This window comes from Grampus griseus (genome assembly GCF_964374135.1).
Source record: "Grampus griseus genome assembly, chromosome: 3".
Lineage (NCBI taxonomy): Eukaryota > Metazoa > Chordata > Mammalia > Artiodactyla > Delphinidae > Grampus > Grampus griseus.
The window spans coordinates 47,138,447-47,282,625 of record NC_139019.1 but is presented as its reverse complement, the minus strand read 5'-3'; the positions used below and the strand labels follow the sequence as shown (position 1 = coordinate 47,282,625).

The 144,179-nt window shown below is 39.7% G+C and overlaps 2 protein-coding genes across 4 annotated transcripts; both read left to right on the top strand.

Moving 5' to 3' along the window:
• Positions 1 to 15,996: 15,996 nt before the first annotated feature.
• LOC309820739 (tyrosine-protein kinase RYK-like) lies at positions 15,997 to 18,030 on the top strand (the record flags this gene model as incomplete). The annotated part of the gene is given in 3 exon segments (XM_082651682.1): positions 15,997 to 16,054; positions 16,057 to 17,259; positions 17,262 to 18,030. Coding segments are annotated over 3 exon segments (1,761 nt in total). The 3' UTR covers positions 17,762 to 18,030.
• A 12,823-nt stretch (positions 18,031 to 30,853) lies between these two features.
• On the top strand, positions 30,854 to 137,881 carry DEPDC1B (DEP domain containing 1B; the record flags this gene model as incomplete). Of its 3 annotated transcripts, XM_082652092.1 has the most annotated exons (11): positions 30,854 to 30,901; positions 39,830 to 40,095; positions 88,798 to 88,933; positions 92,590 to 92,717; positions 94,510 to 94,640; positions 97,397 to 97,444; positions 103,000 to 103,140; positions 119,402 to 119,568; positions 122,021 to 122,197; positions 132,433 to 132,618; positions 137,720 to 137,881. In XM_082652092.1, the coding sequence occupies 11 exons, from the start codon at positions 30,854 to 30,856 to the stop codon at positions 137,879 to 137,881; spliced, it is 1,590 nt and encodes a 529-aa protein (XP_082508218.1). The 3 variants fall into 3 exon arrangements, with proteins under 3 accessions (XP_082508218.1, XP_082508219.1, XP_082508220.1); XM_082652093.1 differs by lacking the exon at positions 132,433 to 132,618; XM_082652094.1 differs by lacking the exons at positions 88,798 to 88,933; positions 92,590 to 92,717.
• Positions 137,882 to 144,179: the final 6,298 nt, after the last annotated feature.

The window sequence follows — 144,179 nt, the reverse complement described above, 5'->3', positions numbered from 1 at the left end:
TTTAGGGGACAGTGTGGTTACTAAGAGAGAAGGCTTGGTACAACGTAGTATTGGCTTCAAGTGCCCAGGCTGCCCAAAGGGACATTCTGTGCTTAGTACTTACAACTTCAGTAGGCATGATGTAAGCATCTGACTACCTGAATCTGAAGGCCGTGAGCACAGACCTGCTGCCTTCTATCTTAAAAGCCGCACGAATCTTGGTCAGCGTGTCTTCCGCTTGCTTTGTGTTATCGTGCCCATGAATCTTTTCCTTTCTTTCTTTTTATTGTGCCAAATATCCTACTTCAGGCCCAAATAGTTTTGCCCAGATGAGAGAATTATCCTTGGTCTTTTTGCATTTTGACGGACTATAAGAACCTTGTATCCAACTAGGCTGCTTTCATGGAGGGGAGCTTGGTGCAGTGGCTGAGAGCACTGACTCTGGAACCAGCCACCTGGTCAGAACCTGGCTCTGTCACTTATGAACTGTGTGACCCGGACGACCTCTCTATCTTAGTGTCCCCACTGAAAGTAGGAACCCTGGCACTACTTCCCTCATCAGTTCATTGTGGAGATTAGATGAGTTAATAGAGGGAAAACTTTTAGGGCAGTGCCTTCCTGCTGGTTCAGGCCAAAAACCTGAGTCATCCTCAACTCCTCTTTCTCACTCAACATCAAAGGCTTCCTCTTAAAGTATCGCCAGAATTTGACCACTTCTGGGCCCTCATCATGTCGGCCTGGATTTCTGAAATAGCTTCCTCTCTAACTCACTGCTTCTGCCCTTGCCTCTCTACAAGGCATTGTCCACAGAGCACCCAAAGTCATCTCTTAACATAAATTGATCATGTCACACTTACACTCAAAACCCACCAATGGCATGTGATTTCACCCAGAGAAAAAGCTGAAGTCTCTACAGTGGTCTACAAGGCCTTCCATCGTCTGTCTCCCCTGCCATTGCCCCTCAGTCCTCATCTCCCACTTGGCTCCCTGTGGCCCAGCCACACTGGCCTCCTTGTGTTCACTAGACTGTATGAGGCACATTCCCATCTTAGGCCTCAGGGTTTAGCTTTTGCCTCTGCCTCGGGGGCTCTTGCCCTTGGCTAAACCCCTCATTTCCCTCCAATCTTTGCTCAGATCTTGCTTTCTCAGTGAGGCAGGCCCTGCCTGCCCTGTTTACTATTGCAACTGGCACTCCTCTTTGCCTTGCTCTCTCTTTTTTTCCATACAGCTCTTATTACCTTCTAACATGCTATACAGTGTGCTTAGTTATTATTTATATTATTTATTGACTGTCTTTCTCATTAGAAAATAACCTCCTTGTGGGTAGACATTTTTGTCCGTTTTATTCACTGCAAGTGCCTAAAACAACGGCTGGCATATTCCAGGAACTCAAAAAATTGGTATTGAATGAATGCACGAAACACCAAATAGGTGTTTGCTATTGTTACAGGTTCTCTTCCTCTGCTCACTTTTTACTGACTTATTCATTCATTCAACAACAGGTTTTTTTTTAAATAAATTTATTTATTTAATTTTGACTGTGTTTGGTCTTCGTTGCTGCGTGCGGGCTTTCTCTAGCTGTGGCGAGCGGGGGCTACTCTTCGTTGTGGTGTGCGGGCTTCTCGTTGTGGTGGCGTCTCGTTGCAGAGCATGGGCTCTAGGCGTGAGGTTTTCAGTAGTTGTGGCATGTAGGCTCAGTAGTTGTGGCTCACGGGCTCTAGAGCACAGGCTCAGTAGTTGTGGCGCATGGGCTTAGTTGCTCCGCGGCATGTAGGATCTTCCCGGACCAGGGCTTGAACCCGTGTCCCCTGCATTGGCAGGCAGATTCTTAACCACCGCGCCACCAGGGAAGTCCCAACAGTTTGTTAAATACCTAGTATGTAACAGGTTTTGTGCTGGACACTGAGCATAAAAAACAAGTCAAATAATAGCAATCCCCACAGAGGTTTACACTTGGATAGAGGGAGACAAACATGTAAACCAGTCAAGTGATCCAGCTGCAAAAGTGGTGGTTTTTAATCTGCATAATGTAGGGACACAAAGGAGAGAGAGTTCTCCCTGGCTGACGGCAGGACTTCAGAAAAGGCTTGAAAGAAGTGGTAGTATCATATGACTCATGAAAGGTGAAGGCCTGTTTGTTAGACAGAAAATGAAGACAAGAGTGTGCCCAAAAGATAATTCCAGGCAAGAAAGGGAAAGAAATGGCCTGCATGAACTCGAACGAAATGTGTAAGGTGAACCCAGTGTTTCAGCTTCAAGAGTGCAGGCCCGGGACCAGGATTGACTGGGATTCAGGAAGAAGGAACACATGGTGAGTTGTTTTGGCCATGTTGAGTTTGAGGGATATCCCTCCATCAAATCTTCTCCTTTTCCTCAGGCGGTAGTGTGATGACTGTTCTTTCAAGGAGCTAGGATGAGGAGAGGATAAAGGGTAGTAGGTAAAGAAATGAGGGATTGAGGGAAATTTTTCTTTAAAGAAGATGCATAAACATGTTTATTTCCTCTAGGGATGGCTTGAGGAGAAGAGTGAAAAGTTGCATAAATACAGTGGGGAATGGATGTGCCTAGCCACAGCCAGAGATGTCAAATATTTCCCAGCCTCCAGTAGAGCCCTGCTGAGTCTGGAGACCATACATCTGTAGTGGTCTCAATGTGCATAACCGTGTTAGCCCACAATCGTGTGGGCACTGAGAAGACTTGCACTGACCAAGGTGGGGATTTGCAAGAAAGATGCAGCAGGACAAGGAAGGGAGGATGTTGAGAATGCCAGTAAGAGCAGACAAAGTGATGCATTATGGGAGCTGAAATCAAGATTCTCAAAGGACAGTGGTGCTTACGAAGCTCCTTATGTGTCTCATGCGGTGAAATCCTCACAATATCCCTATAAGATAGGTACAATAAGGAAGATACAGGTAAGGAAATTGATGCTGATAGCATTTAAGTAACTTGCCCAAGATCATGCAGTTATGAAGTGGTAGAGCTGGTGTGAAACCAAATCTGTTTGATTTCAGAGCTCTTACTCTGAACCATTGTGCTGTAGGGCAAGGAGGGGTTGATGGAATAAGGGAGTGAACTGATTTGTAAGTTCAACTAGGAACGATGAAAACCCAAAATAACAGTTACTTAAACAAGATAGAAATTCTTTCTCATGTAAAGTTCCAGAGATGTGCAGTCAGAGCTGAGTTGGTTACACTATAGTATCAAAGACCCAGGAACATCCTATCTGATGACTCTGCTGTATGTGGCTTCCACTCCATAGTTATCTCATGATCCAAAATGGGTGTTGGAACTCCAGCCGTTATATACACATTTCAGCCAGCATGAGAGAGGAAGAGGATAAGAGAAGAACTTGATCTCTCCATTTAAGGACAAATAACAAAAGTGGTAACTCGTTGGCCAGAATTTAGTTACATGGGTCACATGTAGCAGAAAGTAATCCGGGAAGTGTAGTTTTTATTTTAGGTGACTCTATGTCAAGCTAAAACCAGAGATTATAACTATGACTATGGAAGAAGAAGGTGAATGGGCGAGGGATGTAGGCTGTGGTCAGAAATTCAAAGTGTGGTGGTAACACTGTATGGCTCTGGAAGTGAGAGACTGACATAGAAACTGTATGCTGGTTATTGGAATTGAACAGATGAGGAAGTGGTAGGCATGGGCTGGATGGGTTGTCCATGTGAATGTTGAAGAGCCTCACGATGATGAAGAATCTTGGGAAACTTCCCTGGTAGACCAGTGGTGAAGAACCCACCTTCCAATACAGGGGACGCAGGTTTGATCCCCCATCAGGGAACTAAGGTCCCACATGCCATGGCGCAATTAAGCCTGCGCCACAACTACTGAGCTTGTGCGCCTCAACGAGAGAGCCCGAGTGCTGCAAACTACAGAGCTCATGCGCCCTGGACCCCGCACACCACAACTAGAGAGAAGGCCGTGTGCCACAATGAAAGATCCCGTGCGCCTCAAGGAAGACCCTGTGTGCCATGACTAAGACCTGATGCAGCCAAAAAAATAAAAGAAAAATAAATAAATTTAAAAAAAAAGATGATGAAGAATCTTGGAATAAAGATTAGCCAGGTGACAAAGTGCTCTGAATAGGGAGGGGTATATGGCCAAGAAGACAATAGATGACGGTAATGAGAAAAGCAAAGTGATGAAAGCCTCAAAATCTGGGATGTGCAGGACTTAGGTTCTTTTTTAAAATAAACTTCACAATAGTTTTAGATTTACAGAAAAATTACATGGTACAGAGAATCCCATAAATGCTTACCCAGTTTTCCCTATTATTAACATCCTATAGGGACTTCCCTGGCGGTCCAGTAGTTAAGACTTCGCCTTCCAATGCAGGGGGTGTTGGTGTGATCCCTGGTCAGGGAGCTAAGATCCCACATACCTTGCGGCCAAAAAACCAAAACATAAAATGAAGCAATATTGTAACAAATTCATTAAAGATTTTTAAAATGATCCACATCAAAAAAAAAATCTTATATAAGTGCGGTACATTTGTTACAATTAATGAGCCAATACTGATACATTACTATTAACTAAAGTCCATACTTTATTTAGACAGATTTCTTTAGTTTTTAACCTAATGCTCTTTTCTGTTCCAGGATCCCATCCAAGATACCACTGCATTCAGTTGTCATGTCTCCTTAGGCTCCTCTTAGCTGTCATAGTTTCTCAGGCTTTCCTTGTTTTTGATGACATTGACAGTTTTGAGGAGTACTGGTCAGGTATTTTGTAGAATGTGCCTCTTTTGGAATTTGTCTAATGTTTTTCTCATGATTACATGTGTTGTTAGGTTTTAGGAGGAAGACAATAGAGGTAAAGTATCATTCTTATATCATATCAAGGGTACATACTATCACCATGACTTTTCACTGTTGATGTTAACCCTGATCACCTGGGTGAGGTAATGTTACTCTTTTTTTCTCCTTTTATACTTTATTCTTTGGAAGGGAGTGACTATGTAGTCATACATACATAAATTCCAAATAATTCATGCAGATACTTTGCCCTCCCCTTGAGGGCAAAGTATCTGCATAAATTATTTGGAATTCTTCTGCCTGAGTCAGTTACCTATTCTGTCCCACTTATTCATTCTCTCATTTATTTACAGTAGTATGGACTCATGAATATCTACTTTATACTCTTGGTTATAATTCTAATACTGCCTCATTTATTTTGTTGCTCAAATTCTTCCAGCTTTCACCACTGGGAGCTCTTCCAGGTGGCTCCTGTATCACTTTGACATATCTCTACTTCCTTACTTTCTGGCACTACAAGATGCTCCAGACTTATCTTGCATATTTCCTGCCCCAGTCCTGGAATCAGCCAATTCTCCAAGGGGCCCTGGTTCCTTTGACTGGAGAATGGTATTAGAAACCAAGAGCTGGCACCGGGTGTACTCACTGCTACTGGGATGTCATTGCTTCTAGACCCTATCACCTGACAGAGCAAGGACGTATATGTGTGTATACTAACCAGTGCATATGCATATATCTATAAATGTTTCTATAGGTAACCATCTGTATCTACATTAAGATAAGCATAAGTTCATATTAATATCTTCAATTCTTTTTTTTTTTTTTTTTTTTTTTTTGCGGTACGCAGGCCTCTCACTGTTGTGGCCTCTCCCGTTGCGGAGCACAGGCTCCGGACGCGCAGGCTCAGCGGCCATGGCTCACGGGCCCAGCCGCTCCGCGGCATGTGGGATCTTCCCGGACCGGGGCATGAACCCGTGTCCCCTGCTTCGGCAGGCAGACTCTCAACCACTGCGCCACCAGGGAAGCCCTAATATCTTCAATTCTAATCCATTACTAAATGGATCACTCTAGCCTTTGCTCCTTGCTTATCTGTAACTGCTTCTGAGAAACCTTGCCCCAACATCTGCCATGTGTTTACTTAATAGTTCAATTCTAGTATACATGGATAGTGGTTTCAGAACTGTTAACCCATACCCCACTTGATCAACTAAAGTTTCTTTTGCCTTTCATTTACAGACTCCACTCATTTCCACAATGACTTAACGTCAGCACCTTCCCCCCTCATCCTCTTCAATGAGGTTGTTTCATATATTTGTAATAGATTATTTTGTCACGTTCTACCTTCTATCCTGGGAACCTCTCACCTTCTAAACAATTAAAAAAAATTTTTTGCCTCCTTTAAGGTTGACTCTTTGTGCTTTAAAGCTCTTTGAGTTTTGATAAATATGTGGTACCATGTATCCACCATCACAGTGTCACACAGGATAGTTTCACTGTCCTAAAAAATCCTCTGTGTTTCGTCGGTTCAACCCTTCCCCACCCTGAACCCCTGACATCCACTAATCTATTTACCATCTCTCTAGTTTTGCCTTTTCCATAATGTCATATGAATGGAATCATGCAGTATGTAGCCTTTTTGGATTAGATAGCTTCACTCAGAAATATTCATTTAAGATACCTCCATGTCTTTGTGTAGTTTGATAGCTCATTGTTGCTCAGTAATGATCCATTGTCCGGATGTACCACAGTTCTTTATGCATTCACCTGTTGAAGGACATCTTGGTTGCTTCCAGTGTGGGAGGATTATGACTAAAGCTGCTATAAACATTCACATGTGGTTTTTTGTGAGCACATAGGCTTTCAAATCGAATGGATAAATGCCTAGGAGCACAATTGTATGGTAAGACCATGTGTAGCTTTGTAAAAAAACTGCCAAAATGTCTTCCAAAGTGGCTGTACCATTTTACATTCCCACCAGCAATGAATGAGAGTTCCTGTTGCTCCACATTCTCATCGGAATTTGATATTTTCAGATTTTTGGATTTTAGACATTCTAGTAGGTATATAGTGTTATCTCAGTATTGTTTTAGTTTGCACTTTCCTCATGACAGATGATATTTAGTATAATCAAGTTCTTTCTATTCCTCACATGGGATGCTTTTTATTTTCTGATCTTTGCAAATTCCACACGTTATCCAGACTTTGTTCAAGTGCTTTCTCCTCCGTGATGTCTTTACAAACCTTATGAGCCCTTAACATCACCTTCCTTTTTTGACTTTCTATTGCACTGTAGCGGAGTTACATCAGACTCATATCTAACTTGCTCAAATTCAGTTACAGATCCACAATCTTTGTCTGTGATTATGAAACCCAAAGTTTTAAGTTTGCAGCACATGTATTTGGTGGCCAAATCTGACTTGGGCAAGGAGAGACCATCTTTTTATTCATCCACACAGAGTGCATATTCACATATTTTACTGCAGAAATATGGATGTGTTTGATTATGTAATGCTGCCCAAAGCTCTACTGTGATGTTAAATAATATACTGTACACGTACCACATATTCTTCTCAAAAACATCCTAGGTTACATTCAGTAATCCTCAAGGGAGTAATGGTATTTTAATTTTCTAGGAACGGGGAGGAAATGGATCTGAAGAGGCTGAGAGATACCTTTGGCTTCTGAGAGCAGAGGGGACCTTCACCTTCCTTTGACAGTATCTCTGGGGAGAAATGGCTGCAGGGGGCATCTGGTCAGACAGGTCCAGAAAGAGCCTAGTAAAGATTTCTGGACCTTGTGGCTGTAGAAAGGGGATGTTGAATCCATGGGGAGAGGGAGGGAAGGTCAGTGGGCATCGCGAGGGCCATGTCTAAGGTCAGATGACAAAAGTCATGCTCCCTCACCCCACCTTCCCATACCTTCAGAAAACCGTGGAAAGAACTGAGGGTAAATTTTTATCTGTTAAATAGGATCAAGCAAATAAGGATAAAGGTCAGGGTTAGAAATTAAGTTCGACTTATAAAAAACAGAAGCAGTTCTATTTCTTGGAGTCATGAGTTTTGGGGCTAAGAATCATACCTGACATATAGAGGTAAAATTACATCTAGTCCTCACAGAGAGGTTGATGCATGTCATTGGAATAAACTGCTCAGGGCCTCACATCTTGGATGTCTTTGAATCAGCCTTCCAGCCTGACTACTGATTCACAGATCAATGCAGTTTCTGATTTTCATTAGTAGATAGCCCTGCGGTGTCTTGTGAACTGATTGCTTACATTATGGTACTTTTCCATATATTTTCCTCACCTGTGTACTGTGTAACTCTCCAGCTTTCTTTGTACCATTTTGCAAAGTGAATCAAGATAAATGCTTTCTGAAATTGCCCTACCCATTGTAAGAGTAATCACAGTTGCCAAGAGAGAAGCTTTAAGACTGCGATTTTTAACAATGTAAATCAATTTCATACCTACAGGCAAAGTAGCCTAGTAAGGCAATTCCTCATTTAAAGTACATTTCGTTTGCCATTATTTCTTTCACTAGAGAGCACTTTTGCATAAAAGTGCAATGTATTTTGTCCTAGTTGAATCAGAGTTACTTCAAAGGAGTAGTATCTAATTTTGTGTCCCTGGCTATAGGAGGGAAGGGAGCACCTGTTGCTGCTGGCTGGTGGTGATGCTGATGGTGATGGTGCTGGTGGTGTGGTGTGTGATTTGTTTCCGTATCTAGTGGCCTCCTTCGGCACTTCAATAACTGTTCCAATTTTTTTCTTCTGGACTACTGTTGACCACTATGGACTAATTATGCAGATTCTTCTTGGTCTTTCCTCCTAGGGTCAAACACATGAATCCCCAAGCTGAATATCACAATTACTTTTTGAATATCTTATCTGTGATTCACAGTCACATTGTCATTTTTTTTTTTTTTTTTTTTTTTTTTTTTTTTTTTGCGGTACGCAGCCCTCTCACTGTTGTGGCCTCTCCCGTTGCAGAGCACAGGCTCCGGACGCCCAGGCTCAGTGGTCATGGCTCACGGGCACAGCCGCTCCGCGGCATGTGGGATCTTCCCAGACCGGGGCACGAACCCGTGTCCCCTGCATCGGCAGGCGGACTCTCAACCACTGCGCCACCAGGGAAGCCCTCTTGTCATTTCTTAATAGGCTCTAACACTTAAGGAACGTGTGAGACCTGTACTACAATGAGTTTATCTTTGCCTAATTCATTGTTGTATGCATGCATATTTTTCTTTTCTTTTTTCCAGCTTTACTGAGGTATTATTGACAAATAGGAATTGTATGTATTTAAGGTATGCAACTTGATGTTTTAAATACATTGTGAAATGATCACCACAATCAATCTAATTAACAAATTCATCACTTCACATAGTTACCATTTCCTTCCTTCCTTCCTTTCTTCCTTCTTTCCTTTCTTCTTGCTTTCTTGCTTTTTTTGTTGTAAGAACACTTAAGATCTACTCTTTTAGCAAATATCAGGTATATAATACAGTATTGTTAACTACAGTTACCACCCCGTACATTAGATATCCAGAACTTATTCATCTTGCATAACTGAAACTTTGTGCCCTTTGACCAATATCTCCCCATTTTCCCCTCCCACCCAGCCCCAGGCAACCACCGTTCTACTCTCTGCTTCTATGAGTTTGACTACTTTAGGTACCTCATATCTGCGAATCGTGCAGTATTTGTCTTTCTAAGTCTGGCTTATTTCACTTAGTGTGATGTCTTCCAGGCTCATTCATGTTGTCACTAATTTTTTCAAACGTGTCCTTGTAGGGGATATGTTTTTATGGCTGTACGTAACCAGCTGGCAAACATATGTATGACACAATTTTTAATAATCGAAGATAATGTGGGATAATATGGAAAAAGACATGGGCTGTATTGATAAATAACTTTCTACTCTGATACATGAGGTAAGAAAATGGGGCAGAGTATTACCGTGGCTTATAAGTAGCCAGATGGTGGAATTCTTCAATACTGTAAGAGCTACATTTCAAATCTTTACCCCTAATTATTTGGTAATTGAATAACATATTGATCCTTCAGTTTCTCCTTTCCTTGTTTTACAAATGGAAAAGGTTGTTAGAACAAGGCAGAAATGTGCGGTTTATGGGTTTAGAGGCAGTGGAGGAAAGACGGGCCAGTGCATCTGTCTAATTAGGGAAGCCTTCAAGAAGAAGGGCACCAAGACAAGCCCGTAATGATTTGGTTGTTAAGACATAACATTTTTTTTTTTTTACAGCGTTTACAATGTGAAACTTTCAATGCTTAGTTGATTGTACCTTGCATGTACTGTGGAAAGTAAACAAGTTTATTCTAGTTTAAGTACAGAATTGGGAAGGAGAAACGACGTCATTATTTTCATTGTTTTTTTTTCCTTCTAATTCTTCTTTTCAAATATATTATTTTTCCAAGTCTAATTTAAAAGATAGTATAAGCTAAAAGTAGAAAATGTAGAAAATACAAAAAGTACAATTGGAAAATGAAAAATCTACTTATATCCCCTCCACCCAAAGAAGACCACTGTTAACATTTTGTTATAAATTTCAGGTAACTATCGACAAATAATACTACTTAACAAAACAACCTCAAAATCTCAGTGGTTTGCAACAACAAGTATTTATTTTTCCACTCATGGGTCTGTGGGTTGGTTGGGTTGATTTTGGCTGAATTCAGATTTGGCTCTAAGCAACAGGTCTGGGGTAAGTCCACGTCACGTGAGTTATTTGGGGCACCAGCTTAAGAAACAGTACTACAATTTTCCAGTGAAATGGTAATGAAGCAGGTATAAGCTGGGCTGGGAAAGAGTAGGTGGGGCTATAGATGAAGCAGCATTGGCCATAAGTTGCTAATTATTGAAATTGTGGGTTTGCTATACTATTCTCTCCACTCATTCATATGTTTAAAATTTTACATAATAAAGAGTTAAATTTGTATCCAAATACTGCTTTTACTATTAGAAAATTCTTTTGATAACAATCCCTTAATATTTGTATATATATTATTATTATTATTTTATTTGTTAGCAAATACTGTGGATTCAGTGTCTAACCTATGATCCTGTAATGGTCATGAGCTCGTCTTAAGATCCTTCCAAAGGCCCATCAATTTTTATTGAAGCTCCTGACTTGTTATATTTGTTTGATTCACTGTGTGTTCAATAATAGATGCAGACAAAACTGGAAACTGTTTTAATAATGGGTATACCAGGATCACCACTCCCTCCTCTGCCACTGCCCACACCCCCGCCCTAGCCAGAAATAATCACATCCAAAGTAATTCTACAGTTTGTTCATAGACCATCTGTCATCCTATGTATGTACTATAGATTCCCAGGGTTTATCAGCACTATAACCAGCCATTCCATTTTTCTGTTAAACCCCAAGAGGACTCCAAGGGACTGAACAGAAAGGCTCTCTACCTCGACCCCAGCCAGCTCTGTCCACCACTGCATTTAAGAAAGTAAGTCCTCAATGAGGGGCTAGCTCATCAGAGTCTCCTCTAGACTGAGGTCTAGGAAGCTCACAGCACCTAGGACAACATCTTTTTCCCACATGGGGAATCTTACAGGACATCCTCTTTGTCATCAAACATTATTGCAAAATCCCTACAGACATAGGGAATTTCCACTGATGCGAGACTCAGCCGTAAGATCAAGAGTGATCCATCTCCACAGCCCTAACAGGATTTTCACCCGTAAGAATAATCTATCTGTGGAATGAGGACAGCATTCCTAGAAAGTGACTGCTAGCTGAACAGTCCAAGTTCTTTGATTTTTAAGTACCTGTAACACCACTAACTCTTCTACTAGACACAGGTGAATTAATAGTCTTAACCAGTAGTTGAAATTTCTTTCTTTGTAGTGCTAGTAATTTAACTATTTGGTTTGGTTATCTACTGTTGCACAACAAATGATCCCAAAGACGTTGAAAGATAAACTACCACAGGTTCTGTGGATCAGGAACTCAGACAGGACCTAGTCATCTCTCTTCCATGACTGAGGCCTCTTGTTCTGAAGATTCAAAAGGCTGGGAATGCCTTGAAAGGCTGAGGGCTGCAATCATCTGGAGGCTTCTTTATTCACATGTGAGGCACCTGGGCTGAGATGACGCCAAGGCTGGGCTCAGCTGGGCTGTCAGCTGGTGCCAACACTTGGCCTCTCCCAAGCTTGGCTTTTCCCAGCATGGCGGCTGGGTTTCTAGAGTGAGGACCCAGTAAAGAAACTTCTGTAGAGTGAGTGGTCCAAGAAAACTGGGGGGAATCTGCATAGCCTTTCAGGACCCAACTCCAGAAATCACATGGCATCATTTCTGTCATACTCTATCAGCTGAAACAGTCATAAGCCCACTGGATTCATTCGGGAGACAGAGCGGCCGCCTCTTGACAGGAGGTGTTTCCAAGCATTTTGGGGCCTGTTTTAAAACCACCACATAGCTTCAGATTCCAGTGGGAGCTGCTGCGCCTCCAGAGTTCCCCAGGTGAGCTGCTTCGCTATCGGCATGATAACTGAATGAGTGCAGGGTAAACTATTGTCTGGCATTGCAGTCTGGACAAAGTGCTTTAATATTCTTGCTTTTCCAAAATTCTTTCCCAGCATTCTTTTTTTTTTGTTTTTTTTTTTGTTTTTGCAGTACGCGGGCCTCTCACTGTTGTGGCCTCTTCTGTTGCGGAGCACAGGCTCCGGACGCGCAGGCTCAACGGCCATGGCTCACGGGCCCAGCCACTCTGCGGCATGTGGGATCTTCCCAGACCGGGGCACGAACCTGTGTCCCCTGCATCGGCAGGCGGACTCTCAACCACTTGAGCCATCAGGGAAGCCCCCAGCATTCTTATCTCTAAAACAAAATGTGTAGTTTGACCACCTCATTTGTGTTTTTAGAGCTTTTAAAGGGCTCGATTCTCTTCCGTATTTTCTGCGGAGCATTCCAAATATATCATTTGTTTTGGTGTTAGGGAAGGAAATGTTTCCTCTGGCTGTCTAGCCTCCGTTTTTTTGTATTCAGTGGATAAACCGGTTGGGGTTATAGTCTGTGCAGGGCAGAGCAGAGTGTTTTTGACACCCCTCCAGCTGTAGTAGCTGCAGGAGGCCCCTTCAACAGTGTCCTCACCAGGTGGAAGTAGCCAGTGAACTAGGCAGGTTCCTACCCTCGTCTCCCCAGTACCAGATACCAACCCTTTTACATAATATTGGCTACTTCTGTTTCATCCCTGGCAACCTTCCCGTGCCTGTCCTTTGCTCACTCTTCTATTAATTAATCTCTTTGCATTTCTTTAAACAAAGGTTCTTTTTATGTTTACATAGCAACCCTATGCTTTCTCGTTTTAAAATGGAACATTTAAAAACAGTTTTGTTTTTACTTTTTTCTTTCATTTATATTTTTCTGTATCTCTAATTTCCACAATAAACATGTGTACTTTAAAAATAAATGCACACTCATTAGGATGGCCAGTATGTAAAAAAAAACCCAAACAGGAACCAATAAAGATTGGTAAATTGGAGAAATTGAAATCCTTTTGCAGTTGCAATGGAGAAAAGTTTGGTATAATAGTTCCTCAAAAAATTAAAAATAGAATTACCATGTAATCCAGCAATTCCACCTTTGGGTATATATACAAAAGAACTGAAAGCAGGGACTCAAAGAGGTATTTGTACACCCATGCTCATAGCATTCTTTACATTAGCCAAAAGGTGGGAGCCACTCAAGTGTCCATCAATGGATAAATGGGTACAGAGTTTCAGTTTCACAAGATGAAAATAGTTCTGGAGGGCTTCCCTGGTGGCGCAGTGGTTGAGAGTCCGCCTGCCGATGCAGGGGACGCGGGTTCGTGCCCTGGTCCGGGAGGATCCCGCGTGCCGCGGAGCGGCTGGGCCCGTGAGCCATGGCCGCTGAGCCTGCGTGTCCGGAGCCTGTGCTCCGCAACGGGAGAGGCCGCAACGGTGAGAGGCCCGCTTACCGCAAAAAAAAAAAAAAGAAAAAAAAGAAAAGAAAATAGTTCTGGAGATTGGTTCCACAACAACGTGAATGTACTTAACACTACTTGAACTGTACACTTGAAAATGGTTAAGATGGTAACTTTTATGTTACTCCTTTCTCTTTGCATTTACTATGTCAATCAGATTTGGTGTCAGTTCTGCTAGCATTGTAAAAGGAGTTGGAAAACTTAAAAAAAAATTTTTTTTAGAGCACTCCCACATGCCTCACAGATTGTATGTAGCTTTAAGGAATCATTCAGATTATTCTCTGGACTCCCTTCCTCCCAGCTATCACTGCTAAAATTTTCCACCTCTACAGGGCTGAGACAGACCAGGTTTTGTTTTTTTGTGTGTGTGTGTGTGTGGTACGCGGGCCTCTCACTGTCGTGGCCTCTCCCATCGCGGGGCACAGGCTCCGGACGCGCAGGCCCAGTGGCCATGGCTCACGGGCCCAGCCGCTCCGCGGCATGTGGGATCCTCCCGGACCAGGGCACGAACCCGTGTCCCCTGAATTGGAAGGCGTACTCTCAACCACTGCGCCACCAGGGAAGCCCGGGACCAGGTTTTCAGTGGTGCCACATCTTAGGAGAGCACAAGGGCAGATCCTTCAGAGTAAGGGAAGGGTGAAGGTCAGCCCTGTGCTCAGACTGTTCCCTCCCGTGACCTCTCACCTATCCCTTCCTCCTCCCTGCAGAAGATCCACACAAAATTCCAGCTCTTATCCATCTCTTTCTCTTCCTCCAGAGACCTCCACACTGCCTTTGAAGGCTCTTGGAGCATGTTTGTTTATTGGCTTTGTGTACCTATGTGTTCCTAAACTCTCAGCATTATCAACTCCAATCTCACTTCTGTGCCCTCAGGGTCCTATGGAGTGAGCATCTGCCCAGCCTGCCAGCTACCCCATAGTCCCTTACCCTAGCTTATGACAGTAAAGACCTCAGCATTTTTCTTGTTTCTCAGATATTCCAATTTCCTCTCTTTACCTCAGAACCTGCTAGACTCACTACTCCCATACCCTCTGCCACCAGCACCACTACCCCCAACACACACACACACACACACACACACACACACACACACACACACCTTTTTCCCTTGAACTGAGTAACTCCTATCCACTTTTCAGATCCTAGATCTCAGTTCCTATTTATTTATTTATTTATCGGCCATGCCACGCAGCATGCGGGATCTTAGTTCCCCGACCAGGGATCGAACCTGTGTCCTCTGCAGTGGAAGTGCAGAGTCTTAACCACTGGACCGCCAGGGAAGTCCTTCTAAGTTCCTATTTTAAGGGAACCCTTCCCAACCCAGAATATGCCAGACTCCTTGATGTATGCCTAGAACTCAGTGTGCCTAGTTTTAGAGATTTACAGTGTTTGTAGTTAAATATTTATATGATCATTTGATTCATATTTGCCTTCTCCACTAGACTGTAAGCACAGGAAGGCCATGACTGTGTGTGTCTTGTTTCAAATTTTATCCCGGGTGCTTAGCACAGTGTAAGCATTCAAAAAATATTTGTTGAATCAATATAGTACTGTAAAGATAAGTTGTGAGCCTATTCTATATTACACTGGGTCAGGTATTGAAGGGTAAAGGGTTTAATACATAACACCTTATTTTTCACCTGCCCGAGTTTGGAACAAACTTGGAGATAGATGTAGGAGTCAGGCAGATAAAGATAAAAACAAAACAAAACAAAACTTTGTATCAAAGAGAAATGGCATAATAAATACCATTTCCAGTCAAAAGGAATGGGAACTTCTTGGAGAAACGGCTGCTTCCAGGTCTGGAGAAGGAAATATATTATATGAGCTTAAAATATCTTGTAGCAGAAATAAAGACACTATTTAAAAACTAACGGGGATATATGGAAACAACACAAGAGCTGGTTTCAAAAAGACAAATGACAGAAATGGATCATAATTTGATAAATAAACAAGGAATCCCTGAGTCCATAGTCATACTCAAAAAAGCAGGCAGTGAGGGGAAGGGAGGAAAGCTCTTTTTTATAACAGAACTCCAGTTAAAAATGTGGAAGGAGGCCCGCCTCCCGCAGCGGAACATGCGGCCGAGGAGGAGGTGGCGGCGGCGGCGGCGCGCTCCCACGGTTTGAAGCGGCGGGAGGCTGCCAGAGGCCGGCGGCGCGATGAGCTGGGCGGCCGCCTCCGGCTCGGGGCTGTGAGGGGCTCGGGGCCGGGTGTGGGCGGCGGCGGCGCGGCGGGCGGCCCACGCTTCTCCTCGGCGGCGGCGGCGGAGGCCATGCGCAGGACGGCGCGGCCGCTGGGCTGGGGCCGCCTCCCGTGGACCCACGGCCTGAGGGCCCTGCCGCCGCCCCTGCCCCGAGGCCGCCGGCGCTGCCTCCCGCGTACGCGGGGCCTGGCGTGAGCGTCTACCTGAGAGAGGACGAGGTGCGCCGGCTCATCGGTCTTGTTGCAGAACTTTATTATGTGAGAAATGATCTTATTAGTCACTACGCCCTATCCTTTAACCTGTTAGTACCCAGAGAGGCAAATTTCCTGCACTTCACTTGGCATGCAAAGTCCAAGGTTGAATATAAGCTGGGATTCCAAGTAGACAATTTCCTGGCTATGGACGTGCCCCAGGTCAACATTTCTGCTCAGGGGGAAGCTCCACGCACTTTATCAGTGCTTCGGGTCGAGCTTTCCTGTACTGGCAAAGTAGATTCTGAGGTTCTGATACTAATGCAGCTCAACTTGACAGTAAATTCTTCAAAAAACTTTACAGTCTTAAATTTTAAACGAAGGAAAATGTGCTACAAAAAACTTGAAGAAGTAAAAACGTCATCCTTGGACAAAAACACTAGCAGAACTATTTATGGTCCTGTACATGCAGCTCCAACCACTTCTACGCGTGTGTTTTATATCAGCGTAGGGGTTTGCTGTGCAGTAATATTTCTCGTAGCAATAATATTAGCTGTTTTGCACCTTCTTAGTATGAAAAGGATTGAACTGGATGACAGCATCAGTGCCAGCAGTAGTTCCCAAGGGCTGTTTCAGCCATCTAACCAGACGACTCAGTATCTGAGAACCGACACACCCAACAATGCAACTCCTATCACCAGCTCCTCAGGTTATCCCACCTTGCGGATAGAGAAGAATGACCTGAGAAGTGTCACTCTTTTGAAAGCCAAAGCTAGGGTGAAGGATATCGCAATATCCAGGGAGAGGATAACTCTAAAAGATGTACTCCAAGAAGGTACTTTTGGGCGTGTTTTCCATGGGATTTTAGTAGATGAAAAAGATCCAAATAAGGAAAAACAAGCATTTGTAAAAACAGTTAAAGATCAAGCTTCTGAAATTCAGGTGACAATGATGCTTACTGAAAGTTGTAAGCTACGAGGTCTTCATCACAGGAATCTTCTTCCTATTACTCATGTCTGTATAGAAGAAGGAGAAAAGCCCATGGTGATATTGCCTTACATGAATTGGGGGAATCTTAACTTGTTTTTACGGCAGTGCAGATTAGTAGAGGCTGAAAATCCACAAGCAATTTCTCAACGAGACCTGTCCGCATGGCTATTCAGATTGCTTGTGGAATGAGCTATCTGGCCAGAAGGGAAGTCATCCACCAAGACCTGGCTGCTAGGAACTGTGTCATGGATGACACACTTCAAGTTAAGATCACAGACAATACCTTCTCCAGAGACTTGTTCCCTATGGACTCTCATTGTCTGGGGGACAACGAAAACAGGCCAGTTCGGTGGATGGCTCTTGAAAGTCTGGTGAATAATGAGTTCTCCAGTGCTAGTGATGTGTGGGCCTTTGGAGTGACGCTGTGGGAGCTCATGACTCTGGGCCAAACGCCCTACGTGGACATCGACCCGTTGGAGATGGCCGCGTACCTGAAAGATGGTTACCGAATAGCCCAGCCGATCAACTGTCCTGCTGAACTATTTGCTGTGATGGTTTGTTGCTGGGCCTTAGGTCCGGAGGAGAGGCCCAAGTTCCAGCAGCTGGTCCAGTGTCTCACAGAGTTCCATGCAGCCCTGGAGGCCTACGTCTGACTCCTCTCACAGTCCCCCAGCGTCAGGAGGAAGGAGCCTGCCAGGGCTCACTTGTAGCCAGTCACGGCTGCTGCATACGCCACGCAGCACCACAGAAGCACATCTGTCTTCCAGAACACCGTGCCTTGGGAATGCTTTAGAATCGGCACTATCTAAGGCAGACTTAATGATGTCAAATATTTTCTAGACATCACTTTCATTAGGTTGAACTGAAAATGTTTTTGTAAATTTTTTGGCCAAAAATTTTTTTAAACATAGTTAACTTTGGACTAGGGGTACATTCTTACAAAATAAATAAACAGTTTTTTTAAAAAAAATGTAGAAGGAATGATAGAATTAGAAAATCACTATTTGCAAACACCACTATTGCAAATCACTATTTGCAATCAGTAATAACTGATTATCCATGGTTGCTAAAACCATGGGTATAAGTTTGTTGGGGAACAGGATATTCGTATGGGCTCACAGTATCACCCAACAGGTTACTTATTAAGTATAAAGGGAAAAGATACCTTTAAAATGAAGAGATCTGGTGGGCACCACGTTAATCAAAGTGATTAAATCCAGCATCGGAGATACTGGAACAAACTGGCATTGTGTTCTTACTGATGTGATGCAATTGGAAGCATACAACATCACAAACCTGGTATTCATGCTAAATATTTAACATGAATTAATCATAAGGAAGCATCATTATGGTGTATTTTATGACACAGTCTGGCCTTTTCAAACTTGTCAGTGTCTTCTGAAAAGGAGGGAGATTATTCTATAGATTATAGATAGTAAAGAGACAAGACCAGTAAATGCAGTGTACGGTCTTTAAAACAGGTATAAAGGAACTTTTGAGGTAAACTAGGGTAATATAAATATGGAATGTATAATAGATAATAATGTATCAATGTTAAACTTCCTGAGGGTAAAAATTGTATCATGATTAAGTAGAAAAATGCCTTTGTTCTTAAGAGATACCTATTGAACTACCTACATTCAGCCAAAAAAGAAAAAAGGAAAAAAATAAGAGAGAGAAAGATGACAAATGGAACACAGTATTAACAACTGATGAACGTACTGAATGTATGTGGTGAGTATATATGCTTTGAACTTTTTCCAAATAAATGTTGGGGAGGTAAGGTTTTAGGAATAGATGGCTTTAAGTCTGATGACTAAGTGGACTTCCTTATATCTGAACTAGCTAGATTTACCTTGTCATAGTCAGTCACTCCTGGACAGCCATAGTCTTCTCCCACCTCCTGTTCCCTCTGCCCCTTGCAGTACAATTTACGGCTCAGAGTAGCAGAACAGAATCACTAAACTTTAAAGGCAGGCAGATCCCACATAAAATCCAGTAGAGCCTGAGCCATGCTTGCCCAGTTTCACCTCCTAAACTCACTGTTCACAGAGGTTACCAGGCCAGAAATATTCCTGTAGGGCAGTGGTTCTCAAGGTACATTGTACATCAGAATTGGGGATCCTACATCCAGGCCACACCTCAGTATAATTAAATCACAATCCGTGGAGGTGGAACCCGGGCAGCAGGAGTTTTCGAAGTTCCCCAAGTGATTCCAGTGTGCAGACAAGTTTGAGAGCCATGGCTCTCAGGAATTTCTCCTTGGAGAAATACGATTAAGTAAGGAATAAGTCTTCACTCTCAATATCAGTCAGGGAAGGCCCCCAGGTTGTGATAGGATGCAAGCTCAGGAGGAAAAAAAGCTCCTAGGGGCTTTAGAAAAATAAAGATAGAAAACCCTTCCCCACAGCCATCCAGCTCCTACCCAGCCTGTCTGTCTGTCCTTGCCACAGTATTGCAAAACCTTCTTCTTAGTTCTAGCAGCTGTTTTGTAGACCTCAAAGGATTTTCTGCATAGACTATCATGCTGTCTGCAGATAAAGACGGTTTTACTTATTCTTTCCGATTTGGATGCTTTTTCTTTCTTTTTCTTGCCTCATTGTACTAGCTAACCAGTACAATGTTGAATAGAAATGATGAGAGCAGATATCCTTGTCTCGTTGCTGATCTTAGGGAGAAAGTATTCAGTCTTTTATCAGATACAATGTTACCTGAGGACTTTCATAGATTCTTTTCTTAAAAAAATTAATTAATATTTTTGGCTGCGTTGGGTCTTTGTTGCTGCGCATGGGCTTTCTCTAGTTGTGGCGAGCGGGGGCTACTCTTCGTTGTGGTGCGCGGGCTTCTCATTGCGGTGGCTGCTCTTGTTGCAGAGCATGGGTCCTAGGCGCACGGACTTCAGTAGTTGTGGCATGTGGGCTCAGTAGTTGTGGCTCGTGGGCTCTAGAGCGCAGGTTCAGTAGTTGTGGCACACGGGCTTAGTTGCTCCGTGGCATGTGGGATCTTCCCAGACCAGGGCTCGAATCTGTGTCCCCTGCATTGGCAGGTGGATTCTTAACCACTGCACCACCAGGGAAGCCCTTCATAGATTCTTATTAGGTTGAGGAAGCTCCCTTGTATTCTCTAGTTTGTTGAGAGATTTTTTTAAAAAATCAGGAATTGGATATTGTCAAATGCTTTTTCTATTTTTTTCTCTTCCCTTATCTTAAAAAAACGTTTAAAATAGAAATTTCAAACATAACAAGAGTAGACAGAATAGGAATAAATAACCCGCATGTACCCATCATCCAGCTTGTTAAAAATGGAAATTTTCGGGCTCCAACAAAGTTCTACAGAATTAGAAAATCTTGGGGATGAGACACAGTAATCTGCATTTTAACAAGTTCTCCAGGTGATTCTGATGCATGTTAAAGTTCTAAAACCACAGCCCTTAAAGACTGAGTCTTTTAAAAGATAACTGCAATACAATTTTAAACTATAATTCTTGATTATCTTCAAATACCTATTCAGTATTCCATCTTCCAATTGTCTCCCAATTGCTTTTTAAAATTTTTAGTTTTTATCATTTTTACAGTAGGTTGAATTATGATCTAAATAATTCCACATGCTGTGAATGGTTGATTTGTCTCAAACCTCTATGGGCTCTCCCTCCACCCCCCACACCCCACTTCCTTGTAGTTGCAAATACCCGGTCACTTATAGAATTCCCCACATTCCAGACGTTGCCAATTGCAATTCCCCGTATTTTTCCATCCTCTGCATTTCCTGTAAATCGGTAGTTGCCTCATAAAAATGAGGTATGGTCAGGTTTAGTTTCAGTTTTTTGGGCAAGAATCCTTAGTAGATGAAGCTGTGATCCTTGTCTCTTTAAAAGCTCCTGGCTAAAAGTTGATTCTAGCTATTTGCACTGCAGCTCTGTAGTTACTCTAGGTTCTGCCTCAAACCTCCTGTTCCCATCTCCTTGGGCTCTGTATTATTCCTGGCCTCGCTGGGAGGCCTGACTTGACTCTCCTCAAGGCCTTTATCTAACATTCCTTTAGGATGTTACTTCTGGAACTTCATCGTCATGCAAAGAGGAACAGGTAAGAGGCACTTTCTCCTAGAATGCTGCCCAGGTCCTCAGGACACTCCTGGCAGGGCCTGCAGAACCCCACCTCCAGCCCTCAGCTACTCTGAGGGAGAGGATCAGATAATAATGGCATATCTGTGGTCATGCCTCTGGTGCCCCTATGCCCTGAGGGAGCTACTTTCAGGAGACCTGGAGTCAGGCCTGGCATCTGTGTTTTAAATAAGAGTCTCCAGCGTTCTGGTATGTAGACAGGCTGGAGGTTACTTCATAGCTCTGAGGAGCTGCTCTCCCTCCTAATCCCACACTGGAGGTGGGATCAAAGCTCTGCCCTGTTAATTCCAGGAGCAACCCAATCACTGACTTTTTAAAATTTATTTATTTTTTGGCCGCGTTGAGTCTTCGTTGCTGCGCGCAGGCTTTCTCTAGTTGTGGTGAGCAGAGGCTACTCTTCGTTGTGGTGCGCAGGCTTCTCATTGCGGTGGCTTCTCTTGTTGCGGAGCGTGGCCTCTAGGCGCACAGGCTTCAGTAGTTGTGGCTCGTGGGCTCTAGAGCGCAGGCTCAGTAGTTGTGGTGCACGGGCTTGGTTGCTCCGCGGCACGTGGGATCTTCTCGGACCAGGGCTCGAACCGTGTCCCCTGCAATGGCAGGCGGATTCTCAACCACTGCGCCACCAGGGAAGTCCCCAATCATCGACTTTTCAGAGACAGCTGAATAAGGAAATGTAGTCAAGCCGGTTTGAATGTCTAGAAAGTCTCTCTTTAATTAAAAAAAATTTTTTTTATTTTGCCATATTACATACAGTAAGATGCATTTTTTTCAATGCTTTTCTTTTTTAAAAAAATTATTTTATCTATTTATTTTTGGTGGCACTGGGTCTTTGTTGCTGTTCACGGGCTTTCTGTAGTTGAGAGCGGGGGCTACTCTTCATTGCAGTGAGCAGGCTTCTCATTGCGGTGGCTTCTCTTGTTGCAGAGCACGGGCTCTAGAGCACAGGCTCAGTAGTTGTGGCGCTCAGGCTTAGTTGCTCTGCGGCATGTGGGATCTTCCTGGACCAGGGCTCAAATCCGTGTCCCCTGCATTGGCAGGTGGATTCTTAACCACTGCGCCACCAGGGAAGCCCCCGTCCACTTTTTATAGTTGGCTTTTGGGTTACAACTAGATGGACTAAATTCCTGGTAATTTGTGAGGTGGCTCTTGTTCCCTCTTTAGTCTGGGGTAAACTCTTTCTTGTTTCTTTTTTTCTTACATAGTAGAAGATCCATACCAGTTATCTTTAGGCAGGTAGAGACTGGAGGTCTGCTCAGGTCCTGGTCATGTTTTGTTTCTTGATTGGGGTGCTGGTTACAAGGATGTGTTCAGTTAGTGAAAATTTCTCAAACCCTATACAGATAATGAGTGCTTTTCTCCATATGTTATAACCCAATAAAAAGTCGAAAGAAAGAAAAGAAAAGTATCTGTGTCAGAAATAAACAAAGAAAAATATAAAGTAATCATCAGTAAGGACAAAATGCTTAAAATAACTTTGTTTTTTATATCCAAGCCAGTTTCAATTACTTGCCTCTGAAAGAAAATAAGAGTGGCAGTGTCGTAGGCGAACACAATAACCACTGTTGCCTTTGTTAGCCCTTCAAGATAGCCCAACACATAACAGACACCCTGCCCCAGCTCACAGACCTTCCTTGTTCCCCAACTGCTTTTACCTCACAATCGCATTTTCATCCTGCTCTGGCTTGGTGCTGCCACCCACTGTCCTACTTCTGACTCTCTGGGCTCTTGTGTTTGTTTGTGGTCCATGGGCCTTGGCTCCCAGGGTCCTCTGCTGCTGCTGCCAGGAGTAGGTGATTCCCTGTTAAGTATCTTACCTCTGCCCTGGGCACCTTACTACTTACAAGCACCTGGCTGGGAGACCAGGCAGCAGTGTTTTCTAAAAGTTCTGCACATTCTTCTCCTCCTCCACTTTTTTTTTTTTGTAAATTGAATTCTTTGGGGGCTATCCTAAGTATATTTGCTATTTCAGGGACCACTTGTGATGAATCTTTTAAAAGTGCAGATAATTTTATCTTACCTTTAGATTTTTCTTAAAACTGAGCTTAGGGGCTATGGGTCAGACAGCTGATGTACTGATACCAGAATATATCATTTAACTATTGGTTTGCTACCCGAAAGTTCAATAACGTGTAATGATTTGTAATTCTGCTGAGGTGAAAACTTGAATCTTGAGCCTTTGACAGTGAAATAGAGGAGAAAGTCTTTGATGAATGCCCAGAGTTGAAGCCTCTAGGGAGGGAACCAAGAGAGTGGGATAATCTCCTAACTGAGCTATCCCTGGCCCAGGACAGGCTGAGGAATCACAAAGATGAAGTGCCCGGAGCGGGCAGATAAGCCTAGACTCAGAGGTGAAGCAGCAGGTTTTTTTTTTTTTTTTTTTAAGAGCTAGAACAAACAGTTAATTCTCACTACTATCTTATTCTATTTAACTTTACACACATTTCTTTGTATGGAAACAAGAACTACACATCTAAGAAATATTCTAAATCCCGCAACAAAGTGGATATTGTGGAAGTTTATCAAAAAGTTAATGTTAATTTTAAGGTGACTTTAAAGATGTTTGGTGACAACAGGAGGATAGTTCAAAAATAAGTTAATTTGTTATACAACAAATGGCTTCTCTGTTAAAGTGTTTGGTCTTTATGAAGATAAATGAGACATATAATTTTTTTAGGCTGTCATGGGGCAAGGCAAATTTAAATTTACCTGATAAGAACCAACAGAAGTTTTCTATTGAAGCAGCAGGTTTGAGGGCCAGAGAAACTTGTCAGTCAGGGTAGTAAGCTAAAGGGCTGAAATGGGACAGTGAAGGCCTCTGTTCTTCTCTCTATATTCTTCCTTCCTCAAAGTCCTCATTTATCTGTAGGTCTTCAACTTCCCCAACTCTACCCTGCCCTTTTCATCTAATATTTTCAACCATGAGTCACCTCTATTTGGATGTTTCACTGTCAGTCAAAGGCTGCATATCCAAATTCCAACTTCTTTTGGCTTTTAGCATTTATGAGGAATAAGTCCATTGACTTGGATAATTCTGAAATACAACTATAGCATAATATTGTCCCCATAAGATACATAAACACAAACAGTAGAGAATATCAAAGTCACATTGGACATGAGATCCTAGGGGTTGGCTAGGCTCATGTACAAGCTGGATGACATTCTCTTGCATACCAGCCTCCAAGGTGGGAGTTTTAAAATTTTGCCTCATCAAAATTAGAAACATGTACATGGATCTTTGGAGTTGCTGGTAAGGAGTCAAAACCATAAATCACCCATGGAATCTATGTACCTAGGATTTTAAACCAGCTACCTTGGTGATTCTTGTCTCTAGGATCTTCCTCTTCGAATCCTATGTTCCTTGGCCAGACAGATGTTCGTTTAAAAAATATTGTTTTTCTATCATATCACTTTCTTAGATGTAGAGAATTATACTTAGCCATAGCAACACAGAGGCATGGCTGTGATATGCCAGAAACTGAACTTGTGTCCAAATATGAGAAACCATTCAGTTAGGTCCTTGCTAAAGATTTTCTTAATCTAACTTCAAACTATAATGGTGTGACTGTGAGGTGGCAGGAAATCTGTGTGCGTGTGTGTGTGTGCACGTGTGTGTGTATGCGTGTGCACGATTATAACACAAGGCATGGGGTATGGATTGTATTGGGTTGGCCAAAAAGTTCGTTTGGCTTTTTCTGTAACATCTTATGGAAAAAACCCGAACAAACTTTTTGGCCAACCCAATATCTTCCCAGACTCAAAAGGGAGAAGCAAGAATGGATAATCCTTTAACAATAAGACCTACCAGAATAGTAGGTTCAACAGCAAATTGTATAGGTTAAATTGAAAATATAAAAGTTAGCTATTATATCGAAGAGTACATACCTATAAGAAATACACATAGATAAAATGAATTGAATCCATCTTTAGGAGATGAATAACTTTTTTTTTTGTTTTTGGTTGATCTGGGTCTTAGTTGCGGCAGGTGGGCTCCTTAGTTGTAGCATGAGGTCTCCCAGTTGTGACATGTGAACTCTTAGTTGAAGCATGCATGTGGGAGCTAGTTCCCGGACCAGGGATTGAACCCAGACCCCCTGCAGTGGGAGCATGGAGTCTTATCCACTGCACCGCTTAGTTTCACTTGCTCATTCATTTATTCATTCAACAAATATCTGTGGAATGTCACTATGTGCCAAGCACTGTACCAACCAAATTTATTTATTTTTCCTGCAACTGTATTGCAACAGTATCCCTAACTGGTTTTCCTGCTTCCACTCCATACCGACACCCATTCCAATCCATTATCCACACAATGGCAAGAGTGCTGCTTAAAAAAACCTATTTAAGATCTTGACACACTCAAAACTTTTTAATACATTTGCAACAAATTCAGAGTAAAATCCAAATCCTGTGGCTCATAATGTGGCCTCAGAAGCCCCTTTCCACTCTGTATTCAACCCCATCTCCTCTTCTCTCCCTTTCATGCACCCCATTCCAGTAACGCTGGCCCCCTTCCCGTATTCCCTGGACGTGGCAAGTGTGTGTCCACCTCAGGCTTTCACATGGGCTGTTGCTCCACTGGCGTGGAAGGTTCTGCCTTAGACAGCTATCCCTCTATTCCACTCAGATTGTCTCCCCAATGTCACTTCGTCAGACAGAACTTTCCCGACCACCTGAGCCAAAACAGCATCCACTCCCTCCACCCTCCTCTCTTTCTTCTTCTACTTTTCTTCCCAGCACCCAATTACCACCTGATATATTATATATATTTTTATGTATTTTAGTTAGCTTGTCATCCCTTTCCCCACTAGGATGTCAGCTTCTGGAAATGAGAACTTTGTTTTATTTACTTCAGTATTTCAGTGATTGGAACAGTGCCTGCCACACAGTTGGTACTCATACATACTTGTTGAATAAATTAATGAATGAATATAAATTCTCTATTTCTTTGGCACATTTATTTTTTAAATACTGAAATAAAAATATTTTTCAACAGTTTCAATGAAATAGTATGGTTTTATGTTTTCCATATATTTTTATCATTTCTTCTTCACCCATACCCCAAAGAATATGATGTCCCTATTAGTGAATAGGGTTAATACAACCTCTGGGGGAACATTTCCTAATAGAACAGTGACAGTACAGACCAAGAGCCATGGAAATCAAGGCACAGATATTACAACTTTTAAGAACCTTGGCAAATAGACAGTCTTGATGGCTTAAATGCCAACAAACACAACTGAATGTAGTTGTAGTACAATCTGAAAGGCTCAAGTTGAATGTAGGAACTGAGTGACTTGGGTTTCAGCAGAGGAGTTCTTTCAAAATGACCCATCCAACTGGCTGGGAGACCTTTCAGGCAGCAGCAGAACTGCATGTAGCAGTCAGGAGTCCCCTGGGGAGCGAGGGCACCACTCCCAACTCTTCCCTACTGGGCATGATTGAGAAACACAGCTTCCAACCCCACAATATACTTGAGGCCTATGTTGCTTTCTTGCACCATAGCTTGGAACTTCCTAATATCAGTGACAAGTCAGGTGGTGATGGTGAAACTGCCCATTCTCAATGTGCTAATACTCACTTTATAAAGATGTTCTGAGGCTGAGGCAAAGCTTCTACAGGATCTTGATGGCCTTACACTTATATATGCCAAGAAGAGTATGAACAGCACTTTATTAAAATTGCTTCCACTGTGAATGTGGAAATAATTTTTTTTTCTTTTTTTTGTGGTATGCGGGCCTCTCACTGTTGTGGCCTCTCTGGTTGCGGAGCACAGGCTCGGGACGCGCAGGCTCAGCGGCCATGGCTCACGGGCCTAGCCACTCCGCGGCATGTGGGATCTTCCCGGACCGGGGCATGAACCCGTGTCCCCTGCATCGGCAGGCAGACTCTCAACCACTGCGCCACCAGGGAAGCCCTTTCCTCAGGTTTTTATGAAACTCATTCCTAGGAATGATCATTTGGATAAACTTATGAAAGGTTTCTATCCTTCTCCCCCCTCCTGAAATGTGTCTTTGCATAAATATAAATGTGAAACTCTGCTTTACATTTGGAAAGTATCCTTTTTGATTTGTGAAGGCATTAGTAAAAACCGACCAACTAAGCAATCAAACCAAAGCAAACCAAACTCCACAGGCTTTGGCAGCAGAAGGTATAGGTTCAGTTCCAAGTTCCGTCAATTACTGGCTGTGGGACACTAAACCTCTCTAGTTAAGCAAGTCACTTAGTCTCTGAAGTTTAGCTTCCTCAGCAGTAGGATGGGATTATCCATATTTGCATATCCATATGGTTCTGAGGATCAAATGAGATAATGTGACAAAGCTTTGCAAGCAGCTTTACAATGGTAAGGACTGTAATTTATTTCTTAGAAGTAGTGGGTAACTCTTTCCAAAAAGGAACTGAGTCAACTTACGATGTATTTATATAATACCATAGAATACATAGAAAATAAATGTAGAAAAATGAAATAATGCACCATTATATTCTTTATAGTTGTTAATCTATCAAACAAAAAAATAAACTAGCATTTTTTTGTGCTTATTCAACTGGGGTGCCCATGGATTTGGAAGGAAGATTGTGGTATGCTCAGGCATGGAGCTGTAGAATCCGCGTAGAATTGGAACTGTAGAATCCAACTGTAGAATCTCCCTCCTGCTTCAATTTTATTTGAGCAAGTTAAAACATTTTTACATTAAAACAAAGTTATATATTAATTTTGTTAATTGAGTGTTTACTATGTATCAGATACTGTTTTTGGAACTGGAGTACAGTGGGAAACAAGAGGTCCTTGATCTCATGGAGTTTATAGTCTAGACAGAGCAATCATTCACAACTGGATCAGGGTCAATACTCTTTATTCTGCTGAAATGCAATTCACAGGTAACCAACCTACACATAATTAAAATTAACATTTTTTTATATAATGATGAAATAAAAAGGAAGTAATTCATAATAAAGCAATATTCATTTCAAAATTTAAATAAATACCTAAGCATGATTATATCAGAAAGATATAATGAGATAGGCAAGTACTTGCATCTACTTATAAAAATTAATTTGGGGAACTTCCCTGGTGGCACAGTGGTTAAGAATCTGCCTGCCAATGCAGGGGACACGGGTTCGAGCCCTGGTCCAGGAAGATCCCACATGGCGCGGAGCAACTAAGCCCGTGCGCCACAACTACTGAGCCTGTGCTCTAGAGCCTGCGTGCCACAACTACTGAAGCCTGCGTGCCTGAAGCCCGTGTGCCTAGAGCCTGTGCTCCGCAACAAAAACCACCGCAATGAGAAGCCCGCACAATGCAACGAAGAGTAGCCCCCGCTTGCGACAACTAGAGAAAGCCTGCATGCAGCAACGAAGCCCCAATGCAGCCAAAAATAAATAAATAAAAATTAATTTGGATTGAAGAGAAGTAAAGGTAAAGTCAACTGAATATTCTTGTCATTCTTCCTTTATATTTGACATTTGAAATAAGGACTAAATAAGTATACAGCACCTTTATGCATAATTCCCATGAATTCAAGAGTTGCAGATACAGGATGACACAGATACATGTCTCAAATACCATTAGCTGCGTTGCCATTACTGATGCTCTTGTGACATGGTGAGCAAGTTTTGGTACAATCCCAAATGGGACCGGGTACGATATTCCTGGAAACTTCAGTGTGTACTCTAGCCGGCCAAAACTACTTTTTATTTTACATGTAAAACAGAGTTAGGTTCTAGGCTCAGATAATAACAAACAGGTTATTCACTTACCTGAATGTCCAGTGGACAATAAAAAGGCATGTAGAACATGGGCCAATTGTAGATTGTGTGGCCTGACTTAAGCACCAGAAGACATCTAGCTCCCCTGACCCCTGCCCACAAAAATACCAGTACTGGCCTTCCTACCTTTTAGAAGATCAGAAAACAACCTCAATGCCTAAATGCCCCAAATGCTCCCAGAAGCTGGAACCCCTTCATTTGACAACCATCATTGTAGAAGTAGAAAAGAAGAAAATAAGTAATTCTAGTTACAGGTAAGTGCTCAGAAGGAAATAAAACAGTACAAGAGTAGGGTGGGCGTGTCAGGCTTCTCTATACAGGAAGGTCAAGGAAGGCTTTTCTAAGGTTGGCAGCATTATGAACTGAGACCTGAATGGTGAGATGGAGACGGCCTTGCAAAGAGCTGAGGAAAGAACATTCCCAGCAGGGGAACCAAGCGGACTGTGAGGTTTGAATGGAAAGAGGACCACTGTGGCTGAAACATAGGTCAGAAAGGTAGAAAGCACTGGCATTTTAGGGCAGAGAGAAGGTGAGCAATTTCCCAGTTGATTTATGTGATGCTGAAAGACTGGTAGATGATCAGCTGTCTAATTTAAACTACATTTACAAAGACTGTCTTTGTGGCCTCTGATATGTAGATCATTGGGAGATACGCCTTTCCAGAAAAAGGAACTATCTTGTCTTTGGCTCATGACCAACTCTTGGGAAAATGCTCAGGAAGCAGGGCATGATGTCTTGTACCAGATCACAGTTCCACCACTGTGGCAGGCGCTGACAATCCCCAGATGGACAAGGCTCTGAAATTTCTCCTTCTGTCACTTGTGCCCCATGGGTGTCCCTTGCCAAGGACAAGCAATATTTCTTCCATGGAGTTTAGAGGTCCAAAAAAAAGAAAAAGTTCTGATAAGGATTGGAAGTAAAAAAATATCTTCATTGCTTTTTTCTGATGACAAAAGTAATACATATGTATCATCTCAGGAATTTTTGAGGCTTTCTAAAATGCAGCTAAATACATATCTAAGGCAGCAAATGCAGCAAGAGTATTAACAAAGGGTGGGAATCTGATCCTTTCCTTATCTCTTACTTATGATATCTCATCCTGAATGGTTGCTGAGGTGATGACATATGAACTTTGAACTTGTAGGCATAGAGTGGTGACCTCATTTATCCCTTTGAATAATTGCAAATCACACCGTCAATTCCTAGGGGGAAAATTCTGAGCAGCAAAATGAACTCAGAGCCCTGTGGCATAGGACTGAAAATTTCAGTCAGATCCAAAAAACAACTCAAATTCCAGGGAAAGACCACTCTACCAGAAGAACAACACAGGAAGCTGAATGGGGCTCTTTTCCAGCTCTTTGTTGTTCTTACACGCTGTCGACACTCCCTGTGGCCAAGAGCTCTTATCTAGTTTTTACATGTCCCTCCACTTGAAGAGGCTGTCCCCTCGCTTCCTTTCACTACCCACTTCTCCCAATCTTCGCCGCACCACCAGGTTCACGGTGCACTTGGAAGGACGGACAGGGATTTGCCTCTCCAGTCCAACCGGCTTTCGGTCACTAATTACACACGTTCATCGACCCTTTTGCGGAGACTGCTTGCGTGTGCGCGGGGTGGGCGAGGGTGGGCCGCGGACTCCACCCCTGGCGGTTGTGAACCTACTGCCGCTCCGCAGCAGGTCTCGGAGGAGACGCCCACCGCCCCCTCCGTGGGGCCCCGGCGGCCCCGCCCCGCAGTTCCCGTCACGTGCCGCCGCACCGCCCAATCAGCGCCTGTAGCGCGTGGGCTCGGGATTCAAACTGCGGCGCCTAGGACTCTCCGGGATCTGCGTTGGTGTGGCCGCGGCCGCCGCTGCGTGCGGGCCATGGAGCACCGCATCGTGGGGCCCGGGCCATACCGGGCCACCAGGCTGGTGAGTGTGCATACCGGGATCTGGGCGAAGCGAGGCCCCGGCCTGAGTGCCGACTGCGTACTCGTCAGTCCTCGCTTCTCCAGGGCAGGCCGGGCCCGGGTCTGGAGGCGGGACATGTTTCGGGTCGGGCGGCGGTATTCTGGACGACGCTCAAAGAAAGGCTAACCGGGCCTGGGGTCCAGCCCGTCCAGGGTGGGCGCAGCTTCGACCCCGAGACGTTGGCTGGGTTCTCGCCAATCAACGGCGCCTCCCTGTTTAAAGCGTCCGGAAGACCAGGGTGACACCCCTCTTCCCTCTCCTGTCCTCCGGAATCCAACGCCCCAGTCCGTAACTTTAGGGCCACCCGCCGCCTGGAGCGTGTCTCCGTCCCGAGTGTCACTTGTGGTGACACTTGAGGTTCTTTCTAACGGTGCCCAGAACAGAGGTGGATCGCCCTGGCCACGTTTCCGGCTCCTGACGTTTCTTTTTCTGTGAGCACCGACCTAAATGAGGAGGGTGGGCCCGGACTTAGGGTTTGAAAGAGCCTTTGCAGACCCTGGTCCAGGGTGCTGACTGTTTTCCTGGGAGAAGAGCTTTGGTAATCAGAGTTCTGAGGCGTACTTGATTTCTTTGTGACCTGGAGCAAGTGATTTTAGCGATTTCATAATGGAGTAAGTGGCGATAATTTGGTAATGTCTAGAGTAAGTTTTAGACAACTTTCTATGAAAGCTTAAAGGTGATTTGGGAGGAAAGGACTGCTCTCCTTGGTCTGTCAACACTTCTCTGGCCCCAGCTAACTTGGGAATTAGGCTCCTTGTTCTATGCACCCTAAGGGATATCCAGGAAAAGGTGAGAACAGGATGGAAGGAGTTATCGTAGTCATCTTTGCAAACAATGTACTACAGACACCCATAATGATTCATTCATTGAAAAAAAATTCAACACATATAAATTTAGGTTTTCCTTTGGACCTGCCTCTAAGAGGTATGGATGCTGGTAGCAGGGAACAAATAGGATTTTATAAAACCTCTTTTCATATCTGCTTCCACTTCACAGTTGCCTCTACCACTTGAAACCATCTGGGGTCAAGGCTATTGGTAGGTCCATCTTTTTTTTTTTTTTTTTTTAACATCTTTATTGGAGTATAATTGCTTTACAATGGTGTGTTGGTAGGTCCATCTTTAAGGATGAGATACAGGTTGTGCCTTATCAGGGACTTTCAAAAACTTTACTATTCTTTGTGGAGGGAAAATAACACTCCCCTACTGCCAATTTATTCACAGCACTAATGCAGGGGAAATAGAGAGAGACTCTGGATCTTGGGGTAACCAGTTCTCATTCTTCCAGCTTTAGACTAAAAAAATAAATTACATGATAATTGGAACTGTTTTTTAATCTCATTCACAGAATTGTTTGAAGTACCACATTTTATAAATGCAGAGTGCCTATGTGAAAGGCATTCTTGATTCTGAGTCACATTAAAATATTATCAAAGGAATTTACAAAGAAAAGTACCCTGTTCTTCAGAAGTCTTCAGTCCCCAAGAAGTGATATTTGAGTCAGATTTAGCCAAGACTGATCAAGTTAAGTAGGAAATTAAATATGTGAATAATTAATGAAAATACCTAAATATCACCAGAATTTCCTAGGTAGTCAATTCAGTTCTCAACTTTATTCTATTTGAGAATCTTGATCGTAAACTAAGATTTTTGAAAACACAGAAAACAATAGCCATTTTTTTAAGTGAATATTACAGATTTATCAGTGATCTCTGTAGTCATTACAGGTACTTTCCCCTCATTGTAAAATCTCTGTTTCCCTGAACATAATTCAGTTGTGCTTTACAGCTTTAATCAGTTAAATCATAAAGTTTGTGATTAGTCCTCTGTACTTATCTGCCCCAGCTTGCCTTTCCTCCCTGGCTCCCAGCTTAGCATTTCCATCTTCTCCCAACATCATCCTCAACCTAATCTTCAGGAAAAGCTTGGGAAAAACCTATTGGTACACAAAGAGCAGGCGTTTACTTCCTCCTTTCATGGCTCACTATACTTTCTCAAACCATGTACAGCTCCATTTTCTAAGACACCAAAGTCTTATCTGAAAATAGCATTTTATGAACTAGGTAAATTTCTATGCCCAAAATAAAATGACAGACACTGTAAGTCAATTCATGGTGAATATGGAAGCTAATTAGCAACTTATTCATCTTCACTGAAATAGCTTTCATTTTAACCCACATATGAAATAGTTCATTAGTTAAAAAGAAATAATGAGAGGGCTTCCCTGGTGGCAGAGTGGTTAAGAATCCACCTGCCAATGCAGGGGACACGGGTTCAAGCCCTGGTCCGGGAAGGTCCAACATGCCACGGAGCAACTAAGCCTGTGCGCCATAACTACTGAGCCTACGCTGTAGAGCCCACGAGCCACAACTACTGAGCCCACATGACACAACTACTGAAGCCTGTGCGCCTAGAACCCGTGCTCTGCAACAAGAGAAACCACGACAATGAGAAGCCCTTGCACCGCAACGAAGAGTAGCCCCCGCTCACCACAACTAGAGAAAGCCCGTGCGCAGCGATGAAGACCCAACACAGCCAAAAATAAATTTAAAAAAAAGAAAAAGAAAAAGAAATAATGAGAAAGACAATTGCTTTTTCTGAAACTGCTTAAATCTACTGATCCTTTCTTTGAACTTAGTTCTGAGTTGTCTGTATCTTCTGATGCAACTAGTAAACTTTAAAAGACTTACAGCCATCATTGAATCTGAGAGTTTGAATGGACTCTAAAGATTATGTAGTCCAATTCCCTCATTTTATTGAGGTGTAAAGGGGTGAACTGACTTGACCAAGTTCACACTGCCAGTATGTGGCAAGTACATCTAGATCTAGCGTTCGTTTGCCTCTGAAGTCCCTGGCCAGGTGCTATATCATAATACTTTTGATATTAAGAAGTAAAGAAATGGAATAAATATTCAAGAGAAAAGAATAGGAAGCACATTTCAACACTCAGTATTTGTCACGTTAAGCAAAAATAGTTGTATGATTTTTTTAATATAAATTTATTTATTTTTATTTTTATCTTTGGCTGTGTTGGGTCTTTGTTGCTGCATGCTGGCTTTCTCTAGTTGCGGCGAGTGGGGTCTCCTCTTCCTTGTGGTGCGTGGGCTTCTCATTCTCTTGTTGCGGAGCACTGACTCTAGGCGCATGGCCTTCAGTAGTTGTGGCACGGGGGCTCGGCAGTTGTGGCTTGCGGGCTTTAGAGCGCAGGCTCAGTAGTTGTGGAGCATGGGCTTAGTTGCTCCGCGGTATGTGGGATCTTCCTGGACCAGGGCTCGAACACCGTGTCCCCTGCATTGGCAGGTGGCTTCTTAACCACTGCGCCACCAGGGAAGCCCCAGTTGTATGATTCTTTATGCCTTAAACTAGGGGTTTGAAATAAACAAAAAATGTTTTTTAATCACAAAACAAATCTGTTTTGTCCCCTTTGCTATAAAGATTGTCTCGTAATACGTCGTTGAAACAATCACATTCTCAAGCTCTATCTAGTTCTTTGTTGACGTAGGATATTTTCTTTCTAAATGTTACTGAGGATAGTGAGTTATTTTAAAGGTAACTTTTTCTTTCTTGGCAGAGTAGCCAAATAATGACTGAATTATTTTTGGAAATACGTGGGAGCAGAGATCACGGTCCTTGCTAGGTTTTGAAAATCTAAAGTGTCTCATGGATTGAGTAAATATCCTAATGTTAAATGCTATTAAAAATCAAAATAAATAAATTAAAAATTCTTTTTATGAGTTTTTCTAAAAAAGAGATATGAGGCTTTGATAAGGATGTCTTCTTAGAAAATTTCTAGTGTAAAATGAAAACTAGCTATCACCAGAATAGCTAAAAAACCAATCAGAATCCTAATAGATTTTTTCCTCCCTGTGTGGGGATGCATTGAGTAGAAAGCTCATACAGAAGAGTAAAAGTGGAGGAATTAAAAGGTTTTAAAAAAGATGACTATAGGTGACTTTGACCTACCAGAAATTTAAATTTAGTATTAATAGACTGTAATCACACCAGTGTAGTATTGTTTAGGAATAGACAAACAGCTCAGTGGGATTAAAAAAAAAAGAGTTCAGAAACAGAATCAAGGACTTCCCTGGTGGTGCAGTGGTTAAGAATTTGCCTGCCAGTGCAGGCGAGCCCGGGTTCGAGCCCTGGTCCAGGAAGATACCACATGCCACGGAGCAGCTAAGCCCGTGCACCACAACTACTGAAGCCCGCGCACCTAGAGCCTGTGCTCCTCAACAAGAGAAGCCACCGCAATGAGAAGCCCACGCACTGCAACAAAGAGTAGCCCCTGCTCGCCACAACTAGAGAAAGCCTGTGTGCAACAATGAAGGCCCAATGCAGCCAAAATAAATAAATAAAATTAATTAAAAAACAAACAAAAAACCAAAATAAAAAGTTAAAAAAAATAATAAAGTAAAACATTAACAGTTTCAAAGTTCGTTCATAGCTAGCTATTAAAAAAAAAAGAAAGAAACAGAATCAAGAAAGGTAGTATGTAAGGTAGCTTACTATTTCAGTTTAGTGAGAGAAGGGTAGCATAATTGACTCTCCATTTGGGAGAAAATAGAGTTGGAGATCTCCTCCCCACAACATAAAAAATTTCAGTTGAAGATTCAGATATTAAAATCCCTGTAAAATATTAAAAGAAAAATTTGATAAGTATTTTTAATATCTCAGGATAGGGAAACTTTCCCAATTGAGGGAGTAAACCCTGAAGCTATAAAGATAAGAAGATATATTTGTTTTCTTAAAACAATATAATCATCAGTGAAACCTTTATATAGCTAGAGACCAAATAAACAAATTGATAAGTCAGGGGAAAACATTTCTAATATATTTGAAAAAGGATTAATATTCCCTATTTATATTCATTCAATACGTATTTATTAAACACATGTACTGTATGTCAGGCACTGTCCTCAGTTGTGGGGATACTGAACTGAGCAAAATAGAGTAACTTTCCTGACTTCTGTGCACTTAGATTCAAATTCTAGATTTAAACAGTTCTTAAAATTAAGTAAAAGATAGAGAAAGACAACCCAGAAGAAAAATGGCAAGTCTCAAATGAAGAAATAAAAATGACTGAAGATAAAGGCAGGAAAATACAAACAAAATATAAAGATACCATTTCTTGTGTGTAGATTGGCAGACAAAAGAATGATAATATCTAGGAATGGCCAGAGGTAAGGCAGCAGGCTCATACAGCATTGCTGGGAGTGTGAATTGCTACAACTGGTTTAAATAAGCTGATACCCTTTAGAAATCTGTTCTCAAAAATAAATAAATAAAAGGATTGATACATTAGGTTATGTAAACAAGGATATACTTGTGAAACAACAAACTGGAAACAGCTGCATGCCCATTAGTTGGAAAATGGTTGAATAAATTATGGAACTCATTCATTCATAAAATGGGCTATATCTATAGGTACTGACACAAAAATATCCTGGTATGTTTAATGCAAAAACAAGTTGTAGGATAATATGTACAATATGGTTGATCTCATTTCTTCAAAAAGGAAGCAAACAGCGACAGTGATAATAAACAAAATACATACATACAAAGGGAAGGATTCTATATATGTGTATGTATGATTAATAGATATGTGGGATTGGAGAGAGACAGGGCAGAGTCTTTTGTATATATTTCTGCATTTAATTTGTTACAGTGTGCATTATTCTGTAATTAAAGTGACAGTAGAGGAACTGCTAACCAGCTTGAGTCAAATAACAGGCATATTTACTTATATTTTGAAATATTGGGCCCCAGAGAGCCATATCTTCATTCTTTTATTAAGTAATGCATAAAGTACTATGCATTAAATTTATCAATCAACCTAAAATAAATAAAACTCTTTTTTTTATTAACTCTTCTTTCCTCCCCATCTCCCAACATATATTAATCAGGAGTGAAATGCAAGGTTGGTGTCAGCAGAGAATTGAAAAAAAGACCCAAACAGCTAATGTTTAAAAATATGTGGAAATTGTTTAAAGCTATGTTGAAGTTTGTAGGTTCTTGTTATAATGAAATGACCACTCGAGAAGGAGAGCATAGAGTAGGTTTCCAGATCTTATTATGAGACTAAATACCTGAGTGACATGTGCCAACTTGCCTGTCCTCTTTGGATCTTAATTTTGCCCCAAAGTTTCCTTCTAGCTCCAGAATAGATTGAACCTGTAATTTGTTTCAAGAGATTATCCTGGGAATTTTATATATTCTCCTTATGCTTGAGGAATGCCTTATCTTTTACAGAGGGCTTTCGTAAGCATGATCTCACGAGAGACGTCACAGTAACTTGGTGAGGGAGGTGGGTAGAGAGTGAACTTAAATCAACATTCATGGACTCTTCCTGGGCTCTCTTTCTGCTGTTCATTATTTCATTCTAGCCAGTTTGCCCTGCTTCTCCTCTGTTTACATTCAAGTCCCTCTTTCATCCACTCACTTTGTTTCTTCTTCGGCTACCCTCCTTAATCTCTTCCACATTCAGTTTACCAGCACAATCAGCTAGTTCATATTTATCAACTTTCAGGTTGGTAATTTAAAATTGTGGATTGCTCTCAAGGAAGATTTTAATATATGAGTGTGTGTGTGTGTGTGTATGTGTATGTGTGTTTTGTTTTTAACCCTTTATTCTGCATAACATGTACAGAAAAGCACACAAATTATAGGCGTACAACTCAGTGCATTTTTACAATGTGAGCACCCCATTTAACCAATGCCCACATCAAGAAATATGACATTACCAGCAGCCCAGATGTCCCTCCGCGCCTCCCAGTCTCTACCACTACTTTGATTTCTAATACCATGGATTAGCTTTTGTCTGCTTTTAAACTTTATGTAAATACAATCATATAGTACTTTTCACATCTGGCCTTCTTATATCAATTATATTTTATCTATGTTATTCATCTATGTTATTGCATGTAGCAATAGTTCATTCTCATTGCTATGCAGCATTCCATTGCATGAATCAATTTATCTGTTCTTATGTTGGTGGATATTTGGGTTGTTTTTGTCTATTAAGATAGTGCTATTATGAGCAGGGTGGCTTTTGGTGAACATATTTCTGTGGCATATATACTTAAGAATGGAATTGCTGGGTTATACAGTGTGCATATAATTTCCAGTTGTTCCACGTTCCCTTGGTAACACTTAGTATATTGCCTTTTTCATTTTAGCCATTCTGTAGGCATGTAGTGGTATTGCATTATAGATTTCTTTTGCATTTCACTGCTAATTAATGAGATTGAATATCTGCATATGTTATGGTAAATTTGGAGGTTCTTTTATGTGAAGTGCCTGTTTGTTTTCCCATTTTTGTATGGAGTGTCTGTCCTTTCTTGATCTGAATTTTTTGTTTTGTTTTAGAAATTCTGGTTATAGGTTATCTTACTCTACAGCTTGTATTGTTTTTGTGTGTGTATGGTTTTTTTTTTTTTTGCGGTACGCGGGCCTCTCACTGTTGTGGCCTCTCCCGTTGCGGAGCACAGTCTCCGGACGCGCAGGCTCAGCGGCCATGGCTCACGGGCTCAGCCTCTCCGTGGCATGTGGGATCTTCCCGGACCGGGGCACAAACCCATGTCCCCTGCATTGGCAGGCGGACTCTCAACCACTGCGTCACCAGGGAAGCCCTGTGTGTGGTTTTAAGAAAGTTAAAAAGAAAAAGTTTAAATCTGGACCAACTTAATTTGGAGCATGGCTTATAGTAGTGTCAAATGAAGTAGAAAGATTGATATGCATAGGACAAAAAGATGTTTGAGTTTGGCCAGGAGAAAGACATGACTGGGAGTCAAAGTAGAATTAAGTTGAATAAGGTTAGGGGGTAGTTAAAAAAAAAAAATAAGGAAAGTGAAAGACCAGTTAGGCGTTTGCTTGTTGAGTACCAACTGTGTGTTTGTTGTGTCTGGTGCTGTACATCCAGGGTGCCTGCTTGCACAGACCCTACCTGGGCCCTTGAAGCACCTGGTGTTGTATACTCAGGAATGATTATTGTGGCTGAGAAAGTTAGCCATCAAAGGGAGAAGAGAAATGGGACAACAGGTGCAGAGGTGATTGGGCAGTAGAGCATATGAAGAGAAACCTGGAAGAAGAGGCCTGGTTGGAAGAGACGATAAGGAACCAGTGTTGGGCAAAATAAAAAGAATATGCTGAGGTCAGAACTATCACTGAAAGAAAAAGGTGAAATCAGAAGAGCTGATTTCAGTAGGAAGGTAGGTGAAAAATAAGGCTCAGAGTCTGTTAAGTGATAGACTTGCAAGAGGAGCATAAGAGGAGAGAGAATGGTTATGAGAGTAAGACTCTGAGTTTTCGGGACTTTTAGAAGGAATGGTGGGAAGACGAGGGTCCTAAGAAAATGTTGGAGTAATTATGCAGGAAGAACACCATATGTGAACATTTCATTTAATTTAGGGATGGCTGATGATGGCTTGGATGTCTAGATTTTATTTTTTTAATTAATTAATTTACTTATCTTTGGCTGTGTTGGGTCTTCGTTGCTGCACGCGGGCTTTCTCTGGTTGCGGCGAGCGGGGGCTACTCTTCTATTGTGGTGCGTGGGCTTCTCATTGCGGTGGCTTCTCTTGTTGTGGAGCATGGGCTCTAGGCACGCGGGCTTCAGTAGTTGTGGCTCATGGGCTCTAGAGTGCAGGCTGAGTAGTTGTGGTGCACGGGCTTAGTTGCTCCGCAGCATGTGGGATCTTCCCCGACCAGAGCTCGAACCTGTGTCCCCTGCATTGGCAGGCGGATTCTTAACCATTTGCACTACCAGGGAAGTCCCCTTAAGGCAGTCTTTTAAATGGAAAAACTGCATTCATTGTCTTAAATATTTGGGATGTAATAACCTTGTAAAAAACTCAATCGATCACTAAATACATTCCTCTCTTTTTGCCCCTAGTGGAATGAAACAGTTGAGCTTTTTCGCACCAAGATGCCGTTACGGAAACATCGGTGTCGTTTCAAAAGTTATGAACGTTGCTTCACAGCGGCCGAAGCTGTGGATTGGCTACACGAGCTGTTGAGGCGCAGCCAAAACTTTGGCCCCGAAGTGACCCGCAAACAAACGGTCCAGCTGCTAAAAAAATTCCTGAAGAATCACGTTATTGAAGACATCAAGGGAAAATGGGGCCAGGAAGACTTTGAAGACAACCGTCACTTGTACAGGTAATGGCAACAAGTCAGCCCCGAAGGGGAGGAGTTTGGGGAGGACCAGTGGGTCTGGTCAGTCTATTGAAACTTCCTCATGTGAAAGAGCTTACTTGTCCGTGGGCGTGATGCTTCAACTTGTGATTTGTTGGGTGGAGAACTGAATCTGCTGCTACAGCAAAATTGATTACAGTTTTTCTTGGTGCTCTCTTCTTCATAGAGCACCCCTTAAGTAGTCTTTTGTTGCAGTGGCTTTTCAGTGAGGAAGACTTTTTGTGCCTTTTGCACACTGGGAGGATGGCTATAGTAGCTTAGTACCTCTCCTGGGGAACATGAAAGGGTGAAACAGTAGTTCTGTCTTGCACCTTTCTGAGCAGTGTGAAGGTGTGTATTCAGGGGGTTAGTGGCAGAGGCATCTGATCTTTAAGTGGAGCTCAGGTCTATAATGAAGAGTTGTACTAGAATTCCCCGATGTCTCAGATTAACCCTGCAGTGCATGTCTACTTTTCCCTAAACATTTTTGCTCGTGTTTTAGTGCTGTTTTATGATTGCTCACTTACTACCCAATAATCTGAGGGTAAGGATGTCTCTCTGCTGACACTTCTGTCCTCACTGCATGCTAGACTGTTTCATTGCTGGAGGTGGAGGAGACCTGCCTAGGATTCAGGGAATGGGAGAATACTAAAGAGGAATGAAGTCACACGAGTCCAGAAAAGAGGAATTGTTGAGCTATCTACAGAGAGGGCTACCAAAGTGCTAAGAACCTGAGAGGTATTAAATGAAGAAACGAAGATGATGGGCCCTTAATATTTGCTGCCTTTTACTCCAACAGAAGAATAAGGAATTCTCTTACAGCACATTCAGCGAGGCATTTTGGGGCCACGGGGGCACCTGGGTTTGAGCAGAGAAAACGTGACTGTTTCCTATCTGAGTCATTTCTTTGGTTCCTTTGGGGACTAGAGGCTGAGAAAGGCTGCAGAGCAAGGGGAGGGTGGTCACCAGCACCAAGGCTAAGGCCAGACAACTTTGTATGTTTAGGATCTAACTTCGTCACGGAATTCCATCAGCAATCTCCCTCTTCTAGATGTCAAGGTTGTCAGCTGGACAATTAGTTGTCTCTCCATTTGGCAGTTATCTCTAGCTTGCTGATCCAACTTTTAATTAGAATCTTGGGTGACTTTAGCCTGTTCTGAGACCACAGTGCTTATTAGTATCAGGCAGTGGAAACTCTATCCTTGGTTCCAAATGCTGTACTTCACTGGGGATTCTTTTTTTTTTTTTTAATTGCCTGTGTTTTTTTAATTGAAGTATAAGTTAATTTACAATATTATATTAGTTTCAGATGTACAGCATCTTACTAAGTTCTTACTTAGAACTTTCTTAGACCTTAGTTCTAAGGTCTAAGAAAGGAACTGATACCAACAACACCTGTGATGTGCCAGACTCATTGCACAGTCGTCATTGAACTCAGCACCTGTAGATGTTGGTGGTATTATCTTGATCTTAAAGATCAGGAAATTAATGAGGCCAAAGTTACTGACTTGTCCAAAGTTACTCAGGTAGTAGTAAGAGTCAGGATTTAAACTGAGGTCTCTATCTCTGAAGCCTGTGTTCTTGTGGCATGTCAGACTGCCTCCATTGCCATGGCATGAGGTTGACTAGCTTATTAAATAAACTAATGACCGAATGAGTAAACAGAATCATAAACCAGAAATATTCAGTGTAGTCAACACACGTTCATATATTCACAGAATTCCAGTAATGTATAAAGTACTATGTAATAGATATTAAATGATCAGCTGTCTTCTCAAATAAAGGAGGTAAGGTAAACATAATCAGCTTAAACACTTACATAAATATAGCAGGGGATAGGTGGTTTCCTGGGTCTGTGAATTACAGAAAGGCATAGTTAGAGAAAGCAACATGAAATATAAAGACTCTTAGAGTATTTTTTAAAGACAGAAATTACACACACACCACAGGAGAATTTTATAACAGAAATGATGAGTGAAGCTTTTATTTTGGAATGTGTCAAATCTTATTTTTAGTTTAAAAACATGTCATATTTGCTGTGTGACTGCATTTACATTTGTTAACTATGATTTTATTTTTCAAGAATCCAAGAGTTAAGTATAGAAAGTAGGGGGAAATAGTGAATTTTTGTGTGTAAGAAAGGAAAGTGAGATCCTAATATCTGAATGTCCCTAACAGAGGAGATTTTGCAGAGAAGGGCCCAGAGCTATTTACTGAACCACTCTTTGCTGTTAGTAACATGGGTGACTAGAAAGAGAGCTGGACTGGCTGCCAGTGGAGACAATTTTCGATTTCACTAAAGGGTCCTCATAGTCGAGCCATATGCTGTCATCTGTGTCTAACAAAGCTTCGTGGCCCCAGACTTTGGATGAAGAGAACCAGTGATACTACCTTGTATTTTTATAAGAAATTTCAGTTTATGAAGCAATTCTTTATGATCTCATTTGATCTTCGTGACAACCCCGTATGGTAGACAGGGTGGATAGTTCATCCTCAGAGAACTAGACAGTTGTCTCTTTGAAACCTCTAAACAAAACATCAGTAAATTCCATGGGGATCATTGAATTGGCCCATTTATGTATGGGAACAGACAGTTACCTAGGATTATTTAAACCTAATGAAGTGGGTTATATAGAAATAGAGGTGTGTATTATGATCATTGCTTGTTTTGGACTATTAAATGAGGAAAGTGTTTGGCCGGCTTTAGATCTTTAGCAGGATGGGTCCTTGGTCTGGAGCCTCCACCGGGCCCTTGCCCTGTTCTTACTACTGATGCTAGCTCTGGTATGCAGTTGTAACCACGGTGTTCATGGCTTACGGATAGAAATTCACTGGCTCGGGTGTAGTGCTTGTGATCTAATGTGCAGGGAACCATTTTCTTTTTATTTTCCTTCTTCTTCCTGTGCCTTTTTTTCTTTCCTTCTCTATTTCTTTCTCTGTTTATACCACTTTATGTGTATGACTGGCATGTTCCCACTTCTTTCCCCTTTTCTTTTCCTTCTACTTCATTTCTCTCTCCTTTTCTTTCTGTCTTTTCCCTCATATTTGCTTTTTTTCTGGCTTATTTCCAAAATGTTTAATTTGAACCTAAAATTTGTTATGTAGATTTTGTCAGCTTTCTTGAACGTGACTTTCACTGTTCTTTATTTAAAAAGCAGGAGTCATGCTACCTAGTTTTAAGACTTACTCTATAAAATCACAGTAATGAAGACTGGTGTTGGTGAAGGGTTGGATGGACACTTGGGTCAGTGGAACAGAACAGAGTCCAGAAACACACACAAACATGGCCAGTTGATTTTTGACGAAGATGTAAAGGTAACTTAAAGGGAAAAGATCAGTCTTTTTGGCAAATGATGTTGGAACAATTAGAAGGCAGCTATGCTTACCACTATACCACCAATGCTCACAATGTTGGGACAGTTGGACATCTGTTCATCTACATGCAAAAAAATGAACCTCAACCTAAACCTAATTTTTTAATACAGAAATTCATTCATAGAATTCAATGTAAAACTAAAAAAATTTTAGAAAAACAGAAAATCTTTATGCCCTGGGGTTAGGCAAGGAGATTTTAGACATGACACCAAAAGCATGATTTATAAAAGAAAAAACATGATAAATTGGACTTCATCAAAATTAAAAACTTTTGCTATGTGAAAGGCACTGTTAAGAGGATGAGAGGACAAGCGAATGTTGGGGAGAAAATACTGGTAAATCGCATATATGACAGTGAACTGGTATCAAGAATATATAAAGAATTCACAAAACTCAACTGTAAGAAAACAAACAACAAATAATAGATTTGAAAAGACACTTCATCAAAGATATAAAGATGCTTCATCAAAGATATACAGACAGTAAATAAGCACCTGAAAAGATGTTTAACATTATTAGCACTAGGGAAATGCAAATTAAAACCATGGTGAGATACCACTGCATATCTAGTAGAATGGCTAAAATAAGAATACTAATAACGCCAAAATCAAGAGAGGATGCAGAGCAATTGGAAATCTCCTCCATTGATGGTGGGAAGCCTAGATTGTTAGTCACTTTGGAAAACAGTTTGGCAGTCTCTTTTAAAGTTAAACATGTACTTATATATGACTTCATATTCCTGCTCCTGGGCGTTTACCCTGGAGAAATGAAAGCTTATGTTCACACAAAAACTTGTATGTGAATATATATATTTTTAACATCTTTATTGGAGTATAATTGCTTTACAATGTTGTGTTAGTTTCTGCTGTATAACAAAGTGAATCATCTATACATATACATATATCCCCATATCCCCTCCCTCTTGAGCCTCCCTCCCACCCTCCCTATCCCACCCCTCTAGGTGGTCACAAAGCACTGAGCTGATCTCCCTGTGCTATGTGGCTGCTTCCCACTAGCTATCGATTTTACATTTGTTAGTGTATATATGTCAATACTACCATCTCACTTCATCCCAGCTTACCCTTCCGTACCTAAATATTTATAGCATCTCTGTTAATTCAAATGTTCCTATGGGTGAATGGATAAACACTGAACATCTATATGGAACGCTTCTGTGCATATCCAGTGCAGTGGGAGGTGTGACTAAGTCAGAGCAGGAGGGAGGTTTTTTGTGAATAATTGAATTGTTCTGTTTGTTGATTGTGATGGTGGTTTTACAAAGTGTATATGTGTGTTAAAATTGATAGAGCAGTACACACACACACACACACACACACACACACACACACAAGAAAAAAAGAATAAATTTTACTATATGCTAATAACATTTTTTTAATGCTGGAGATTTGAAAAATCTCTATTTTTACCTCTAGTGAAAGAAATCCTAATTTACATTGATTGAGGTATATGGCCCTTCAGTCATTTTCTGTGGCTCCGGGAAAAAGTCTTTATTATTACCCTATAGGTCTTTTGAAGGGACCAATAGGAACTTCTTCAAGTTAATGGACTATTGGCTCCCTCTAGTGGACACCTTTTGTTTTTTATAGTAAAGCTTAAAATTGTGATTGTGAGTTTTGTTTTTCTTTTGTTTTTATTCATTTAAAGTCCTGAGTTTTTATCCTGTGATAGTTGGATAAATTTTGTACATTTCCTATGCATCAGTTTTTTTCATCTATAAGATGACAGCGCTGGACTAGATCTTTAAGGTCTTTTTCCATTCTAAACTTTTATGGTTCCAAATATTGAGTACATATCATAGATGTTTTCCAAGCCCTAGGCGATGAAGAAGATATGAAAGAAATGTAACATTCTTTTCCTCCCTAATTTTGCAATCTCTTTTGAGAGAGAGTATGCATATATAAAAAAGATATGTAGCAGAACCAAGGCAGCATTGAATTAATTAACCAAAATGAACCTGTAACAAAAGCTTAGAGGTACTACACTGGCAGTCCTTGGGTTGACACAGCTGTTTTGTTTAACTGGCATTGTGTTTTTAATCATTGAAATTTTTTTCTCATTTTTGTTTTTCAATTTTGTGTATTTTGTGAAGGTAATACATTCATGTGTTTCAAAATTTACAAAGTACAAAAGAGTATATACAATAAAAATTTCCCTTCTACTTTGCTCCCCCAGGTGGGGTTCAGGCCTTGAACTTGCATTGAAGCTTTCTTATTTTTATTATTTATTCTCAAGTTGTGTTGTTCTTTTTAATACCTTAAATGCTAGTTTGTCCTGGATGAGAAGAAGCTGAATAACTTTCAAATGCACAATAGAAATAGAGTGGGGGGTAGAGGGGGAAGAGCAGGATAGAAAATAGTTTATTCTTACTTTTTCCCATGTAAAGGCTTAAGCAAAAAAAATATAGAAAAGTCACAATGTTAACAGTAGTTATTTCTGGATAGAGGGCTTAAAGACAGCATAAATTATTTTCTCTCTTCTTAATTTTACACATTGAGTACATATTGCTTTTATTTTCAATTTTTAAAATCATTCCAGTAAAAGAGTAATCAATAAATTGTATTGTTTGGAAGTTTACAATGATAGGATGACTTCTTCTGGGCACCTCTGCTCCATACCAGTACCCCACTTGCTTCTGGATACTGTGGACTAAGAATGCTGCCTGCCATTACCAGTAAACAAAGGATGTTGCAGCCATCGAGCAATCAGCCACTGCAGCCACCTTGTTGAGCCCTGAGGGGACTCAGGATGGGAGAGCACAGGATACTGGCCCCAGATAGCTAAGGTGCATGTCAAAGGGATGATTTCAGTGAGCCCAGACTCTTGCATCTTCCCATACATAGAAAAGCGCCAAGTTAATTAACTTGAGATATGTGGTTTTCTTTAATTAATCTTTTGATGTTCCCACTATCTGGACTTTGTTACAAAACTCCTATATATCTTGGCTCTCCCCTTACCTCTTCAGAGCAGTTTCTCAGAGCTATCTGAGAGGCTGCCTTCCAGGCTTGAACTCCTGAGAAAGTTCGCCAAATAATACATGATTCTGAAGTTTTAGGTCGTCCATTTTTTTCAGTCGACAGTAGTAAAAATTCATCCGGAAGAGAGAAGGCACAAAAGTAGCCAAAAAAATCTTGGGCAACAAGACCTCTGCTTTATCAGAAACTAAAATGCCATAGGGCTAAACAGTGTGATAGTAGACCTGGAATAAATAAATCTGGAACTGACTAGAGTAGAGAAAAAACAAACTCTCCACCCAGTTCCCTTCCCCACAGGCACCTAATGTTATTAGCTTATAACACAGCGTCTTAAAAAATTGTGAACAAATGGGAGCAAATTTAATTGGAGCAAATTCCCCCCAGTTGCCGCCCTTCCCACCACTTCACTACATCATACCAGACTGTATCATGGTAATGTTGTCTGTCTTGGTCAGTGCAGGAATTGTGTTTGTGACCCAGTCGGTGTGGACTGGAGTTTTGTGAGATCTCCTGGAGGAGGGAGGTGGAGGACGTCCATCTGGGTCCTGAGAATGGGATAGGGTCTGGATGATCAGATGGGATGGGAAGGGGGAGCATATTTCAGGTGACAGGACCACGGCTCTCAGTCAGATATACCTAAGTCAGCTTCACTGGGAGAAGAGGGAGGAGGCTAACCTGGCTGGAGAAGTTTTAGGTCAGGAAATCATAGGGCTAAATTTGGTGGTGTTTCTTAAATATCTGGCTATGGAGTTGACATTTATGTAAAAGGAAAAGGCAGCCAAGGTCCGTGTTTTGAGTAGGAATGAAGTCTGTGTTCTAGAATAGAGTTAATTGGACTTCCCTGGTGGTCCAGTGGTTAAGACTCTGTGCTTCCACTGCGGGGGGGCATGGGTTCGATCTCTGGTCAGGGATCCCACATGCCATGCCATGTGCCCAAAAAAAAGGGAATAGAATAGAGTTAATTGAATAGTAGTAATAGAATAGATTTTTAAGGCAGTGAAACTGGTGAGGTTTTCAAGGTAACTGGCGGGGGTGATGTTGCCTGGATGAGAATGCCAGCCATGGGGCTGAAAAAGAAGGAAGGGCCCACATTTATAGCCAAATTCCAGGCTAGACCCTAACTGCTCCATAGGCCTTCGGGTTTGCCTGAAGTCTGACATTTTTTAAATGTATTATTCATTAGTCTGAAATTGCTATTTTCATTTAGAATCTTTGTTGACGTTTGGCATTTTCTTTTACTGAGGCCTGGAATGTAACTCAAGTACTTTTCAAGGCAACTGTCAATCCGTAATACCTTGCAGTTATTCAGACACATCTACAGTGTTTAGTGGGTGTTTAAATCTTTGGAATGGCTTTGTTCCTATTTAATGTCTCAAGGAGTTTGGAGCCTCCGGAGCTGGAGCTGGGTGAGTGTCTCAGAGTCTCTGTCCCCATACCTCCCACAAGGGTCAAGAATGAACGTCCAGTTCACAGTGTCATAGCTGTGGGATAATGATGGAAAAATATATAGTAGAGGGGACTTCCCTGGTGGCGTGGTGGTTAAGAATCCGCCTGCCAATGCAGGGGACACGGGTTTGATCTCTGGTCCGGGAAGATCCCACATGCCGCGGAGCAACTAAGCCCATGCGCCACAACTACTGAGCCCACGTGCTGCAGCTACTGAAGCCTGTGTGCTCTAGGGCCCGCTTGCCGTAACTACTGAGCCCGCGTGCTGCAACTACTGAAGCTCGCATGCCTAGAGCTCATGCTCCGCAACAAGAGAAGCCATTGCAATGAGAAGCCCGTGCACCGCAATGAAGAGCAGCCCCCGCTCACCACAACTAGAGAAAGGCCATGCGCAGCAATGAAGACCCAACGCAGCCAAAAAAAAAAAAAAAGAAAAATATATAGTAGATGTTTGGCTTTTTTTTGCTGCCACGCCTTCTAGACTCCTTTTCTAGTTTGTGGGATCTCTTGTTTGTGTGAGCCTTGGTGGGAAGGAGAGCCCCGCCCCCAGTGGAAGCCTAGGCAGGTGAGACGCTCTCTCCCTGCCCCTGAGCAGTTACGGTGCAGGCACACATCCTACACGTGGCTGTTGGTATGTTCCTACCTAGGACTTTGGACAGCTTAGAGTTTGTTGCGATAGCAGTGGTGGCCTGCAGGAGCAAGGACAAGCAGCCCTGGTGCCAGCAGTGGCTTTCACACTAGACTGTCACTTGTGGTTCCTGCTGTGTGTGCTGTGGGGCTTCCTTTTGTCCAAACTTTTTTTTTTTTTTTTTGACTTTCTGATCCTGGTTTTCCAGCTCTCCTATTGATCTTGTGACCTACTAGGATATCTTCAAACTCCTTTCTGGTTAAATTAGCCAGAATTGGTTTCTGCAACCGAGAACTCAGACTGAAATAACAAGCAATGCCTATAGAGGTAGCAAAACTGGGGCAGCTCTTTGGGCCTAGGAAATAGTGCCACAATTTCTGTGTGTATTGGGACCGCCTGAGAGCTAAGCACCAGGTCAGATTGGCCTGTAGCAATCAGAGAAAAGGAGATGGAGCTCAGAATCCCTGAAGCACAGGAATGGAGTCTACTAAGAATAATGGCTACACATGGCGGGGGTGGGGGGGCGGGGGGCTGAAAGTTCTGTACTGGGCTGTTTAGTCTAACTGATTCTAATGGAGGTTGCATTGTAACTGCCGTCTTTGGATGTAAAAGATGCCAGTATGGTGCGTTAAATAGAAGGTTGAAGTAGATTGCCCTCACTCACAAAAGACAACTCCTGGTAACTGATCAACTTTTGTTTTGTAACATCCTTTCTTAGGCTTTTTGGTGATTAGCTTGTGAAAATTGCAAACTTGTGATTTATCTATCTTGGTCTTTCATTTGTGGTCATAGTTACACATTGCCTGTCAGGTTACTTTATCCTTCCCTTTATATTTGTTTGTTTTATCCACTTGGTCTTCACCAACTTGCTCTTGGAATTCTTTTTTTCTTTAACCCTTACCCAGCTTTCTTTTCTATGAATTTATGATACCTGGTTATTATCATTAATAGAGAATGATGCATCATTAGTAGGGAATGGGACAATGGAATTCAGAAAAATCAAAGGCTTACTGAATGCCTTTGGCTTACTGAATGCTCCAATTTCAGATGGAGACAAAGCTCTTTAGGCCAGAGAAGGTAGATTGAACAGGGATAGTTCTCAAATACTGTTGACCTTGAAACAAAATATAGTTGACCCTTGAAAAATGCAGGGGTTAGGAGCGCCGACCCCCTGCACAGTCAAAAATCCGAGTATAAATTTTTTTTTTGCTCTCCGTATCTCCACATTTGCATATTCAACCAACTGCAGATTGTGTTGTGCTTTGCTTTGTTTTTTTTTGTTTTAGTGTGTATTTTTTTTTTTTTTTTTTTTTGCGGTATGTGGGCTTCTCACTGTTGTGGCCTCTCCCGTTGCGGAGCACAGGCTCTGGACGCGCAGGCTTAACGGCCATGGCTCAAGGGCCTAGCCACTCCGTGGCATGTGGGATCTTCCCAGACCGGGGCACGAACCCGTGTCTCCTGCATCGGCAGGCGGACTCTCAATCACTGCGCCACCAGGGAAGCCCTTTAGTGTGTATTTTATTTTATTTTTTTGAAGTTTAGAATTTTATTTATTTTTTTATACAGCAGATTCTTATTAGTTATCCATTTTATACATATTAGTGTATACATGTCAATCCCAATCTCCCAATTCATCACCACCCCCCCCACTTTCCCCCCTTGGTGTCCATACGTTTGTTCTCTACATCTGTGTCTCAATTTCTGCCCTGCAAACCGGTTCATCTGTACCATTTTTCTAGGTTCCACATATATGCATTAATATACGATATTTGTTTTTCTCTTTCTGACTTAGTTCACTCTGTATGACAGTCTCTAGATTCATCCATGTCTCTAAAAATGACCCAGTTTCTTTCCTTTTTATGGCTGAGTAATATTCCATTGTATATATGTACCACATCTTCTTTATCCATTTTTATGTCGATGGGCATTTAGGTTGCTTCTAGGACTTGGCTATTGTAAATAGTGCTTCAATGAACATTGGGGTGCATGTGTCTTTTTTTTTAAACATGGGCTGGATCCCTGCCCTGCTTTCTCTCTCCTGGAAGCAGCCATGCTTTTTTTTTTTTTTAATTAATTAATTGTTTATTTATTTATTTTATTTTTGGCTGTGTTGGGTCTTCATTTCTGAGCGTGGGCTTTCTCTAGTTGCGGCGAGCGGGGACCACTCTTCATCGCGGTGTGCGGGCTGCATGTGTCTTTTTGAATTATGGTTTTCTCTGGGTATATGCCCGGTAGTGGGATTGCTGGGTCATATGGTAATTCTATTTTTGGTTTTTTAAGGAACCTCCATACTGTTCTCCGTAGTGACTGTATCACTTTACATTCCCACCAACAGTGCAAGAGGGTTCCCTTTTCTCCACACCCTCTCCAGCATTTGTTGTTTGTAGATTTTCTGATGATGCCCATTCCAACTGGTGTGAGATGATACCTCCTTGTAGTTTTGATTTGCATTTCTCTAATAATTAGTGACGTTGAGCAGCTTTTCATGTGCTTTTTGGCCATCTGTATGTCTTCTTTGGAGAAATCTCTATTTAGGTCTTCTGCCCATTTTTGGTTTGGGTTGTTTGTTTTTTTTAATATCGAGCTGCATGTGCTGTTTGTATATTTAGGAGATTAATCCTTTATCTGTTGATTTGTTTGCAAATATTTTCTCCCATTCTGAGGTTTGTCTTTTCGTCTTGTTTGTAGTTTCCTTTGCTTTGCAGAAGGTTTTAAGTTTCATTAGGTCCCATTTGTTTATTTTTGTTTTTGTTTCCATTACTCTAGGAGGTGGATCAAAAAAGATCTTGCTGTGATTTATGTCAAAGAGTGTTCTTCCTATGTTTTCCTCTAAGAGTTTTATAGTGTCTGGTCTTAAATTTAGGTCTCGAATCCATTTTGACATTATTTTTGTGTATGGAGTTAGGGAGTGTTCTAATTTCATTCTTTTACATGTAGCTGTCCAGTTTTCCCAGCACCACTTATTGAAGAGGCTGTCTTTTCTCCATTGTATATCCTTGCCTCCTTTGTCATAGATTAGTTGACCATTGATGCGTGGGTTTATCTCTGGGCTTTCTATCCTGTTCCATTGATCTGTATTTCTGTTTTTGTGCCAGTACCACATTGTCTTGATTACTGTAGCTTTGTAGTATAGTCCGAAGTCAGGGAGTCTGATTCCTCCAGCTCCGTTTTTTTTCCTCAAGACTGCTTTGACTATTCAGGATCTTTTGTGTCTCCATACAAATTTTAAGATTTTTTTGTACTAGTTCTGTAAAAAATGCCATTGGTAATTTGATAGGGATTGCATTGAATCTGTAGATTGCTTTGGGTAGTATACTCACTTTCACAATATTGATTCTTCCAATCCAAAAACATGGTATATCTCTCCATCTGTTTGTATCATCTTTAATTTCTTTCATCAGTGTCTTATAGTTTTCTGCATACAGGTCTTTTGTCTCCCTAGGTAGCTTTATTCCTAGGTATTTTATTCTTTTTGTTGCAGTGGTAAATGGGAGTGTTTTGTTAATTTCTCTTTCATATTTTTCATCATTAGTGTATAGGAATGCAAGAGATTGCTCTGCATTAAATTTGTATCCTGCAACTTTACCAAATTCATTGATTAGCTCTAGTAGTTTTCTGGTGGCACCTTTAGGATTCTCTATGTATACTGTCATGTCATCTTCAAACAGTGACAGTTTTACTTCTTCTTTTCCAAGTTGTATTCCTTTTATTTCTTTTTCCTCTCTGATTGCCATGGCTAGGACTTCCAAAACTATGTTGAATAATAGTGGTGAGAGTGGACATCCTTGTCTTGTTCCTGATCTTAGAGGAAATGCTTTCAGTTTTTCACCATTGAGAATGATGTTTGCTGTGGGTTTGTCGTATATTGCCTTTATTTTGTTGAGGTAGTTTCCCTCTATGCCCACTTTCTGGAGAGTATTTATCATAAATGGGTGTTGAATATTGTCAAAAGCTCTTTCTGCATCTATTGAGATGATCATATGGTTCTTATTCTTCAGTTTGTTAATATGGTGTATCACATTGATTGATTTGTGTATATTGAAGATCCTTGCATTCCTGGGATAAATCCCACTTGATCATGGTGTATGATCCTTTTAATGTGTAGTTGGATTCTGTTTGCTAGTATTTTGTTGAGGATTTTTGCATCTGTGTTCATCAGTGATAATGGTATATAATTTTCTTTTTTTGTAGTATCTTTGTCTGGTTTTGGTATCAGGGTGATGGTGGCCTCGAGAATGAGTTTGGGAGTGTTCCTTCCTCTGCAATTTTTTGGAAGAGTTTGAGAAGGCTTGGTGTTAGCCCTTCTCTAAATGTTTGATAGAATTCACCTGTGAAGCCATGTGGTCCTGGACTTTTGTTTGTTGGAAGAGTTTTAATCACAGTTTCAATTTCATTGCTTGTGATTGGTCTGTTCATATTTTCTCTTTCTTCCTGGTTCAGTCTTGGAAGGTTATACATTTCTAAGAATTTGTCCATTTCTTCCAGGTTGTCCATTTTATTGGCATAGAGTTGCTTGTCGTAGTCTCTAGGATGCTTTGTATTTCTGTGGTGTCTGTTGTAACTTCTCCTTTTTCATTTCTAATTTTATTGATTTGAGTCTTCTCCCTGTTTTTCTTGATGAGTCTGGCTAATGGTTTATCAATTTTGTTTATCTCCTCGAAGAACCAACTTTTAGTTTTATTGATCTTTACTATTGTTTTCTTTGTTTCTATTTCATTTATTTCTGCTCTGATCTTTATGATTTCTTTCCTTCTTCTGACTTTGGGTTCTTTCTCTAGTTCCTTTAAATGCAAGGTTAGATTGTTTATTTGACATTTTTCTTGTTTCTTGAGGTAGGCTTGTATTGCTATAAACTTCCCTCTTAGAACTGCTTTTGCTGCATCCCATAGGTTTTGGATCGTCGTGTTTTCATTGTCATTTGTCTCTAGGTATTTTTTGATTTCCTCTTTGATTTCTTCAGTGATCTCTTGGTTATTTAGTAATGTATTGTTCAGCCTCCGTATGTTTGTGTTTTTAACGTTTTTTTCCCTGTAATTGATTTCTAATCTCATAGTGTCGTGGTCAGAAAAGATGCTTGATATGAGTTTAATTTTCTTTTTCTTTTTTTTTTTTTTTAAACATCTTTATTGGGGTATAATTGCCTTACAATGGTGTGTTAGTTTCTGCTTTATAACAAAGTGAATCAGTCATACATACACACATGTTCCCATATCTCTTCCCTCTTGCGTCTCCCTCCCTCCCACCTTCCCCATCCCACCCTTCCAGGCTGTCACAAAGCACCGAGGCAATATCCCTGTGCCATGCGGCTGCTTCCCACCATCCATCTACCTTACTACGTTTGTTAGTGCGTATATGTCCATGACTCTCTCCCGCCCCGTCACGGCTCACCCTTCCCCCTCCCCATATACTCAAGTCTGTTCTCTAGGAGGTCTGCGTCTTTATTCCTGCCTTACCCCTAGGCTCTTCATGACATTTTTTTCCCTTAAATTCCATATATATGTGTTAGCATACGGTATTTGTCTTTTTCTTTCTGACTTACTTCACTGTGTATGACAGACTCTAGGTCTATCCACCTCATTACAAATAGCTCAATTTCGTTTCTTTTTATGGCTGAGTAATATTCCATTGTATATATGTGCCACATCTTCTTTATCCATTCATCCGATGATGGGCACTTAGGTTGTTTCCATCTCCGGGCTATTGTAAATAGAGCTGCAATGAACATTTTGGTACATGACTCTTTTTGAATTTCGGTTTTCTCAGGGTATATGCCCAGTAGTGGCATTGCTGGGTCATATGGTAGTTCTATTTGTAGTTTTTTAAGGAACCTCCATACTGTTCTCCATAGTGGCTGAACCAATTCACATTCCCACCAGCAGTGCAAGAGTGTTCCCTTTTCTCCACACCCTCTCCAGCATTTATTGTTTCTAGATTTTTTGATGATGGCCATTCTGACTGGTGTGAGATGATATCTCATTGTAGTTTTGATTTGCATTTCTCTAATGATTAATGATGTTGAGCATTCTTTCATGTGTTTGTTGGCAGTCTGTATATCTTCTTTGGAGAAATGTCTATTTAGGTCTTCTGCCCAGTTTTGGATTGGGTTGTTTGTTTTTTTGTTATTGAGCTGCATGAGCTGCTTGTAAATTTTGGAGATTAATCCATTGTCGGTTGCTTCATTTGCAAATATTTTCTCCCATTCTGACGGTTGTCTTTTGGTCTTGTTTAAGGTTTCCTTTGCTGTGCAAAAGCTTTGAAGTTTCATTAGGTCCCATTTGTTTATTTTTGTTTTTATTTCCATTACTCTAGGAGGTGGGTCAGAAAGAATCTTGCTGTGATTTATGTCATAGAGTGTTCTGCCTATGTTTTCCTCTAAGAGTTTGATAGTTTCTGGCCTTACATTTAGGTCTTTAATCCATTTTGAGCTTATTTTTGTGTATGGTGTTAGGGAGTGATCTAATCTCATACTTTTACATGTAGCTGTCCAGTTTTCCCAGCACCACTTATTGAATAGGCTCTCCTTTCTCCACTGTACATTCCTGCCACCTTTATCAAAGATAAGGTGTCCATATGTGCATGGGTTTATCTCTGGGCTTTCTATCCTGTTCCATTGATCTATCTTTCTGTTTTTGTGCCAGTACCATACCGTCTTGATAACTGTAGCTTTGTATTATAGTCTGAAGTCAGGGAGCCTGATTCCTCCAGTTCCTTCTTTCGTTCTCAAGATTGCTTTGGCTATTCGGGGTCTTTTGTGTTTCCATACAAATTGCAAAATTTTTTGTTCTAGTTCTGTGAAAAATGCCAGTGGTAGTTTGATAGGGATTGCATTGAATCTATAGATTGCTTTGGGTAGTAGAGTCATTTTCACAATGTTGATTCTTCCAATCCAAGAACATGGTATATGTCTCCATCTATTTGTATCATCTTTAATTTCTTTCATCAGTGTCTTATAATTTTCTGCATACAGGTCTTTTGTCTCCTTAGGTAGATTTATTCCTAGATATTTTATTCTTTTTGTTGCAATGGTAAATGGGAGTGTTTTCTTGATTTCACTTTCAGATTTTTCATCATTAGTATATAGGAATGCCAGAGATTTCTGTGCATTAATTTTGTATCCTGCCACTTTACCAAATTCATTGATTAGCTCTAGTAGTTTTCTGGTAGCATCTTTAGGATTCTCTATGTATAGGATCATGTCATCTGCAAACAGTGACAGCTTTACTTCTTCTTTTCCGATTTGGATTCCTTTTATTTCCTTCTCTTCTCTGATTGCTGTGGCTAAAACTTCCAAAACTATGTTGAATAAGAGTGGTGAGAGTGGGCACCCTTGTCTTGTTCCTGATCTTAGTGGAAATGCTTTCAGTTTTTCACCATTGAGGATGATGTTTGCTGTGGGCTTGTCATATATGGCCTTTATTATGTTGAGGAAAGTTCCCTCTATGCCTACTTTCTGCAGGGTTTTTATCATAAATGGGTGTTGAATTTTGTCAAAAGCTTTCTCTGCATCTATTGAGATGATCATATGGTTTTTCTCCTTGAATTTGTTAATATGGTGTATCACATTGATAGATTTGCGTATATTGAAGAATCCTTGCATTCCTGGAATAAACCCCACTTGATCATGGTGTATGATCCTTTTAATGTGCTGTTGGATTCTGTTTGCAAGTATTTTGTTGAGGATTTTTGCATCTATGTTCATCAGTGATATTGGTCTGTAGTTTTCTTTCTTTGTGACATCCTTGCCTGGTTTTGGTATGAAGGTGATGGTGGCCTCGTAGAAGGAGTTTGGGAGTGTTCCTCCCTCTGCTATATTTTGGAAGAGTTTGAGAAGGATAGGTGTTAGCTCTTCTCTAAATGTTTGATAGAATTCGCCTGTGAAGCCATCTGGTCCTGGGCTTTTCTTTGTTGGAAGATTTTTAATCACAGTTTCAATTTCAGTGCTTGTGATTGGTCTGTTCATATTTTCTATTTCTTCCTGATTCAGTCTTGGCAGGTTGTGCATTTCTAAGAATTTGTCCATTTCTTCCAGATTGTCCATTTTATTGGCATAGAGTTGCTTGTAGTAATCTCTCATGATCTCTTTTATTTCTGCAGTGTCAGTTGTTACCTCTCCTTTTTCATTTCTAATTCTATTGATTTGAGTCTTCTCCCTTTTTTTCTTGATGAGTCTGGCTAGTGGTTTATCTATTTTGTTTATCTTCTCAAAGAACCAGCTTTTAGTTTTATTGATCTTTGCTATTGTTTCCTTCATTTCTTTTTCATTTATTTCTGATCTGATTTTTATGATTTCTTTCCTTCTGCTAGCTTTGGGGTTTTTTTGTTCTTCTTTCTCTAATTGCTTGAGGTGCAAGGTTAGGTTGTTTATTCGAGATGTTTCCTGCTTCTTAAGGTGGGCTTGTATTGCTATAAACTTCCCCCTTAGAACTGCTTTTGCTGCATCCCACAGGTTTTGGGTCGTTGTGTCTCCATTGTCATTTGTTTCTAGGTATTTTTTGATTTCCTCTTTGATTTCTTCAGTGATCTCTTGGTTATTTAGTAATGTATTGTTCAGCCTCCGTATGTTTGTGTTTTTAACGTTTTTTTCCCTGTAATTGATTTCTAATCTCATAGTGTTGTGGTCAGAAAAGATGCTTGATATGAGTTTAATTTTCTTAAATTTACTGAGGCTTGAATTGTGACCCAAGGTGTGATTTATCCTGGAGAATGTTCCGTGCGCATTTGAGAAGAACATGTAATCTATTTTTGGATGGAATGTCCTGTAAATATCAATTAAATCTATCTGGTCTATTGTGTCTTTTTTTTTTTCTTTGCGGTATGCAGGCCCCTCACTGTTGTGGCCTTTCCCGTTGCAGAGCACAGGCTCCAGACGCGCAGGCTCAGCGGTCATGGCTCACGGGCCTAGCTGCTCCACGGCATGTGGGATCTTCCCGGACCGGGGCATGAACCCATGTCCCCTGCATCGGCAGGCAGACTCTCAACCACTGCACCACCAGGGAAGCCCTATTGTGTCATTTAATACTTATGTTTCTTATTAATTTTCTGCTTGCATAATCTGTGCATTGGTGTAAGTGAGGTGTTAAAGTCCCCCACTATTATTGTGTTACTGTCGATTTCCTCTTTTATAGCTAAGAGTTATAGCTAAGATTTCTTCTTTTATAGTTAAAAGTTGCCTTATGTGTTGACGTGCTCCTATGTTGGGTGCATATATATTTATAATTGTTACGTCTTCTTTTTGGATTCATCCCTTGATCATTATGTAGTGTCCTTCCTTGTCTCTTGTAACATTCTTTATTTTAAAGTCTATTTTTTCTGATATGAGTATTGCTACTCCAGCTTTCTTTTGATTTCCATTTGCATGGAATATCTTTTTCCATCCCCTCACTTTCAGTCTGTATGTGTCCCTAGGTCTGAAGTGGGTCTCATGTAGACAGCATATATATGGGTCTTGTTTTTGTATAGATTCAGCGAGCCTGTGTCTTTTGGTTGCAGCATTTAATCCATTCATGTTTAAGGTAATTATCAATATGTATGTTCCTATTACCTTTTTCTTAATTGTTATGGGTTTGCTTTTGTAGGCCCTTTTCTTCTCTTGTGTTTCCCACTTAGAGAAATTCCTTTAGCATTTGTTGTAGAGCTGGTTCGGTGGTGCTGATTTCTCTTAGCTTTTGCTTGTCTAGCTTTTGATTTATTTCTCCATCAAAACCTAATGAGATCCGTGCTGGGTAGAGTAATCTTGGTTGTAGGTTCTTCCCTTTCATCACTTTAAGTATATCATGCCACTCCCTTCTGGCTTGTAGAGTTTCTGCTGAGAAATCAGCTGTGGGAGTTCCCTTGTATGTTATGGGAGTTCCCTTGTATGTTATTTGTCATTTTTTCCTTGCTGCTTTCAATAGTTTTTCTTTGTCTTTAGTTTTTGCCAATTTGATTACTATGTGTCTTGGCGTGTTTCTTCTTGAGTTTATCCTGTATGGGATTCGCTGCACTTCCTGGACTTGGGTGGCTATTTCCTTTCCCATGTTAGGGAAGTTTTCGACTATAATCTCTTCAAATATTTTCTCGGGTACTTTCTCTCTCTCTTTTCCTTCTGGGACCCCTATAATGCGAATGTTGTTGCATTTAATGTTGTCCCTGAGGTCTCTTAGGCTGTCTTCATTTCTTTTCATTCTTTTTTCTTTATTCTGCTCTGTGGCAGTGAATTCCACTGTTCTGTCTTCCAGGTCACTTATCCTTTCTTCTGCCTCAGTTATTCTGCTGTTGATTCCTTCTAGTGTATTTTTCATTTCAGTTATTGTATTGTTCATCTCTGTTTGTTCTTTAATTCTTCTAGGTCTTTTTAAAACGTTTCTTGCATCTTCTCTATCTTTGCCTCCATTCTTTTTCTGAGGTCCTGGATCATCTTCACTATCATTATTCTGAATTCTTTTTCTGGAAGGTTGCCTATCTTGCTTATCTCCACTTCATTTAGTTGTTTTTCTGGGGTTTTATCTTGTTCCTTCATCTGGTACATAGCCTTCTGCCTTTTCATCTTGTCTGTCTTTCTGTGAATGTGATTTTTGTTCCACAGGCTGCAGAACTCTAGTTCTTCCTGCTTCTGCTGTCTGCCTCCTGGTGGATGAGGCTATCTAAGAGGATTGTGCGAGTTTCCTGATGGGAGGGACTGGTGGTGGATAGAGCTGGCTGTTGTTCTGGTGGGGAGAGCTCAGTAAAACTTTAATCTGCTTGTCTGCTTATGGATGGGGCTGTTTTCCCTCCCTGTTGGTTGTTTGGCCTGAGGTGACCCAACACAATCCTACCTGGACCCTTTGGTGGGGTAATGGCGGACTCTGGGAGGGCTCAAGCCAAGGAGTACTTCCCAGAACTTCTGCTGCCAGTGTCCTTTGTCCTTGTCCTCATGGTGAGACACAACCACCCCCCGCCTCTGCAGGAGACCCTCCCAACACCAGCAGGTAGGTCTTGTTCAGTCTCCTATGGGGTCACTGCTCCTTCCCATGGGTCCCAGTGCACACACTGCTTTGTGTGTGTGCCCTCCGAGAGTGGAGTCTCTGTTTCCTCCAGTACTGTCAAAGTTCTGCAATCAAATCCCGCTAGTCTTCAAAGTCTGATTCTCTTGGAATTCCTCCTCCCATTGCTGGACTCTCAGGTTGGGAAGCCTGACGTGGGGCTCAGAACCTTCACTCCAGAGGGTAGACTTCTGTGGTATAAGTGTTCTCCAGTTTGTGGGTCACCCACCCAGCATTTATGGGATTTGATTTTGTTGTGATTGTGCCCCTCATCCTGTCTCATTGTGGCTTCTCCTTTGTCTTTGGATGTGGGGTATCTTTTTTGGTGAGTTCCAGTGTCTTCCTGTCGATGATTGTTTAGCAGTTAGTTGTGATTCAGGTGCTCTCGCAAGAGGGAGTCCTAGTGTAACTTTTGATTCCCCCCCCCCAGATTTAAGTACTAAGAGCCTACTGTTGACTGGAAGCCTTACCGATAATAATTAACTGTCAGTTAACACATACTTTGTGTGTTACATGTATCATATACTGTATTCTTACAATGAAATAAGTTAGAGAAAAGAAAATGGTAAGGAAATCATAAGGAAGAGAAAATACATTTATAGTACTATACTGTATTTGTTATATTCATGCATTCTTTTTTTTTTAAGATTCCACATGCAAGTGAAAATAAACAGTATTTGTCTTTCTCTGTCTGACTTATTTTGCTAAGCATAATACCCTTCAGGTCCATCTATGCTGTTGCAGATGGCAAAATTTCATTTTATGGCTGGGTAATATTCCATTGTATATATCTACCACATCTTATTTATCCACTCATCTGTTGATGGACACTTAGGTTGCTTCCATATCTTGGCTGTTGTAAATAATGCTGCTGTGAACATTGGGGTGCACGTAAATCTTGAATTGGTGTTTTCATTTTCTTTAGAGATATACCCAGGAGTGCAATTGCTGGTCATATGGTCATTCTATTTTTAGATTTTTGAGGAAACTCCATACTGTTTTCCATAGTGGCTACACCAATTTACCTTCCCACCAACAGTGTACTAGGGTTCCCTTTTCTCCACATCCTCACTAACACTTATATTTGTTGCCTTTTTGACAATAGCCATTTTGACAGGTTTGAAATGGTATCTCATTGTTTTTTTAAAAAAAATTATTTATTTTAATTAATTTTTTTTTGGCTGTATTGGGTCTTCGTTGCTGTGTGCTGGCTTCTCATTGCAGTGGCCTCTCTTGTTGCGGTGCGGGCTTCTCATTGCAGTGGCTTCTCATTGCAGAGCGTGGGCTCTAGGTGCGCAGGCTTCAGTACTTGTGGTGTGCGGGCTCAGTAGTTGTGGCTCTCGGGCTTAGTTGCTCCACAGCATGTGGAATCTTCCCAGACCAGGGCTTGAACCCGTGTCCCCTGCATTGGCAGGTGGATTCTTAACCACTGAGCCACCAGGCAAGTCCTTCTCATTGTGGTTTGGATTTGCATTTTCCTGATGATTAGCGATGTTGAACATCTTTTTATGTGCCGATTGGCCATAAAACTCCTAGAAGAAAACATAGACAGTACACTCTGACATAAGTCTTAGCAGTATTGTTTTTTGCATCTGTCTTCTCAGGCAAGGGAAAGAAAATAAAAAATAAACAAATGGGACCTAATTAAACTTAAGAGCTTTTTTGCCCAGCACAGGAAACCACTGACAAAATGAAGACATCCTACTGAATGGGAGAAAATATTTGGAAAGCATATGTATGATAAAGGGTTAATACCCAAAATATATAAACAGCTCATACAACTCAATATCAAAAAAACAAACAACCTGATTAGAAAATGGGCAGAAGACCCGAATAGCCATTTTTCCAAAAAAGACATACAGATAGTATTTATCGATACTGTAAGTTTACATCATCTGTTTACAAGATGAATTGTCTGTCAGTTTGTAACATCAGTATTGTCTTATATGGTACAAAACACTGTAGATGTTATATGTATCACTAACACTAGACATCACAAATGAAAAGATAATGTGATAACTCTTAAACTCTCCCTTCAAGTGTTTCATAAATTTAGGATTTAAAAGAATATCTTAAAAAAAAGATAATGTTTAAAAGAAATTCATATTTATTTACAGGTATAACGATCCATGCATTGATAACAAAGAAGCAACAATATGATTGCTCCATAGTAGACTACCCTATACACTAGTGAATAAATTCTCACAAAATTTTTATGACATACGGTATTACAGTCATATAATACTGTTACATGTAAGAAAAAAAAGCCGCTTACCTGTGATGATAGGCTGATATATGGTTTCTCCAAATACAAGAGAGAGAGGCATACGGTATGGTAATATAATTCTTTGAAAGCAAAGTTATGAAATAGTAAAAAAAAGTAACACAGTAGTAGTTTTATATTAAATATCACTCATCTTATGCCTATGTAAGGATAGGCTATTCACTTGGAGTCTTGCACAGGATGTTCTATACAGTGAATACTTAGATGATGATGATGACACAAAAATGTCTCATACAGTTCTTGCTGTACAGTTATGTGATTTTCACATGAAGACACACACAACAGATAAGCTTATTAACTGGGTGATGATTATTTACTATTCATTAGGTATAAGTGTATCATCATAAAGGCTGAGTAGGCTGAGGGGGAGGAGGGAGAGGAAGGGTTGGTCTTGCTGTCTCAGGGGTGACAAGAGGTGGAAGGGGAGGAGGAGGTGGAAGGGGAGGGAGGAGAGGCAGGCACACTTGGTGAACTTTACAGAATACATCATAATTTCTGACTTTTTTGCTTTTTCATTTGTCTACAAATGTTTCTATGATACATGGTACCAATCATTCTTCCACCATTTGCTTTAGTTTCAGTGTCTGTATCATAGAAGGGTGCATGCCGTAAAAGAAGTCAAAAGCAGTCTTGAAGAATTGGAACCCTCTGCCAGATTGTCTAATGTCAATTTGTTTTCTGACACTGCTTCTTCCTGTATCTTCTTCCTCTTGTCTGGCACTGGTTAGGAATACCCATCTCCATCAAGTTGTGTTCTGTTATTTCTTCTGGTGTGGTGTCTGTTAGCTTTTGAAGTTCTCCTAGATCCATGTCTTGAACCCTTCAGCCTCCCCCTTTTGTGTCATATCCACAGTATCTTTCATGATTTCCTTGATTGGCTCTTCAGTAATTCCTATGAAGTCATGTACAGCATCTGGACATATTTGTGTCTGGCAGGAATTGATTGTTTCAGTCTTGACAGCTTTCACAGCTTTTTCTGTAACAACGATGGCATATTCAATGGTGTAATCCTTCCAGACTTTCATGACATTCTCTCGATTAGGATTCTCTTGCATAATGTGACAGTCCTTTCCATAAGGTACTGTGTGTAATTAGCCTTAAAGGTCCTTATGATCTCCTGATGTAGAGGCTGAATTAGAGACGTTGTGTTTGGGGGCAAGTAAACCACTTTGATGCCTTCAGTGTTGAACTCATAGAGTTCTGGGTGGCCAGGGGCGTTGTCCAATATCAAAAGAACTTTAAAAGGCAGTCCCTTACTGGCAAGATATTTTCAGGGACAAAGCATCGATGGAACTGGTCCAGAAAAGGGGTTCTCGTCCAGACCTTCTTCTTGTACAACCAGAAGACTGGCAGCTGGTGTTTAGCTTTCCCTTCAAGGCTCATTCATGGGTTAGCAGCTTTTTATAAATAAGGGCAGTCCTGATGGTAAACCCGACTGCGTTTCCACACAACAATAGAGTTAGCCTGTCCCTTCCTGCCTTAAATCCTGGTGCTCACTTTTCTTCCTTACTAATAAGTGTTCTTTGTGGCATTTTGCCTCCAGAATAGGGTACTTTCGTCTGTGTTAAAAACCTGTTAAGGCAGATATCTGATTTTCTCCTCACTGATTTTCTTAATGGTGTCGGGGAATTCATGTGCTGCATCTTGGTCAGCAGAAGCTGCTTGTCCTGTTATCTTGACATTTTTTAAGCCAAACCTTTTTCTGAAATTACTAAACCATCCCTTGCTGGTATTAAATTCTCCAGTTTTAGATCCTTTACCTTCCTTTTGCTTTAAGTTTTCATATAATGATTTTGCTTTTCCTCGAATCATATTAGAGTCTATATGCCTTTCTTATAGCAATCCTGTACCTACCTAAAAACTGCATTTTCAGTGTGAGATAAAAAGGTGTATCTCAAAAAGTGCAAGGTTTTTGCACCTGCTGGATTATTAGTGGCAGCAACAGCTTCACGAATTTTTCTTTCTTTCTTTTTTTTTTTTTTTTTTACAATGTTCCTTGCACTGAATTCATTTGTCTTGAACTGGTGGACAACCACAGCGTCCGACCTCAATCTATGGAACATATTAAGGAATTCGACTTTTTCTTGTCATGTCATGACTTTTCTCTGCTTCTTGGGAGCACTTCCAGCATCACTAGTGGCACTTTGTATGGGTCCCGTGGTGTTATGCAAGGTTTACGACCCTAAACATGATGAAAAATACATGAGAACAGTGAGAGATCACTTTCTACTTCAAAACGCAATTTACTGGAGATATGAACTGCTCCCGTGGAGATGATTAGCGTCACAGGGCATTTTAAGCAGGTATTGGCAACACTTGAGCTCACTGTAATGGCAACAGGAAGTGGCTACCAAATTACTACAGTAGTACATTGTATACACAGTTAATTCTATGCAGTTTTTTTTTTTTTTTTTTTTTGGCGGTACGCGGGCCTCTCACTGTTGTGGCCTCTCCCGTTGCGGAGCACAGGCTCCGGACGCGCAGGCTCAGTGGCCATGGCTCACGGGCCCAGCCGCTCCGCGGCATGTGGGATCCTCCCGGACCAGGGCACAAACCCGTGTCCCCTGCATCGGCAGGCTGACTGTCAACCACTGCACCATCAGGGAAGCCCTAAGCAGTTTTAATACTGCATTTTTATGTTTGTTTACCTTTTTCTCAACTGCAACTGGTCCCATGTACAGTCTGTAAGAGTTTGTGTGTAAGTTTTGACCAATTTTAACTTTTTATAATAGATTTGTATATATTTTATGGTAGTGAATGATAAAATAGACTAGTCTCTACATATAGTTTATGCATTCAGGACATGCCTAACTTTTTCTTAATTTTTTTTGATAGTTCTAGGCTACATTGTTTGTCTGATAGTTTTTTTTCAAATTGTTGCAAATCTCCAAAAAAATTTCCACTATGTTTATTGAAAAAAATCCGTGTGTAAGTGGACCCACGCAGTTCAAACCTATGTTGTTCAAGGGTCAACTGTGATATAGATCATGTGGGCATCAATCAGTTCTTCTCAGTTAATCCTAAAACTGTAACTTTCTGAGAAGAGTGGGAACTTGCCTTGAGTTGCAGTTTATAAGACTAGACTTATAAAAGTCGTTGAAAGATGCCTGTTACATAGCATGCACTTACATTGTTTGAATTGATTTGAAGTCGTCACACAGAAAGGAGTACAAATTAATAGAAGATTCCGTTAGTTCAGGTTCTCTGAGAAGAGAAGGAGATGCCAGGAAGGGACTAGATGTGCAGGCATTATAATGCCAGGGTTGATGAGGGGGGTGGGGCACCTGGAAAGGATAAAGGGAAGGCAAGAGGAGTTGAGGTGAGCCTTCAGACTGTGATGCAGATCTGACCTCTGTGGAAAGCAGAGAAGGAAAGAGGAATCGGGAAGGAAGAGCCTAAGCCCACAGGGTGCAATTCTGAGAAGGTCTCGGCCGGGCCCATGTGATGGGGAGGCCTTGGGCAAAGGTTGCCAGCTGGAGGAGTTCTGTGTCTTCTCGTGGGATTGGCCTGGCTCCGTACCCCCACTGTGCTCACTGATGTGCTGGAAGCATCCTGGGGGAAGTGTGAAATGTGCAGCAGCTAGAGGCTGGAGGCTGTCCTGGACGCTGCTGCTCTTGAAGATATGAGATATGAGATATGAGCTGTGCACCTCCATGGCTGGCACTGTCCATTTCTGGTGCTGCACAGATCTGCTTCTCCACATGTGTTTATAGGCCTTTCTTCCTGGGGCAAAATCTAGGAGATGGAAATTTCTAGGAAGAATACGTTCTCTGTTGCTGTAGCTGATCTCATGGATGCAACTGGTGCTGATTCTTTCCCTTCTCCACTCTCCATTGTAGATTCTCCCACCCTCAGCTGTCACGTTGGCACACTTTGGGTGTATTACCTAGAAGTGTGACCCAAAAGTTCATTTTGAGAATCTGGACCCTTGATAACCGTGCGTTTCTCAGGTGTGATGTTTGTGCACATGCCCATTCACGGTACAGTGGGGCAAGGGAGTACAAGAGGTGTGTGGGTATTCATTCCTTCCTGCCCCCGGGGGCTGAGAGCAGCCCTGCCTCGTCCTGCTGGTCAGGATCAGTTACCCCTGCTATGACAGGGGTTCCTGTTCTTGCCTGTCGGTCCCTGCTATGACTCCTGGCAAGAGTACTTACTTCTCTTTGGGGGACAGAACTTCTAACTGCAGAGCCCAGGGTTGTAGGGATGGGAAGCACAAAGTCCCCCAGTGGGTCACTGGGAGGGATGGTAAGAAGGGCTACTCCTACTTCCACCCCTTGGTCCCAGGACGTGTATTCATGTGTGTATTGGACCCAGCACTGTATAAAGCCCTCTGATTTAATTCATACACTATTCCATTGTCCTGTATGTCTACCTTGTCTCCAGTACCATTTCGATTACAGTAGGTTTATAATAAATCTTGAATTCAGATAATGACCCCTAACTTCTTTTTTTTTCCAAAATTGTTTTGGCTATTCTAGTTCTTTTGCCTTTTCATATAAATTTTAGAATCAACTTGTTTATTTCTATAAAAATTTCTTTTGAGATTTGGAATGAAATTGTGTAGAATCCATAGATCAGCTTGAGGAGATTTGATAACAAAATTGAGCCTTCCAAATCATCATGGTGTATCTCTCAGTTAATTTAGGTTTTAAATCTCTCAGCAGTGTTTGTAGCTTTAAGTATAAAGATTCTGCACAAGTTTTGGAGATTTAGATCTAAGTAGTTCATGTTTTTGGTGCTATTGTAAATGGTGGTAGTTTTCCCTATAGATCTTGTGCATTTCTTTTATTTTTTTGTCATAGGTATTTAATATATTTTGTTGTAAATGGAATTTATTTTCTAAATAGTTATTGCTGATCTGAAGTAGGAATGTCTTTCAGATCAGATCATATCTCTCCCCTTCTTAAAAATACTCATTTGATTCTTTACTCATAGAGGAATCTTTATTCATACAGAATACGGAATGATTCTGAGCTTGTAGTTCAAAGAGTTCCTTAGTTTATCAAGTAACTTTTTCCAGCTTCGTCTATCATTGTCCTTCCCTCAAATACTTTTAGTTCCTGATACACCTTTAAGCAGTATCGTGAGATGTAATCATTGGCAGTTTTTCAGCACTTAAGTGATACAGTACTATATACCACTATTGGGCTCAAAAAATATGTTGAATGGGTTTACAGAGCATAGTGAAACCCAGAAAAATACTATAAATTTGCCTAACCCATGGGTTTCTGGGAAACAGTGGTCTCAGAGAGATTGGCTCCTATAATAATCACTACTGAATTGCTTTTTTTAATACAAAGGCTTTAGGCTACTAAGGCAAAGAGGCAGGGCGGTAAAAGCTGTAGATGCTGCAAATTTCTACAGATGCTAAAGGAACAATTTTAGTATATATTGTGAAAAGGACTTTAAGTCATTCCGTCCTCTGTCATTAATGAGTGAAATTTATTAAGATTTATAAACTTGTTTTCCTTGGGGTTTAGAGGCCCTAGAATATTTTTATTGATTGATTAGGTAATGAATTCTGGTTTGTTTCAAGTACATTCATCAAAGGATAGTAGCTTTGGTATGGATTATTATTATTTTTTACATTTTTTTGTGGTACGCGGGCCTCTCACCGCCGCGGCCTCTCCTGTTGCGGAGCACAGGCTCCGGACTCCCAGGCCCAGCGGCCATGTCCCACAGGCGCAGCTGCCCTCCCGGACCGGGGCACGAACCTGTGTCCCCTGCATCGGCAGGTGGACTCCCAACCACTGCGCCACCAGGGAAGCCGGGTATGGATTATTTTTTAATTGCTTTTTTCCAACCAGTATTTGGCAACAGAGGTGGCAGTAGGAGACCTGGGTTGTTTTATTGAATGATTAGCTGTGGCCAGTTCCTTTTCTACCCTCAGATTTTTCAGTGTGCAGATGTGGAGTTTGTGCTAGATCATTCTAAGGGAACTTTATAATTTTGGAATTCATGATCATGTTGGGATTAAATTTATAGTTGGTGTTTATTTATTTATTTTTTGGCCATGCCTTGCAGCCTGCAGGATCCCAGCTGCCCAGTTAGGGGAGCGAACCCGGGCCCTTGGCAACGAAAGCAAGAAGTTCCAACCACTGGACCGCTGGGGAATTCCCTATAGTTTTTTTTTTTTTTTAACATCTTTATTGGAGTATAATTGCTTTACAATGGTATGTTAGTTTCAGCTTCACAACAAAATGAATCAGTTATATATATACATATATTCCCATATCTCTTCCCGCTTGCGTCTCCCTCCCTCCCACCCTCCCTATCCCACCCCTCCAGGCGGTCACAAAGCACCGAGCTGATCTCCCTGTGCTATGCGACTGCTCCCACTAGCTATCTACCTTACGTTTGGTAGTGTATATATGTCCATGCCTCTTTATCGCTTTGTCACCGTTTACCCTTCCCCCTCCCCATAGTCTCAAATCCATTCTCTAGTAAGTCTGTGTCTTTATTCCTGTTTCACCCCTAGGTTTTTCATGACTTTTTTTTTTTTAAATTCCATATATATGTGTTAGCATACGGTATTTGTCTCTCTCTTTCTGACTTACTTCACTCTGTATGACAGACTCTAGGTCTATACACCTCATTACAAATAGCTCAATTTCGTCTCTTTTTATGGCTGAGTAATATTCCATTGTATATATGTGCCACATCTTCTTTATCCATTCATCCAATGATGGACACTTAGGTTGTTTCCATCTCTGGGCTATTGTAAATAGAGCTGCAATGAACATTTTGGTACATGACTCTTTTTGAATTATGGTTTTCTCAGGGTATATGCCCAGGAGTGGGATTGCTGGGTCATATGGTAGTTCTATTTGTAGCTTTTTAAGGAACCTCCATACTGTTCTCCACAGTGGCTGTATCAATTTACATTCCCACCAACAGTGTAAGAGGGTTCCCTTTTCTCCACACCCTCTCCAGCATTTATTGTTTCTAGATTTTTTGATGATGGCCATTCTGACTGGTGTGAGATGATATCTCATTGTAGTTTTGATTTGCATTTCTCTAATGATTAGTGATGTTGAGCATTCTTTCATGTGTTTGTTGGCACTCTGTATATCTTCTTTGGAGAAATGTCTATTTAGGTCTCTGCCCATTTTTGGATTGGGTTGTTTGTTTTTCTGTTATTAAGCTGCATGAGCTGCTTATAAATTTTGGAGATTAATCCTTTGTCAGTTGCATCATTTGCAAATATTTTCTCCCATTCTGAGGGTTGTCTTTTGGTCTTCTTTATGGTTTCCTTTGCTGCGCAAAAGCTTTTAAGTTTCATTAGGTCCCATTTGTTTACTTTTGTTTTTATTTCCATTTCTCTAGGAGGTGGGTCAAAAAGGACCTTGCTGTGATTTATGTCATAGAGTGTTCTGCCTATGTTTTCCTCTAAGAGTTTGATAGTTTCTGGCCTTACATTTAGGTCTCGAATCCATTTTGACATTATTTTTGTGTATGGTGTTAGGGAGTGATCTAATCTCATACTTTTACATGTAGCTGTCCAGTTTTCCCAGCACCACTTATTGAATAGGCTCTCCTTTCTCCACTGTACATTTCTGCCTCCTTTGTCAAAGATAAGGTGACCATATGTGCATGGGTTTATCTCTGGGCTTTCTATCCTGTTCCATTGATCTATCTTTCTGTTTTTGTGCCAGTACCATACCGTCTTGATAACTGTAGCTTTGTAGTATAGTCTGAAGTCAGGGAGCCTGATTCCTCCAGTTCCTTCTTTCGTTCTCAAGATTGCTTTGGCTATTCGGGGTCTTTTGTGTTTCCATACAAATTGCAAATTTTTTTGTTCTAGTTCTGTGAAAAATGCCAGTGGTAGTTTGATAGGGATTGCACTGAATCTATAGATTGCTTTCGGTAGTAGAGTCATTTTCACAATGTTGATTCTTCCAATCCAAGAACATGGTATATCTCTCCATCTATTTGTATCATCTTTAATTTCTTTCATCAGTGTCTTATAATTTTCTGCATACAGATCTTTTGTCTCCTTAGGTAGGTTTATTCCTAGATAGTTTACTCTTTTTGTTGCAATGGTAAATGGGAGTGTTTTCTTGATTTCACTTTCAGATTTTTCATCATTAGTATATAGGAATGCCAGAGATTTCTGTGCATTAATTTTGTATCCTGCCACTTTACCAAATTCATTGATTAGCTCTAGTAGTTTTCTGGTAGCATCTTTAGGGTTCTCTATGTATAGGATCATGTCATCTGCAAACAGTGACAGCTTTACTTCTTCTTTTCCGATTTGGATTCCTTTTATTTCCTTCTCTTCTCTGATTGCTGTGGCTAAAACTTCCAAAACTATGTTGAATAAGAGTGGTGAGAGTGGGCACCCTTGTCTTGTTCCTGATCTTAGTGGAAATGCTTTCAGTTTTTCACCATTGAGGATGATGTTTGCTGTGGGCTTGTCATATATGGCCTTTATTATGTTGAGGAAAGTTCCCTCTATGCCTACTTTCTGCAGGGTTTTTATCATAAATGGGTGTTGAATTTTGTCAAAAGCTTTCTCTGCATGTATTGAGATGATCATATGATTTTTCTCCTTCAGTTTGTTAATATGGTTTATCACATTGATAGATTTGCGTATATTGAAGAATCCTTGCATTCCTGGAATAAACCCCACTTGATCATGGTGTATGATCCTTTTAATGTGCTGTTGGATTCTGTTTGCTAGTATTTTGTTGAGGATTTTTGCATCTATGTTCATCAGTGATATTGGCCTGTAGTTTTCTTTCTTTGTGACATCCTTGTCTGGTTTTGGTATGAAGGTGATGGTGGCCTCGTAGAAGGAGTTTGGGAGTGTTCCTCCCTCTGCTATATTTTGGAAGAGTTTGAGAAGGATAGGTGTTAGCTCTTCTCTAAATGTTTGATAGAATTCGCCTGTGAAGCCATCTGGTCCTGGGCTTTTCTTTGTTGGAAGATTTTTAATCACAGTTTCAATTTCAGTGCTTGTGATTGGTCTGTTCATATTTTCTATTTCTTCCTGATTCAGTCTTGGCAGGTTGTGCATTTCTAAGAATTTGTCCATTTCTTCCAGATTGTCCATTTTATTGGCATAGAGTTGCTTGTAGTAATCTCTCATGATCCCTTTTATTTCTGCAGTGTCAGTTGTTACCTCTCCTTTTTCATTTCTAATTCTATTGATTTGAGTCTTCTCCCTTTTTTTCTTGATGAGTCTGGCTAGTGGTTTATCTATTTTGTTTATCTTCTCAAAGAACCAGCTTTTAGTTTTATTGATCTTTGCTATTGTTTCCTTCATTTCTTTTTCATTTATTTCTGATCTGATTTTTATGATTTCTTTCCTTCTGCTAGCTTTGGGGTTTTTTTGTTCTTCTTTCTCTAATTGCTTGAGGTGCAAGGTTAGGTTGTTTATTCGAGATGTTTCCTGCTTCTTAAGGTGGGCTTGTATTGCTATAAACTTCCCCCTTAGAACTGCTTTTGCTGCATCCCACAGGTTTTGGGTCGTTGTGTCTCCATTGTCATTTGTTTCTAGGTATTTTTTGATTTCCTCTTCGATTTCTTCAGTGATCACTTCATTATTAAGTAGTGTATTGTTTAGCCTCCATGTGTTTGTATTTTTTACAGATCTTTTCCTGTAATTGATATCTAGTCTCATGGCGTTGTGGTCAGAAAAGATACTTGATACAATTTCAATTTTCTTAAATTTACCAAGGCTTGATTTGTGACCCAAGAAATGATCTATCCTGGAGAATGTTCCATGAGCACTTGAGAAAAATGTGTATTCTGTTGTTTTTGGATGGAATGTCCTATAAATATCAATTAACTCCCATCTCGTTTAATGTATCATTTAAAGCTTGTGTTTCCTTATTTATTTTGATTTTGGATGATCTGTCCATTGGTGAAAGTGGGGTGTTAAAGTCCCCTACTATGAATGTGTTACTGTCGATTTCCCCTTTTATGGTTGTCAGTATTTGCCTTATGTATTGAGGTGCTCCTATGTTGGGTGCATAAATATTTACAATTGTTATATCTTCCTCTTGGATCGATCCCTTGATCATTATGTAGTGTCCTTCTTTGTCTCTTCTAATAGTCTTTGTTTTAAAGTCTATTTTGTCTGATATGAGAATTGCTACTCCAGCTTTCTTTTGGTTTCCATTTGCATGAAATACCTTTTTCCATCCCCTTACTTTCAGTCTGTATGTGTCTCTAGGTCTGAAGTGGGTCTCTTGTAGACAGCAAATATATGGGTCTTGTTTTTGTATCCATTCAGCCAATCTGTGTCTTTTGGTGGGAGCATTTAGTCCATTTACATTTAAGGTAATTATCGATATGTGTGTTTCTATTCCTATTTTCTTAATTGTTTTGGGTTCGTTATTGTAGGTCCTTTCCTTCTTTTGTGTTTCTTGCCTAGAGAAGTTCCTTTAGCAGTTGTTGTAGAGCTGGTTTGGTGGTGCTGAACTCTCAGCTTTTGCTTGTCTGTAAAGGTTTTAATTTCTCCATCAAATATGAATGAGATCCTTGCTGGGTAGAGTAATCTTGGTTGCAGGTTTTTCTCCTTCAACACTTTCAATATGTTCTGCCACTCCCTTCTGGCTTGCAGAGTTTCTGCTGAAAGATCAGCTGTTAACCTTATGGGGATTCCCTTGTGTGTTATTTGTTGTTTTTCCCTTGCTGCTTTTAATATGTTTTCTTTGTATCTAATTTTTGACAGTTTGATTAATATGTGTCTTGGCGTATTTCTCCTTGGATTTATCCTGTATGGGATTCTCTGTGCTTCCTGGACTTGATTAACTATTTCCTTTCCCATATTAGGGAAGTTTTCAACTATAATCTCTTCAAATATTTTCTCAGTCCCTTTCTTTTTCTCTTCTTCTTCTGGAACCCCTATAATTCGAATGTTGGTGCATTTAATGTTGTCCCAGAGGTCTCTGAGACTGTCCTCAGTTCTTTTCATTCTTTTTTCTTTATTCTGCTCTGCAGTAGTTATTTCCACTATTTTATCTTCCAGGTCACTTATCCATTCTTCTGCCTCAGTTATTCTGCTATTGATCCCATCTAGAGTACTTTTAATTTCATTTATTGTGTTGTTCATCGTTGCTTGTTTCATCTTTAGTTCTTCCAGGTCCTTATTAACTGATTCTTGCAATTTGTCCATTCTATTGTCCATTCTATCTCCAAGATTTCGGATCAACCTTACTATCATTATTCTGAATTCTTTTTCAGGTAGACTGCCTATTTCCTCTTCATTTGTTAGGTCTGGTGGGTTTTTATCTTGCTCCTTCATCTGCTGTGTGTTTTTCTGTCTTTTCATTTTGCTTATCTTACTGTGTTTGGGGTCTCCTTTTTTGCAGGCTGAAGGTTCGTAGTTCCTGTTGTTTTTTGTGTCTGTCCCCAGTGGCTAAGGTTGGTTCAGTGGGTTGTGTAGGCTTCCTGGTGGAGGGTACTAGTGCCTGTGTTCTGGTGGATGAGGCTGGATCTTGTCTTTCTGGTGGGCAGGTCCACGTCTGGTGGTGTGTTTTGGGGTGTCTATAGACTTATTATGATTTTGGGCAGCCTCTCTGCTAATGGGTGGGGTTGTGTTCCTGTCTTGCTAGTTGTTTGGCATAGGATGTCCAGCACTGTAGCTTGCTGGTCGTTGAGTGAAGCTGGGTGCTGGCGTTGAGATGGAGATCTCTCGGAGATTTTTGCTGTTTGATATTACGTGCAGCTGGGAGGCCTCTTGTGGACCAGTGTCCTTAAGTTGGCTCTCCCACCTCAGAGGCACAGCACTGACTCCTGGCTGCAGCACCAAGAGCCTTTCATCCACAGGGCTCCTTAATTTGGGATGATTAGTTGTCTATTCAGGTATTCCACAGATGCAGGGTATATCAAGTTGATTGTGGAGCTTTAATTCGCTGCTTCTGAGGCTGCTGGGAGAGATTTCCCTTTCTCTTCTTTGTTCTCACAGTTCCCAGGGGCTCAGCTTTGGATTTGGCCCCGCCTGTGCGTGTAGGTCGCCGGAGGGCGTCTGTTCTTTGCTCAGACAGGACGGGGTTAAAGGAGCCGCTGATTCGGAGGCTCTGGCTCACCCAGGCCGGGGGGGTAGGGAGGGTCACGGAGTGCGGGGCGGGCCTGCAGCGGCAGAGGCCGGCGTGACGTTGCAGCCTGAGGCGCGCCGTGCGTTCTCCCGGGGAAGTTGTCCCTGGATCCCGGGACCCTGGCAGTGGCGGGCTGCACAGGCTCCCCGGAAGGGCGTGTGGCTAGTGACCTGTGTTCGCACACAGGCCTCCCGGCGGCGGCAGCAGCGGCCTTAGCGTCCCATGTCCGTCTCTGGGCTCCGCACTCCCAGCCGCGGCTCGCGCCCGTCCCCGGAGCTCTCTCAAGCAGCGTTCTTAATCCCCTCTCCTCGTGTACCAGGAAACAAAGAGGGACGTAAAAGTCTCTTGCCTCTTCGGCAGGTCCAGACCCCTCCCCGGACTCTCTCCCGGCCAGCCGCGGCGCACCAACGCCCTGCAGGCTGTGTTTACGCCGCCAACCTCAGTCCTCTCCCGGCGCTCCGACAAAAGCCGGAGCCTCAGCTCCCAGTCCCGCCCGCCCCAGCGGGCGAGCAGACAAGCCTCTCGGCTGGTGAGTGCCGGTCGGCCCGATCCTCTGCGCTGGAATCTGTCCGCTTTGCCCTCCGCACCCCTGTTGCTGTGCTCTCCTCCGCGGCTCTCAAGCTCCCCCACTCCGCCTCCCGAAGTCTCCACCCGCGAAGGGGCTTCCTAGTGTGTGGACACTTTTCCTCCTTCACAGCTCTCTCCCGCTGGTGCAGGACCCGTCCCTATCCTTTTGTCTCTGTTTAGTTTTTTCTTTTGCCCTAACCAGGTACGTGGGGGGTTCCTTGCCTTTTGGGAGGTCTGAGGTCTTCTGCCAGCGTTCAGTAGGTGCTCCGTAGGAGTTGTTCCACGCGTAGATGTATTTCTGGTGTATCTGTGGAGAGGAAGGTGATCTCCGTGTCTTACTCTTCCGCCATCTTCCCGGAAACTCCCTATAGTTTTTAAAGACAAATGTTGCCCAGTAGAGAGAGCTCTGCTCTATTTGAATGTCCTCAATCTTGAGAAATACATTTTTCATGCAAGAGTGTATAAACTATATTTGAACAATTTATATAGGAATAATAAAGCAAACACTTAACTACCCACAATTTATTTCTTCTCTAGAGAGATCATCAATGTCCTGACCTCATTTGTTAATGTGTTAATCATTTCCTTGCTTTTCTTTATTGTTTTTAACACTTAGATTTGTATCCTTAAACAATATACTATTTTTATTTGAAACATTTTTCTTTGTTTTGAAATTTATATTAAAGATATCAAAGAGTGTCTGTTCTCTGACTTATTCTTTTGTTGCTCATGATTTTTTGAGATCTCATCCATGTTGGTGTGTTTAATTATAGTCGTGGAATTTCCTCAGCTATATTATGTTCTATTATATTGATATAATCTCTGTAATCTGTCTCTTCTCCTGACAGTAGAGATTTGGGTTGCTTTGAGTTTTTTTCTATTATAAACAATGCTGCCATCAACATTTATGAACATGTATCCTTTGCACATGTGTGTTTCTTTAGGTTACCCAGAGTTACCGAGGAATGGAATTAGTATACAGGATATGGGTATGTTCATACATGCATGTTCAACTTTACTAGGTCATGCCAGCTGTTTTCTGTAGTGAATATGCAAATTTTTATTTCAGTAGTAGAAAATATTTGATATTGACTGACTCTACCTTTTGCCGATCTGTGAAATGATCTTTTATTGTGATGTTATTTTGAATTTCCTTGATTGCAAATGAGATTAAGTATCTTTTTTTTTAATTGAAGTATAGTTGATTTACAATATTGTGTTAGTATCAGGTGTACAACAAAATGACTTGGTTTCATATATTCTTTATTTTTTGATTCTTTTCCATTATAGGTTATTTCAAGGTATTGAATGTAGTTCCCTGTCCTATACAGTAAATCCCTGTTGTTTATTTTGTACATGATCGTGTGTATCTGTTAATCCCACACTCCTAATTTATCCTCCCCCACCCCGAGATTAAGTATCTTGTTATATGTTTATTCATCATTCCTGATTCCACACCTGGAAGTGCCTGCCTCATGTCTTTGTCTTCTCCATAGGATTTTTATTTCTTATAAATCCTTAGCAGTTTTTAAAAATATTCTGGATATTAATCCTTTGTCAATTATATAGATTACAAAATCTCACTTTTTTTTCACCTTATGGTGTCTTGATGAACAGAAAAGTGTTTAATTGTGATGTAAGTGAATGTATCAGGCTTTTTTTTTTATACTGTGTGGTTTTTATGTCTTGCTTAAAAAAATTCCTTTATTGCCCAAGGTCAGAGAGATATTTTCTTATATTGTGCCCTGAGTTTTATGGTTTCGCCCATGATTCTTATTCATAGTGTGATTTTGGGATTGTTCTGGTTTTCTACTGCTGAAAAACAATTTACCCCAAACTTTAGTGGCTGAAAGCAGCCATTTTATTTAGCTCATGGTTTTTGTGTCAAGAATTTAGAAAAAGCTCAGCTGGCAGTTTGCCGCTTACCCACAAGGCATTAGTTGGGCTAGAAAATTCACTTCCAAGATGGCTTCTTTCTCTGCTCACAATAGTGGTGTCTTTGTGCTTCCTGGCTCCCTTCTCTTTCTACATGAGCTTTTATCCTCTAGGGCATCTCCCATGGCTTGTGCTCCTTGCAGCATGATGGGCTTAGGGTAGTTGCTATTCTTATGGGGTTGTTGGCTTCTAAGAGGTATGTTCCAAGAATGAACATCCCAAGAGCAAGTATTTACAATAGGCAAGAAGAGGAAACTGCCAGGCAGCTAAGATCTATGCCTGAGTTGGCAAAGTGTCACTTCTGCTTATTCTATTTATTCAGAAGAATCACAGAGCTCACTCACGTTCAAAGGAGTAGAGAAATAATCTCCTCCTGTTGATAGGGAATGTTAAAGTCACATTGTGGAAGAGGCATAAAGAATGGGAGATATTGTCGTGGCCATCCTTGAAAAATACAATCTGACCACAATAACATTGGTTTGCAAACTATATTCACCCCCTTCCTCAAGACTCCCAGAATTCATCATGTTATGGCATCACATACCGGAATCAGTAGCCCATACATTGCACTTCTAAAATGCAGTTGAGGGACCTCCCTGGTGGTTCAGTGGTTAAGAATCCTCCTGCCAATGCAGGGGACACAGGTTCGAGCCCTGGTCCGGGAAGATCCCACATGCCGTGGAGCAACTAAGCCCATGCACCACAACTACTGAGCCTGCACTCTAGAGCCTGCAAGCTACAACTACTGAGCCCACACCCCACAACTACTGAAGCCCGCGCACCTAGAGCCTGTGCTCCGCAACAAAGAGAAGCCACTACAATGAGAAGCCTGCGCACTGCAATGAAGAGTAGCCCCCACTTGCTGCAACTAGAGAAAGCCCGCATGCAGCAACGAAGACCCAATGCAGCCAAAAATGAATAAATAAATAAGTTTAATAAATTAGGAGGAAGCCATTTGATACCTAAAAAAAAAAAAAGTAAATTAAAAAAAAATGCAGTTGAACATACGTCTGCCATTCCTCGATTAGGTCACAGTTCTGCTTCCTGGGAGTGATTCTGTGTGGTTCCTGCCTACACCCTTGTGCTCTTAGCTCTAATTTCTGAGTCATTCTGGCCCATGACTGCAGTGGAAAGCTTTCTCAGATGCTTCCTGCTTATAGAAGCTTGAGATTCTTGATTGTTCTTTTAATTTTGAATTGTTTCTTTTTTAGTCCAAGTGGCTGGTGATTCTGTTAGTACTATTATCTTTAAAATGCTGTGGCTTTTCTATGAATTTCATTGTGCTTTAATCCATTAGACAAAAGTCACACTCATAAATCTCTTTGAGATAGACTCTCCCCTGCCTTGGGCTGTTATAAGTCTGCTGTGGTACAACGCTCTTAAGATTCTTAAAGTACTGCTTTTATAAGGTATTACCTTAAATCTTCCTGAAGTTATAGCAAAAGTTTTATAGCCACACACTTGTGACTACTCTGAGACAGTAGTTTACTAGAAACATCTTGAATTTGATATTTGTTGTAAGACCATTTTTACTTTGAGAACCTTTTGCTGGGAGAGATTAAGGATGAGAAATAGCTTTGTTTTCTAATCATTCAAGTCATGATTCCTTGATATTGCCTCTAAATTCTGCTTAAAAACTAAAAAGTTCCTTCTTCAGTTTCTTTCTCTCTGTCTATATCTTTTTATCAAGGCTAAAAGAAACAAGTCGGCATTTTGAACATTCATCCTGGGAAACTCCTTAGATCCACCTTTTGTATCTTCCTTGTAACCGAAGGTGCCAGTTTTAACCGAACTTTATGCCACTACGTAACATGGGTCTTTCTCTGTCTTCCAATAACAGCTTCCTCGCTGTTCTTCCAGCCTCCGCTAACAAGTCTCTCTGAGCTCCTTCAGACCTCCACTCACTGCCTGGCCCTGATGCCACACACTTCTGTTCTGGTTATCTGTTGTTGTGTAACAAAGCTATGCCCAAACCTAGTGGCTTAAAACAATCATTGTAACTTTTACGTAATTTTGTGGGTTGGGAATTTGGAAGGACTTAGCTGGACATCAGCTGAGGCTGAGGAGTCCACCTCCATGGTAACTTCTTCATCCACAAGTCTGGAACTTTGGTGCTCCTTGACCTCAATTTCTTTCCACACAGGGTCTCATCTTCTAGGGCCTCTTCCTGTTGCTTAGGCATCTCACAGCATGCTGGGCTCAGGGTAGTCGCACTTCTTACATGATGACTGGTTTCCAAGAGGGAGCTTTGCAAGAATGAATGATACAAGGGCAAGAGTTCCAAGAGGCAGGAAGAAAGTTTCAGGCTAGTTAAAGGCTAGTGCCCAGAACTGCCACACTGTCACTTCTGCCATCTTCTATTTATCAAATCAGTTAGAGAGGGCTCACCCTAACTCGGATACACTCTACCTCTTGTTGGGGTAGTGGCAAGATCACATTGCAGAAGCACGTGTAGGTGGGAGGTAATGTTGCAAAACATCTTTGGAAGTGCACTCTGCCACAGGGATGCAGACTGTTCCCAAATGGATAACCAATTGGATCAGAATTCTTTATTGAACAGTCTGTACTTTTTCATTGATCTGTAATGTCTGTTCTGTCATAAATCAGTTTGTAAACATGTGTGTATTTGTTTTAGATTGCCTGTTTTTACTCGTGGTTTACAACTGGGGGCCATTCTGCAGGGGACAATATTTGGAGACATTTTTGGTTGTTACGCTTGGGAGAACATGCTGCTAGCATCTAGTGGATCTGCACAATGTGCAGAACTGCCTCCCACGACAAAGAATTATACAGCCTAAATGTCAATAATTCTGAGTTGAGGGCTTCCCTGGTGGCGCAGTGGTTGAGAATCTGCCTGCCGATGCAGGGGACACGGGTTCGAGCCCTGGTCCGGGAAGATCCCACATGCCATGAAGTAACTAGGCCCGTGAGCCACAACTACTGAGCCTGCGCGTCTGGATCCTGTGCTCCGCAACAAGAGAGGCCACGATAGTGAGAGGCCTGTGCACCGCGATGAAGAGTGGCCCCCGCTTGCCGCAACTAGAGAAAGCCCTTGCATAGAAACGAAGACCCAACACAGCCAAAAATAAATAAATAAAAATAAATAAAGGAATTCCCTTAAAAAAAAGAAAAAAAAAATTATGAGTTGAGAAATCATGGTCCGTGCCACCAGTATCATCCTACCGTATTATCTTAGTTAGCTTAATAGCTGGTACAGTAAGTCACCTCACTTTGCTTTTTTTCTTTAAGAATGTCTTGATTATATTTGGTCCCTTGCATTTCCGTATAAATTTTAGAATCAGTTTATCATGTGTCATGGAAAACTTTATATTTTGACTGGAATTTCGTTGTAACTATATATCTTCATGATGGAAATTGACATTTTATGATATTGAATCTTCTTATTCACTAACATGATATCTCTGTCAATTTAGTTCTTTGATGCCTTTTAATAAAACTTTATAATTTTCTTATTAAAGGGCTTGCAAATCTTTTGTGCAAGATTTGCTCTCTTGGCCAGGTAGCTGCTGGGCTTTTAATAAGTTGTGTTCCTCTTTTGGGCCTTAATTCCCCTAAGTGAAAAATGTGACATTTGGAATAGAGATGACATGATTAAAATGTTAGAAATTGAAAACTGTCAATGTACAAAATACAGGTGGTCCTCTAGAGGGAGCTCTTCTGCATTTCATCTCAGGTCGGGTTGACAGTCGGCTGTGAAGATACCACCTCAGTACTGACAGCTGCAGATGTTATAGCACAGACCTCATCTTATCAGGGCAGAGGAAGAAAGTGACTCCCTAGTATCTCATCAATCACAGTTCTCCACATAAGAAATTCTGCTTTGGTCTTTGGAAGATATTACTTGTTTCTGGGTATGGGAATACAAGAAATATATTTTGAACCTAGGAGGAAATTTATAGATCATCCAATTTAATCCCTTCATTTAACAAGTAAAAAAGCTATGATTTACATAGAGATGCTTTCTCTTTCCAAAGGATAAACAGCTTGTGAGAGAGCCAAGGCTGGAACTCAGGTCCATACTTTTCACACTATAGTTGAAGGAATGGGGAAAAGAAGTAAGCAGTGGGTATTAGTGATGGGGTGGGGGTAGGGATTATGTTTAATTTTTAAAGAATTGAGAGGTGGGTTGTCTGTGAATTCCTGAAATTATATGCAATATTGTATATGTGAATGTGAGAGTGTATGTGTGTATGCGAGTGAGAGTGTATGTGTGTGCATACACATGCTATACTTTGGCTGGAAATAGGACTTTTGCTGTGATTGTTGGCTTCTAAGAAATAGGATTGGACTTGGGTAAGCCAGCCTTTATTTACAAAGTAGAATAACTTTCACTGACTTTAGAGATGCATTTAATTTATAGTTTGGAATCATTTGGAAATAACTGCGTTGGTAACTTGAATACCAGAAATTTAAGCTGTCTTTCAGTTTATTTATCCTTAAGTTGATTTAATGATTTCAAGACCTCTTTTTTTTCTTACTGACTCAAAACTGACTTTTCAAGTAAAGTGCAGTTATTGGATGTTCTTTTCAGAGAAGATAAAGCTGAACTTCTCTCTGTTAGTCATCCTTTTTGAAGTCTATTGTGACTGTTTTTGAAAGGTTTCTCCATAGTTCTCTGATTTATGATTTATTATTCTTATTTATGATTCTTCTGATTCAGCTCAATACAAACTTGTGAACAGTAGACATTTTAAAATTCTTTATTTCTGCAGTTGCCTTATGAATAAGATCTTTATAGTTTATTTGGATTATTTTTTTGTGAATATCATGGACAAGATTTTAAGCCTTTATTTCGGCTTAAATAAATAAAAAATGAAGATAAAAAGTCATTACCTACTAACTTCTATGTCTACTTTTTAATTGATTTTATTTTATTTTTGGCTGCATTGGGTCTTAGTTGCCGCACTCAGGATCTTTGCTGTGGCATGTGAGATCTTTCATTGCGGTGCGTGGGCTCTCAGCTGCGGTGTGCGGGCATCTCTCTAGTTGTGGTGTGTGGGGTCAGTAGTTGTGGTGTGTGGGGTCAGTAGTTGTGGTGTGTGGGGTCAGTAGTTGCAGTGCAGGGCTCTCTAGTTGTGGTGTGAGGGTTCTGTAGTTGCAGCATGCAGACTCTCTAGTTGTGACTTGTGTGCCTCAGTAGTTGTGGTGTGCGGGCTTAGTTGCCCCGCAGCATGTGGAATCTTAGTTCCCCGACCAGGGATCGAACTCACATCCCCTGCATTGGAAGGCAGATTCTTAACCACTGGACCACCAGGGAAGTCCCTATGTCAGCTTTAAGAACTAGAGTTCTTGGGCTTCCCTGGTGGCGCAGTGGTTGAGAGTCTGCCTGCCGATGCAGGGGACACGGCTTTGTGTCCCCGTCTGGGAAGGTCCCACATGCCGCGGAGCGGCTGGGCCCATGAGCCATGGCCGCTGAGCCTGCGCGTCCGGAGCCTGTGCTCCGCGACGGGAGAGGCCCCAATAGTGAGAGCCCTGTGTACCGCAAAAAAAAAAAAGAACTAGAGTTCTTGCATTGCTTTTTCAGTGCAATGCAATATATCCTTCTCTAGCAAGCTAACAGAAAAAGATGCTCTGAGAAAAATATGTATTTAATTGCCTCTATTGTTCTTTAGACTTCCATGTATTCATCCAAGGAGTGATGATGTTGATTCCCAGGGGGAATAAAAACAGAAAGGAGTATAAAAGGGCAGAGTAAGGATATTGGGAAGCTTTATATCTCCTCCAAGATGGATTTTTAGACTGAAGCTTCAGTCTCATTGCGAGGTGTTGGATATTCAAGGAAAGGAGGATTAATCTTTATTAGAAATAGTTATGAAAATGAATTTTAGGCCAAATGATTTTTGTGCTAATGTTACTTTCCTCAACAAGTGTTACTGAAGATTTATCTGTCAATAATTTCCATTTGCGTACTTAACCACCTAAAAATTTCAGCAGGAGTTATGAGGCAGTAAGGGTTTTGAGCTGGGTGAAAGAAATGGCTTACCCTAACATCCCATTAAGAGCATGTTTAATCATGAAAATCAAGTGACAGACCAAGGTTTATTTATTTAAAAATGCATCACATGTTTGACTCCTGTTTTTCTTCATAAATGTTATTTAATGGGCGTAATGAATGGATGTTTTTATTTAAAAAATTAAAAAAAAATTTTTTTCCTTCTTTAACATCTTTATTAGAGTATAATTGCTTTAAAATGGTGTGTTAGTTTCTGCTGTATAACAACGTGAATCAGCTATACATATACATATATCCCCATATTTCCTCCCTCTTTCATCTCCCTCCCACCCTCCCTATCCCACCCCTCTAGGTGGACACAGAGCACTGAGCTGATCTCCCTGTGCTATGTGGCTGCTTCCAACTAGCTATCTATTTTACATTTGGTAGTGTATATATGTCATGTCACTCTCTCACTTCGTCCCAGCTTACCCTTCCCCCCACTGTGTCAAGTCCATTCTCTATGTCTGTGTCTTTATTCCTGTCCTGCCCTTAGGTTCTTCAGAACCCTGTTTTTTTTTTTTTTTTTTAGATTCCATATATATGTGTTAGCATATGGTACTTGTTTTTCTCTTTCTGACCTACTTCACTCTGCATGACAGTCTCTAGGTCTATCCACCTCACTACAAATAACTCAATTTCGTTTCTTTTTATGTCTGAGTAATATTCCATTGTATATACATGCCACATCTTCTTTATCCATTCATCTGTCGATGGACACTTAGGTTGCTTCCATGTCCTGGCTATTGTAAATAGAGCTGCAATGAACATTGTGGTACATGACTCTGTGAATTATGGTTTTCTCAGGGTATATGCCCAGTAGTGGGATTGCTGGGTCATATGGTAGTTCTATTTGTAGTTTTTTAAGGAACCTCCATAGTGGCTGTATCAATTTACATTCCCACCAACAGTGCAAGAGGGTTCCCCTTTCTCCACACCCTTTCCAGCATTTATTGTTTGTAGATTTTTTCATGATGGCCATTTTGACCGGTGTGAGATGATACCTCATTGTAGTTTTGATTTGCATTTCTCTAATGATTAGTGATGTTGAGCATCCTTTCATGTGTTTGTTGGCAATCTGTATATCTTCTTTGGAGAAATGTCTATTTAGGTCTTCTGCCCATTTTTGGATTGGGTTGTTTGTTTTTTTGATATTGAGCTGCAGGAGCTGCTTGTATATTTTGGAGATTAATCCTTTGTTGCTTCATTTGCAAATATTTTTTCCCATTCTGAGGGTTGTCTTTTGGTCTTGTTTATGGTTTCCTTTGCTGTGCAAAAAGCTTTGAAGTTTCATTAGGTCCCATTTGTTTATTTTTGTTTTTATTTCCATTTCTCTAGGAGGTGGGTCAAAAAGGATCTTGCTGTGATTTATGTCATAAAGTATTCTGCCTATGTTTTCCTCTAAGAGTTTGATAGTTTCTGGCCTTACATTTAGGTCTTTAATCCATTTTGAATTTATTTTTGTGTATGGTGTTAGGGAGTGTTCTAGTTTCATTCTTTTGCATGTAGCTATCCAGTTTTCCCAGCACCTCTTATAGAGGAGGCTGTCTTTTCCATTGTATATTCTTGCCTCCTTATCAAAGATAAGGTGACCATATGTGTGTGGGTTTATCTCTGGGCTTTCTATCCTGTTCCATTGATCTATATTTCTGTTTTTCTCCCAATACCATATATCTTGATTACTATAGCTTTGTAGTATAGTCTGAAGTCAGGGAGCCTGATTCCTCCAGCTCCGTTTTTCTTTCTCAAGATTGCTTTGGCTCTTCGGGGTCTTTAGTGTTTCCATACAAACTGTGAAATATTTTGTTCTACTTCTGTGAAAAATGCCATTGGTAATTTGATAGGGATTGCATTGAATCTGTAGATTGCTTTGGATAGTATAGTTATTTTCACAGTGTTGATTCTTCCAACCCAAGGACATGGTACATCTCTCCATCTGTTTGTATCATCTTTAATTTCTTTCATCAGTGTCTTACAGTTTTCTGCAGACAGATCTTTTGTCTCCTTAGGTAGGTTTATTCCTAGGTATTTTATTCTTTTTGTTGCAGTGGTAAATGGGAGTGTTTGCTAAATTTCTCTTTCAAAAATTTTATCATTAATGTATAGGAATGCAAGAGATTTCTGTGCATTTATTTTGTATCCTGCTACCCTACCAAATTCATTGATTAGCTCTAGTAGATTTCTGGTAGCATCTTTAGGATTCTCTATGTGTAATATCATGTCATCTGCAAAGAGTGACAGTTTTAATTCTTCTTTTCTGATTTGGATTCCTTTTCTTTCTTTTTCCTCTCTGATTGCTGTGGCTAAAACTTCCAAAACTATGTTGAATAATAGTGGTGAGAGTGGGCAACCTTGTCTTGTTCTTGATCTTAGTGGAAATGGTTTCAGTTTTTCACCATTGAGAATGATGTTGGCTGTGGGTTTGTCATATATGGCCTTTATTGTATTGAAGTAACTTCCCTCTATGCCTACTTTCTGAAGGGTTTTTATCATAACTAGGTGTTGGCTTTGTCGAAAGCTTTTTCTGCATCTATTGAGATGACCAGATGGTTTTTCTCCTTCAATTTGTTAGTATGGTTTATCACATTGATTGATTTGCGTATATTGAGAATGCTTGCATTCCTGGGATAAACCCCACTTGATCATGGTATATGATCCTTTTAATGTGCTGTTTGATTCTGTTGGCTAGTATTCTGTTGAGGATTTTTGCATCTATGTTCATCAGTGATATTGGCCTGTAGTTTTCTTTTTTTGTGACATCTTTGCTTGGTTCTGGTATCAGGGTGATGGTGGCCTCGAAGAATCAGTTTGGGAGTGTTCCTCCCTCTGCCATATTTAGGAAGACTTTGAGAAGGATAGGTGTTAGCTCTTCTCTAAATGTTTGATATTATTCTCCAGTGAAGCCATCTGGTCCTGGGCTTTTGTTTGTTGCAAGATTTTTAATCACAGTTTCAATTTTAGTGGTTCTGATTGGTCTGTATATATTTTCTATTTCTTCCTGGTTCAGTCTCAGAAGGTTGTGCTCTTCTAAGAATTTGTCCATTTCTTCCAGGTTGTGCATTTTATCGGCATATAATAATTTATTGGCTTGTAATAATCTCTCATGGTCCTTTGTATTTCTGCAGTGTCAGTTGTTACTTCTCCTTTTTTATTTCTAATTCTATTGATTTGAGTCTTCTCTCTTTTTCATGATGGCTAATGGTTTATCAATTTTTTTAATGTGCTTAAAGAACCAGCTTTTAGTTTTATTGATCTTTACTATTGTTTCCTTCATTTCTTTTTCATTTGTTTCTGATCTGACCTTTATGCTTTCTTTCCTTCTGCTAACTTTGGAATTTTTTTGTTCTTTCTCTAATTGCTTTAGGCATAAGGTTAGGTTGTTTATTTGAGTTGTTTCTTGCTTCTTGAGGTAAGAGTGTATTGCTATCAACTTCCCTCTTAGAACTGCTTTTGCTCCATCCCATAGGTTTTGGGTCGTCGTGTTTTTATTGTCATTTGTTTCTAGGTATTTTTTGATTTCCTCTTTGATTTCTTCAGTGATCTCTTGGTTATTAAGTAGTGTATTGTGTAGCCTCCATGTGTTTGTGTTTTTTACAGAATTTTTCCTGTAATTGATATCTAGTCTCATAGCATTGTCATCAGAAAAGATACTTGATATGATTTCAATTTCCTTAAATTTACCAAGGCTTTTTTGTGACCCAAGATATGATCTCTCCTGGAGAATGTTCCATGAGCACTTGATAAGAAAGTGTAATCTGCTGTTTTTGGATGGAATGTCCTATAAATATCGGTTAAGTCCATCTGTTTAATGTATGATTTAAAGCTTGTGTTTTTTATTTTTTTTCATTTTGGATGATCTGTCCATTGGTGAAAGTGGGGTGTTAAAGTCCCCTCTTCCTATTGTGTTATTGTCGATTTCCCCTTTTATGGCTGTTAGCATTTGCCTTATGTATTGAGATGCTCCTATGTTGGGTGCATAAATATTTACAATTGTTATATCTTCTTCTTGGATTGATCCCTTGATCATTTGTCTCCTGTACTTCTTTGTCTCTTGTACTAGTCTTTATTTTAAAGTCTGTTTTGTCTGGTATGAGAATTGCTATCCAGCTTTCTTTTGATTTACATTTGCATGGAATGTCTTTCCATCCCCTCACTTTCAGTCTGTATGTGTCCCTAGGTCTGAAGTGGGTCTCTTGTAGACAACATATTTATGAGTCTTGTTTTTGTGTCTATTCAGGCAGTCTGTGTCTTTTGGTTGGAGCATTTAATCCATTTACATTTAAGGTAATTACAATATGTATGTTCCTATTACCATTTTCTTAATTGTTTTTGGTTTGTTATTGTAGGTCTTTTCCTTCTCTTGTGTTTCCTGCCTAGAGAAGTTCCTTTAGCATTTGTTGTAAAGCTGGTTTGGTGTTGCTGAATTCTCTTAGCTTCTGATTGTCTGTAAAGGTTTTAATTTCTCCATCGAACCTGAATGAGATCCTTGCTGAGTAGAGTAATCTTAGTTGCAGGTTTTTCCCTTTCATCACTTTAATTATGTCCTGCTACTCCCTTCTGGCTTGCAGAGTTTCTGCTGAAGGATCAGCTGTTAGCCTTATGGGGATTCCCTTGTATGTTATTTGTTACTTTTCCCTTGCTGCCTTTTTTTTTTTTTCTTGCGATACGTGGGCCTTTCACTGTTGTGGCCTCTCCCATTGCGGAGCACAGGCTCCAGACACGCAGGCTCAGTGGCCATGGCTCACGGGCCCAGCCGCTCCACAGCATGTGGGATCCTCCTGGACCAGGGCACGAACCTGTGTCCCCTGCATCGGCAGGCAGACTCTCAACCACTGCACCACCAGGGAAGCCCCCTCCCTTGCTGCTTTAATATATTTTTTTTGTATTTGATTTTTGATAGCTTGATTAATATGTGTCTTGGCTTATTTCTCCTTGGATTTATCCTGTATGGGACTGTCTGTGCTTCCTGGACTTGATTGACTATTTCCTTTCCCATATTAGGGACGTTTTCAACTATAATCTCTTCATATATTTTCTCAGTCCCTTTCTTTTTCTCTTCTTCTTCTGGAACCCCTAAAATTCGAATGTTGGTGCGTTTAATGTTGTCCCAGAGGTCTCTGAGATGGTCCTGAATTCTTTTCATTCTTTTTTCTTTATTCTGCTCTGCGGTAATTATTTCCACTATTTTATCTTCCAGGTCACTTATCCGTTCTTCTGCCTCAGTTATTCTGCTATTGATTCCTTCCAGAGAATTTTTAATTTCATTTATTGTGTTGTTCATCATTGTTTGTTTGCTCTTTAGTTCTTCTAGGTCCTTGTTAAACGTTTCTTGTATTTTCTCCATTATATTTCCAAGATTTTGGATCATCTTTACTCTCATTACTCTGAATTCCTTTTCAGGTAGACTGCCTATTTCCTCTTCATTTGTTTAGTCTGGTGGGGTTTTACCTTGCTCCTTCATCTGGAGCATCTGTGTATTTCTCTGTCTTCTTATTTTGCTTATCTTACTGTGTTTGGGGTCTCCTTTTTGCAGGCTGCAGGTTCGTAGTTCCCGTTGTTTTTGGTGTCTGCTCCCATTGGGTAAGGTTGGTTCAGTGGGTTGTGTAGGCTTCCTGGTGGAAGAGACTGGTACCTGTGTTTTTGTGGACACAGCTGGATCTTGTCTTTCTGGTGGGCAGGACCACGTCCAGTGGTGTGTTTTGGGGTGCCTGTGAATTTATTATGATTTTAGGCAGCCTCTCTGCTCATGGGTGGGGTTGTGTTCCTGTCTTGCTAGTTGTTTGGCAGAGGGTGTCCTGCACTGTAGCTTGCTGGTTGTTGAGTGGAGCTGGGTCTTAGCGTTGTGATGGAGATCTCTGGGAGAGCTTTCGCTGTTTGATACTACGTGGGGCCAGGAGGTCTCTGGTGGACCAATGTACTGAGCTTGGCTCTCCTACCTCAGAGGCTCAGGCCTGACACCTGGCTAGAGCACCAAGACCCTGTCAGCCACACGGCTCCAGGAGTCATCGTCATGACAGCCCTTCACTCCCCCACAGCAGACTCAGCAGCCGTACAGACAGTGCACTTCAAATTGCCAATCTGGCAGACTGCCTGCAGAATCATTCCTCCTCCTCCTCGTCTGCCTTGGGGGGAGCTGGCGCAGCCAGCTTGGCCAAGAAGACGAGGAAAAGGTGTGGGGTCTGTGTGCCCTGCAAGAGGCTCATCAGCTGTGGCCGAATGAATGCTTTTAAAAAATCATACATTGTTGGGTACTATTAGCCGTGTGTAATGATTTAAGTACGAATTCATTACCTGAAGTTTGGAATTATATAAACTATCATGGATAAAAGAAGTGGGGACTATTGTTAAAATATCTGTGTTTCCCACTGACTGCAATAATATTTTCTTCTTGGTTTTTAGATTTCCTCCTTCCTCACCCCTGAGACCATATCCAAAGAGGCCCCCATATCAAAAGGATGTTATTAAATTTCCAGAATGGGATGATCCCCTACCAGGCACTTCACAAGAGAATATCCCAGTGAGGCCAGTTGTGATGGTAAGTGCCATTATAGAAGCAGGAGGACTAGCAGAGGGAAAGATAAGAAATAGTCTGTGAACCATCAGGCTTAGTCCAGTTTTTCTTTCGATCCCTTGGAAACAATGGTCTGAAAGCACTTTAAAACAATATCATATCCGTTGATAGCTGAGAGACTAGTAACACGGGAAGATTGGCTTTTGCAGTTTTTCACTCTTGCCTATGGGCACTGTGACTGAATACATGGTAGCTGTTTTCATATGTTTCGACTGAGCAGTTTTCTCTTAAAACTCCCTTCTAATTTCCTTTTCCTTTCTATTCTATAATTTTCCTCTTCTCCCTCTTTGTCTTCTCTTCCTGAACTTTTTTGTAATTATTACCAGTTGAAAGTGAGAAGTTTGGGACATGGAAGATTGTGGAGTGAGCCCTGACACAATATGAACAAAGGTAGGTTCTGCTAGTTTTGGGAAACCTAAGCACATTGTAGAATAAACTACCTTTTTTGGGGTGTACTTCTTCCTTGAAATACCTCAGTAGAAAACTATTAAGATTGCCATAATGCTAAAAAATAAAATGCAGACAAATATTTTATACTGCAGTTTTTAAGAATTGTACCAACACCAACGTTTTAGGTTAATCTAGTCTTATAGGACTGGATGTCCAGTTCATACATTTGCAAAGATATGTTGTAAACATTTTTAGGCAATGTGATTGAAAGAAAAAAAATTTTTTTAACAGAGGTTGTATTGTATCTCAGTTTGGGGAGAATAATTAAGCAACTTAGGCTTTATCAAAAATAATTCAAGAAAAAGAGTGGCACCAGTGACAGAAGTGGGGACTCCGTATGAACTTGCAGATTAGTCAGGGACAGTGATGAATGTAGTTTTAAATATGTTTGATGAGAAAGGTGGGTTGTATTAAATGGAAGTATCTAACAGGCAGATGGAGATAAAAGCTCTGGAACTTAGATGAGAGGTCGTATTTGAAAGTCATTAACATTCATTCAGCAAAGATTTGCTGATTGTCTACTGTGTGCCATGCATCCTGCCAGGTTCTACAGATGCAGCTGTATGTAATACGGTTTTTCCTCCAGAAGGGCTCATAGTCTAGTGAAGTATTCAATACGATGATAGATTATTAGAAAACAAAGTGGAACTACTCTGAAAGAGTGAGCACAAAGGGTATTTGAGGACTATTTAATTCATTACTAATGAGGAGAACTTAATTAAGGTCTAGCTGATAGTTCCTGTACTTAAGAAAGTTAAAATACCAGCTCCATGAAATCAGGTTCATTTTTTTTAACATTTGTGTTTAAACACCTAATATGACCCCATCAGTAGAGTGGTTATTCAACAGACGTTTTTTCATTATAATGTCATCCAGTATTGTTTATACAAAAGAGGTAAAAATCCCATATTAAACTAATGTGTATTTATGTCATCGATATAATAACTTCCCTTTTTTGTTCTTTTTGGTTCTGTGAACCTTTAGGAAGACCAGCTGGTCATTAGCACACTTTTCATGCACCAATGAAGAAGACAGTGTCATCTCTCTTCTCTCTTCTGTTTTCAGTTTCTAATTTTTCATCAGCCCTGAAGTGGTGGTATACCAGTCTCAGATTCATCAAACATTTCCCCCACAGCTTGTCATGTCGCTGGTCGTCTGTATGTATATTTCTGATAATGTTGCTCTTGCCTTTTCTTGTACTTCCCTCTAAATCAAGTGGTGGAGGTTTGAGCTCCTCACTTGCTACAGTTCCTCTAAAGCTTGGGCTGTCCGGAGGAAGAGGACTGTCCAGAGGAAGAATGGCAGAGCAGGATCTGTTTCCCCAGTTGGGCCTTATGCAGGTTTTAGGTTGATGAGGTTAGTAGTCAATAGAGAAACAGTCCACCTTTCCTATAGGACCTGAGCTCGTATTCATTTCTTCTATCTTACTTGTCCTCTTTGTATCTCTGCCTCCACTTTGCTTGTTCGTTTTTGTTTCTGTTCTGTCCTATCCTCTCTCTTGCCTAGCCATTTTATAAAATAAAATGAAGTGAGGCAAATAGAATGATTTGTTGTGTTTGCTGAGGGGCAGTGTAATGTGGAGAGGACAAGTGTGAGCTCTGGAGACAGACTGCTGGATTTGAATCTTGACTCCTTCATTTACTAGCTGTGTGATTTTGTTTCTCTGTTTTATTCACCGTGTCTGTGTCTCAGTTTTCTTTTTGGTGAAAGTGAGATGAAAACACCCCCCTGGGGTAAGGTCATTATGAGAATCAAGTGACTTCCTATCTATAAAGTGTATAGAAGGTGCCTGACACACAGGTTTTCAGAAACTGTTAACTGCTATTGCTGTTATTAACAGAATTGTTCATAGGTAGAGACAAAAGAAAAAAAAAGTACTCATAATATCATCCAGAGAGAATTAATATTAACATTTTTGTTGTGTTTTATTTTTTCCACGCATGTTTTTAAAAACAAAATGAGATTGTGCTGTGCTGTTTTGGTAGCCTATGTTCTTCACTTAGAACAGTGTATTGTGTCCATTTTTTCATGTTATTCAACATCATTTTTAATATCTGCATCATGTCTATAAAGGATTATGGTTTACTTATCCAGTTCTTTACTGTTAGATGTGTACCATGTTTTCAGCTTTTTCAGTATGTGTGTAAACAATGCAATGAACAGTATCTTTACAGATAAATAGTTGAGTATTTCTTTAAGATAACTTTTAGAAGTGAATTTGCTAGGCAAATGCAACAACTGATATTCCTGCCTTTAAAAGAGAACACCTAATTTGGATACTTTAAAAAAAAAAAAGTCACAAATCCATGTGACCTTCAAGTTTCTTTTGTAGTTCAGTAATTCTCCAAAAACGAAACTAAAAACCACATCAAAAAACAACTGTCCAGTTCACTTTTTCTAATTAATAAGATTTTTCTATAATGACACTTCTGCAAAAAACTATTATAAAAGTCCTTTGTAGGTGATTTCTTACATGTTTTGCCTTTAAAAGTTCATAGTTCCTCACTGTCATTACCAAAAGGAAGTTTTAAGATTTCTGTCTAGTAGCCTAAATGTGAGAAGGGAGGTGCTAAGAATGTTGAAGCGCTAAAGCTATGTGACTTTGAGCAAATTACTTAACCTCTCTGGGCTTTAGTTTTTCTTCCTGGCCATCTCCAGCTGTCCTTGTGGAGCTCTTTTTTTCCTGCCTTCTTCAGATGCCTAAGATCTGGGGCCTGCTATCTAACATTGTACTTAGTTGATCTTTCCTTATAAAAAACAGAGAATTCTTGAAAGTAATAGACTTTAATGTTATTTTAAACAATCACTTAATTTGGACAGTGTGTGAATTTGGATAGATACTCCTCAATGTTAATTAATTTGAATTAATGAAATTTTATTTTACTGCTACTTCACTGATTAGTTAGAACTCCCACAGGGAAAAATAGCTAATGTCATGCTTATTGCCATAGCTGTTTTGCAATTCTTGAATATTCATTTATGATATGACCTGATCTTTGAGTCATACTTTATTACTCTGCAGTCCGTGCAAAGAAAGTTAATGTTTCAAATTATTATTTTAAAACAAGTTAAAAATAACCAAATCAAAGAAATTTCTCATAAACTCATACCTCTGTCTATTGAAATACTTATTCTCTCTCTTTCTTACCCTCCTCCCCCACCCCAATTAGAATTCTGAGATGTGGTACAAGCGTCACAGCATTGCTATTGGAGAGGTGCCGGCTTGCCGTCTTGTCCACCGCAGACAGCTGACAGAGGCCAATGTAGAAGAGTTATGGAAGACTATGACATTATCATAGTATGTGCATTTGCTATTAATGAGAACTTTAAGTATTCTTCTTTTTTTTTTCTGTTTTGCTTCACTACTACTCTCTGCATATTTAATTTTCTGAAACTGTGTATAAAACTCTCAAATTTGATTGCATTATTTGCAGCTGTGCTGCTTAGCAAACATAATTTAACTGAATTCTGGGAATTTTCTATTGTCATTTATATGCTAGTTAAGAATAGAACATTAAAAGTTCTTTTTTTTTTTTTTTGCCACTGGTCCAAAATTACCTAATGTTTAATTATTTTTATTTATTTTTTATTATTATTATTTTTTTTGGTACACGGGCCTCTCACTGTTGTGGCCTCTCCCATTGCGGAGCACAAGCTCCAGACGCCCAGGCTCAGCGGCCATGGCTCACGGGCCCAGCCACTCCGCGGCATGTAGGATCCTCCCGGGCCGGGGCATGAACCCGCGCCCCCTGCATCGTCAGGCGGACTCTCAACCACTGCGCCACCAGGGAAGCCCAATTATTTTTATTTTTGTTTTTTTAAATTTGACTATAGTTGATTTACAATATTGTGTTAGTTTCAGGTGTACAGCTTCAGATTCTTTTCCATTATAGGTTATTACAAGATATTGAATATAGTTCCATGTGCTATGCAGTAAATCCTTGATGTTTATCTGTTTTATATATAGTGGTGTGTATCTCTTAATCCCATACTCCTAATTTATCCCTCCTCCTCCCCTTTACCCTTTGGTAACCATAAATTTGTTTCTATGTCTGTGAGTCTATTTCTGTTCTGTAAATAAGTTGATTTGTATTATTTTTTTAGATTGCACAGATAAGGGATATCATATAATATTTGTGTTTTTCTGTCTCACTCACTTCACTTAGTATGATAATCTGTAGGTCCATCATCCATGTTGCTGCAGATGGCAATATTTCATTCTTTCTTATGGCTGAGTAATATTCCATTGTGTATATGTGCCATATCTTTATCCATTCATCTGTCAATGGACACTTAGGTTGCTTGCATGTCTGGGCTATTGTAAATAGTGCTGCAGTGAACCTTGGGATGCATGTATCTTTTTGAATTAGAGTTTTCATCTTTTCCGGATATATGCCCAGGAGTAGGATTGCTGGATCATATATGGTAGCTCTATTTTCAGTTTTTTAAGGAACTTCCACTATGTTTTCCATAGTGGCTGCACCAATTTATATTCCCACTAACAGTGTAGGAGGGTTCCCTTTTCTCCACACCCTCTCCAGCATTTATTATTTGCAGACTTTCTGATGATAGCCATTCTGACCAGTGTGAGGTGGTAACTCATAGTTTTGATTTGTATTTCTCTAATAATTAGTGATGTAAAAGTCTTTAAACTTTCTAGTTACACTGAAATCTTAAGCTTAATGAAACATGTAGTGGAAAATTTGGTCTCCTAGATATTTGATGTACAATAGGTAATTAAAGTTAACAATGTCGTAGCAAGTTTTTTTTTTTTTACTTCTTATAAAGATGTACTCACAGCGGTTTCTCATTATTGGATAAGCTAGTTTTTGTTCTTATAATATTTTACTTAGAAAGTCATTTTCTTGACATTCAGTGTGTTGTGTTTTTAAATTAGTGAAGTACTATGTTAATAACAAAATGATCTAAGTTTGTTTTATATATGCAATGTCTAACCTTTTTGCCCCACAAAGGTGAAATGTGTGAAAACAGCACATTCTAAAGATTGATCTTTTACAGTGCCAGTTCTTGGTCAGATAATGATTTTTAAAAAGTAACTAATTAATTTAATCATTATTTATCTTTTTTAGTTTACAGAAAATCCTTGGCCTGGATTCCTTAGAAGAAGTTTTAGACGTTAATCTTGTCAACTCCAAGTTCATCATCCATAATGTATATAGTGTGAGCAACCAGGGAGTTGTTATCCTTGATGACAAGTCAAGTAAGTGCATAAAAGCCGTTTTGTTCCCGGTTGACCCAGTACATTGGCTGTACAGGTCCATCAGCTTCTCTTTGACCCTTCCCTAAACCTTACATATGTTTACCCCCTCATTACATATAGCCTTAGCTCACTTCCAGAGACCTTTAAACTAATTGTTTGGAGTCAGGAAATGTCATAGAAAGATGACTACCCAGGAGTGAAAGCCTCAGCAAGATCCATCCAGATGCTAGTTCAGTGTTAGCCACACAGGGCATTAAGTGGTTCTTTATCATCCCCAGAAAATCCCTGAGAAGTGAGTAAGTTTAATGCCTAACAGAAAGCTTGAGTCAGTTTTTACATGGGTCCTGGGGTCTGACTGATTTTTTTAGAGCTCTCACTGACCTTTTCATTATGGTGTCTCTGTGTCAGATTTTCTGGGATAGTCTTGGTTTATGTCATTTTTTTTTCCTTTTTAATAAAGGTAGCCTTCCGGGCTTCCCTGGCGGCGCAGTGGTTGAGGGTCCGCCTGCCGATGCAGGGGACGCGGGTTCGTGCCCCCGTTGGGGAGGATCCCACATGCCGCAGAGCGGCTGGGCCCGTGAGCCGTGGCCGCTGAGCCTGCGCGTCCGGAGCCTGTGCTCCGCAACGGGAGAGGTTGCAGCAGTGAGAGGCCCGCGTACCGCAAAAAAAAATAATAAAAAATAAAATAAAATAAAGGTATCTTTCCAGATGTTGAAGGTGCTTTAATTTTTTTATACTTTTTCCTCCAAGCCAGTTTATAAATTGGGAAAAAAGACATTTAGCAGCCACCTATCCTGGTTTTTGATTAGGAAAAATAAGGTCCTGGTAACTGTAGTGAGCCAGAATCCCCAAACTGATTTAAAAATTTTCTTCCTCTGGATAAGGGATAGACCAGAATTGGATGGACGCTTCTTTTACTTCAAACACTTGATCCTAGGAATTAGCTGGAGCTAGAATGACGTTTGGATGTGGGAAGATGGTATAGTACTTTTGGGCTTTTGTAAATTATTATTAAATGTAGGGCTGGAGGCTCCTGGGCAGCAAACAAACCTGGCCTAGAAGGAGCCTGAGCAGTGAGAGAGGAAGAGGTTTTTCTAGGCCATGTTTCCTGACATGAGCAGAATGTGTCTTTGAAACCTGAAACACTTCCCCTTTAAAGCCCCTCTATCAGGAATGAAGAACATTAGGAAACAGAAATAAACAGATTTGTGACTTCATGAGTTGTCAGGTTAACATCAACATATAAAATTACATAGAATGAGGGGGGTATTGTTGTCTTTGAAGTACATCTAAAATCCTTCCACATTCTCTGAGTACAGCAAACATGAATACTTCCAGCTACCAGTTGGATGATCAGTTGTCTTTTTTTTTTAAATTTATTTAATTAATTTTTAATTTTTGGCTGTGTTGGGTCTTTGTTGCTGCGTGCCGGCTTTCTCTAGTTTCGGTGAGCAGGGGCTACTCTTTGTTGCGGTGTGCAGGCTTCTCATTGCGGTGGCTTCTCTTGTTGCAGAGCATGGGCTCCAGGTGCGTGGGCTTCAGTAGTTGTGGCATGTGGACTCAGTAGTTGTGGCTTGCGGGCTCTAGAGCGCAAGCTCAGTAGTTGTGACGCACGGGCTTAGTTGCTCTGCGGCATGTGGGATCTTCCCGGACCAGGGCTCGAACCTGTGTCCCCTGCATTGGCAGGTGGATTCTTAACCACTGCACCACCAGGGAAGCCCCGATCAGTTGTCTTTTATTTTATTTTATCTATTTATTTACTTATTTTTTGCGGTACGCGGGCCTCTCACTGCTGTGGCCTCTCTCCCGCTGCGGAGCACAGTCTCCAGATGCGCAGGCTCAGCGGCCATGGCTCACGGGCCCAGCCGCTCCGCGGCATGCGGGATCTTTCCAGACCGGGGCACGAACCCGTGTCCCCTGCATCAGCAGGTGGACTCTCAACCACTGCGCCACCAGGGAAGCCCAGTTGTCTATTATTTTATTAAGTACATTCTTCAGAAAGAAGAGAGCACTTTACAAGCCTCAGATTCATTAGCTCTAATGCAAGTCAACCAACCAGTGTCTCTGCAGTTTCACAGACAGTGGAGAAGGTGAGAAGTGGAAGCATGAGTGCTGGCCCCGCTCATCAGATGTCTGTGGCAGGGCCAGGGGAAGAGACCCTGTACCAAATGGTTCAGCTGGGTTTTTTTGTAGCAATGCTAGTGATTATTATTTTAAGGCTGTCCTAATACTAATAACCTATATTGATATGTCAGTGGAACTTTCTTGCCTTAAAACATTTTGAAAATTGAAACATGTAAAATGATACTTATATTGGACATCAGACATACAGAGTTTAACTTTTTTTTTTTTAAGGTATCTGATGAACTGGTTTCATAAATGCATTTGATGACTCATACTTTTGCTTTTTATGTTTTTTTCTTCTCTTTCTAAAATTCTTAGGATAATTGATTTGTTTGTTAGTGTGTTTATTTGGAACAAACTATCAGATTTCTTCTTTTCCCTAAAACTTATACAAGTACATCTTGTCTTTAGAGAAATTTATAGTTATGGTTTATATAATCACGTGCTGTAACATCCCTGCTAAGGAAAAATTATCTTTTAAATGTTCTGATACATAAGCAGGTGATTTGTGATTAGCAGGTATATTTCATATTACTTGGGCAAGTATCATTCTTATGATACCAAGTGTGTATATAATCCCTTGCATTATATGTAATTGAATAAAACATCTTTTTATTTTCCTTTTTCTGCAGAAGAACTTCCTCACTGGGTACTGTCAGCTATGAAGTGTTTGGCAAATTGTAAGTACTAAGTACCTGCCATTTTTATGAAATTAACAGAAATTCGTCCCCTAAATTAGAAAATTTTTTTGCTCAATGCCCTGAACATTGATTTGAGACCTTTGAGACTGGCAGTTAATTGTTTGGGGATTACTGTGCTTTTAATGATAAATTTGTGACATAGTGAAAGGGCTGAGTTACAGAGCATTTTTAAAGGGGTTTTGTGCTTCCATTTTCTTGTGGATATAATCACACTACAGATAAGGTCCATACTGCTTCTTCTGAATGCTTCATCACAGGAAAGAATAATTAGTAATATTGAATGCAATATTGTAATAGATAAATGCCTGTTAACAGTTTATAGGTTTTTATTCCTAAAACCTAAATCTTTATTCCTAAAACATGTATTCCTAAGTATGCCTTATATTTACCTCATCAGTTTACTCAGCAGATCCTGTTTCCCATTGGCTTTTTATAGGGCATTGGTTTAAGTTGGAGAGAAATGTTTTAGAAAACTAATCTAATTGGTATTCAGCATGGTTTGGAAGGGGAAGAACATGCATGCAGAGAAACAGAAAAGCCCGTTTCAGCAATTTGGCTGTAAAATGAGGGGTCTGGACCTGGGCGGCTCCTCTGAAGTTTTTCATAGGCATATGAAATCTCCTTCACTGGATATCATAGGCACTGAAGAAATGAGTTATCATGGTATCTCATTAACACTACTATTTTTCTGGGATTTTCAGAAGGCTTAACCCAAAGAAGGGATTCTAATGGTTAATGGCTTAACCCAAACAAGTGATTTTAATGAGAAAAATTCTAGTTATTTTAGCTGACTGATAATGGTGATATTTGTTCTATAGGGTCTTTTGAGTCTCAAAGATCACCTCAGAGAGGTGGTTTCTTTCTTCCCTTTTGGGTAAGACTAGCATGTACAGAGATACGTGTATAAATTCTTGAGTTAGTAGGCTCTGAATTATTAATTTCACTGAAGTTAGTTTTGTTTGATTATAGAATGAAACTAAAATAACTGTTCAGCTCACTGCGGGTGATCTCAGTGGTAATATGTAGAAAATGATTATATACTATCATCCTAAATATAAATAGCAACGTTAGTTTGTGAGAAGCCCAAAGTTTTCTGTGTTTAACTATTAAGCTTTTCATAGGTTTTTGGTTCATGTTTTGGAACCCCTCTGAGATGTAGAGTCCTTTGGTTTTTAGTTTGGGGGAGTGCTTTTTATTCTTGCTCAGTCATTTGAAGTAAAGTAATCTAAATTATATCTTTGGCCGGAATGACAAAATAGAAGGTATAAATGGGTTAAATGACCCATTTATGAATTTTTGGAAAACCAAGGATTTTGGAAGTTGATCAACTGGGAATGAACAGAGGAAGCCAGTATAACAAGTCTAGGCTATAATACGTTGTAAAGTGTATATTAAGGTGTGGTTATGATGTTGAATTCTCAATGGTGATCAAAATGTAATGAAGAGTATAATTTTCTCTCAAGCAAGATTTATACGTAATGCCACAAAACTTCTGCAGAAAGGTTAGAATAACTGGAATTACCAATGGAGAGGAAAGATATGAGGATCGACTTAGTAATGTTCTCCACATTAATGTTATGTTAGGTAGAAATTCTCGGGAACAGGGACACCTCTCACACGTATCAAGTGCAGTGCTTTACAGATGGTTGGCACATCCATAAACGTGCTTGTTTACATGTCAAAGAAAAAAAGGTGGCCAAAGGGTGAGGTCAGCCTTTTGAATAGTTTTATAAAATTATTAATTTTTCCAAATTCTCATTGGCCTCCCCAAATTTACTTTGAGTCTCATCAAAGTCATGGTCTGTTCCTTATCCTTCTTATCTTTAATGAGTCTAGGTTCCCATTATAGTCCTCTAATAGGGAACAGAAAGGATAGGCTGATTATATGAGATTTTGAAGGCCCTGTGCCTCTTTTTCTGTAGTTTTACTGCTCATCTCTTCCCTTTGGGCCCCTCTGCATTTATTGCAGACCATTGGCCTGGGTGCTTTCGTTGTTGGCCAGCCTCATGGTGGGCCACAGAATGAGGGACTGATGCTAAATAAATACAAAACCAGGTTAACTGTTTTTCTTCCTTGTGCACGTAGATTGCAAGAATCCAATAAAAAGTGGATGTAAGCAACTGACAAAGGATTAATCTCCAAAATTTATAAGCAGCTCATGCAGCTCAATAACAAAAAAACAAACAACCCAATCCAAAACTGGGCAGAAGACCTAAATAGACATTTCTCCAAAGAAGATATACAGACTGCCAACAAACACATGAAAGAATGCTCAACATCATTAATCATTAGAGAATGCAAATCAAAACTACAATGAGATATTACCTCACACCAGTCAGAATGGCCATCATCAAAAAGTCTAGAAACAATAGATGCTGGAGAGGGCGTGGAGAAAAGGGAACACTTTTGCACTGCTGGTGGGAATGTGAATTGGTACAGCCACTATGGAGAACAGTATGGAGGTTCCTTAAAAAACTACAAATAGAACTACCATATGACCCAGCAATCCCACTACTGGGCATATACCCTGAGAAAACCATAATTCAAAAAGAGTCATGTACCAAAATGTTCATTGCAGCTCTATTTACAATAGCCCGGAGTGTCCATCATCAGATGAATGGATAAAGAAGATGTGGCACATATATACAATGGAATATTACTCAGCCATAAAAAGAAACGAAATCGAGCTATTTGTAATGAGGTGGATAGACCTAGAGTCTGTCATACAGAGTGAAGTAAGTCAGAAAGAGAAAGACAAATACCGTATGCTAACACATATATATGGAATTTAAGAAAAAAAATGTCATGAAGAACCTAGGGGTAAGAAAGGAATAAAGACACAGACCTACTAGAGAATGGACTTGAGGATATGGGGAGGGGGAAGGGTGAGCTGTGACAAAGCGATAAAGAGGCATGGACATATATACACTACCAAACGTAAGGTAGATAGCTAGTGGGAAGCAGCCACATAGCACAGGGAGATCAGCTCTGTGCTTTGTGACCTCCTGGAGGGGTGGGATAGGGAGGGTGGGAGGGAGGGAGATGCAAGAGGGAAGAGATATGGGAACATATGTATATGTATAACTGATTCACTTTGTTATAAAGCAGAAACTAACACACCATTGTAAAGGAATTATACCTCAATAAAGATGTTTAAAAAAAAAAAGGCAAATACCGTATGGTAACACATATATGTGGAATTTAAGAAAAAAAAATGTCATGAAGAACCTAGGGGTAAGACAGGAATAAAGACACAGACCTACTAGAGAATGGACTTGAGGATATGGGGAGGGGGAAGCGTAAGCTGGGACAAAGTGAGAGAGAGGCATGGACATATATACACTACCAAACATAAGGTAGATAGCTAGTGGGAAGCAGCTGCATAGCACAGGGAGATCAGCTCACCGCCTGGAGGAGTGGGATAGGGAGGGTGGGAGGGAGGGAGACGCAAGAGGGAAGAGATATGGGAACATATGTATATGTATGGCTGATTCGCTTTGTTATGGAGCAGAAACTAACACACCATTGTAAAGCAATTATACCCCAATAAAGATGTAAAAAAAAAAAAGTGGGTGTAAACAGTTCTTTTCCAAAGTCTTTCAGGAATAACATTTATAAAAACTAGATTAAAAAATATTCTGAAATTCAACATGATAGAGAAACAAAAGATCTTAGAACTATGGCCTCCTCTCATAGGGCTTGCCATGCATTGGCATTTTTAGGGAAACCTTTTTTTGGCTTGTTTTTGCATATTTTTATCAAGAATGATGAAGTGTTCAAAAAGGGGTACAACTGCTTAGAATGAACTGCATATTATCCTGGGAGGGAGTAATTCAAGGCAATGTGTATTGCTTGCTGAGACATATCCCACTATTTCAACTGACTAAGCTTGGGATATTATACAGGAGGAAGCAAGTAAAAATGGCTATGTTTGCTGCTAGGTTAATGAGGTACCACACATATAGATATTTAATAATTTTCATTATTTTAGTCAATTTTAGAACACTAAAAGATAAGATAATTTTAAAGGAGACCAACAAAAAGCTGTTTCCACAATGTCCCAATGGCCTTGAAATGTGAAGGCCCACAATACTTAACTGTTCTTTTTTGTTTGATACTTTCTCTTTAGTTACAGTGATTCTGTAGGAAGAATTTCCTATCAATTTTTACTGGCTTCTCCTGCTGTCCTGAGAGTAGAGATCGGTTCCGGTACAGTTGTTAGTCTTGTGTTCTGCTGGCCCAGAACTGGCCAATCCATTTGCATCCCTTTCTTCCACACTGTGATGGAAATAGACAAGGCTGGCCAAGCAGCTCCTCGTGGACCACTTACCATTTCCCTCAGGCATGGGCAGATCCAGTTCTTCGCTCCACTTGGCGATGTACATCTTGCCATCTGTGTATGGATTGTTGGGGGCATTTGCTGCCAGCTCTGTAGAGAGCTAAGAGTTTCTTGTTCCTCTTTGGTCCCTGATACAAGGGGATCTCTGCCTCACTTGTTCCAGGCTTCTTGGTTCCTAGGTTGTTCCAGGTTTCTTAGAGTTACTTTGCAATATGACCCTGCTTGATAAACTATCTTTTTTATTTTTAAACTTGTTTTTAGCAGAAACATCAGTTTGTTTCTGCTTTGGTGTTATTTTCTATTATAATTTTGTTTAATAAAAATTCATTCAATGCCACTAATCACTCAAAAGCATTGTTGGGTAAATAACACCTAGACTCTTAGATCAAAGAATTCAATAGTTTAGAGGTCATTTTATCCTGTCTCCCATAGTCTTTGTTTGAGCAGCTTTAAAATTTTTTTTTAAATTTTTTATAAACTATCTTTTGATGGTTGGTGATCAAATGGAGAGTTTTATAATCAGAATGAATTTAAGACACAATGTAAAATCTCCTTTTCAGAATATCTTTAGGAAAAGGAGTATACATTCTTATTAGTCTAAAAGAGTTTAGAGGCAGAAATTATTTCACTCAACTCTGATTCTTGAATTTTATTATATAGCAATGATGAAATAATGAAAAGCTTTAAAAAATTGCTTTATAGCTTATCTATTACATATATGAGGTAATTACTATGTTGGTTAACTGTGTCAAGACTAGGAAAATATCTGGACTTCCCTGGCGGTCCAGTGGTTAGGACTGCGTACTTCCGCTGCAGGGAGCATGGGTTCCACCCCTGGTTGGGGAACTAAAATCCCATATTCCGCATGGCAAAAAAAGACTAGGAGAAATATTGACTATTTCGAAGAGAATTATCACTGTTCACATTTAATAAAAATGCCTTTCAGAAGGTCATAAAAGAGTCGGTTTCTTTGAAAATGGAAGTAAGCCAGTGATTTTCCTCATTGTTTTGTAATAGATTTCAATTTAGACATAAAGTATATTTATATAAGCAAAATGTATAGTATTAGTCTTCTCCTTGAAAACTTTTCTGATCTTAATTATCTGTACACACCACACCTATGCACAGAGACTAATACTTAGAGATGATTGCCCCATTAATGTTTCTCTTTCTTTCTCTTTCCCTTTTTTAACAGGGCCTAATTGTTCGGATTTGAAGCAGCCTATGTATTTAGGATTTGAAAAAGATGTCTTTAAAACTATAGCTGATTACTATGGTCACTTGAAAGAGCCTTTGCTTACGTTTCACCTTTTTGATGCCTTTGTCAGTGTATTAGGTAAGTTGGAATATAATGACCGTATATCTTCACTACTGATATGGAATCATTTCATTTTTCACTATCTTGGGACTTCCATTAGCCCAATTTCCATAGCTTTTTTGAAATAGAAACAGATGGGATGCTTGCCTAGTTGGAGTCCTGCTCTATAAAGGAGGAAAAGAAAATAGTTAAGCTCTGTTATGAAACCTAAACAAGGACCAGTAGTTTTTATTTCTTAGGGAGGAATAATATGTTCTATGTCATATCTGTACAAAAAAGTATGACTTTATTGGTAAAGAATGTAAATTTGACATTTACTCTTCATGAGTAAATCTACTACTCTGGATATGACTTCATGAATAGTCAAGTGTGAGAGAGATATTTTCATATAGAAATCTTATTTCTTTTTATAGAAGGAACAGGTTTTTGTAGGACTATTTGTTATCTGTGACATGTAAAATATAGTAACTGTTCTCTAAAACTTGTTGCTACTTCTCACATAGATTTATATTTCAGAATTTAAACTGTCAAAGAAACATGGTAAAAAGGAAAAAGGAATAAATATTATTGGTATAGGCTTTTCTGATATTGTTCCTTTCTTCTTGGAAATCAGATTTTTCTGTTGATGTTGTGATTGTTCAATAAGTATTATTGTTTTCTTGTCCAAAAGTTTGCTTTAGTGACCAAATCACTGTGTGGGTATCATACTCTGTTATGTAAATTTGTAGGAATTAGCATCCTCTTGGTTTTGAGTGTTGTGGGCTTAGCAGTCTTCGCCTTCCCATTCCTCCTTCTCCGTCTCTTCCCTTTCTACTGTCTTATTTTCTTGTTGGAAAGTAGGGATGCAGCCATAGTATCCTAACAAAATAACGTATCAGCAATATGTGAATAATGTACCTGATCTCTTAGCACAATATGTCGATTTTAAGATTTCATAGGATTTCTCATAATAAGAAGAAAAATGGAGCAATTATAAATCACATACATAAGAGTGAGTTTGTTCTCAGAGAGACCAATATTGAGAACAGATGAAGGGATTAGACCTAGTACTGTGCTTTGAGACCACTGGGTCTTCTTGGTATTTTGTTTTCCACCAAGGAGAATTGGGGGGCTTATGTCCTTGTGAATATTATGCCTAATGATGACTACTTGCTGTTATTTAAGATGAATAAAGACTAATTGAGTAGATTCTCATTATAGCCACTTAATGCCGTTATGCGACTGGTAAAAGACAAATTCTAAAGACAGGATTAAAAACCACTTCTTAGATTTTCTTCGCATTTTCCATTTTCATAATGTTTTATGGTAGAATTTAGAAACAAAAAAACTTGGAACTTAAAAAAAAACGAATTCCAATTTTTAAAAATTTTAATTTTTTATTGGAGTATAGTTGATTAACAATGTTGTGTTAGTTTCAGGTGAACAGCAAAGTGATTCAGTTATACATGTATCTATTCTTTTTCCCATTTAGGTTACTACAGAGTACTGAGCAGAGTTCCCTGTGCTGTACAGTAGATCCTTGTTGGTTATCTATTTTAAATATAGCAGTGTGTACATGTCAATCCCAAACTCTGTATCTATCCCTCCCTCCCAACCTTCCCCTCTGGTAACCATAAGTTCATTCTCTAAGTCTGTGAGTCTGTTTCTGTTTTGTAATAAGTTCATTTGTATCAATTTTTTTAGATTCCACATATAAGCGATATCATTTGTTATTTGTTTTTCTCTGACTTTACTTAGTATGATAATCTCCAGGTCCATCCATGTTGGTGCAAATGACATTATTTCATTTACTTTGATGGCTGAGTAATATTCTTTTGTACATATGTACCACTTCTTTATCCATTCATCTGTTGGTTGGTGGACATTAGGTTGCTTCCATGTCTTGGCTATTGTAAACAGCACTGCAGTGAACATTGGGGCACATGTATCCTTTTGATCCATGTTTTGTTCTGGATATATGCCCAGGAGTGGAATTGTTGAATCGTGAGGTAGGTCTATTTTTACTTTCTTAAGGAACCTCCATACTGTTCTCCACAGTGGCTGTATCAATTTACATTCCCACCAACAGTGTAGGAGGGTTCCCTTTTCTCCACACCCTCTCCAGCATTTATTGTTTGTAGATTTTTTGATGATGGCCATTCTGACTGGTGTGAGGTGATATCTCATTGTAGTTTTGATTTGCATTTCTAATAATTAGTGATGTTGATTATCTGTTCGTATGCCTCTTGGCCACCTGTATCTTCTTTGGAGAAATGTTCATTTAGGTCTTCTGCCCATTTCTTGATTGTGTGTGTGTGTGTTTTTTTTTTTTTAATATTGAGCCACATGAGCTGTTTGTAAATTTTGGAGATTAATTGTTTGTTGGTCGTATCATTTGCAAATATTTTCTCTCATTCTGTGGGTTGTCTTTTCATCTTTTTTATGGTTTCCTTTGCTGTGCAAAAGCTTTTAAGTTTAATTAGGTCCCATTTGTTTTTGTTTTCATTTCCATTACTCTAGGAGATGGATCAAAAAAGATCTTTCTGTGATTTATGTCAAAGAGTGTTTTCCTCTAAGAGTTTAATAGTATCTGGCCTTACATTTAGGTCTTTAATTCATTTTAAGTTTATTTTTGTGTTTGGTGTTAAAGAATGTTCTAATTTCATTTTTTTTACATGTTGCTGTCCAGTTTTCCCAGTACCATTTATTGAAGAGACTGTCTTTTCTCCAGTGTATAGTCTTGCCTCCTTTGTCATAGATTAATTAACCATAGGTACGTGAGTTTATTTCTTGGCTTTCTATCCTGTTTCATTGATCTATATTTCTGTTTTTCTGCCAGTACCATACTGTCTTGGTTACTGTAGCTTTGTAGTATAGTTTTGAAGTCAGGGAGCCTGATTCCTCCAGCTCCGTTTTCCATTCTCAAGATTCCTTTGGCTATTGGGGGTCTTTTGTGTTTCCATACAAATTGTGAAAGTTTTTGTTCTAGTTCTGTGAAAAATGCCACTTGTAATTAGATAGGGATTGCACTGAATCTGTAGATTACCTTGGATAGTATAGTCATTTTGACAATATTGATTCTTCCAGTCCAGGAACATGGTATATCTTTCCATCTGTTTGTGTCATCTTCGATTTCTTTCATCAGTGTCTTACAGTTTCCAGAGTACAGGTCTTTTGTTTCCTTAGGTAGGTTTATTCCTAGGTATTATAATCTTTTTGATGTGATGGTAAATGGGATTGTTTCTTTAATTTCTCTTTCTGATCATTGGTAGATAGTGTATAGAAATGCAACAGATTTCTGTGTATTAATTTTGTATCCTGTAACTTTACCAGATTCATTGATGAGCTCTAGTAGTTTTCTGGTAGCACCTTTAGGATTTTCTATGTATAGTATTATGTCATCTGCAAACAGTGACAGTTTTACTTCTTCTTTTCTGATTTGGATTCCTTTTATTTCTTTTTCTTCTCTGATTGCTTTTACTAGGACTTCCAAAACTATGTTGAATAAAAGTGGCAAGAGTGGACATCTTTGTCTTGTACATGATCTTAGAGGAAGTGCTTTCAGCTTTTCACTGTTGAGTATGATGTTAGCTGTAAGTTTGTCATATATGGCCTTTATTATGTTGAGGTATGTTCCCTCTATGCCCACTTTCTGGAGCGTTGTTTTTTTTTTTTTTTATCATAAATGGGCGTTGAATTTTGTCAAAAGCTTCTTCTGCACCTATTGAGATGATCATATGGTTTTTATTCTTCAATTTGTTGATGTGGTGTATAACACTGATTGATTTGCAGATATTGAAAAATCTTTACATCCCTGGGATAAATCTGACTTGATCATAGTGTATGATCATTGTAATTCAGTGTTGGATTTGGTTTGTTAGTATTTTGCTGAGGATTTTTGCATCTATGTTCATCAGTGATATTGGCCTGTGGTTTTCTTTTTGTGTGGTATCTTTGTCTGGTTTTGGTATCAGGGTGAGGGTGGCCTCATAGAATGATTTTGGGGGTTTTCTTTCCTCAGCAATATTCTGGAATAGTTCAGAAGGGTAGGTGTTAACTCTTCTCTAAATGTTCGATGGAATTTTCCTGTGAAGCCAACTGGTCCTGGACTCTTGTTCATTGGGAGTTTTTTTTTTAACATCTTTATTGGAGTTTAATTGCTTTACAATGGTGTGTTAGTTTCTGCTGTATAACAAAGTGAATCAGCTATACATATACATACATCCCCATATCTCCTCCCTCTTGCGTCTCCCTCCCACCCTCCCTATCCCACCCTTTTAGGTGGACACAAAGCACCGAGCTGACCTCTCTGTGCTATGCGGCTGCTTCCCACTAGTTATCTGTTTTACATTTGCTAGTGTATATTATGTCCATGCTACTCTGTCTTTTTGTCCCAGCTTACCCTTCCCCCTCCCCATGTCCTCAAGTCCATTCTCTATGTCTGTGTCTTTATTCCTGTCCTGCTGTTGAGAGGTTTTTTTTTATCACAGTTTCAGTTTCAGTACTTGTGATAGGTCTGTTTCATATTTTCTGTTTCTTCCTGGCTCACTCTTGGGATATTGTACCTTTCTAAGAATTTGTCCATTTCTTCTTGGTTGTCCTTTTTATTGGCATATAGTTGCTTGTAGTATTTTTGCTTGAGGATTTTCCAAATGATCCTTTGTATTTCTTGTATATCCTTTGTATTTCTGTGGTGTCCATTGTAACTTCTCCTTTTTCATTTCTAATTTTATTGGTTTGAGCCTTCTCCCTCTTTTTCTTAATCTGTCTGGATAAAGGTTTGTTAATTTTGTTTATCTTTACAAGAACCAGCTTTTAGTTTCATTGATCTTTTCTATTTTCTTCATTTGTATTTCATTTATTTCTGCTCTGATCTTTATGATTTCTTTCCTTCTACTAACTGTGGGTTTTGTTTGTTCTTTCTCTAGTTGCTTTAGGTGCAAGTTTAGGTTGTTTATTTGTGATTTTTCTTGTTTCCTGATGTAAGATTGTATTACTATGAACTTCCCCCTTAGAACTGCTTTTGCTGCATCCCATAGGTTTTGGATTTTCGTGTTTTCATTTTTATATGTCTCTAGGTATTTTTTGATTTCCCCTTTTGATTTCTTCAGTGATGTGTTGGGTGTTTAGTAGCATATTGTTTAGCCTCCATGTGTTTGCGTTTTTCACCTTTTTTTTTTTTTTTTTTTTTTGTGGTTGATTTCTAATCTCGTAGTGTTGTGGTTGGAAAAGTTGCTTGATATGATTTCAGTTTTCTTAAATTTACTGAGGCTTGCTTTGTGGCCCAGCATGTGATCAATCCTGGAGAATGTTCCATGTGCACTTGAGAAGAATGTGTATTCTGCTGCTTTTGGATGGAATGCTTTATAAATATCAATTAAGTTCATCTGGTCTAATGTGTCATTTAAGGCCTGTGTTTCCTTATTGATTTTCTATCTGAATGATCTGATAGAAATGGATGGACCATCTTGATGGTCCATTGATGAAAGTTTGGTGTTAAAGTCCCCCACTATTATTGTGTTACTGTTGATTTCTCCTTTTACGGCTGTTAGTATTTGCCTTATATATTGAGGTGCTCCTATGTTGGGTGCATATATATTTACAATTGTTATACCTTCTTCTTGGATTGATTCCTTGATCATTATGTAGTGTCCTTCTTTGTCTGTTACAACAGTCTGATATGAGTATTGCTACTCCAGCTTTCTTTTGATTTCCATTTGCATGGAATACATTTTTCCATCCTCTCACTTTCAGTGTGTATGTCTCTAGATCTGAAGTGGTTCTCCTGTAGACGTGATATATACGGGTCTTGTTTTTATATCCATTCAGCCAGTCTATGTCTTTTGGTTGGAGCATTTAATCCATTTACATTTATGATAATTATTGATATGCATGTTCTTACTGCCATTTTGTTAATTGTTTTGGATTTGTTTTTGTAGGTGTTTTTTCTTCCCTTCCTCTTTTATTCTCTTGTGATTTGATAACTAACTTTAGTGTTGTGTTTGGATTCCTTTTTCTTTCTCATGTGTATCTATTGTAGATTTTCAGTTTGTCGTTACCCTGAGGTTTTGATATAGCAGTCTATATATATAAACAAGATTGTTTTAAGTTGCTGCTCTTTTAATTTCAAGTGCATTTCCAATATCCTGCATTTGTGTTCTCTTCTTCTTGCAGTTGCTGGTTTTGATATCATATTTGTGTGCAGATGATTTCCAACCTTTACTGTATGTTTTCCTTTACCAGTGAGCTTTTCCGTTTGCTATTTTCTTGTTTCTAGTTGTGGCCTTTCCTTTTCCACTTAGAGAAGTTCCTTTAGCATTTGTTGCAAAGCTGGTCTGGTGGTGCTGAATCCTCTTAGCTTTTGCTTGTCTGTAAAGCTTTTGATTTCTCTGTGGAATCTGAATGAGAGCCTTTCTGGGTAGAATCAGTTGGAAGCTCAGTGGAAGCTGACTGAAGAAATTCTCATTTGAGCACTGGCCTCTAGGAAATCAAATGGAAGGTGTTTAAAAATGTATGAGTTCCAATTTGCATCAGTTACATTTGTGATATCATTGGTCTGTTCTACCCCTAATTGTTCATTTTGATCTCATCTAGGAATTAAAGCTGGTTGTTTCCAAATTGATGTCAGAGTCAGCCATCAGCTAAAATATTTTCAGTAGAGGCTTTGAGGTGGAAAAGGATGGATAGAATGGAGAATTTATTATTCTTAGGTGTCAGCAATAATAGACTAGTGTGTATAGATGGTGACATATATTAACCTTCCCTGATCAGTCCTACTCAAGTGAATATATTTCAGACACCCTGCATTGAAAACCATAGTTTTTAGAACTTTACATAGTGAAAGAAAAAAGTCTTCTAGGTTATGACGACCATAATTTGTTTATATGAATAACAAAGATTATCTAATATAGCAGTCCTGTTAGAATCTGTGGGACAGTGTATCATATCTAGGTCTGTGCAAACTCGATACATAGGTTGAATCCCAGGAGGAATTAGTCATTCCTTAAACCTTTTGACTTACTTTGATTGGAATAGGATCCCCTTAGATAAAATGCTTTAAAGTAGGTAATCAGTCTACTTTGTTGTAGAAGCTAATTCTGCAGCAATTTCAATGGAAATGGTTTTTAGTTTAGTTAATGAATTTCTTTTGAGGGTTATTCCTTTGCTTCTTGCATGAAATAATTCTGGCTTTATGCCATAACTGTGACCCTGAGAACAGTCATTTATAGGTGAAACAGGATATCGAAGTGTTCTTAAAGAAAAAAATGAAAAAAAAAAGAGACATTTTTGGAGGTTTAAGACTTACCCTTTACTTATACTATACTTCATCTCAGCAGTCTGACCTAACAACATAACTGTGACTAGTAATAAATCTTCATTTCCAAAATGGCAGTTCCTTATATTAAGATCAGAGTTCGGCTGACTCTTGAATAGGGTGAGTGAGATAGTATAGCAGCCTTTACACACACTTCACATGCACCCTAGAATCCACTGAGCTGTGTAACTTGCAATAAGTTGGCATACTGAGGAAAAGAGAAGGCAGAAAGGAAGCACAAAGAGGCATGGGAGCAGGGAAGAGTGTTTTGGAAAATTGGCTGGCTTGTGTGTTATATGATGTTAATATCTGAGATCCTAGACTGGTGATCTATGGGCCAAATCTGGCTCATGGATACATCTGGTTTAACTTGTGTGTTTTAAAAAGAAAGTTTAATTAATTGTCAAACTTTAAGAAATAGGAAATTCACATAAGAGTTTATATTTTTGGCTTCTGCTCCTATAGGCAGGTGAGTTTGTGGCTGGCTCCTGGTTTATGTGCTAATAGGCTCGAAGGCTGACACAGTAGGTCTTTGCTGTTTGCTTTCTCCTAGATGCAAAGTTTAGAAAATGCCATTGAAATTCACTAGACCGGTTATACATTGGATCATGTAACTCAAAGGCTGAGATCTCCTTTGTTTTTTAACCTAGAAATATCCATAAGGTTAGGTTTTCCATTCTTTGGTTCTTTTGTATAGTGATTTCTAGGAGATCCTCTGGAGCTGTGTGCCATCTTGCTTTGTAACCTCTTTGCCCTCATGCGCTTCAGGTTATCTCAGGGTCCTTATCCCATAGTGGAAAACAATTCCTTTTTTCAGAGAGTGCCTACTTGGTGCACTTGACCAGACAGAGAGCTCTTGCCCATGTTAGTCTGAAGTTCTTGCTGGTGGTGCTCTCTGCTCTCAGGGCCCAGGGCTTATGGCCCAAGCTTTTGAAATTGCAGATGGGCCAAGGTAAAGATACTGAGTCACCTCCAAATGTAATGACTACTGTTATGTCAAGATTATTGGAATAAAGTGAGTTAGGTAGTTCTTAAAGATGGAAATTTAGGCAAATGCCTAGGTATTCACTGGCTGTAACTAAACACATAAATTACACACTACTATATATAAAATAGATAAGCAACAAAAACCTTCTGTATAGCACAGGGAACTATATTCAATATCTTATAATAACCTATAATGGAAAAGAATCTGAAAAAGAATTATATGTATATATATATGCACATATAAATAAATCTATATGATATAGGAAATATATATATAACTGAATCACTTTGCTGTACACCTGAAACTAACACAACATTGTAAATTAATTCTTCAATAAAAATGGTTAGGTGGTGCAGTGGTTGCGAGTCCGCCTGCCGATGCAGGGGACACGGGTTTGTGCCCCGGTCTGGGAAGATCCCACATGCCGTGGAGCGGCTGGGCCCGTGAGCCATGGCCGCTGAGCCTGCGTGTCCGGAGTCTGTGCTCCGCAACAGGAGAGGCCCGCATACCAAAAAAAAAAAAAAAAAAAAATTATTGGTATGTTCTGCATGTAAATCCTTTGTTAAATATATTTATTGCAAATATTTTCTCCTGGAGTGTGGTTCTTTTCCCCCCTTTTCTTAACAATGTCTTTCAAAAAGCAGAAGTTTTCAGTTTTGAAGTCTATTTTATTATTTTCTTTTATGGTTCATGCTTTTTGTAGCTCAAGAAAATTTTGCCTACCTTTAAATATTGTACTATTTCATTTATAATGTTACTGCCTTACAACAACATTCTTTCATTTTTTTCCACTGCCCTTTGTGCTATTGTTATCATACATTTTAGTGCTACATATATTTTTAATAATGTGTTATAACCCTACTATATATTGTTGTTATTTTTTCTTTAAACAGATGATTTTCTTTCTTTCTTTTGTTTCTGTTTGCTTTCTTTTTTAATATTTTTTCTTCCAGTTTTATTGAGATATTATTGACATACAACACCTTATAAGTTTAACATAAACAGCATAATGATTTGACTTGCATACATCCTGAAATGATTACCAGAATAAGTTTAGTGAACATCCATCATGTCGTTATAGATGCAGAGTTAAAGAAATAGAAAAAAATGGGGTTTTTTCCCTTGTGATGAGAACTCTTAGGATATACTCTGTTAACAATTTTCATATATAACATACAGCAGTGTTGATTATATTTATTTTGTTGTATATCACATTCCTAGTACTTATTTACCTTATAGCTGGATGTTTGTACCTTTGATTGCCTTCATCCAATCCCCCCACCCCTGCCTCTGGCAACCAGAAATCTGGTCTCTTTTTCTATGAGTTTGTCTATTTGTTTGTTTTCGATGTATTGACCTGCAACACTACGTTAATTCCTGTTATACAACATAGTGATTTGATATTTCTGTACATTTTAAACTGATCACCAAGATGAGTCTTTTTACAGTATGTCACCATACAAGATATTACATAGTTATTGACTATATTCCCCTAATGTACTAAATGTATATATATGTAATTTCATACCTGTGATGCATTTATTTTGCAACTGGAAGTTTGTACCTCTTAGTCTCCCTCACTTTTTCTTTCCTCTCCCCACACATCTCCCCTCTGGCAACCACCTGTTCATTCTACGTGTCTATAGCTCTGTTTTTGTTTTGTTATGTTTGTTCACTCCTTTGTTTTTTAGATTGCACGTATAAGTGAAATCATACAGTATTTGTCTTTCTTTGACTTATTTTACTTAGCATAATACCCTCTAGGTCCATCCATGTTGTTGGCAGTGGCAAGATTTCATTCTTTTTAATGGCTGAGTAGTATTCCATTGTGTGTGTGTGATATATATATACATACACACACACACAAACACACACACCTTCTTTATCCATTCATCTATTGGTGGTCATTTTGGTTGCTTCCATATCTTGGCTATTGTAAATAATGCTGGAATGAAATAGGGGTGCATGTATCTTTTATAATTACTGTTTTTTTTTCTTCAGATATATACCCAAGAGTGGAATTGCTAGATCATATGGTAGTTATATTTTTTAATTTTTGAAGAATCTCTATAATGTTTTCCATAATGGCTGCACCAACTTGCATTCCCATTAACAGTGTACAAGAGTTCCCTTTTCTCCACATCTTTGCCAACCCTTACTTGTTGTCTTTTTGATAACTGCCATTCTGACAGGTGTGAGGTGGTATCTCACTGTGGTTTTGATTTGCATTTCCCTGATGATGAGTGATGTTGAACATCTTTCCATGTGCCTGTAGGCCATTTGTATGTTTTCTTTGGAAAAATGTCTGTTCAGATCCTCTGTCCCCTTTTTAATCAGGTGGTTTGGTTTTCTGATGTTGAATTGTATGAGTTCTGTTTTTTTGGGGGGGGGTATTAACCCCTTATTGGATACATTGTTTGTAAATCTTCTCCCATTCAGTAATTGGCATTTTCCTTTTGTTCATAGTTTCCTTCACCATGCAAAAAGCTTTTTAGTTTGATGTTGTCCCATTTGTTTATTTTTGCTTTTGTTTTTCTGGATACATATCCAAAAAATATTATAAGACCAGTGTCAAAGAGCACACTGCCTGTTTTCTTCTAGAAGTTTTATGTTTTCAGGTCTTACATTTAAGTCTTTAATCCATTTGGAATTTATTTTTGTGCATAGTGTGAGAGAGTACTCCAGTTTGATTCTCTTGCATGTAGTTTTCCGGCTTTCCCAGCACCAATTATTGAAGTGGCTGTCTTATCCTTATTGTATATTCTTTCCTCCTTTATTGAAGGTTAATTGCTCATATTAGTGTGGTTCACTTCTGGGCTGTCTATTCTGTTCCATTGATATGTGTGTCTGTTTTTGTACCAGTACCATACTGTTTTGATGATTGAAGCTTTGTAGTATAGTTTTAAATCAGGGCATATGCTACCTTCAGCATTGTTTTTCCTCCTCAAGATTGTTTTGGCTATTCAGGGTCTTTTGTGTTTCCATAAAAATTATTTAGAATTATTTATTCTTGTTCTGTAGAAAATGCCAGTGGTGTTTTGCTAGGGATTACATTGAATTTGTAGATTGCCTTGGGTAGTATGGCCATTTTAACAATGAGCACGAATGCACGAGCACTGCACATCTGTCCAGTTGTTTTTGTCATCTTTGAATTCTTTCATTAATGTCTCATTGTTTTCAGAGTACAAGTTTTTTATCTCCTTCATTAGATTTATTCCTAGGTATTTTATTCTTTCTGATGAAATTGTAAATGGGATTTTCTTAATTTCTTTTTCTGATAGTTCATTATTAGTGTATAATAATGCAACAGATTTTTGTATATTGATTTTGTATCCTGCAACTTTACCGAATTTGTTTATTAGTTCTAACAGTTTTCTGGTCCTGGACTTTTGTTTGTTTGGGGTTTTTTCATTACTGATTCAATTTCATTATTGGTAATTGGTCTGTTCAAGTTTTCTGTTTCTTTCAGATTTAGTCTTGGGAGACTGTACATTTCTAGGAAGTTATCCATTTCTTTTAGGTTGTCCAATTTATTGGCATATAATTTTTGTTTGTGGTAATCTCTTATGATCCTTGTATTTTTGTGGTATCTGTTTAACTACTCCTCTTTCATTTCTGATTTTATTGATTTGGGCCTTCTCTCTTTTTTCTTGATGAATCTAATGATTTATCAATTTTATTTATCTTTTCAAAGAACCAGCCTTTAGTGTAATTGGTGGTTTTTATTTTTCGTTTTTTTTTTGTTTGTTTTTAGTCTTTTTTTCATTTGTTTCTTCTCTGATATTTATTTCTTTCCCTCTACTAACTTTGGGCTTTGTTTGTTCTTCTTTTTCTAGTTCCTTTAGTTGTAAGTTTAGGTTGTTTGAGATTTTCTTGTTTCCTGAAGTAAGCTTGTGTCACTTCCCTCTCAGAACTGCTTTTACTTCATCCCATCAATTTTGGATCATTGTATTTCCACTCTCATTTGCCTCCAGGTATTTTTTGATTTCTTCCTCTTTTTGTTTTTTGTATCCTTTGACTACTTATTGTAGACATAGGTGAATTTTACTACTTTTGCCTTTTAAACTTCCTATTAGCTTTATAACTGGTTGATCCACTACATTTACTGTATGTTTGCCTTTACCAGTGAGATTTTTCCTTTCATAATTTTTACATTTCTAGTTGTGGCCTTTTCTTTTTTGCTTTGAGAAGTCCCTTAACATTTTTTGTAAGGCCAGTTTGGTGGTGATGAAGTCTTTCTAGCTTTTGCTTATCTGTAAAACTCTTTATCTCTCCTTCAACTCTGAATGATAACCTTGTTGGGTAGAGTATTCTTGGTTGTAGGTATTTTTCCTTTCATCTCTTTGGGTGTATTGTTCTACTCCCTTCCGGCCCACAAAGTTTCTGCTGAAAAATCAGCTTGTGGTTTTATGGGACTTCCCTCGTACCTAACTAGTTGATTTTCTCTTGCTGCTTTTAGAATTCTCTCTTTACATTTAATTTTTGCCATTTTAATTATAATGTGTCTTGTTGTGGACCTTTTGGGGTTAATCTTGTTTGGGACTCTCTTTACTTCCTGGGCCTGGATGTCTTTTTCCTTTGCCAGGTTAGGGATATTTTCAGCTCTGATTTCTTCAAATAAGTTCTCTTCCCCCTTCTTTCTCTGTTCTCCTTCTGGGACCCCTATAATTCAAATGTTAGTATACTTAATGGTGTTCCAGAGGTCTCTTAAACTATCCTCATTTTAAAAAGTTCTTTTTCTGTTTTTTTTTGTTCAGCTGGGTGAATTACCACTGCTCTGTCTTCCAGACTGCTGATTTGTTCCTCTGGGTCTACTATATCTAGTCTACTATTGATTCCTTCTAGTGTATTTCAATTATTGTATTCTTCCACTTTGTTTGGTTCTTTATGTTTTCTAAATCTTTGTTGAAATTCTCACTGTGTTCGTCCATTCCTCTCCTGAGTTCAGTGAGTATCTTTATTGTCATTACCCAGAACTCTTTATTGGGTAGATTGCTTATCTCCACTTTAAGTTTTTTCCCTGAGGTTTTGTATTGTTCCTTCTTTTGGAATATATTGCTTCTTATCCTCATTTTGCATAATTCTCTGTTTTTATGTCTATGTATTTAGTAGGTTGGTTACATTTCCTGATCTTGGAGAAGTAGCTTTATATAGGAGATGTATTGTGGGACCCAGTGGCACATCACCCCCTTCTGGTCACCAGAGCTATATGCCCTGCGGGTGCTCCCTACGTAGGCTGCGTTTGCCCTTTTGTTGTGGTGAGGCCACCTACTGTGGGTGCACTGGGAGGTGGGGCTGCTCCCCTTCACCCCCAGCCCAATTGACTGCAAGGCCCTGAGTCGTGTGGTGGATGTGGGCTTGCTGGAGGGTGGGGTAGGCTTCACACATGGCTGGCTCTGTGATCTGGTGGTCCATGTGGCTGCTGTGGACCCGCTGGTGGGGGGGGGCAGGCCCCCTAGCACTAGTAGATTAGAGGGAGGATTCCAAAATGGTGCTTGCCAGCACTGGCTCATCACGGTAGAATGAGCTCCCCAAAATGGCTGCTGCCAGTGTCTCCACCCCCAGGAAGAATCCCAGTCTCCTCCTCCCTCTCTGGGAGACTCTCCAAGATGAGCAAGTTGGTTTGACCCAGGCTCCTCTCAAACTACTGCTTCTGTGCTGGGACTCAGAGTACATGAGATTTTGCACATGCCCTTTAAGAGTGGAGTCTCTGTTTCCTCCAGCCCTCCAGCCCTCCTGAATGTAAGCCCCACTTGGTTTCAAAGCCAAATGTCCTGGGTGCTTGTCCTTCTGGTGCAGGAACCCCAAGCTGGGGAGCCCCATGTAGGATCTAACCCCTCACTTTCTGGGGAGGACCTCTGCAGTTGTGATATTCCTACCATTTGTGGGTTGCCCACTCATTTATGTGGGTCCTTTAATATTGAATCTCTGCTCCTCCTACATGTTTCATTGTGACTCTTTCTTTATATCTTTAGTTGTGGAAAATCTTTTCTACTAGTCTTTGGGTCATTTTCATAGCTCTGTAAGTAGTTGCAACTTTGGAGTGCCCATGGGAGAAGGTGAGTTCAGGGTCTTTCTACTCTACCATTTTGTCCCTCCCCCTACCCTTGAGTGTTTACTTTTATGCTTTGTACCATATACTAGGAAATAGGGCTTGCCAAAAGAAATGCATTATGATTTCAATTATCTTGAAGTCTTATTTATAAAACTGTGTGTGTGTGTGTGTGTATATATATATATATATATGAAACATATAAAGTTAAGGTGAAATTTGACTCTCCACAGGTGTTTATAATTTGGTAAAAGAAGGGATTTGTGGCCTAATGTGATAGAAGTCTTTGTGGCAAAAGTGAAAGACTTCATGGAGAAATAGATCTAGAATGTAATTGGTCTTTACCAGATCCAGCTGCTACCAGTTCCAACCTCATGCAGACTGTAATCATGCCTTGAATCTTCCTTCCTCCCTCCCTGTTACCCCTTTACAGTCTATTCTCTATACAGCTGCCAGAGTAAAAATAATTCAAACCAAATGGCTCTCCTGCCCAGAATCCTTCAATGGCTTCTTGGGTCACTTACAGTGAAACCCAGAGTCCTTAATGATAGTCTACAAGGTTCTACATGATCTGGCTCTTGGCTTCCTCTCTAACCTCATTTCTGACTTGAATATTCCTTGCATACCCCTGTCTCTTCACACTGCCCTCATTGCTGTTCCTCAGACATTCCAGACATACTCCCTTGTCACAATCTTTGTCATTGCTATTTCCTTTACCGTGAAGATTTGTCTGTGTGATATCTGCCAGGCATACTCTCATTTTCTTCAGATTTCTGCTCAAATGTCCCCCTTAGCGAGTAACTTTCCCCAAAACTCTAGGAGTATTTTCTCATCATTCCCCAGCTCCTTTCCTTTTTTCCCTTCAAACCCAAAGTCCTTAGTCTGGCATTCAAAGCCTTCTAAGATCTCATCTCTGCTAACCTTTTTTGTTTCATTTCTATTGGGCACTCACAGCCTATGCTATAGTCTTATTGAGTGACTTACAGGTTCCCTAATATGCCTGTTGCACATGTCTCTTGCAGCACCTCTCACATTTTGCTACTTACTTTTTTATGGGCCTCTCCTTCTCACAGTGCATAAGCTCTTTAAAGGAAGGGGCCTGGCATATTTTTATATTTCTGAGACCTAGCATTGTTCCTGGCATATCGTACATGGCCAGTAAATATTTACTGAATATAAAAGATGGTTTTGTCTCCAAGCAGAGACTAGTTGGAACTTGAAAAAGTTGGATATGAACCAATAAATGGGTGAAAGCAGTTTCATCTCTTCAGAAGGCTTGGAGGTGTGTGTGTCCAGAGACAAATATGGTTGAAGAGAGCACAATATTAGAATACCCTAATTTTTAGCAAAATCATATTGGGTGAGGAGGGATGACATGTAACATGATTGAGTCATCACACTTAGCTAGAAAAAATAGCTTAAGTGGGAGGAAGGTGTTATTTAGAAAGAAGCAGAGCCATTAGGCACCGGAATGACTCTAACAGCATTAATCCTATTATTTAGTCTGTGAGAGTCATGCAGGATGGTGACCATGTGAGGAAATAGTACACAAGGGGAAACTTCAGGGCAGTGATGGCACATTCATGTTCTTGCTCATGCTGTCTTGGACCTCTTGCAGAGTGTTGAGAGTTAAGTTAGGCTTAACCTGACTGCTCTTGGCTCAGAGGGAAGGAATGCTATGAAAATTTAGTTTTATCTGTCAAGGGTGTGGGAGGGGGAAATGGCTGTATTTGTTTTATATATTTGCCAACGCTGGTTGGTGGTTCGTGTTTTCTATGCAGATTTGTGACAGTGGATCTATGTCAGTTAGCCCAGTATAATTGCACATGCAAACATGCTTTATATAATTTTAGTAATACATGTTTTGTAAAAATGTGAACATAATAGAGTCAGGTAGGCTATAGGTTTTTAAAGGATTAAAACCTTTTTTTTTTTTCTAAATCAGGTTTGTTACAGAAAGAGAAAATGGCCATTGAAGCATTTCAAGTTTGCTGCCTCCTCCTGCCTCCTGAAAATAGAAGAAAGTTACAGCTGTTGATGAGGATGATGGCAAGGATCTGCTTAAATAAGGAGATGCCACCACTGTGTGATGGCTTTGGCACCCGAACACTGGTACGTTGATTTCTAACATCAACGAGGACTGGAGTTTCGGGGTTAAAATTCACTTGAGTAAAGTTTACTAGCTTGGCAACCAGAGGAAGGTACAAGGCAGGCCGACTTAAAGAGCCATGGCTTGGAATCCACCCAGACTGGTATTGTGCTTTTGGTCTTAGTGACTTAAAGAACATAATGAAAAGTAAAGAGTGAGTAGGGGTAGAGTGTAGAGTGAGTGTAGAGATAGCTGCTGCATCCTGCCTGCTGTCAACACAAGAGAAGGAAGCGTGGACAGAAAGGATTACTGGCGTGTCAATAAACAGCATTCTCTCCTCCAGGACAAAAAGAGTCGCAAAACCTTTGTTACTATAACCAGTAGGAGAAGATGCAGCATATATCATGGATTAAAGAGGGAAGAAGTAAACTATAGAGTTAGACCAGACAACTTGGAATGAAAGAATGTGTGTCTTTCAGGGTATGATCTAAGGGTCCATGAGTGAGGATATTTCTTAATATATTCTGTTTTGCTTAAAAACAGGCTAATTTTGAATTCTACTTTGTCATGTCAGCATGTGTTTTAAAATAGGGTCTAGGTTTAGGATTATTTACTAGCAAAATTTATTAATTTTCCTCAAAAAATATCTTAGAGCAAAATTGATGTTTCACTGGGATGTACATCCTTTCTATATGTTGGTGAACCATTGTGTATGCCTGAGGGTCCACTGTTCGACTTTTAGAGGTGTGGTATAAGATCAGAGGACAAATCAGCACCCAGTAGAGTGATTCTTGACCTTTTTTGGGGGGTGGGTGGATGGGTAGGTGGGCTAATGGACCTTTTTGTAAAGCTGAAGAAAACTTTGCACCTATTCCCCAGAAGAATGCATGTGTAAAATTTTCTATACAATTTCAAGGCACTCACAGATCCCCTGGGGTCCCTAGTCTCCAGATAAAGTCTCTGTGTGTGTCTCTCCCTCTGTACATATATGTGAGTGAAGATAAAGTATCATCTGCAGTATGTTGATGAAATGAAGTCTTATTAAACAGAATTACATGACATCATGCTTATAGGTTTTTAAAATTATAGTTGATGTACAATATTATATAAGTTGCAGGCGTATAATATAGTGATTTACAATTTTTAAACGTTCCATTTATAGTTTTTATAAAATATTGGCTATATTTCTTGTGCTGTATAATATATCCTTGTAGCTTATTTTGTACATAATAATTTGTAATTCTTTTTTTTTAATTGGAGTATAGTTGATTTACAATGTTGTGTTAGTTTCTGCTGTACAGAAAAGTGAGTCAGTTATGCCTGTACATATATCTACTCTTTTTTAGGTTCTATTTCCATATAGGTCATTACAGAGTGTTGAATAGATACAGTAGGTGCTATACAGTAGGTTCTTATTAGCTGTCTATTTTATATATAGTAGTGTGTATATGTCAATCCCAATCTCCCAATTTATCCTTCTGCCCCTTTCCCTTTTGGTAACTATAAGTTTGTTTTCTACATCTGTGACTCAATTTCTGTTTTGTAAATAGGTTCATTTGTACCATTTTTTTAGATTCCACATATTGCGCCTCCCCTCTTCACTCTCCCCACTGGTAACCACTTGTTTGTTCACTATATCTGTGAATCTGTTTCTTTTTTGTTATATTCACTAGTTTCTTGTATTTTTTAGTTTCCATATATAAGTGATATCATATAGTATTTGTCTTTCTGTGCCTGACTTGTTTCATTTACATGCTTATAGATTTTGAAATAAGATTGTCAACAATAAAATTAGTAGGAAAAGGAAAAAATAGTCCGTCCAAAGGATTGCATTAAGAATGGATTAGTTAAAATGAATTCTATGGAAACAGCTGCTATAATATTTTTTGTATTTCATAACCTAATGCACTTCTGATGGTTTTGTTCAAAGGTGATTGTCAAATGTACATACAAAATCCTGAAGAAAATAACAATTAACTAGGAAAAACTAATTGTTGAGGCACATAGATTGTGCTCGCAATTTTTTTTTAAAACAACGAAATAAGACAATAATGAAATTAGGATATTATTAGACTAAATGGCTATAAAGTACTTTTAACTTAAAAGTGCTACATGATCCAAGTTGTGATGGTGATAATAATTTTCAGAATTTGTTTAAATATATATATTTAAAACCATCTATAAAAGGGAGTGCCTTTAAAAACTGCTCAGACAAGCATCTCTGTTAAGTCTCTGTGAGATGTGACGCACATTCTGTTCATGCTGGTTGATGAGAAGATCAGCCCACCTGAGATGACAAGGTGTGGCCAGGTGCCAGGTGAGATGTGCACCCTGTGCTGTGGGCCATTTCTCACTGACTAGGCACATTTGGTTTTTGCAAATTAGATGGCACTCAGTTCAGAGTAGTGAAAAAACCTCATCTGTGTTTATTTAAAAATTCACCCTCCCTCCCCTCTATTTTTTTCTTTTTTTTAGATGGTTCAGACGTTTTCCCATTGCATCTTGTGTTCCAAAGATGAAGTGGACTTGGATGACTTATTAGCTGCTAGGTTGGTGACGTTTCTGATGGACAATTACCAAGAGATTCTGAAAGTCCCTTTGGCCTTGCAGACCTCCATAGAGGAGCGTGTGGCCCATCTACGAAGAGTCCAGGTAAAGGAAGGGATGTTACCAGTACTATAAAATTGCCAGCAGAAAGTTATGTAAGTTTGCTAGGCTTCTTGGCATTTTTTGTTTTGAAGATTGAGTGAGTTAATTTGTACAAGGTGCTTACAACCGGGCGTGGCACATAGTAGGCACTGCACGTGTTTGTTATTATCTTTGAAAATTTGTGGAATGCCCACTAGGTTTTGTTGTGTTGATCAATGCTGCATACTTTTGGTTGCAAATTCCTAAAATGGGTTTGTTCAGAATCTGCATATACTTCCTGATGGAAGTGATTTATGTGCAATAAAGTCTTGATTCATAATAGCCCTGCCACCTAGGTACTATTTTTTGAATGAGAAAGCTGAGGCACAGAGAGCGTAAGTAATTTGTCCAAGGTCACAGAGCTAGGATTCAAACTGATAAAATCGTTTTCCAGAATCAGTGCTCTTAACTACTATGCCATACTGCCTCACTGTAAAGCATGGTATGGTAGAAGAACCCGGCTTCAGAGCCATAAGGACCTGGGCTAAACTCCTGGCTCCCCACTTGCCTGGTTATGTGGCTTTGGGAAAGTCCCTTAAGCCCTCTGGATTTTAGTTTCTGCAAGTGTTGAAATGGTCAATACCTACTCGATGAAGTTGTTGTAAAGAGTAGACACTACATTGTAAAACGTGTGGCACAAATGTCATATGGCAGATACTTTTTGAAAGGTATTTATTGTTTTTGTCGTTGCAGTCATTATATTAAAATGATGCAAAAGAAATGTAATGTATTACTATCACGTGGGCCCCCCAGAGGGGTTTGTATGTCAGCCTGCAGGAGCAGAAACATTGGGTAAAGGCAGGCAGGTCTGCTTGTCTCCTTCTGAATGACTGGCCCTCTTTCCCCTTAAGCATGTTTTGAGGCTCCACATAAGGACCAGTGAGCTGCTACCTCCCAAAGTATCATTAAAGTAAATAACCATCTGTTTTCAGTGTGCAGTTTAAAAATTAAAATAAAAAATTTTCCTATTGAAGGAATTTGGAAAATAGAGAAAACACACTAAAAAATATCAGAATAACTCTAAATGTTCAGTGTTAAGAGTCTTTTCTATTTCCCCCTCTCCCTCCCTTCCTTCCTTCTTTCCCTCCTTTGTTCCTCTTTTATAACTTACTTTCTCTTAACAATACAACAAGAAGAAGTTTCCACATCATTAAATATTCTTGATTGACCCAGAATGGCCAGGAGCACAGACTAAATGGTGTTTGAATTTCTGATGCGCCCTTTATTAGCCATGTGACCTTGGCATGTTGTATAACGACTCTCTGCTTTAACATCTGCCCCAACATCTCTTTTTTTCATCAGTAAAATGCGATAACAATAGTTAATAGCTACCTCCTAAGGCTATTTTGGGGATTGAAAGGCTTAAGACATGTAAAGTGCTTAGAATAATGTTTATCACATAGTAAGTACCTCATTTGGTACTGCTGCTGTTATTATTATCAACATTATTGTTATATATTCCACAATATCATTATGATTGGTAACATAATATTCCATAATATGAATATACCATAATTTATTTAAATGATTTTCTTTGGTTGATATTTATATTGTTTCCATTTTTTTTCCATTTTACAATCATTATGATAGTAAATATTTTTATAGTTAGATTTTTTTTTGGTCGATCTGTGATTACTTTCTAAGAATAAATTCCTAGGAGTGGCATTTCACGGTCAAAGACCATGAATGTGTGTTAAACATTGATTGCATATTGTCAAATTTCCATTTAGAGTGATTGTTCCAAGTTGCATTCCCATTGTTGGTATAAGAAAGTGTTCATTTCTTTACACCCTTGCCTACTTTGGGTAACATACATACCTTTGCCATTTAAATGGGTGAAAAAAACAAATTACTGTTGTTTTAATCTCCCACCTCCCCTTGATATTTTATGAGCCAAACTTAAAAAAAAACCCATAAAAATGAAAAGAAATACTTTCACTGAATTTCTGTAAGGAAAAGTGATAGCAGTGACTCCGTTGCTTTGCATCCTTGCTGGCCTTGTGTATTCACATGGCACAGGCTTGTATTGCAGGAACGTAACCCTGTGAGCCTTTCACTGTCAGCTGAAGATCAGATGGCTGAGTGATGATTAACTTAACTGCAGAGTAGCATGACCTGTGAAGGGGGGCTGTGATGGCCCTGAATAAAATCAGTAACTACGCAATTGTCCAGTTACATTTTCTCTCTTAGAAGTACACACTCATTAGAATTGCCAAACAATTGTTTGTTTTAGTGCTCAAAGCCTATAGATCTCTCTTCTCTTGCACAGGGTACTCAGCCACTCCGTCATAACACATTTAGGGTGGTACCTTTCTGAAAATGCAGTGTTACTTGGACTATTCTGGTGAATTGTTTTGGAGCAGTTTCAGGGCTGACCCTGGGATAGATAAACAGTGAGGTCAGCGTTGTTTTTGACACCAACCTTCTGTTGACCTTCTGTTGACCTTGTCTGTAACCCTCTTCTTCCTCTTATACCCTTTACTCATAGATATCTTGTGTTTTTCTCATGTCCTAGGCTTTGGCGGTCACACTTTACCTGGGCCTCACCTTTTTATTCTGGCCCTTTTCTACTTTTTCCAGAATTCTTGGTTCAAATACAAATTAAGTGTTGTGTGTGTCCTCCTTTCCTTATGGTTCTGGTCTGTTTTTCTTGGGTTGTCCCTAAATGACCTGGTAAACTGATGCTGAGGCATGGAATGTTCTTCATGGATAACCCTCCCTGGCAACACAATTATTTATTTATTAAAAAAAATTTTTTTTGAATTTTATTTATTTTTTTATACAGCAGGTTCTTATTAGTCATCCATTTTATACACATCAGTATATACATGTCAATCCCAATTGCCCAATTCATCACACCCCACCCCCACCCCCCGCCGCTTCACCCCCTTGGTGTCCATACATTTGTTCTCTACATCTGTGTCTCAGCTTCTGTCCTGCAAACAGGTTCATCTGTACCATTTTTCTAGGTGCCACAAACATGCGTTAATATACGATATTTGTTTTTCTCTTTCTGACTTACTTCACTCTGTATGACAGTCTCTAGATCCATCCACGACTCAACAAATGACCCCATTTCGTTCCTTTTTATGGCTGAGTAATATTCCATTGTATATGTGTACCACAACTTCTTTATCCATTCGTCTGTCGATGGACATTTAGGTTGCTTCCATGACCTGGCTATTGTAAATAGTGCTGCAGTGTACATTGGGGTGCATGTGTCTCTTTGAATTATGGTTTTCTCAGGGTATATGCCCAGTCGTGGGATTGCTGGATCATATGGTAATTCTATTTTTAGTTTTTTAAGGAACCCCCATACTGTTCTCCATAGTGGCTGTATCAATTTACATTCCCACCAACAGTACAAGAGGGTTCCCTTTTCTCCACACCCTCTCCAGCATTTGTTGTCTGTAGATTTTCTGATGATGCCCATTCTAACTGGTGTGAGGTGATACCTCATTGTAGTTTTGATTTGCATTTCTCTAATAATTAGAGATGTTGAGCAGCTTTTCATGTGCTTCTTGGCCATCTGTATGTTTTCTTTGGAGAGATGTCTATTTAGGTCTTCTGCCCATTATTGGATTTTTTAAAATATTGAGCTGCATGAACTGTTTATATATTTTGGATATTAATCCTTTGTCCGTTGATTTGTTTGCAAATATTTTCTCCCATTCTGAGGGTTGTCATTGTGTCTTGTTTATGGTTTCCTTTGCTGTGCAAAAGCTTTGAAGTCTCATTAGGTCCCATTTGTTTATTTCTGTTTTTATTTCCATTACTCTAGGAGGTGGATCAAAAAAGATCTTGCTGTGATTTATGTCAAAGAGTGTTCTTCCTATGTTTTCCTCTAAGAGTTTTATAGTGTCCGGTCTTAAATTTAGGTCTCGATCCATTTTGACTTTATTGTTGTGTATGGTGTTAAGGAGTGCTCTAATTTCATTCTTTTATATGTAGCTGTCCAGTTTTCCCAGCACCACTTATTGAACAGACTGTCTTTTGTCCATTGTATATCCTTGCCTCCTTTGTCATAGATTAGGTGACCATAGGTGCGTGGGTTTATCTCTGGGCTTTCTATCTTGTTCCATTGATCTGTGTTTCTGTTTTTGTGCCAGTACCATATTGTCTTGATTACTGTAGCTTTGTAGTATAGTCTGAAGTCAGGGAGTCTGATTCCTCCAGCTCCGTTTTTTTCCCTCAAGACTGCTTTGGCTATTCGGGGTCTTTTGTGTCTCCTTACAAATTTTAAGTTTTTTTGTTCTAGTTCTGTAAAAAATGCCATTGGTAATTTGATAGGGATTGCATTGAATCTGTAGATTGCTTTGGGTAGCATAGTCATTTTCACAATATTGATTCTTCCAATCTGAGAACATGGTATATCTCTCCATCTGTTGGTATCATCTTTAATTTCTTTCATCAGTGTCTTATAGTTTTCTGCATACAGGTCTTTTGTCTCCCTAAGTAGTTTTATTCCTAGGTATTTTATTCATTTTCTTGCAGTGGGAAATGGGAGTGTTTCCTTAATTTCTCTTTCAAATTTTCATCATTAGTCTATAGGAATGCAAGAGATTTCTGTGCATTAATTTTGTATCCTGCAACTTTACCCAATTCATTGATTAGCTCTAGTACTTTTCTGGTGGAATCTTTAGGATTCTCTATGTAGAGTATCATGTCATCTGCAAACAGTGATGGTTTTTCTTCTTTTTTTCCAATCTGTATCCCTTTTATTTCTTTTTCTTCTCTGATTGCTGTTGCTAGGACTTCCAAAAGTATGTTGAATAATAGTGGTGAGAGTGGACATCCTTACCTTGTTCCTGATCTTAGAGGAAATGCTTTCAGTTTTTCACCATTGAGAATGATGTTTGCTGTGGGTTTGTCGTATATTGCCTTTATTTTGTTGAGGTAGGTTCCCTCTATGCCCACTTTATGGAGAGTTTTTATCATAAATGGGTGTTGAATTTTGTCAAAAGCTTTTTCTACATCTATTGAGATGATCATATGGTTTTTTACTTCAATTTGTTAATATGGTTTATCACACTGATTGATTTGCGTATATTGAAGAACACTTGCATTCCCTGGGATAAATCCCACTCGATCATGGTGTATAATCCTTTTAATGTGTTGTTGGATTCTGTTTACTAGTATTTTGTTGAGGATTTTTGCATCTATACTCACGAGTGATATTGATCTGTAATTTTCTTTTTTTGTAGTATCTTTGTCTGGTTTTGGTATCCGGGTGATTGTGGCCTTGAGAATGAGTTTGGGAGTGTTCCTTCCTCTGCAATTTTTTGGAAGAGTTTGAGAAGGATGGGTGGTGTCTCTTCTCTAAATGTTTGATAGAATTCACCTGTGAAGCCATGTGGTCTTGGAGTTTTGTTTGTTGGAAGATTTTTAATCACAGTTTCAATTTCATTACTTGTGATTGGTCTGTTCATATTTTCTCTTTCTTCCTGGTTCAGTCTTGGAAGGTTATACCTTTCTAAGAATTTGTCCATTTCTTCCAGGTTGTCCATTTTATTGGCATAGAGTTGCTTGTCGTAGTCTCTTAGGATGCTTTGTATTTCTGCGTTGTCTGTTGTAACTTCTCCTTTTTCATTTCTAATTTTATTGATTTGAGTCCTCTCCCTGTTTTTCTTGATGAGTCTGGCTAATGGTTTATCAATTTTGTTTATCTCCTCAAAGAACCAACTTTTAGTTTTATTGATCTTCACTATTGTTTTCTTTATTTCTATTTCATTTATTTCTGCTCTGATCTTTATGATTTCTTTCCTTCTGCTAACTTTGGGTTTTGTTTGTTCTTCTTTATCTAGTTCCTTTAGGTGTAAGGTTAGATTGTTTATTTGAGATTTTTCTTTTTTCTTGAGGTAGGCTTGTATTGCTATAAACTTCCCTCTTAGAACTGCTTTTGCTGCATCCCATAGGTTTTGAATTGTCGTGTTTTCATTGTCATTTGTCTGTAGGTAGTTTTTGATTTCCTCTTTGATTTCTTCAGTGATCTTTTGGTTATTTAGTAACGTATTGTTTAGCCTCCATCTGTTTGTGTTTTATACGTTTTTTCCCCTGTAATTCATTTCTCATCTCATAGTGTTGTGTTCAGAAAAGATGATTGATATGACTTCAGTTTTCTTAAATTTACTGAGGCTTGGTTTGTGACCCAAGATGTGATCTATCCTGGAGAATGTACCGTGCGCATTTGAGGAGAAAGTGTAATCTGCTGTTTTTGGATGGAATGTCCTATAAATATCAATTAAATCTATCTGGTCTGTTGTATCATTTAAAGCTTCTGTTTCCTTATCTATTTTCATTTTGGATGATCTGTCCATTGGTGTAAGTGAGGTGTTAAAGTTCCCCACTATTATTGTGTTACTGTCAATTTCCTCTGTTAGAGCTGTTAGCAGTTGCCTTATGTATTGAGGTGCTCCTATGTTGGGTGCATATATATTTATAATTGTTATGTCTTCTTCTTGGATTGATCCCTTGATCATTATGTAGTGTCCGTCCTTGTCTCTTGTAACATTCTTTATTTTAAAGTCTATTTTATCTGACATGAGTATTGCTACCCCAGGTTTCTTTTGATTTCCATTTTCATGGAATATCTTTTTCCATCCCTTCACTTTCAGTCTGTATGTGTCCCTAGGACTGAAGTGGGTCTCTTGTAGGCAGCATATATATGGGTCTTGTTTTTGTATCCATTCAGCAAGCCTGTGTCTTTTGGTTGGAGCACCAAATCCGTTCACGTTTAAGGTAATTATCGATACATATGTTCCTCTTACTATTTTCTTAATTGTTTTGGGTTTGTTCTTGTAGGTTCTTTTCTTCTCTTGTGTTTCCAACTTAGAGAAGTTCCTTTTGGATTTGTTGTAGAGCTGGTTTGTTGGTGCTGAATTCTCTTAGCTTTTGCTTGTCTGTAAAGCTTTTGATTTCTCCATTGAATCTGAATGAGATCCTTGCAGGGTAGAGTAATCTTGGTTGTAGGTTCTTCCCTTTCATCACTTTAAGGATATCATCCCACTCCCTTCTGGCTTGTAGAGTTTCTGCTGAGAAATCAGCTGTTAATCTTATGGGAGTTCCCTTGTATGTTATTTGTCACTTTTCCCTTGCTGCTTTCAATAATTTTTCTTTGTCGTTAGGTTTTGCCAGTTTGATTACTATGTGTTTCGCTGTGTTTCTCTTTGGGTTTATACTGTATGGGACTCTGCACTTCCTGGACTTGGGTGGCTCTTTCCTTTCCCATGTTAGGGAAGCTTTCGACTATAATCTCTTCAAATATTTTCTCTGGTCCTTCTCTCTCTCTTCTCCTTCTGGGACCCCTATAATGCGAACGTTGTTGCGTTTAATGTTGTCCCAGAGGTCTCTTAGGCTCTCTTCATTTATTTTCATTCTTTTTTTTTTTTATTCTGTTCCGTGGCAGTGAATTCCACCATTCTGTCTTCCAGGTCACTTATCCGTTCTTCTGCCTCAGTTATTCTGCTATTGATTCCTTCTAGTGTAGTTTTCATTTCAGTTACTGTATTGTTCATCTCTGTTTGTTCTTTAATTCTTCTAGGTCTTTTTTAAACATTTCTTGCATCTTCTTGTTCTTTGCCTCCATTGTTTTTCTGAGGTCCTGGATCATCTTCACTATCATTATTCTGAATTCTTTTTCTGGCAGGCTGCCTATCTCCACTTCATTAAGTTGTTTTCCTGGGGCTTTATCTGGTTGCTTTATCTGGTACATAGCCCTCTGCCTTTTCATCTTGTCTATCTCTCTGTGAACGTTTTTTTTGTTCCACAGGCTGCAGGATTGTAGTTCTTCTTGCTTCTGCTGTCTGTCCTCTGGTGGATGAGGCTGTCTAAGAGGCTTGTGCAAGTTTCCTGATCAGAGGGACTGGTGGTGGGTAGAGCTGACTGTTGCTCTGGTGAGCAGAGCTCAGTAAAACTTTAATCTGCTTGACTGCTGATGGGTGGTGCTGGGTTACCTCCCTGTTGGTTGTTTGGCCTGAGGCAACCCAACACTGGTGCCTTCCCCGGCTCTTTGGTGGGGCTAATGGCAGACTCTGGGAGGGCTCACGCCAAGGAGCATGTCCCAGAGCTTCTGCTGCCAGTTTCCTCGTCCCCCCGGTGAGCCACAGCCACCCCTGCCTCTGCAGGAGACCCTCCAACACTAGCAGGTAGGTCTGGTTCAGTCTTCCCTGGGGTTACTGCTCCTTCCCCTGGGTTGCGATGCTCACACTACTTTGTGTGCGGCCTCCGAGAGTGGAGTCTCTGTTTCTCCCAGTCCTGTCGAAGGCCTGCAATCAAATCCCACTAGGCTTCAAAGTCTGATTCTCTAGCAATTCCTCCTCCCATTTCCGGACCCCCAGGTTGGGAAGCCTGATGTGGGACTCAGAACCTTCACTCCGTTGGGTGGACTTCTGTGTTGTAAGTGTTCTCCAGTCTGTGATTCACCCACCCAGCAGTTATGGGATTTGATTTTACTGTGATTGCGCCCCTCCTACCATCTCATTGTGGCTTCTCCTTTGTCTTTGGATGTGGGGTATCTTTTTTGGTGAGTTCCAGTGTCTTCCTGTCGTTGATTGTCCAGCAGCTAGTTGTGATTCTGGTGTCCTCAGAAGAGGGAGTGAGAGCACGTCCTTCTACTCCGCCATCTTGGTTCCGCTTCTGTATTCTTTTAACACATTTATTTTTAACTGTGGCTTCTGGGAAAAAAAAGTCTTAAACCAAAGACATGAATATAATGGTAGTAATTTTATCCAGTGCAGAAGAACAGTAGGTGCTATATTTTTGAGGAGATGAACCTCTTGGACTCTGAAAAATTTTTTTAACTTTTTAATTTATATTGGAATATAGCAATTAACAATGTTGTGACAGTTTTCAGGTACACAGCAAAGCGACTCAGCCATACATATGCATGTATCCATTCTCCCCCAAACTTCCCTCCCATCCAGGCTGCACATAACATTGAGCAGAGTTTCCTGTGCTATACAGTGGGGTCCTTGTTGGTTATCCATTTTAACTATGGCTGTGTGTATACATGAATCCCAAACTCCCTAACTATCCCTTCCCCCCACACTTGCCCCTTGGTAACCATAAGTTCATTCTTTAAGTCTGTGAGTCTGTTTCTGTTTTGTAAATAAGTTCATTTGTATCATTTCTTTTTAGATTGCACATATAAGCCATATCATATGATATTTCTTTCTCTGTCTGACTTACTTCACTCAGTATGACAATCTCTAGGTCCAACCATGTTGCTGCAGATGGCATTATTTCATTCTTTTTAATGGCTGATTAATACTTCATTGTATATATGTACCATATCTTCTTTATCCATTCCTCTGTCGATGGACATTTAGGTTGTTTCCATGTCTTGCCTATTGTAAACAGTACTGCAATGAACATTGGTGTGCATGTATCCTGTCAGACCATGTTTTTCTCCGGATATATGCCCAGGAGTGGGATTGCGTGGTCATGTGGTAGCTCTATTTTTAGTTTTTTGAGGAACCTTCATGCTGTGAAGGTGGCTGTACTAATTTACATTCCCACCAAGAGTGTAGGAGGGTTCCCTTCTTTCCACACCCTCTCCAGCATTTATTGTTTGTGGATTTTTTTGATGATGGCCATTCTGACTGGTGTGAGGTGATATCTCATTGTAGTTTTGATTTGGATGAAATTAAGTATTTTTAATGGATGCTTTTATTTATAGATCTTGGTACCTTTTTCCCTCTTATTTCAACCTTCTGCCTTTTGCCCTGTAGTGTCTGCACATTTGTTTTCACTAGTTTCATGCTATGAACATGTTTGGAGATGGGTGCAGTACTTCCCTCTACACAGCAGCTGAGCTAAACTTGTACTTTTGTCAGTGCCCAAGGGAGGGAGGAACAGACTCTCCAGATGTGGGAAGAACCTACATAGTTCATCATGTGTGTTTGGAATCATTCTAGGCAATATGTTCAGTTTGTGTGTAAATTTCAGATCTTATTAGAAGAGAGCACAAGGTTTTTTGTTTATGAAAATGGCTTTGGGGTTTAAAAAGGCAAAAACTTATATGCTACATTGTGGCTTTACGTGATTTTTTTTTGAAGTTATGGAAACACTTTTTACTTTTCATTATAGTTTTTCCCAGTCAAATTGAATGTCATATCATTCCTACTAGGAGATCTACGGTCTGAATTAATTCTTGAAATTTATTTGAAAATGTGCTTTCACTAATAATCCCTTTGCCCCAGATAAAATACCCAGGAGCTGATATGGATATCACTTTGTCTGCTCCATCATTTTGCCGTCAAATTAGCCCAGAGGAATTTGAATACCAAAGAGTATACGGCTCTCAGGAACCTGTGGCAGCATTGTTGGAGGAAGTCATCACAGATGCCAAACTCTCCAGTAAAGAAAAGAAGAAAAAATTGAAGCAGGTAAAAAGGATATTCTTCATAAGTCATTTCTTCTCCCTACCGTTCTTATGTTGTTTTGTTTCCTTTTTATTCTCTATTTTAATAGGTTTCATACGAATCTCATCTTCTGAGACAGAGCAGTTTTGAAAGTAAATATTTTATTTCATATATTAATTTACACAAATATGGTCAGTTTTCCAGGTCTTTATTCTCCAATGTAAATCTTTCACCATTATTGAGCTCTTCATTTATGAAGCTATTCTCTAATATTTGTCCTTGGTTTTGATATGTGGTATGATGTGAGTTAGTGGAGCAATTACTTTAAATTCAGAGAGGCTGTCAAATGAGAACAGTTTCTTTGGATTTTTTTGAAAGGCAAATCAGACTGAATTCACAAGTGTAAAATGTCCAGAATTCAAGAGTCTTTGGTTTTACATAGCCCCTATCAAATTGGTTTCTTGCTGCGGGCATCACTAAAAGTTTTTAGTTCTTGTTAAACAACACAGCTTAGGGTTTCAGAGAAGAGTTTTCAACTCAGCATAGGTTTAACTTGATCTTTTTTAAAACTTGAAGTGTAATTGATTTACAATGTTGTGTTAGTTTCAGTTATACATACCTTGATCTTTTTTTTTTGTTTGCTTTTGTTTTTGTTTTTGTCTCATAAGTCTCTTTTATTCAACACACTCCCCAACTTTCTTTCTTTTTTTAAAATCGTTTTTAACATCTTTTTTTTTTGTAACATCTTTATTGGAGTGTAATTGCTTTACAATGGTGTGTTGGTTTCTGCTGTATAACAAAGTGAATCAGGTATACATATACATATATCCCCATATCCCCTCCCTCTTGCGTCTCCCTCCCACCCTCCCAATCCCACCCCTCTAGGTGGTCACAAAGCACCGAGCTGATCTCCCTGTGCTATGCGGCTGCTTCCCACTAGCTATCGATTTTACATTTGGTAGTGTATATATGTCCATGCTACTCTCTCACTTCGTCCCAGCTTACCCTTCCCCCTCCTCATGTCCTCAAGTCCATGCTCTACATCTGCACCTTTATTCCTGTCGCCTCTAGGTTCTTCAGAACCATTTTTTTTTTTTTTTTTTTTTAGATTCCATGTGTATGTATTGGCATACGGTATTTGTTTTTCTCTTTCTGAGTTACCACTCTGTATGACAGAGTCTGGGTCCACCCACTTCACTACAGATAACTCAATTTCCTTTCTTTTTATGGCTGAGTGATATTCCATTGTATATATGTGCCACATCTTCTTTATCCATTCATCTGTCGATGGACACTTAGGTTGCGTCCATGTCCTGGAAGTTGTAAATAGAGATGCAGTGAACATTGTGGTACATGACTCTTTTTGAACTATGGTTTTCTCAGGGTATATGCCCAGTAGTGGGATTGCTGGGTCATATGGTAGTTTTATTTTCAGTTTTTTAAGGAACCTCCATACTGCTCTCCATAGTGGCTGTGTCAATTTACATTCCTACCAACAATGCAAGAAAGAGGGTTGCATTTTCTCCACACCCTCTCCAGCATTTATTGTTTGTAGATTTTTTGATGATAGCCATTCTGACTGGTGTGAGGTGATACTCATTGTAATTTGATTTGTGGTTCTCTAATGATCAGTGACGTTGAGCATCCTTTCATGTGTTTGTTGGCAATCTGTATATCTTAGAAGAAAGTGTATTCTGTTGTTTTTGGATGGAATGTCCTATAAATATCAATTGAGTCCATCTTGTTTAATGTATCATTTAAAGCTTGTGTTTCCTTATTTATTTTCATTTTGGATGATCTGTCCATTGGTGAAAGTGGGGTGTTAAAGTCCCCTACTATGAATGTGTTACTGTCGATTTCCCCTTATATGGCTGTTAGCATTTGCCTTATGTATTGAGGTGCTCCTATGTTGGGTGCATAAATATTTACAATTGTTATATCTTCTTCTTGGATCGATCCCTTGATCATTATGTAGTGTCCTTCTTTGTCTCTTCTAATAGTCTTTATTTTAAAATCTGTTTTGTCTGATATGAGAATTACTACTCCAGCTTTCTTCTGATTTCCAATTGCATGGAATATCTTTTTCCATCCCCTCACTTTCAGTCTGTATGTGTCCCTAGGTCTGAAGTGGATCTCTTGTAGACAGCCTATATAAGGGTCTTGTTTTTGTATCCATTCAGCCAATCTGTGTCTTTTGGTTGAAGCATTTAATCCATTTACATTTAAGGTAATTATTGATATGTATGTTCCTATTACCATTTTCTTAATTGTTTTGGGTTTGTTATCATAGGTCTTTTCCTTTTCTTGTGTTTCCTGCCTAGAGAAGTTCCTTTAGCATTTGTTGTAAAGCTGGCTTGGTGGTGCTGAATTCTCTTAGCTTTGGCCAGTCTGTAAAGGTTTTAATTTCTCCGTCGAATCTGAATGAGATCCTTGCTGAGTAGAGTAATCTTGGTTGTAGGTTTTTCCCTTTCATCACTTTAAATATGTCCTGCCACTCCCTTCTGGCTTGCAGAGTTTCTGCTGAAAGATCAGCTGTTAACCTTATTGGGATTCCCTTGTATGTTAATTGTTGCTTTTCCCTTGCTGCTTTTGATATTTTTTCTTTGTATTTAATTTTTGATAGTTTGATTAATATGTGTCTTGGCATGTTTCTCCTTGGATTTATCCTTTATGGTACTCTCTGCGATTCCTGGACTTGATTATTTCCTTTCCCGTATTAGGATAGTTTTCAACTATTATCTCTTCAAATATTTTCTCAGTCCTTTTTTTTTTTCTCTTCTTCTTCTGGAACCCCTATAATTCAAATGTTGTTGTGTTTAATGTTGTCCCAGGGGTCTCTGAGACTGTCCTCAATTCTTTTCATTCTTTTTTCTTTTCTTTTTTTTTTTTTTTAAATAGATTGGATTTAGCATAGGTAGTAGTGCTGAGCAGGGACAACAGGAGGAAAGTTTCCTAATCGGGCTGGTTGGTGGTGTCGTCTTTTTTATTTATTTATTTATTTATTTATTATTTATGGCTGTGTTGGGTCTTCGTTTCTGTGCGAGGGCTTTCTCCAGTTGCGGCAAGCGGGGGCCACTCTTCATCGCGGTGCGTGGGCCTCTCACTATCGCAGCCTCCGTTGTTGCGGAGCACAGACTCCAGATGCGCAGGCTCGGTAATTGTGGCTCACGGGCCCAGATGCTCTGTGGCATGTGGGATCTTCCCAGACCAGGGCTCGAACCCACGTCCCTGCATTGGCAAGCGGATTCTCAACCACTGCGCCACCAGGGAAGCCCCTCATTCTTTTGTCTTTATTCTGCTCTGCAGTAGTTATTTCCACTATTTTATCTTCCAGGTCACTTATCTGTTCTTCTGCCTCAGTTATTCTGCTATTGATTCCTTCTAGACAATTTTAAATTTTATTTATTGTGTTGTTCATCATTGTTTGTGTGCTCTTTAGTTCTTCTAGGTCCTTGTTAAATGTTTCTTGTATTTTCTCCATTATATTTCCAAGATTTTGGATCATCTTTACTCTCATTACTCTGAATTCTTTTTCAGGTAGACTGCCTATTTCCTCTTCATTTGTTTAGTCTGGTGGGTTTTTACCTTGCTCCTTCATCTGGAGCATCTGTGTATTTCTCTGTCTTCTCATTTTGTGTAACTTACTATGTTTGGGGTCTTCTTTTCGCAGGCTGCACGTTCTTAGTTCCCATTGTTTTTGGTGTCTGCTCCCATTGGGTAAGGTTGGTTCAGTGGGTTGTGTAGGCTTCCTGGTGGAGGGGACTGGTGCCTGTGTTCTGGTGGATGAGGCTGAATCTTGTTTTTCTGGTGGACAGGACTGTGTCCGGTTGTTGTTTTGCAGTGTCTGTGACCTTATTATGATTTTAGGCAGCCTCTCTGCTAATGAGTGGGGTTGTGTTCCTGTCTTGCTAGTTGTTTGGAATAGGGTGTCCAGCACTGTAGCTTGCTGGTCATTGAGTGGAGTTGGGTCTTGACATTGAGATGGAGATCTCTGGGAGAGCTTTTGCCATTTGATATTATGTGGGGCTGGGAGGTCTCTGGTGGACCAATGTCCTGAACTTGGCTCTTCTACCTCAGAGGCTCAGGCCTGACACCCGACCAGAGCACCAAGACCCTGTCACCCACGCGGCTCTGAACTCTGGAACTCCACGCTCCAGAGGCCCTCCTTTAGAGGTGCTGCCTCTCCCCTTCCACACAGGTCCTACCTTGATCATTTTTAAAGTATTGATTCAAGAGCAAGTGAATGGTGTTTATTTTTAAAGACTGAATCCTGCATAGCTTGATTTCTGATCACACCACCTAAGATTACACACAAAGCACAAAGGTTCTAGATTCCCGTCCTGTTCTTCTCAGAGTAATTTTGGAGAAGAGTTCAGTGGTGACAATCAAAGGAAAAACATATTGTTTCTCTGTATGCTTTTTGTAAAGTAATGTATACCAGCATGTTTTCTCTTCCATTTGGGTAGAAGCAGGTGGAGCTAAGCTGGAGAAGCAGGGAGATGGGGAAATGTTGTTGGGCCCAGATTTTCTTTGACTGTGTAGAACATAAGTCAGAATTACTTGTGAATATTTTAGAAGGGAAGTGTGTTTATAGTTGGCAGGGGAGAAATTTAAAGAAGTATGACTAAAGTGAGTTTATTGGAAGATTAGATCAAATTAAAGATGAATCCGATCTATTGAAAGTGCAATCCAATGATTTAACAAAAAGAAATGGATTTGTGTTGAAGTGAACTTGTGATCTGTTTTCTTCTTATTTTCTTTTCTGATGGAAAGCAGTAAACATTAAAACAAAACAAAAATAGGGAAGTATTGCATCAGAAACTTATTTTAAAATTACAGTGCCCAGGGCTTCCCTGGTGGCGCAGTGGTTGAGAGTCCGCCTGCTGATGCAGGGGACACGGGTTCGTGCCCTGGTCGGGGAGTATCCCACATGCTGCGGAGCGGCTGGGCCTGTGAGCCATGGCCGATGAGCCTGCGTGTCCGGAGTCTGTGCTCCGCAACGGGAGAGGCCCGCGTACCGCCAAAAAAAAAACAAAAACAAACAAACAATAATTACAGTGTCCAATTTTATTGACTTTCATTTGTTTTTTTGACACTTCTTGGATCCTTTTTTTTTTATTTTTAGTTTCAAAAGTCCTATCCTGAAGTCTACCAAGAACGATTTCCTACACCAGAAAGTGAAGCACTTCTGTTTCCTGAAAAACCTAAAGCAAAACCACAGCTGCTGATGTGGACACTAAAAAACCCCTTCCAACCATTTCAAAGAACTAGAAGTTTTCGGATGTAATACTTGGATAGCTGTTAAAGACCTCTGTTGTTGCTGTTGCTTTTGAGTAAATAGGTGGTTAGAGGACTATGGTGGTGGAAGAAAGAAGCACATAAACCACAGACTACTGAATTATAAAGATTTCCTGACTTCAAAAAATGTTGAGCCATTATCAGTATTTTTATAAAATTCAATGCTGTTTTTAAAGTGTACAAACCAATTAAAAATAATGAGACAAATATATAGTGGTAAAGTTAACGTTTTTAATTTGTTACAAAAGGTAAGGGTATTTTCATTTTTTTATTTGTTGTTTCCTATGGTGTTTATAAAATATTTGTGTGTACATCCTAGTTACTGATGTCTTTGTGATAACCAAGACTGAAAAATAGTGTATATGTTTGAATAAGAATGACACTGAGTACTGTTACTGTGATGCTATTGACCTAATAGCCAATTGTGATTTCTGCTGTATAAATTGTTTTTCACTGTTGCACAAAGATTCTTAATGTTCTTTATTACAATGGCTGTGTCTTTTATTGCAGATCTGTTGGGTGCTATGACAGATTTTATGAAAGCTAGTTCTTTTATGATGTATGTATTAGTTGGTGTTTACTTGTAAGTGAAGTAGATTTTCATCTGCCTGCAGTGGTATAATTTCAGTCTTGGCTAAAGATGGAAAATTGAACTGGATAAATTCTTTTGGTCTCATTAGCCCTGTGATTCTAAGTCAAATCTTTGTTGTTTCATGAAAAACACAAATGGGTTAAGTAAAATGAGACTACTTCCTTTATAAGTATCAATATATTTTCCCCAGCTTCCTCATCCTTTTGAAAGTAAATGGAATGTAAATAAATACTGTTCTTTTTAATACTGTACATGGTGTTTCTTTTTTGGCATTTATTTAGGTCAGGGAGTTCCCTGGTGGTCCATTGGTAAAGAATCCGCCTTACAATGCAGGGGACGTGGGTTCAGTCCCTGGTCAGGGAACTAAGATCCCACATGCCGCGAGGAAACTAAGCCCGCGTGCCACAACTACAGAGACCACGCACTCTGGAGCCTGTGAGCCACAACTAGAGAGAAGCCCGTGTACCACAATGAAGAGACCACACACTGCAATGAAAGATCCCACATGCCTCAACGAAGATCCTGCGTGTGGCAACTCAGACCCAACGCGGCCAAAAATAAATAAAATAAATAGATAAAATTAAAAAAAAAAGAATATATATATTTAGGTCAGTCAGAGAGCATCTTCAGATGCTAAACATCATCACCTTAGCTAATGTTCTCACATCAATCATTTATTTCTATGATAAAATAAGTGAGTTTTGGGCTTTAGTACTAGACTTTAGGAGGTGCTTTGTCCATTTCTTTTGCTTTGCTCTGCCCTCTTGCAAATAGTGGTACACTTAAATTATGGAGCAGCTGGAATGCTTCTTTTGAGACTGATTACCCAAAACGCTAAGAGCGGCACTCATTAATTGGCTTGCTCTGCTCTTTGGACTGAATTTTACTTGCACTTGAGACCCCCACTCTGTTCTTTCGTAGCAGAATGCCTCCTGCAGTGGACTTCCTCTTCAAAGATGGAAATAAGTATTTGTATTGGTTTGAGTACCCCTTATCATGCAAGTGTGGAAAGTAATGGGAGATTTCTAGTGTTTCAGGATTTTATTCTTAGACCTTGGAATTCTGTTTAGAGCAAATAATAAATCTACTTTCTGCTCTATTTGTTCCCTGAGGTAGAATTTACTTTCCGGAGTCTCCTCTTCTGTTGCTCATCTTTGGGAATCTATGTTACTGTTTTCTTTTTTTACCCTTAAGTTTACTTTTTTTGCTGTTAAATATCACATACTTATGGAGAGATCATAAAACGTAACCACCACCTACATGTGAACTTGAGGAGTAGATAAAACCAGTTTTTCAAAGTGGGTGTGCCAATTAACAGCCCATCAGCAGTGTATAAGAGTTCCTGTTACTTACCATCCTCACCAAAACTTGCTATTGGCAGTTTGAATTGTCAGTGTGGTGGATGTATAATGGTATCTCATTATGGTTTTACTTTGTGTTATTAATATGGCTGAAGACTTTTCCCACAGTTTTTTCACTTTTGTTCAAATTTTAATATCAGCTTGTTAGGCTACACACACACACACACACACACACACACAGTTGAGATTTTGATTTTGATTGTATTGAACTTATAACTCTATGTGTAGAGAACTGCCGTCTTTATGATATTGAGTCTTCTAGTCCGTGAACATGCTTTATCCCTCCATTTGTTTAGAATAAATGAGAAAAAAATTTAAATTTCTCTGTAAACGTTTGCAAATCTTTTGTTAGATTTGTTTCCAGATATTTGATACTTTAAAAAAAAGTTAATAGCAAATATTTCTTTTTTTTTTGGCTGCGCTGCGTGGCATGCGGAACTTCCCTGACCAGGGATTGAACCTGTGCCCCTTGCAGTGGAGGCACGGAGTCTTAACCACTGGACCACCAGGAAAGTCCCAAAATTTTCAAATATATGAAAAGGTAAAGATAATAGTACCCAACCCTAGCTTCAACAGTTATTATTTAACTGTTTGCTCCTATGGTAAATGGGGTTATTTATTTTTTTCTCTCTATATATATTTTTTAAAATTTTTATTTATTTAAGTTTTGGCTGCATTGGGTCTTCATTGCGGCGCGCGGGCTTCTCATTGCGGTGGCTTCTCTTGTTGCAGAGCATGGGCTCTAGGCACACAGGCTTCAGTAGTTGTGGCATGCGGGCTCAGTAGTTGTGGCTCACGGGCTCTAGAGCGCAGGCTCAGTAGTTGTGGCACACGGGCTTAGTTGCTCCATGGCATGTGGGATCTTCCTGGACCAGCGCTCGAACCCTTGTCCCCTGCACTGGCAGGCAGATTCTTAACCACTGTGCCACCAGGGAAGTCCAATGGGGTTATTTTTAAATTTCCATTTTCTGTTTGTTGCTTATATATAGTATAAACTGATTTTTGTGTCTAGATTTTTGTACCCAACGAGCTTGCTAGACTTCCCCATTCACTCTAGTGTGATTCTTCTGGATTTTCTGTATTCACCACATCATAAGCAAACAATGACACTTTTTGTTTTTCATTTCTGTGGTTGACAGCATGTAAAATGTCCCCAGTGATCCCTGCCTTTTGGTGTTTATGCCCTTGTGTAATCTCCTCTCCTTGAGTGTGTGACCTTGGATCTCATGACACAGTTTTAACAAGTAGAATATGACAAAAGGGATGGGATATCACTTTTGAGATTAGATCACAAAGACTCTGGCTTCCATCTTGCTGGCCCTCTCTCTTGTTCTCTCCCGGGCTTCCTCTGAGGGAAGCCAGCTTCCCTCTTGTGAGCTGCCCTATGGAGAGGCCCCTCAGGCAAGGAACTGACATCTCTGCTGAATAGCCAGAGGACAGAAGGCCTGCCAACAGCGGTATGAGTGATCTTGGAAGTGGATCTACTGACGCCTGCCAACAGCCATGTGAGTGATGTTGCTTTGGTTTTGATTTTTTTGGGCTGCACCCCTGACCAGGGATCCACCCCGCGCCCCCTGGAGTGGAAGTGTGGAGTCTTAACCACTGGACTAGCAGGGAAGTCCTGATGTGAGTGATGTTGGAAGTGGATTCTCCCTTAGTTGAGCCTTGAGATAAAGGCAGCCTTAGCTGACACCTTGATTGCAGCCTGTGAGAGATTCAGCTAAACTGTTTCTGGATTCTGGACCCACAGAAAATAGGAGATAATGTTTGTTGCTTTAAGCCATTTAATCTAGGGTGATTTATTATGAAGCAATAGATACAGTACAGTTTATACTTCTTTCTTCCCTACATCCCTGCATCCTTCCCTCTTTTGCTTTTTTTTAAACCATTGTGAAAGGTCACTCCTTATCTTTAGTGATGCATTTGTTTGCAATCTTTGTGCATTCTTATATTTTAGTTTTGTACCTTATAAACAGTATACAGTTGGAATATTTTTTTTAAGAAGCCAACTTGATAATCTTTATTTTTAATTGTAACATTTAGACAAATTGTATTTAATATAATGACTTTATATTTTGGTATAAGTCTTTGTTGAATTTTCTAACACTTTGTTTCCACTTCCTTGCCTTTGTTTGGAGTTAAAAAATAATTTCATGTTTTCTTCTACTAATTTGAAACGTAGACACTCTGTTTCTAATCTTATTGGATCCCTAGAAATTACATCTTGCATACTAATTTATCAAAGTTTAAAGTTAGTCATTACCTTTTAACCCTCCTCAGACTCTTCTGGGAGTTGAAAGCACTAAGAACACCCTCCCAAATTAGATATTATTGTTGTAATATATTTTAATTTTGTTGTTTTAAAGCCTGATAACGTGTTATTATGTACAGTCCTTGTTTAATAGGCTTATCTACATACTTTACCACTTTTTTTCCTTCTGAAAGTACATTCTTTAGAATTTATCTTTAGTAAGGGTTTGTTGGTTTTTGTTAGTCTGAAAACATTTTATTTTGCTATTATTCTTTTTTAAAACAGCTTTATTGTGATAGAATTCACACACCATACAATTAACCCCTTTAAAGTGTGGTTAGCACCATAATTAAATGGTTTTTGGTATGTGACATTTAACATTTTTTTAAGTTGTGGTAAAATATATATAACGTAAAACTGGCCATTTTAACCTTTTTTTTTTTTTTTTTTTTTTTGCGGTACACGGGCCTCTCACTGTTGTGGTCTCTCCCGCTGCGGAGCACGGGCTCCGGACGCGCAGGCTCAGCGGCCATGGCTCACAGGCCCAGCCGCTCCACGGCATGTGGGATCTTCCCGGACAGGGGCACGAACCCGTGTCCCCTGCATTGGCAGGTGGACTCTCAACCACTGCGCCACCAGGGAAGCCCCATTTTAACCATTTTTAAGTGTACATTCAGTATAAGGAATGCCCTCGTTCTTTAAAGCTATTTCTGCTGCATGTAGAATTCTAGGTTGATAGTTATTTTATTTCAGTACATTGTAGTTATCATTCCTTTGTTAGCTGGTTTCTGTTGCTACGTGAGAAGTCAACTGCCACTCTAATTGTCATTCCTCTGCAGATAATGTATCTTTTTTTGGCAGGCTGCTTTTTCAGATTTTCTCATTGTCTTGGGTGGTCTGCAGTTCATGATGCTGTATCTAATTTACATGATGTGCTTTTTAAACAATTATTCTACTTGGGATTTGTGGGGCCTCTTAAGAGGATTGAAGTCTTTTGTCACTTTAAATATTGCCTTTGTCACAATCTCAACTCTGCTTTTGAATCTCTAATTAAACTATTTTAGATCTTTTCCATCTTCTGTTTTAACCTCTAGCTTCCATAGTTTGTCTTTCTGTGCTGCATTATGGATAATTTCTTCAGTCTTTCTTCCTTTTCAGCACTTTTCCCTTTAGGTATGTCTAGTTTCCTATTAAATGCTTATATCCGCTATTATGGAATTTATATCCATTTACAGCTCAGGAAACAGAGAACTCAGTTAAGACTGGATAACTTCCCCAAGACTACCCATCTTGTGGGTAGTAACGTAATAGGCAGTCACAGCTGGCTCTTTCTGACTGCACAGCCCAGGCTCCTCGCTAAGATGTCTTATTGTCTCCTAATGAGCACTGTTTTATATTTTTATGTGCACTTTTTAGATCTTACTTATAAGCTCACATGTTATTTTTCAGCCTATACTTTCTAAAATTTAATATCTCAAATTTCTTTTTGATTTACAGTGTTTTTGTTGTCTTGACCTAGCATTTTGCCGAATTCACTTCCAGTTTCTTCTGGTCACTGTCTACAGATATCTGCTGAAGCTTTTTTCATTGCATTTCCGACAAATTCCCACAAAAAATTTGCAGCAGTGATGAAAACAAAGTATTTCTTTGAAGCTCTGAGGATGCAATCATGTATTTGCTTTACTTGTAGGTATGATTTTTTTTTTTTTTTTTTTTTTTTGTTATGCGAGCCTCTCACTGCTGTGGCCTCTCCTGTTGCGGAGCACAGGCTCCGGACGCGCAGGCTCAGTGGCCATGGCTCACGGGCCCAGCCGCTCTGCAGCATGTGGGATCCTCCCGGACCGGGGCACGAACCCACGTCCCCTGCATCGGCAGGCGGAATCTCAACCACTGTGCCACCAGGGAGGCCCCTGTAGGTATGATTTTTAAGGTATTTTTAATTTTTATGTGTAATTGCTTTTATTTTTAGGTATGATGAGTAGAAAATATCCTATAGATTATCATTGCTCTGAGAGATTATGATAAGGAATTTATCAAGTGAGTGTTCCGTATAGAAAATCTGAGAGCAATACAGCAATTTTTT